The 141,807-nt window shown below is 41.5% G+C and overlaps 15 protein-coding genes across 23 annotated transcripts in view; 11 read left to right on the top strand and 4 right to left on the bottom strand.

The window, feature by feature from the left end:
- Positions 1 to 3,839: 3,839 nt before the first annotated feature.
- faxca (failed axon connections homolog, metaxin like GST domain containing a) lies at positions 3,840 to 11,523 on the bottom strand. Its single transcript, XM_068708839.1, has 6 exons — positions 11,079 to 11,523; positions 9,273 to 9,408; positions 8,910 to 9,106; positions 8,529 to 8,746; positions 7,257 to 7,373; positions 3,840 to 6,419 (listed from the first exon to the last, which is right to left on the bottom strand). The coding sequence occupies exons 1-6, from the start codon at positions 11,336 to 11,338 to the stop codon at positions 6,121 to 6,123; spliced, it is 1,227 nt and encodes a 408-aa protein (XP_068564940.1). The 5' UTR covers positions 11,339 to 11,523; the 3' UTR covers positions 3,840 to 6,120.
- A 1,148-nt stretch (positions 11,524 to 12,671) lies between these two features.
- ccnc (cyclin C) lies at positions 12,672 to 18,876 on the bottom strand. Its single transcript, XM_068708840.1, has 13 exons — positions 18,722 to 18,876; positions 18,263 to 18,369; positions 18,063 to 18,147; positions 17,752 to 17,821; positions 17,592 to 17,643; positions 17,429 to 17,484; positions 15,802 to 15,837; positions 15,618 to 15,709; positions 15,427 to 15,494; positions 15,242 to 15,321; positions 14,908 to 15,026; positions 14,164 to 14,481; positions 12,672 to 13,868 (listed from the first exon to the last, which is right to left on the bottom strand). Exons 1-12 carry the CDS (start codon positions 18,751 to 18,753, stop codon positions 14,427 to 14,429), a joined length of 852 nt encoding a protein of 283 aa, XP_068564941.1. The 5' UTR covers positions 18,754 to 18,876; the 3' UTR covers positions 12,672 to 13,868; positions 14,164 to 14,426.
- A 433-nt stretch (positions 18,877 to 19,309) lies between these two features.
- On the top strand, positions 19,310 to 23,549 carry ngs (notochord granular surface). Its single transcript, XM_068708854.1, has 11 exons — positions 19,310 to 19,503; positions 20,026 to 20,191; positions 20,495 to 20,644; positions 20,777 to 20,896; positions 21,009 to 21,104; positions 21,521 to 21,655; positions 21,830 to 21,940; positions 22,045 to 22,155; positions 22,253 to 22,377; positions 22,523 to 22,804; positions 23,182 to 23,549. The coding sequence occupies exons 1-11, from the start codon at positions 19,310 to 19,312 to the stop codon at positions 23,273 to 23,275; spliced, it is 1,584 nt and encodes a 527-aa protein (XP_068564955.1). The 3' UTR covers positions 23,276 to 23,549.
- Positions 23,550 to 23,602: 53 nt separating this feature from the next.
- pgm3 (phosphoglucomutase 3) lies at positions 23,603 to 28,541 on the bottom strand. 2 transcript variants are annotated; one of them, XM_068708850.1, is made up of 13 exons: positions 28,468 to 28,541; positions 27,697 to 27,905; positions 27,367 to 27,551; positions 27,123 to 27,190; positions 26,877 to 27,010; positions 26,547 to 26,742; positions 25,917 to 26,074; positions 25,746 to 25,829; positions 25,568 to 25,666; positions 25,344 to 25,463; positions 25,119 to 25,241; positions 24,331 to 24,504; positions 23,603 to 24,236 (listed from the first exon to the last, which is right to left on the bottom strand). In XM_068708850.1, the coding sequence occupies exons 2-13, from the start codon at positions 27,901 to 27,903 to the stop codon at positions 24,147 to 24,149; spliced, it is 1,638 nt and encodes a 545-aa protein (XP_068564951.1). In that variant the 5' UTR covers positions 27,904 to 27,905; positions 28,468 to 28,541; the 3' UTR covers positions 23,603 to 24,146. The 2 variants fall into 2 exon arrangements, with proteins under 2 accessions (XP_068564951.1, XP_068564953.1); XM_068708852.1 differs by lacking the exon at positions 28,468 to 28,541 and adding an exon at positions 28,046 to 28,192.
- Positions 28,542 to 29,829: 1,288 nt separating this feature from the next.
- On the top strand, positions 29,830 to 52,747 carry LOC137871179 (clathrin coat assembly protein AP180-like). 8 transcript variants are annotated; one of them, XM_068708842.1, is made up of 21 exons: positions 29,830 to 30,110; positions 35,901 to 36,043; positions 36,493 to 36,568; positions 37,406 to 37,508; positions 37,669 to 37,762; positions 37,853 to 37,964; positions 38,057 to 38,163; positions 38,285 to 38,326; positions 38,799 to 38,872; positions 39,683 to 39,695; positions 39,788 to 39,912; positions 40,529 to 40,602; positions 40,799 to 40,813; positions 41,415 to 41,585; positions 43,653 to 43,754; positions 47,133 to 47,198; positions 49,312 to 49,398; positions 49,823 to 49,884; positions 50,946 to 51,023; positions 51,132 to 51,243; positions 51,893 to 52,747. In XM_068708842.1, the coding sequence occupies exons 1-20, from the start codon at positions 29,981 to 29,983 to the stop codon at positions 51,216 to 51,218; spliced, it is 1,761 nt and encodes a 586-aa protein (XP_068564943.1). In that variant the 5' UTR covers positions 29,830 to 29,980; the 3' UTR covers positions 51,219 to 51,243; positions 51,893 to 52,747. The 8 variants fall into 8 exon arrangements, with proteins under 8 accessions (XP_068564943.1, XP_068564945.1, XP_068564944.1 ...); XM_068708844.1 differs by having other exon boundaries at positions 49,823 to 49,854; XM_068708843.1 differs by having other exon boundaries at positions 49,327 to 49,398.
- A 309-nt stretch (positions 52,748 to 53,056) lies between these two features.
- Positions 53,057 to 57,087, bottom strand: LOC137871181 (inactive serine protease 35-like). Its single transcript, XM_068708853.1, has 2 exons — positions 56,917 to 57,087; positions 53,057 to 56,379 (listed from the first exon to the last, which is right to left on the bottom strand). The coding sequence occupies exons 1-2, from the start codon at positions 57,081 to 57,083 to the stop codon at positions 54,960 to 54,962; spliced, it is 1,587 nt and encodes a 528-aa protein (XP_068564954.1). The 5' UTR covers positions 57,084 to 57,087; the 3' UTR covers positions 53,057 to 54,959.
- Positions 57,088 to 58,377: 1,290 nt separating this feature from the next.
- Positions 58,378 to 59,868, top strand: LOC137870821 (leukotriene B4 receptor 1-like). Its single transcript, XM_068708270.1, has one exon. The coding sequence runs from the start codon at positions 58,388 to 58,390 to the stop codon at positions 59,303 to 59,305; it is 918 nt and encodes a 305-aa protein (XP_068564371.1). The 5' UTR covers positions 58,378 to 58,387; the 3' UTR covers positions 59,306 to 59,868.
- Positions 59,869 to 61,234: 1,366 nt separating this feature from the next.
- On the top strand, positions 61,235 to 63,024 carry LOC137870822 (leukotriene B4 receptor 1-like). The gene has a single exon (XM_068708271.1). The coding sequence runs from the start codon at positions 61,259 to 61,261 to the stop codon at positions 62,174 to 62,176; it is 918 nt and encodes a 305-aa protein (XP_068564372.1). The 5' UTR covers positions 61,235 to 61,258; the 3' UTR covers positions 62,177 to 63,024.
- Positions 63,025 to 64,110: 1,086 nt separating this feature from the next.
- On the top strand, positions 64,111 to 65,063 carry LOC137871413 (leukotriene B4 receptor 1-like). Its single transcript, XM_068709224.1, has one exon. It carries the CDS (start codon positions 64,146 to 64,148, stop codon positions 65,061 to 65,063), a length of 918 nt encoding a protein of 305 aa, XP_068565325.1. The 5' UTR covers positions 64,111 to 64,145.
- A 3,977-nt stretch (positions 65,064 to 69,040) lies between these two features.
- On the top strand, positions 69,041 to 70,418 carry LOC137870823 (leukotriene B4 receptor 1-like). Its single transcript, XM_068708273.1, has one exon. It carries the CDS (start codon positions 69,065 to 69,067, stop codon positions 69,980 to 69,982), a length of 918 nt encoding a protein of 305 aa, XP_068564374.1. The 5' UTR covers positions 69,041 to 69,064; the 3' UTR covers positions 69,983 to 70,418.
- Positions 70,419 to 73,980: 3,562 nt separating this feature from the next.
- LOC137870824 (leukotriene B4 receptor 1-like) lies at positions 73,981 to 75,147 on the top strand. Its single transcript, XM_068708274.1, has one exon. It carries the CDS (start codon positions 74,005 to 74,007, stop codon positions 74,920 to 74,922), a length of 918 nt encoding a protein of 305 aa, XP_068564375.1. The 5' UTR covers positions 73,981 to 74,004; the 3' UTR covers positions 74,923 to 75,147.
- Positions 75,148 to 76,893: 1,746 nt separating this feature from the next.
- Positions 76,894 to 77,814, top strand: LOC137871414 (C-X-C chemokine receptor type 2-like). The gene has a single exon (XM_068709226.1). The coding sequence runs from the start codon at positions 76,894 to 76,896 to the stop codon at positions 77,812 to 77,814; it is 921 nt and encodes a 306-aa protein (XP_068565327.1).
- A 1,948-nt stretch (positions 77,815 to 79,762) lies between these two features.
- On the top strand, positions 79,763 to 80,680 carry LOC137871415 (leukotriene B4 receptor 1-like). The gene has a single exon (XM_068709227.1). It carries the CDS (start codon positions 79,763 to 79,765, stop codon positions 80,678 to 80,680), a length of 918 nt encoding a protein of 305 aa, XP_068565328.1.
- Positions 80,681 to 97,495: 16,815 nt separating this feature from the next.
- On the top strand, positions 97,496 to 103,606 carry LOC137871183 (terminal nucleotidyltransferase 5A-like). The gene is made up of 2 exons (XM_068708855.1): positions 97,496 to 98,580; positions 100,140 to 103,606. The coding sequence occupies exons 1-2, from the start codon at positions 98,155 to 98,157 to the stop codon at positions 100,953 to 100,955; spliced, it is 1,242 nt and encodes a 413-aa protein (XP_068564956.1). The 5' UTR covers positions 97,496 to 98,154; the 3' UTR covers positions 100,956 to 103,606.
- A 34,579-nt stretch (positions 103,607 to 138,185) lies between these two features.
- LOC137871185 (very long chain fatty acid elongase 4-like) overlaps positions 138,186 to 141,807 on the top strand; it is a 6,220-nt gene continuing 2,598 nt past the window's right edge. Inside the window, exons 1-4 of the mRNA XM_068708857.1 lie at positions 138,186 to 138,473; positions 140,201 to 140,292; positions 140,839 to 141,026; positions 141,720 to 141,800. Coding sequence (XP_068564958.1) covers positions 140,226 to 140,292; positions 140,839 to 141,026; positions 141,720 to 141,800 — 336 coding nt within the window. The 5' untranslated portion in view covers positions 138,186 to 138,473; positions 140,201 to 140,225. The remainder of the gene's footprint in view (positions 138,474 to 140,200; positions 140,293 to 140,838; positions 141,027 to 141,719; positions 141,801 to 141,807) is intronic.

Here is a 141,807-nt window from a genome sequence, read left to right on the forward strand (position 1 = left end):
TGAATGTCTCCTCTGTCTCGTGTGGGAGGACATCTCCCCGGGACTCTGCACAATGGCCACATGTGAGCCAAAATCATGAAATATCATTTGACTGTTTGTCTCTTTCTCCCTTCATGCCCTTTCCTCACCCAAACCACGTTCGGTCTTGTACAGTGGTGCTCCCACGACTTTCTCTTTCTCTGCCCTCTTTTTTTCCCTCTCTGTTTCTCCAGAGCTCCAGCACAAGCACAAAGAAAAGGGCAGAAAGCTAATTCTTCAGCCATTGTTGGGTGGGCTTTATATTGTAATACGGGTACAGAGGGACAGGGATATGAGCTAGATATATGCCAGAGCATGCCCACCTCTAAGTGTTGATATGGAGCAGAGCTTTTTTCAGGGTTCCCAATCAGTTTCCATTTCAAAATTACAAACTTTTCCAGAGTCAAATTTCCAGACTTCTCGCTAAATTTTGTAAATCATATTTTACTTTGTGACTTTGCAAATTTGGTGGCTTTTTGAGCGTGTCTATGTTCCCTCAGTCTTATGTTCCCTCATTCTTATGTTCCCTCAGTCCTATATTTCCCTCATTCTTATGTTCCCTCAGTCCTATATTTCCCTCAGTCTTATGTTCCCTCAGTCCTATATTTCCCTCATGTTCCCTCAGTCTTATGTTCCCTGAGATCAGTACCTATACTGTCGCCACACTATTGTTCCAAAACCCCAATTGGACCCATTTATCTTTGTCTTTAAAACAATACTTAAATATATATATATATATATATATATATATATATATATATATATATATATGTATATATATATATATATATATATATATATATATATATATATATATCATAGTATAGTATGCCATAAGAAAAATCAAGAAAAAGTCATAGTATAGTATGTCTTAGAAATGTAAGTTTTAACAAAAAAGTCAGTGTATTTTATTCCATGACAATAAAAGTCATGTGATAAAAATGTCATATAAAGTCATAGTGTAGTATGCCATCAACGTGTCATAAAAAAGTAATACAAAATGTCATATCATGGTATGTCGGGTATAAAATCATAAACAAGTTATGGAATGATGTCTGAAACAGTAATATTATAGTATATTGGAAAAATTCATAGTATAGTACGATAAAAAAGTGACAATATAGCATGTTGAAGAAAGTCATGAAAAAATGATAGCATATATGTCGACAAAAGTCATATTAAAGTATGTCGAAAAAAGTCATATAGTATAGTAACTATACTATGACATTTTCATATATACTATAATATTACTGTTTCAGATAGTTTGACTTTTTTATGACTTTTGTCATATTGGTTTATTAGTTTTATCTTTCTTCAACATGCTATACTATGACTTTTTTGACTTTTTCGTTGCAATATACTATTAAATTTCCCTCTATACTATAATATTACTGTTTCAGACAGACTATACTATGACTGTTTTATAACTTTTTGTTACATGCTATACCATTACTTTTTTGGGGATTTTTCGACATGCTAAACTATACGTTTTTTCATGACTTTTTTCAACATACTATACTATTCATTTTTTCCAATATACTATAATATAACTTTTTCAGACATACTATACCATGACTTTTTTATAACTTTTTCAACATACTATACTATGACCTTTTCATATTTTCGACATGCTATGTACTATTACTTTATTTTTTATTTTTCGACATGCTATACTATGATTTTTTATATTGTACTATACTATGATTTTTTTATATTGTACTATACTATGACTTTTTTATACTGTACTATACTATGATTTTTTTCCAATATACTATAATATTTTCAAACATGACTTTTTTTTTAATTTTTACAACTTTTTTAGGACTTTTCCAGACATACTATACCATTACTTTATTTTTATTTTTCAACATGCTAAACTATGACTTTTTTGACATACTATACTATTACTTTTATGACTTTTTTCAGATTTTTCAACATCCTATACTAAGACTTTTTTCTTACTTTTTTTGACATACTATACTATGACTTTTTAATTACTATTTTGTCATACTTTACTATTCACTTTTTCTAATATATTATGATATTACAGATTCAGACATACTATACTATGAACTTTTCAGATTTTTCGACATACTATACTATGACGTTTTTATAACTTTTTTCATCGTAATATACTATGATTTTTTTCCAATATACTTTGATATTACGGATTCAGACATACTATATACGATGACTTTTTCGACATGATGTACCTTTTTTTGGGGGGGATTTTTCAACATGCTATAGTATGTCAAAAAAGTCATAAAAAGTCATGGTCTGAAACAATAATATTATAGCATTATGGAAAAATCATAGTATAGTACGACGAAAAAAGTCAAAAAAGTCATAGTATGGTATGTCTGTGACTTACAGCCACAGAGGCAGCTCTGCGTAGAAGTGTGTGTTCAGTCACAGCCTACTCCTTTCCTCGCTGTTGACACATCAAGCTCGCTCTCACCCACTGGCAAACATTTGAGCTGCACTGGCTTGCTGCTCCAAATGCCATGAAAACCACTCTGCTGTTTATATGATTGATTCATTTCTAAAAATTCTGAATCTAAAGTTTTAGAAAACAGAAAAGGGGCAAATACTCTGGAAACCTCCTGACCCAGGAAACCTGGAAATGACTCAAATCAAATTCCATATTTCTATATTGTGTAAGAATGTATTGGTTTTCTTCTGTAGGAAGAAATGTCATCAACAAACACAATAACTGAAGCAAAACAAGAGGAAAATACCACAGCTATATTTAATGAAATATTATGAGTCATCCATTGTCATACAGCTTTTTATCTCTAGGTATGATACATTCACAAGTATCTTTTTTTTTTAATGAGTACAGAGTGATTTCTTTTCGATCATGTTCCCATATTCGTTTGACTTTTTTTCCCCTTGGCTCTCTTATTTACAGTTTGATGAGATTCCACAAGTGTTTCAGCACAGACAATATGGCTTCTAGTCTACAAGCAGACATCTCCATGGACTGCTGAGGAACACTGAGACAATGAAGTTGCCAACAGACGCTGATCTGGAAGGACAGTTTTCTCCTGTAATGGGTGAGCTTACAGGAGCGACACTGGTCATCAGCTGATCAGCAGGATGGCTGACCTCACCGTGCTGATCTGAGCTCTAGCAGTCAGTCTGGTATTTTACCTCATAAATATATATATATATATATATATATATATATATATATATATATATATATATATATATATATATATATATATATATATATATATATATATATATATATATATATATATAATGGTTTCAACAGGACATGAAGCTCTGCAGAGTAAAACTTTTAAAAGTAGAACTGGCAGCAGAGGAGGGACTGTAATATCTTAACACAATGACATCGATATTATGATATGGATATAACATTTACCACACGACATCTCAAAACATGGACATACATGCAATTACGGCAATGAGAAAATGCAGTTTGTTCAGTGGAAGTCAGAGAACCTACAGTATTGCACTAATACACAGATCAATACACTTGATTGACTCTCGGCCATAGAAGAAAAACATGTGCAAACAGAGGAAGTGCAAAATAAATAACAATATTATTGATTTTTAAATTCAAGCACATCCACCATCAAAACCAATAAATACAAACAATACGAAATAAATAAATATATAAATTAAAATGAATTAATATGACATATAAGAACATAAGTCATATGCTGGCACTGATATAAAGTAAACAGCTTAAGGAGTCAGTTTCCATAATCTGACTAAAGACGAGGAGTCTTAAGACACAGAATGACTTTTTTTTTCAGACTCCATTATTGTACTTAAATTCATCTGCAGCACACACACACACACACACACACACACACATACACACACACACACACACACACACACACACACACACACACACACACACACACACACACACACACACACACACACACACAAAGGCTTTACCATCTCCTTACTAGAGGCTTTGAATTTATGTCCATAATGTATTGATGTTTTTGATATTATTTTGTTAAACAGAGAATCCAGAATGCCTTGAAATGAAGTGGGAGAGGTAAATGGTGATCTTTGCCGTCATCAAAACATCATTATATCCTTCAACATCATGCCACTGTCTTCTATCATCGTCACACTTTAAACAAATGACACCAGAGTCATAATGACGTCTTGTTTCACAATATACTGCTACATTATAATGCAACTTCACACGGAGAGCCTGACTGATGCTGGAGTTAAGAGTAAAAAAACTAAATCTGCTATCAGTATTTTGGCCAGTATTATTTTTTTTAGACACGTAATTGAACATTTTTGATAATAATTCCTTAATTTGGTCATAAAATAATTGTAAGATGTCTATTGAGTGTGTGACAGACGCTTATCAGTGCCCTCTAGTGGACAAATGACGTAAAGGAGACACTGTAACATATTTTTGATATTTTTGTGCTGGACTTTCTTGGCAACATGTTGCACTGATTTCAATTCATTCCAATGGATTCGCTTGCAAAGTCCTGCCACCTAACCATGACAGTATGTAAGTGTAAGTGTGTGTGTGTGTGTGTGTGTGTGTGTGTGTGTGTGTGTGTGTGTGTGTGTGTGTGTGTGTGTGTGTGTGTGTGTGTGAGTGTGTGTGTGTAGGTTCGGCTGTGAAACCCCACCAGTGTGTTGTCATCCACACACACAGAGGGTGGCTCATCCATGCGCATACATAGTGCGTACCCCTTGCTTGCATCCATATTATAGCCTCAACATACAATATGTTGGTAAATGTGCATTTGCTGAGAGACAAACACACAGAAAACCTGCACCGAACCACGACACACCCCGAACACCACGCAGCCTACAGCATAGCATTAACCTGGGTCTGCTCTGTTATTGAGTCACACAACATTTTTGGAGCAATCCATCATTTTTGAATCTTCACAAAAACCAAACTGCTGAAAGAGGGGGGAAAAAAAGAAGACCTTTTTCAGGATCAATCGGCTACATCTTTGCATGGCTGATTTGGTCAGAGGCACTGACAGACAAACTGCATCATAAAACTTCATGAATAAGCCAGCTCAGAAATGTAGAGAACAGTATATATGTGAAGTGTAAATGGAGATTTTAAATTGGCACGTACCAGCCATGCACTTTCATTCAGACTATATATTCTACATGATTGTTAGACGTCGCTCTCAATGCTTGGATGCTTGTAAAATGTCTGTTTGACCTAAAGCTGCTGTCCTCAATGACAATGTATGTCGTCACATTATGCTTCTAGCGTAGGAAAAAAAAAAAAAAAAAAGGCCAAATAATTGTCTTAATAAGACAAAAGATAGTTTTGCTGCACTATTTGAATTTGGGCAGCAGGCATTACTGTAATATCCCAGTTGTGTGGGTATTCATTAAGACTACTACAAGACGATTAGAGTCATTGTGTCAAACACAAAGGAGAAACACCCACAGTATTTACACTATATGACAGAGGGCATGATTCTCTATTTGCAGGCTATCTATACTATTTATACTCATATATATATATAAGCAAATATTCTATCTATTAAATCTAATCCATTTATATATTTACACTTCATTCACATGAATCCCTGTACAGTACCCTACGTGTCGATGTCGTATCAATACAAGGCGTTAAGGGTTCAGTTAGTCAAAACACACACAAGGCTGGGTGGTGCGAGCTGCTACGGGTGGACAAAAAGGGGGGGGGGGCGGGGTCACACACACATTTAGTTGCCATTGTTCCGGCAACGTGAAAACAGGGAGAAGTTGCGACTGCAGATGATGTCGACCACGTGGAGGAGTTTCTCAGCAGCGGCGTCATTTACTCCTGGTTTTGAATCTCGCTCTGCCTCTCTTTTCTCTTTCCCTCCACTGCAACTGTTCTGCTTTCTTGTTCTTTTTCTCTCCCATCTGTCACCTTTTGGTTCCTTTTGACCCCATCTGTCCTCCGCTACAGTGGGACCTCAACTTCTCCACCGCCACAGGAGACACCAACAATACGACCCAGTTATTTTCTGCTCACAGAGGTAGGGGGCGCGTGTAGAGGTGGGCTGCAGCTCCCTCCTGTGGTGTGCGCATATGTTGGTGAGTAGCCTACTCCACCTGTATGTTTTGTCAACACTTGAGCTGGTCCATTTCAGAGCACTCCGTGTCCATGTCAGAGTCGTACAACGAGTGACCGGTGGGGTCGCTGTCGGGCGACAGAGGGTCCTTTGGCGTGTGAGTGTGGGAAGTGTGCGTGTGCGTATCGTCCTGGAAGGTGTCCGTGCGGGAGTAGAGGCCCAAATCGGCGAGTTTGGAGTCGCTGCCCTCTGTGGTGTCGCTGTAGCAGAAGTCCTCCAGGTCCACGAACCACTCGGGCCAGAACCGCCGGCGGATGCGCTCGCAGTACATGGCCAGGTTGATGAGCTCGCCTGGAGGAGGACAGACAATCTGAGTGAAGTGCTCTGAAAATGCCACTTGATGCTATTGATGAATAAAACACTACAAACAGTAGAGCTGGAATGAAGTGTTTGTTGAGAATGATTCTGATCACCTTATGTATTGTGGGGGATTTGCTTCTTTTCTTTATCTTATGTGATGGATTATCTTTAGGTTTTTAGAGTTCTGATTGCACACATTGAAAGCATCACCTTGGGCTCAGGGAGTGATTTTTGATGAGTAATTCTTTAATCAAGACAATCATTTGCAGATTAATGATTAAATAATCATTAGTTTCAGGCCAGACTAACATATTTTTAGTCCAGTGTTTTCCAAACTGAGGGTCAGGAACTACAAAGGGATCACATTATGATTAACAAGAGAGAAAGAACAAGATTTTTGATGCGACACAACATTAGAGTTTATTGGGGTCATGAGTAGACATTGCTTGGCTTTAATCAAGAAAAGACTTTTCCTTGTTCAGCTTCAAACTTGCGGTGTTTCTTTTTTGAATCTTTTCTGTTGTAAATGGTCCGCAGTGCAAAAGTTTTGTAGAAAACCTAACGTTGCCTCGTACAACCTGAAAAGCAGTGGATTTTCTTTCTGCTGCGACGTCTTTTTTAAAGGTACGATAGAATATATTTGAATATGTTAAGTGCAAAAGTTACAGTTTTAATTCATGTTTTATGGATGTTGACCCTACAATACATTCAAAATGGATTAATTAAGGAAGAAAATGTTTCTCATTTTATACAGATGTAGAAGATAAAAAATGTACTATATACACATTTATCCACATATTTTGTGGATTCCTATTTTGGTGAACTCACCTTTGATTAGCTGCTCCGGCCGTGTTCCTGGTAGCGTCCACATAGCAGGAGCCAGGTGACTGAACACTGCGGCGTCTACTGTTGAAAGCTTCGAGCCCATAAGATACTTCTTATCACCTTTTAACAGCACACAGAAAGAAAAGGTCAAATGACAAAACACACAAATACAATCAATATGTAGAGACTTCCTCTTAAAGGTCCACCTCTTGGGAAAATGCGCTTAATAATTTTTTTGCCGAATAGACAAGAAGTTTGATACAACTCTCATGTGTGTACGGTAAATATAAAACCAGAAGCTGGTTAGCTTAGCTTAGCATAAATACTGGAAACGTATTCTGTACTTTTTACTTTCCTACATTTATTTGATGAATTAGTTACTAGTGACTTTGCAGATGACGATTTTAAAAACATATAATGAGGGTATGAAATACAATCCATGGCTATACAGTAAATTAAACCACCCACCAGTATAACAATGAAAAATATTAGCTCTATTGCAGACAGGTACAATATTAAAATCAGTCAATATAATAATAATCCTATATTAAAATACATATCAATGTAACAACTAAATAGACCATTTGACTGCATATTGAGTACTTTTACACTTTAATTACATTCTCTTGATTTACATGCATACTTTTACTGAAGTCATATTCTGAATGCAGAACTTTTACTTGTAATAAAGTGCTTTTAAAATTGTGGTATTAGTACTTGTATTTAGGTAAAAGACTGTAATACTTCGTTCACCCCTGCAGTCCACACATCAATCACTTCTGGCCTCAAAGTAAAAGGGATCAGAGAGCAAGTGATGAAACTTTAACCTTAGTAAGCACCATTTGTACAACACTTGCCACCACAGCTCTACTTCCAGAGTTTTGTGTATCGATTCTAGACTGCAATGCTAACGTCTCCCCACAGGAGGTCAGTATTGTGCTGCTATTTGTACAAACACGATGTCCTGGTTATAGTTCTCATGGCACATATTGAAAAGACGTTCTACCTGTCCACTAAAGCTGTTCATCTGCTTACTGAGTAAACGGTGTGAACACACAACTTTGCATACAGACTCATAAATGCAAAAAAACCCCCCAAAACTATAATAATTGTTCTGCACTGAAGACGTTCACATGGTTCAAAAGGCTGGGATGTTTTGGTTAATTCACATCATTTTCTGCAAATCACAATAAATCCCACAAATATAATATAATAGATTCTCATCTTCCAAATGACGAGCATCATTAGATATGTATATATTTCCAGATTTCTCACCGAGTAGAGTGGCCAGGGTGCGCATGTCCTTCTCCATCAGGTCGTAAACCTCCTCTTCAGAGAAGCGTCCGATCCCGTGTCCGTACATCTCCCTCTTGACGATTCCACCGGTCAGATGACTCAGGATCCACTTGAGCAGGTCGCTCAGCGGCCCGCTCACAGACAGCATCTTCTGGGTCTCCTCCAGGTTGTCCACCCACTGACAGTAAGCTATGGTCCTGCAACAAAAACACACATGTGCACAAGTTGAGTTACATTTCAAATAATTAGTGAAAAAGCATCATCTTTGAAAGGACGTCCCACTCTTGCTCCTTATAATGACACTGCACTGTTCTAAGACAACAACCAAATTGCTGTTTGAACTTTATGGGGGTTCCTCACCAGTAGAAATGCTCCTCCACCATTTTGGTGATTGCGCGAGACACCGCCTTCTCCTGCGGCGTCAGGCTCATGTTGAGGCTCGCGCCCAGCCTCTCCTCCAGGAAGTCGATGATGAACTCCGTACCACACACCTGCTCCTGGTTGTATTCGATCCACGGCATCTTTCCCTGCGGTGACAGCTTCCCATCAAAGTAGTTCTGCGAGAAAACATATTCAAGAAACAATATACAGATTGAGAAAGTAGCTGGTGATCGGTATTACGTGAATTTAATTTGAATCAGATCAAGACAAAAACGTCCTCACACTCAATTGTAAAGATAGAGAAATAGATGTAGTAGTGCAGACTCATAACCACAGCTGTACCTTGTAGGGCAGGTCAACCATACGGAGGTAGGTCTCCATCTTAAGGCAGAAAGGGGACAAGGAGGGGACACCAATTTTGGGTCTGGAGAACTGGTGGAGTATGATGGCATCTTTGGAGTCCAGCTCTTCCTCTTTTCTGTGAGGAGGAGACAGAGCTGCAGATCAACAACAACAACAACAACAACAACAACAACAAAGGTGTGTGTGTGTGTGTGTGTGTGTGTGTGTGTGTGCGTGCGTGTGTGTGTGTGTGTAGTAGGAGGAGGATTGGGTTTTCATATCATATTGAATAAATCAAATCATCTGCAACCAAGGTCCTTTAACCCGCCCTGAGTTATTGTCATTTATGCGAGCCAAGGAAAACGGCAATGTCAAAATAATGAATCACACCCGGGTGAACGATTATGGTGCATTCATGGCTACTATTGGGGGCTACTTCACGGACAAAGGGCCGGCCCTGTAAATGGCAACAAATTCACGGGGGCACAATGCAGAATTAAAGGGAGCTGTCCGCTGCGTGAGGTGCTGAAACGCAAAAACAAGCCTCGGAGGAGAGGAGCTGTCTATTTCAGGGTGGTGCTGAAAGGCCCGCGCACTCTTAAATAAGCTGGTTTTTGGTGCAATAACCTAATGAGGGTAACATACAATGAAGCACACAGAGCCAGAACTGCATGTCCCGAAAGCTGACCCGCCAGTCGGGATGAACTCCATCCCAATGAATATTTAACTGCACCACGAACAGCATGTATTTCAGTATAAAAGTCGACCTCGCATTAATAACAGCTTTAGTATACCGATATAATGTAGAAGGCCTACACACACACCAGATTTCCACACGCCGTTAGTTGAGCTAAAATCCCTTCACTTAGACTTTATTCAAATACTCGAACGAGGCTTTTATTTTGATACTGACTGTTTTAGGCCCATTGCTGTAGGCTCTGACTACCGGTTACCATGAGACATGTTAAAAACAAAAGACCTGACAGTGAATAATCAATAACAATGAACACAAATACATTCGTATCCGTCATATTATCATTTTCGTTTGTAAATATCAGTATGTTTGGGGCTTTGGCGTTATACTGTTTACACTGAAGGTTGTTTTTTTTCCCACACAACTGCAGTGCTTGTGCCTGAAACCAAACACCGGAACGTGTGTCAGGAACAGGGGGGGGGGGGGGGGGGGGGGGGGGGGGGGGGTCTCAATAAAGCAAACACAAGATGAACCTAAAGGCTTCATGTCACATCGCGTCCTTGAGATGCATACAAATGAAAGGGACGCGCTGTCAAAGTCTATAATGTCAGTTCACGTGACAATAGAGCTGCTTGAAAACAGGCCACAAGACGAACCTCTCTGACAAATATGATAAATTAGCCATTATCATTTTTTTAATCGCTTTGAATGACTAAGACCGAAACATAGGTTATGTCATGACCCTTGCTGTAGGGTCACCTCTGTCATTAATCCACATTAAATACGCCAATAAAGATTGAAATGCCCTAATGTGTGTTTGTGAGGAGGGAGTTGGGGGGGTGGTGGAAGGTTCTGTTACATCACAATCCACCCACTCACGATTCCTTATTCTCCACTGACTCCGCTCTCACCCCGCCCAGCCTGATGAGATTAAGTAACATCAAACCCCAGAGAAAAAATAAATAAAGACCTGCAGAGAGTGAAAACATGAATGAGATGAGCGGTGGGGGTTTTCGGATTGATCGTGGCCCAAGAGGCCCGAGTGTGGAAGGTGAAGAGCTCTGCAGCTTCTGCACAGGGACACCTCTGACGGCCTCCGTGTTGTTGGTTACCTGATGGCCAGCAATTCGTGCAGCAAATAAGCAGCGGCGGCGAGCAGAGCCCCTCCAGTCAAATACAGCGTCTTCCGCCACCACGAGTCCGAGCCCAGAGCTGACATTATCCCGCCGTAGTCCTGCAGTGGGTAGGCGATGATGTACCCATAAAACGAGAGCTGCTCATCGGAGCCCAGCAGGCCGGAGGAGAAGCTCTGGTTCTGGCTAAGATCGACCACACACGACCGCGTCCAGGCAAACCCGACGCGCCAGTACATGCTCTCTGTCTCGGGCCACTTTCCGCCTCACTCTGGCAGCTCGGGGCTTCATCAGCGGGGGCTTCATCGGTGCAGAGAGCTGCGGGTGCGGGGCGACTGTTCGAGGAGCGGCCGACTGGACTCGAGCGTCCGTCCCGGAGCTTGTCCCCGCAGCGGGGTCGACATCCTCCGCAGCCCGCTCGGAGCTCGCTGGATGCAGCTTCTCGCCTAACACTGTCAAGTTAGACAGATACACAACACTTCCGGTTGCCTTTCAAAAATAAAAGTTGATTCGTGGACGTGTCGGGACACAATCCAAGCGAAAATGTACTTCAACAAGTAAATACAGCTTATTTGTTTGCATCCTGCTTGTCCATAACGCAGTTTGTGTTTGTGGGCATAGTGGGGCATTACTAACCAGTCAAACCCACCCTGACACCACAGGAGACACTAAAGTCCTTGGTTTACTTTTGATGGGTTGTGATAATTTGACAAAACGTTTTGATTGATACTGAGAAGTGAGCACGATACTAACACAAAGCAATACATAGTTTAGGCCTATAGAGCCACTGTTACTAATATGACCATAAAAACTATGTAACAAATCCAGCAAGAACAGATTTTTGTGAGTTAAATGTAAGGAATAAAACTACTACATAAGAGAGAAATTAGGTGTTTTAGGCCTTGTTACGAGCAAAGGAGTAGAATATCACAAACTAAAATATATTTGAAAAACAATGAACCCCAAACAGACACAAAATAACACAATCATGCCCCTACAACGTTGACCTCTGAACAAGTAAAAGTTATCCTTTATCCCTTTGTTAAGGCAGTATTGCTGCAAATATCCTTCATTCTGATAATTCTGCTGGTTTTGCTATTTTAATTTTTTCAGCTTAGGTAAAAATAAATAAAAATAAAGTCTTATTTTGAAGGGGAAACGCCGCAGCTTGCCGTAATGTTTCTCTCTTCGCTCACCTAGTGTGACGTCACGGGTACTGAATGTACCCCATGGCACCATCATCTCCTGGAGGCGACTACAGGTAAATACATCCTCTTGATGCCATCAAGTTAACGCACATCTTCCTGATCACAAACGGGGGAAGCGGATCATGCAGTGCGTGTACTGTGCCTATACTTTAACTCCAACCTCTCCGTTATTAAACATATACTTTTCTGAAATGTCATAACTGATATTGAACATGTTACGTATTCTTTGTTGTTGCCACTAGGGGTCCTACCACAGCCATTGTGTTGACGTGACATTGAGGTTAGGTAATGGGACTGAATAAGACTTTTGTAACATGCTGGAAGATTCCCCAAAAGACCAGCTTGAATAACAGCAGTGAGCCACTTTGTTATGCACATCATACATTTTTATTACCATAAATGATCCTCCAAAATGAATAAACAGAGACTTTCAAGTAGTAAAACAATTTTGGAAAATGTGTTTTTACCAGAATAGCAGGATTATTTAGGCGTGGTGAAGCCCTTTACATTTTCAAGGCCAGTAATGTCGTGTAACAGATGGAGGAACACGTCAGACGGCAGAGCAGAACAACGCTGCATCCAAGCAGCCTCAGCGGCTTCTCCGTCTTACTTGTCTCCTTGACTCAGTGTGTGAAATTGAAGGGCTAGTGGCATTTAACACCATGTTTCTGTACCTTTTCAGTTGTTTTTCCAACAGCGACCATCAAGCGAAACAATGTTCAACCCTAGAATGTATTTTCCAGCTGGCCTGAACGGGACAATGTGCTTTTTACGATGTTCTCTGTAACCAGCAGCTTTCATTTTGTAAGGCTTTTCAAGCACCTTGTTGTGAGTACAGCCACACACAGCTCCCACTGCATTACATCACAAAAATATAGAGACGCCTACAGGTATATGCACAGATATACTGCCACAGTAAAGCCATTGAATAGATGGTAGATTTAAAATAAGAATGTACAACCAAAAGTTTGCAACAAATCTAGAACGATTGTAATTTGCATTTTGGACCAAAAAAAAAAATTAAATCCTTTCTTGACAAATTAAAAACAAACAAAAATGACTAAACATAGCTTTAGGCAACTCATTGTACAACTAAAGCGTAATAGATGAACACAATAATTGCAATGACATGAAGAATAAGCTTTGCAACAGAATCATGACGGTGAAGGAAACAAAGGACCTTATATTTGACGCACTAGCACAAAGCTGAACCAGCTCATGATTTCCATTTACGGTTCCTCAATTAAGCCAAAACATGAAAGATAAAAAGGAATAAGAGTTATAAGGCTATTTACAAAAGGGAAGAGGGAGGGGATGCATGAGGCGCAGTTGTCATGATTCAAAACAGTAAATCATTGATTTCAAAGAAGTCATTTCTACAATAACGAGGAGCCTCGCGTGGGATTCTTCCTGCCGTGGTTCAAGATCAACCAGCAGAGACCTGACAGGGCAGGACATCCAATCACATCACAGTTGGTGATATCCAATCAGATCTGCACAGGATCCAATCATTTTACAGAGAAGACTACTCGAGTCCCTGAGGAATGAAAACCCACCCAGACTGGCCACACACACACACACACACACACACACACACACACACACACACACACACACACACACACACACACACACACACACACACACACACACACACACACACACACACACACACGATCAAGTTTTCTCGAATCCCACGGAGCGCCACGTGAAAGGAGTCGCTCCTCTGGGATGTTCAAGATTGTCAGGATCATCACAATGATGTTAAAGCAGGTTTCTTCTGAACCATCACATCTGGTCTATTTTTTTTTTTTGCCACATTCACAGCTCCCCTCCCTCCCCCCCCCCCTCTTTACCTTTAAATGTTCCTCAGTTTTTAAGTTTGTTTTCAAGTCCGGAGTACAGAGCCTCCTCGAGATATTTCAGTGGCTCCTCGCTCAATCCATCATTTCCCAGAGAAGGGAAGAGTGAAGACGTGGCTCTCAGTTTGTTGGTCAAAGACGAAGGGGCATCTCGGGTTGGCTGAAACGTGATCACGGTCGCGCTTGTGTGACATTTAAAAGATTCCCCCCTTCTCTCCGTCAGCATTACGGATTCCCACAGAAATATAGACGCCACGCTAGGACTGGCTGTAGGAGTTGCTTTGGTTCCCATTGGAGCTTTGGTCACTCTCACTGTAGACAGACGGGAGACAGAATTACACACAGCTCACTGATAGGAGGACTTCAAGGTGAGCGGTTTAGCAAAACGCAATGTAGTTGTAGGATATTATGACACCAGTTAATGCAGCTTTGTGCTCAGTGGAGGTACTGCCAAATGGTTACATTTTATTAGAAATTGAATTACTTCCTAATTTATAAAGCCAGCTATTTTTACATCTAAATGTGCTCAAGAATTCACAAATAAAAATAAAACGTCAAATTAAAATGCATAATATAACAGAATATATTACAGACTGAATCATGACGCATTGTCAGTTCTGCCGCTGCTAGCTAGCCAACGTTTGAATGTGGTGAAGTTATTTTTTTCCCCTCATATATTTGGGAGAAGTGGGCTTTAAGTTAACTGCGAGGTAACACACAGAGCAGAGTCACGTTTACCTGTTCGGAGGAGGTTTGGGCTTCGGCATCTTGTTTAGCACGGCAGCGATCTCCTTTCTGTCGTCAAAATTCTTCCACTGGTCATAGAGCTTCAGAATGACACGGATGATCTCCAGGATCTTGAGAGGGGAAAACGAAAAACAAAAAGTAAACTCATGTGGATCCACAGCTGCTCAATACGACAATAGTCCCAAAGTGGAATGGGTTCTCTCCCGGTGTTCATTAGGAGTATGTGACACTGTGAGAAAAGTTGATGCACGTGGATGTGTCTCAAGCTTAATTAATTCAGATTATAAAACATAAAAAGGGATTTTTGAGAATGGGATATTCTTACTTTGTCCATGTCAACAGAGAGCTCTGCAAACCACTGCCTGGCATCCTTCTGCTGTACCACACAGGCGACATGCAGACAGGCTGTGAGAGGAAAGGAGCTGATCATGTTGCGTCTAATAATCGTATTTTAAGTCAGTAACAACATTAAACAGCTGCAATGAGAAAACGCATGGGGACAAATCTTACCCAAGGCGATCATGAAGGGAGGGTAGAGCAGACACAGATCCGTCCTGTATGTGTCGTTCACTATTCGCCTGGTTCAGATAGAGAACAGCGCACACACACACACACACACACACACACACACACACTGGGTAAGTCTACCAACGTCAAGGACGTCAAAAGAGACACATAACTCTACACAGACAGTATCGTACCAGGCCAGGGGCAGCAGCATGTCTTCCTGTCCCATATCCTGCACATACTGCAGCAGTGGTCTGTAGGGGTGGTACACTATCAGGCAGCAGTCCTGAAGAGAAGATGACAATAAGTAATCCAAGCGTCTAATCAAGAATACAGCTTACAGTACAGCAGCAATGGCACAAAGCGCTCTCCACTCACCATCAACTCCAGAAGGTAGAACTCACATTCTAATATCTGGAAAAGACGCAAAATGGAAATAGTTTTTAAACAGATCAGATCGGTTTTTACAATACAAACACATACAACACTTTGACACCTTCTTCATGAGGTCTAAACAAAAACAAACATATATTGTATATGGCGGGTATAATCCTATTTACTTATGATTATGTGATACCGTCTCAGCCAACACTCAGACCCTTTTCTCCTATATGGAAGCACCCACCATTGCCTTCTATGTTTAGTGATACTATTCCCAAACAGTGGGCAGAAAGAGGAATTATAACTTCTGATAGCTAGTATGACAGTGGAACTCTTCCCTCATTCAAACAAATAAAAAAATACAAAGTATCAGGATCTCTTGCTCTTCCCAGACCGGCGAGGAGATCCACATTTGTGTTGCAATAAAACACTGACAGACGGATGCTATCTGTGATTGATGATTCATTAGATTCTATTTCAGTGCATATGTGCATTTCATGTGTAGAAATACAGCCTTGACAGGATGAAAAAAAAAAATGCTTCGAGTAGATTATATCTTTGGGTAGTTTATTATGTTTCATTCATATATCAAATCAAATACTACAAATATAAATCTATATTTTGCTTTAAATATTATTATTATTATTATTTTTTTTTTTTTACATGTGCATTTTTTACACACCCTCGACTATGCTGGGCTTTATTGTCGTATTACCCCGTTTGCCCCCGGGTCACAAACACTTTTACCACGTCTGCAGGTTGGACATGAATAATGACGTGCAGGAGTTGCAGCACCCCCGCTAACTCATTCTCTGCTACGTGAACCACTCCCTTCTTTTATCGCACTGCGGTGGCTCGCTATAAATAATAGTTTACACAGCATTCAGACAAGGCAGCATGTCAGAACAGCCACAGTGAGGTCCTGGCGACTTGCTGGAGATGCTGGACATATTGATTGGTGGACTGAAGGTGGACACCACTTGAGACCACAGTGAGAAACGCTGCGCAGAACCAACGCATGCACACGGGTAGCTGTGGTGGAAGCCAACTCCCACAGCGGTACGATTCTTATCATGGGTTTGCGAACATTAGCTGTGGAATGTCACGTATTGATGGACTCCGACATGGCAACACTGTGTTACAGTGTAAGGGGCTCTTGGTGCGCTGTAGTGCAGCGAGGCAGGGAATAAATAACTTCGCAGAGAAAGCAGGAAAACATTCAAACTAGCATAAACTAGCATATGGTTATCTGAACTATATGAATTACAGTTCATCTCTTTTTACGACCAACTTGAAACACATCGCTTACAACTCTGCTCGTTGCTCAAACTTTGTTAACACACACACACACACACACACACACACACACACACACACACACACATACACACACATACACACACACACACACACACACACACACACACACACACACACACACACACACTAGTCTCACGTCTGTGTTGTTAGATTGCTCACAGGGTTAAGACTTTACTTGTCCTCATTACGTTGCTGCATTTACTGTTTAACAAATGTTATTTCTAATAATAATGTTTTTTTTGTTCGCTCTGGATAACAGCATCTAAACGTATAACATGGATTGTTACACAAACGTTTTACTTACATGATTCATTCTGTAAGGGAACTCCTTTGGAAAGGCATAGGAAAATCTGGTTTTCACTGTTTTGAGAAAGTAAACATGATTATAACATCTCCACTGCAGAAGAAAGTCTGAGCGACTAAGTTTAGGAAATATTTGACAAAAAAAAAAAAAAAAGGCGACTTACACACAGACGTTGCTGCAGAGATTAGCCTGGTATTGGACACAACTCCAAATTCCTGAGTGAGCATAACAGTGTTGAGCACAGAGCAGATAAACAGAGCACATATACAACAGAAGCTACTACTTTACTAGTGTACACATTTTGTCCACAGAATTTTCCTCACCTCAACTTTAGAAGCCAGGAAAACACAGGTAGGAGCCATTAGCACTGGATCTATACTTTTCAGGGAATACCTGCAAACAAAAGGAGATAAATAAATAAAGGGATCTATCTTGGGCAATCATCACAATAGCGGGTTAAGTTAACACTTTACTAAAGGTGGGTGATATGGTTTCAAAGAAAATAGCATTAGCGATGACTTATGCTGATAAGAATGTCAGTGAAGTTTGCCAAACATTGTGCAAAGTTGTACAACCATATGACTCTAACCACAGTCCTAGATGAACTGTATTCTAATATCAGAAGATGTGATACCTGGCGTAGAAGCGTTTGAAGTAAACAGTTGCAGTGGCGATGACCTGCTGCCGCAGCTTCAGGTGTTCCCCCAAAGCCTGGATCACTGAAAAGAGACACAATTACACATTCGATTACTTAAAAGTAAAATACGTGATGTTGTGTAATTTCATGTAGAAACTCGAGACTATGAGATGCAGGAACTCAAATTTAACAAATACCATTAGCAAAGAATATCTGCAGCTTCCAGTACTCCTCTTCTGAGAGAAACTTCAGGTCCTTCTGCCGCTCCTTCATCAGGTCCTGCTTGTCCAGAACCCACTGCAGACTTTAACGAATTAAATAAAAACGCATTACCTCAATATTCTCATGGTTATGTTGGATATTTAAACTGTCATCAACCAAGCTAGCGGGTAGCACAGCAGCATAAACCACCGTTAGCCTTCTATGTTGCTGCCACAAAGCATATATACTATAAAAGTTAATATAAATAAGAACAATAATTGTCTTTAATATGTTTGTTCTTCAGTCTTTATTACAATGGGTCTGTATATAGCGTAACAACAGTTCAGGAGACACAGTTACGATGAACCCGCTCACAGCTAACGCTAGGCCTCACAACACAGACGGCGGTTTGCTGAATAAAGACGTAACAAGTCACATTTTAAATACAAACTTACTAATGAGAACTTTGCCAGAAGTTTCCCGCCATGTCGCAGCTGTTGAGGTAGAGAAGGACACTTTTTTTATTGATACAACTTTCCTACAAAGAAGCGAACAGCAGAGGCAATGTTGTTGTGCCTAGCAGACACTGGAGTGACATCGAAAACGTCTCGGGGAATCACGGAGAACTCCATGGAATGGTTCCGGAATTTTAGTTCCACCTTTAAAAAGTCAAAATACTTTTTTAATACAAGTACATATGTATAGATAATTTCTCATTGAATCTGCATAATTTGAAGTAAAACAAAAATGAGTTTAGTTTAATATGTCCAGTAAATGTGGGCACGCACATGCCTATGCATGTTAGTAATCAGATATGTCGTAAAATTAGGATTATTTCTGTCGCCTGTAATAAATTAATTGACGCAACCTTGATAAATGTTTGTAGGGACATTCATTCTTGGGTTGGGAAGGTTCAACATTCCTGTGTAGTGTTTCGGGAGGGGCTGGTAACGTTAGCCTGTATAAAGACCCCACCACAGACCAAAAAGGTGCGAGTGTCCAGTCCCCCGGTTAAAGTTGCAGAACTTACAGGAGCGTCAACGATGAGCCGCAGTCCAGAGAGGATGTCTTCTTACCGCCGGCATTTCGAGGGAACCCTGGCTGCCCCTCCTGCCTACCAGCTCCGGGTGTCTAGTCGCTCTCCCACCCGAAGGGAGAGCCGCCACCGGTCGGCCAGTTTCACCCGGAGTGGGACGATGGGCCGCAGAGCCAGCTCCAACAAGGCTCGCGTGACCAGGTGAGTCACCTCCAGGGTAATGTCAGCTCTTTAAATTAAGTAAAAATACAAAAGTATTAGCATCAAAATGAAAGTGCCGAAAGTAAAGTACTTAGTAGAACAGTCCATTTCAGAATAATGCATATTCTAATTTTTAATTATGAGTATCAATGCATTATTGTTAAATGCTATTTTACTATAGCAGCTGGTAGAGGTCGGGCTTATTTATTACTATATGCCGGGAGCTTTAAAATTTAACCAAGGTTTCAATTAAGTCTGATCTTTATCAAAAATAAAAAAAATGTATCATAATGTATTTTTGATTATACTTTGTATTACTATGCTCTTAATCTGCAAAGTAACTGGTAACTAAATGTATCAAATAAATGTAGTGGAGTAAAAAGTAAAACAAAAGGTAATAAGTATAATAAGTATTTAATGGGTGTACATGTGTCAAAATTAAATAAATGAAAAAAGACACATCCATAAAATCAAAACGATCAAATGTATAAAGTTGAAACTCTTTTCTGGTCCCGCCTGCAGCAGTGTGAGTATGGGAGCGCTGTGCTTTGGCATGTCCATGGGGCTAGGGCCAAAACTGGACCTGGATGTGGCTGCAGCAGAGAATCAGGCCTTTATGACGACCCGCACCACTGAGAGGCAGGAGATGGTAGCACTCAACGACCGCCTGGCAGTGTATATTGAAAATGTGAGAGAACCAACTGTAAACAGACACACATTTGCACATGTGCTCATGTTTCACTCCTTAAATGCCACGGAAATATTCATATTCATTTCTTGACATGTGAACTTTGTAATATGACTTCTTTATGGCTTTTTCCACCCTGATCTCTTTAGATCTTCAGCCTATAAATCTTTCTTCAATTATTCCTACACAGTGTACTATCAAAAAATGCAGTACATGCATAAAAATACTGTAATGACTTTGTTTTTTGTACATTCAACTTGTAATCATCAGGTTTGTCTATGTTTCTGGCATTTCTTCTTGTAGGTGCGAAACCTGGAGTCAAAAAACAAGCTGCTGGAGGCTGAGATTGAGGCCCTGAAGAGCCGCCATGTGAGACCATCAGGCCTCAGGCAGCTGTACGAGTCCCAGCTGAAGGAGCTCAACAGGGACGCAGAGAAAATAAGAATCCAGAGGGTGAGGGGAGGTCATGTCTCCTGAATGCAACATATTTAGATCATGGTTTGACGTGATTATTGTAGAAGCCAGGTTTGGTAACATTTGAGCTCATGCTCACCCCATTATCTGCTGCATGTTTGATCTTTGTAGGATATGTCTTTGGCAGCCAAGGAGGCAATGTTGGGCCAGTTTGAGATGCTGAAGGCCAAATACAATGAGGCTGTGGATGCCCGGAAAAAGGCGGAGCATGATATTGAGAATCTCCGTCCGGTAAGAAACTCATAGTGAAAATGAAAAGCTTTAGATTCATATACAAGGTTTGTGAACAGAACTGGCTTCCTTTCACAAAACCATTCAAACCGGATGTGTTTCAATGTCCCAGGAAGTGGATAAATCAACTTCATTACGGATTGCGCTGGAGAAACAGCTGGAAAACCTGGAGACTGAGCTGGCCTTCCTTCAGAGAGTTCACAAGGAGGTAATGTTTGCTTGTCTCTCCATCCACTGCATACTCTGTGTAGGAGTCAGTGGCTGGTGGCTGGCATGCCATTCATATTATCATTAATGGTTTAATAGGCTGGCAATTATTGCAATGACGAGTTAAACTTAGAAGAGACCTCGTTGATGGATAGAGTGAGTAAGGCAAATTATCAGCATGGTGTGAAGGACTCATAGGAAGCTAAAGGGGAAAGCTGTGACTGACGTGTGGTGCAGAGTGGTGGGGTGAACCTTTCTTAATCAGCTAAATAAATGTTTCTATATTACTACAAAATACATCAAATACTGTTTACATGTATTTCTAAAATCGTATTAAAGAAAGTAATACAAGCCACAGTTTAAGTGCTGCATCTATCGCTATTCCTCTAACTCTGGATGTTTGCGGTCCACTGAAAGGAAATTGAGGAGCTGGTGCAAATGATCTATTCAGCAACCACCAAGGTGGACCTGACCTTTGGCCTCCCGGACCTGTCCTCTGCTCTCAAACAGATTCAGTCTCAGTACGACAGCATCGCTGCAAAGAACCTGCAGGTAGGGTGCAAAAAATGAAACTTCCAACAACTCTAATGTTCAACAGTCCACAACCGCATTAAGGAACAGTGAAATAATGGAATGTTGTTATCATTACTGACAGCATGCAAGACAAAAGGCTATATAAAGGAGTTATAATCTACTGAAACACTGTTAATGTTTGTTGTTCTCCAGGAAATGGACACTTGGTACAGGACAAAGTTTCAGGACCTGAGCAGCGCCTCCACCAAACACGTTCGAAGCACTCAAAGTATTAGAGAGGAAATCGGAGGGTATAAGAAAGACGTGAGTATGATGCTCTGTTCTTGTTTATGGTGACTACAAGTACTTCTTAGCATGAAACAGGTGTGTGTGTTTATGTGTGTGTGTGTGTGTGTGTGTGTATATAGCTGCTCACCAAGGAACGTGAGTTGGAGGCACTGAAGACAAAGAATGAGTATCTGGAGGCTCAGATTCGTGATGCAGTGGAAAAGTACAAGAAGAAGGAGGAGGACTTACAGGTGACATGATGTGAATGTGAAGACCTTCTCTAGTCATCCTCTGGCCCCAAACTCCCTAAAATAAAGCGATTCTGTTGTATTGTTTCTGTTGCAACAGGAGCGTAGAGAGGCGATTAAACTGGATCTGAAGGTGACCAAGGAGAAGATCACTCTGCTGCTGCGGGACTACCAGGAACTGCTAAATGTAAAGATGGCTCTGGAAATTGAGATCACCACCTACAGGTGAACAAAACGTACCCTCATGCCATTTCCACAGTGTGTTAACCTGACTGTTTTACATTTGGTAGAAAATACAAGACACGCGGGGTAGTTTTCCTCTCGTCTGCGGCATTCATTCCAACTTCGTTCCGCTCTGTTCATTTGTCAGGAAGCTGATAGAGGGGGAAGACAGCCGTCTGGACACCATGGTCCGAAACCTGTCCCTCACGGGAGGACAGCGTCTCACCTTCGGTGTCTGCATGCACGCTGCCTCGGCCCCCGATAGCTCCGCCCCTGCGGCCACTTCAAAGCTAGACGGGGCCTCCGGCGACACGACCAGTAGAGTGGCTGAGAAAGCTCCGGCTGCTGCCCGAGTGGAGGCGGCCTCATCAGACGGTCACTTAGCAGAGCAGGCGACTGAGAGGTCTGAGAGGAAGACTGTCCTGATCAGGTAGAGGGTGACTTTGGAACAGAATGTCTATCGTCTGACAATATCATTATTATTATTATTAACCAATATTATTAATTAATATCATTACTACTTTTATTACTAGTATTTGCTCAGGCTTCTCTCTTCTCTAACAGTTTCAAACATACAAGTTTGTTATGCTTTGTTTGGCCTGTATTTCTGTGTCTGTCTGTTCCTATGTGTACATACTGTGTATTTTGTGCCTGTTCTATGTACAACCCTTTGCACAAAAAAAATATTAAAATACATTTGGGATTATACATCTAAAATGATAATAACAAACATTTGTATTTTGTTCTCAATCAGAATCTCTTACTGATACGGTAAAACTTCTTATTCCTCCCTCCATTTTTTCCCAGAACAGTTAAGACAGATGAGGAGACTTATGAGCGCGACACGCAGGAGCGCACCATCACCATTTCTGGAGCAGCGGACGACACGGATGAAGAATAGATTGCTCATCTACCCCAGATCTCGCTACCTATACGCTGTGCAACAGCGTTCTATGTTATTATGTTATTCAGATGTCCTTGAAAATCACAGAATTTAATATTGAATTGAAGGGAAAACAACTCGTACTGATGCAGCAGGATTGATTTCATCCTCCGTGGATACTTTACATTAAGAAAGCTACACACACCGTGTCCAGTGCTCCTAATTCTCACACTGCTTTTCTGCTCATTTAATCCTCCTGTGTGTCAGAAATGTGTCTTTCAAAGTAACAATAAACAGCAAGCAATCATAGTTGTGGTTTTCATTTAAATCAAAAGAGACACTATGTCTTTTTTTTGGTTTCCATTATTTATTTAAACCAAAGTAGCAAATGCTTTCCAACGGACAAGACCAATCGCTACAACTCCCTCGTGTAAACTTGTGATTTCAAATAAATTACATACAGTAACCGGTCAAAAAGATTCCATTTAGTAAGAAGTTTCATATTAACCAAAAGTTAAGACTTTCTTAAATGTGTTTGTAATGACAATTTATGTTTTAACTATGGCATATATAAGGCAAAGTACCATATTTATATTACATAGAAACCCATATTTACAGGCACATAGCAGCCCGTTTGAAACACAATGACATTACATGAGAAGCACTACTTACTGTAGCATAAAATCCCTTCATTGTCCCCCCCTGTGTCCCAATGACAGATAAATACAAAGAAAGAGAGTGAACTAAAGTACCAAGTGCAATTAACTGTATAAAACTATTTGGCAACTCGCTAAAAAGAAACAATTTTGATAAATTACAACTTACGTTGGATTGCATTAAAGAAGCACAGATTGATTAGTCAGTGTTGTGTGACGGTGCGTAAGTGTCTCTAGTGCAATGGTTTGGGTTCCCCCCCCACTCCCCCGGCGAGACGATAAACCGCAAGGCTGACTTCATGTGCAAGGGCATCAGCGCTCTCCTAAAACACAGACACAAAACCCGTTTGTATCACAGAACAAAAAAAGCCACAGGACAGGAAAATGTCTAAATGAGAACCAAAAAGAAAGTCTCACCTGTGTTTCTGCCTCGGCGTAAACTCTCACCACGTCCTCGGTGCCGGAGGGTCTCACGAAGGAGCGACCCTGACTGTACTTCTTCACTAAAGTGTCGACGGCCTCCTGAAGTCCCGCTGGGCTCACTGCCCGTCTCTCCTCGTCTGTGGTGTCTATCACCCTGCGGTCCGACACCTGCAAGGAAAAAAAATTAAAAATCAAGCCCAGACACAGCCGTCTATGACTTCTTATGCACAGTACATCCATGTAGAAGTGGCACCGATGGGAGAACAGATTACCTACAAAACAGCAAAAGTGCTTAAAGTAACAACTCTGCTCTCCTGGACTCTTTGAAAGCCCTAGACTTGGTAGTCTACGGCTTATACTGCAGTCACAGGTATATCAAATTGAAGTACCTTTTTTATTGATGATAAAAGGCTGTGATGGTGAAATTTGAGGACTCATAATGGATGTCATGTTTGGGTAAGACCTGCTGCTGGTCAAAACCAGAAAAGAGGAGGCCTAATTTCATGCTCATGAACTTGTCAATTCAAGAAATCACAAAGAAGCTGTAATATTAAAACTGCAGCTGAAGCAGCTCTTGAAGATGTGAAGTACAAGGATGGAAAGAGAAAACTGAGGCATACTTTTTAATCTAGGTAGAATATTTTCACATATAATATATCAAATCAAATTTAAAACTTTAAGACTTTCAAGGCCTGTTTTGTAGCAGCGCCTGCACTTCAAAGGGGGCAAAGACAAACAATTTCCCCACAGGATTACATTATAATACATCAACGAATGAGTACCTTGACTTTGAGCTGCCTGTTTGGCAGGTCTTTGTAGATGGAGTGCCACTGCTGGATGGTCATACCCTTGATGGCTAATATGGCTTCGATCAGCAGCATGTCAGAAATGGCATCACCTACAGTCTGTAGAAGACAAAAACACAGAGTAGCACATCAGAGCTGGGAGTGACTTTAATAATACTGCTTTAATGTGTTGAGTGGAATGTGTCTGTGTGCGTGTCCAACCTGGTTGATGACGTCGACGGTGTTCTGCAGCAGGAGAGCTGCTCTCTTCCTCTCGTCGTTGGCGTTGGAGTCCTCGGCTAGCTGCTGGATCTTCTCTTCAGCTGCTTTACTGAACAACACCTGACAGCAACACACAACACATTACGCCATGTTGAGATGTCTTGTATTATTGTGCTAGCTTAAGTGATTCCTGTGATCCGTTTAAGTGTGGCTGATCTACTCACAGTTCCATGACCGTTGGCCTCGAAGTACACGCCGATATCAAACTCCTTGGCTGCATGATGAAGGTGCTTCACTCCAGTTTTAGCACACCTCACGATCACCTATGTCACACGGAAATGTATGAACTTATTCATATATAAAAAAAAAAAAAAAAAAAGATTTCCACTTGTGTTTTCTCACCTTCATAGTGTCTTCCAAATAGTTTGTTGAGCTTCCATTAGCATAAGCAGTTTGCACCACTGCTATCTCCAAGTCTAGACCAGCCTGTATGAACAGAAACAAACTATTTACTACAGTTTTGTGTACATTTGTGCGTATTTATCCTTGACGGGTTTGTATTTGTGAGGATACCTGTGTGAGCAGCTCTTTAAGAAAAGTGCTGATGAGAGTAGCGACTTTATCTCCATCCAGCAGGTGAAACTGACCCTCAGAGTCAGCGTAGTAGTAAACTATTCGATCAGCATCACCGTCAAAGGAACAGCAACGCTCCCCCGAGTTCATCTTCATGCCTTTACAAAGAGAGAGAGAGAGAGAGAGAGAGAGAGAGAGAGAGAAAGAGAGATAGAGAGAGATAGAGAGAGAGAGAGAGAGATGCAAGATGGAAGCGTGGAAATTAAAAACAGCATCCATCTGTCTGATGTTCAAGTTTTCTCTCAGTTAAATACGTTTATTTGGTCCTCCTCTAACAAAATCTGCATTTACAGAAACACAGAACTTGGCAAAGACGTCATATTAAGAGTGTAACTGCGAGTGGAAGACCAGAATTCATAGTCATTATTTTGTCAATTTGTGATAAACAGTCTCCATCTTGTGGTCAAATATTGCATCTATGATAATGTATGAAATATCTACTGTTTTGTTGTCACTCTATTTATGATATGATATTTAGTAAGTAGATGAAACGTGTTTTCCTTTTAAGATAAGTAATATTAATCTGCATCACAATCTATATTCTGACAAGTGCAGAAAGCACAGTCACACCTGTCGGAGGTTTTTGCTGCACTTTGACAAAGTCAGCCCCACACTGGTGGTTGAGTTTTCCGGTGCTGCCGTCGTTGAACAGCGACAGGTGCAGCTCCTTCTTCAGGTGACTCTCCATCTCACGCACCTTCAGGGCCCCGATACCATTAGCGCCGTCCACAGAGAGGTGCTTCTGGTCGTCTGTACAATTGGACGCCTACCAGAAGAGAAAAAGATGGCGGGAAGGAAGAAATGGCTGATTCCTGCATGGATGGATGGATGGATGGATGTATTGCAAAAACAACACAACACACATCCAAAATGTACAGGGCTTGAATAATGTTTCCTTACATTCTTTGTGAGCTGAATGAAAGCTTGGCAGAGTTTCTTATAGTATCCCTCCACTGTGGCTTCTCCATATTGACCCTGAGTGTTCTGACAGCAAACCATGTAGTGGAGCTGCGGGGTGGTCACCAAACCATAGTCTGATGGAATCACATGAGAGAGAGTCAGAGGGCAGATAAAGAGCAAATAATAAAACTAAGTCAGTAAACAAATGAGTTTAATATCAGTACAAAGAAGTTTAATTAACCCCACCTTTGCTTTGACCACCGAGTGCAGACACCCCATCCAATACTGCCTTTGAAAGGCTCACACTGCTGCTTCTATAGTTAGAGGACACGTGTGTGTGTGTGTTAGTCTTTTGTAAAGGTAAATAATTAGCTGTCTGTCAACACTAAGAGGCATAAAAATGTGAGTTAGTTTAGCTTTCTGCATTGTTACTCGGTTGGCCAAGGTGTATCTAAGAAATCCAAATAAGACATGAATGAAGATCATGTACCTGGTGTCTTTGCCCACAAACACGCTCGCCTCCTGGCTCATGTTTATAGCCTCCTTCTCTATAATGGCCTTCAGAGCAGCGAGCAAGTCTTCCTGCTCGGCGTTGGCCAGCTGGGTGGCGTAGCCCTCCCATGTCGGGGTCACCATCTCCCCCATGGGGTCGACCAGCTTCACCCCGTTGTCCTCCTACACAAGTTCAGATATCGAGAGAGAGAGACAGGGGGAAGTTGGAGGGGAGGATGATGTGTTTACACTGGCAAGATCACATGAAATTAGCCAAGAGACAGAGACAGGTTGAACCTGACAAAATATGTCTGCATGTCTTTCTCACCTCCGGGTTGTGTGATGCAGTGACCATGGCTCCAATGGTGGCTTTGGTCTTTTTGGAGCGTAAGGTGGCCAATAGTCCCATCCTGAACATAATGTGGTCCAGCAATTTCGCATTGGTCCTAAACCCAGCAGTTCCATACTGCAAAACCAACCCTGCAGGCTTAGGGTGCAGAGCGGACTGCTTTGATACTTCCTGAAACTGGGCCATCTCTGAAACACATGATAAAGACATTAACATGGCAGACAGTGGTGGGAGAAGTACTGCTGTCCACTACAACAATGCAACAACAACAAAAAAAATCAAATGCTTGCTTATTTTACAGTGCAGAGGTATTATCATCAAAACTTACTTGAAGTATCAAAAATAGAAGTACTTGTTCTGTTATAGCTGGTTGGGCTGGATTAATTTAAACTTTCTTTCATGTAGATAATAGACTGAAAAAATATTTTGAGCTGTTTTAGATTCATTGAAACAAAGCGAACATGTCTTTAAAACGCAGGCTGAAAACAACGCCTAGGATAAGCTTTTATATAACATGTCAAAGGGCAAGACGAGGGCAAAGTTTTCAATAAATTACGGCGTCAGTCTGTCGCTTATTAAATAGAGCAACTGAATCATATCAATGTACTGATAGAGCAACTTACTGACATTTACATTAACGCACTTGAAATACATTAACAGACAGCAAACACTGGTGCTTCCAGCGCCGAACGCAAGAGACCACCCGAAGTTATAAATGGAAGAGCATTAAGTTGTTTTTAATTCTCTTACTGTTTAGTTTTGTGGGCGTTCAGCAGTTTAGCGTTGGCAATGAAACACTTCCTGTTTTTCCGGCTGACGACGTGGCTACAGTCACGTGATGCACGTGATGCGCGTACGCACGTACGTACGTACGCCGTGCTTTTTCTCCAAGCACGAATTTCTCCCATTACTCTGATGCAGAGACTCCCTGAACACCACAACCAAGACAAATCTCGACATGAGATTAGATTTTTTTTTTTTTGTAGTTGAAAAAAACAACAAGCTGTTTGCTTTTCATTTCCGGTTAGATCCATTTTAGCCAAAAGGATTTCCAAGAAAATGATGAATACGCTATTTTAGGCCCATATAGAGCACGTATGGAGTCTCTCTATTAGATCTTGTCTTAACAGTATCGTGGGCCAAATAAAACCCCGGATCTATAGGCTGCCATAGCATATTATGGCAATTATATGGTCTGATTATATCTTCCAGAAAATGTTTTACCTTCATCATCTGTCATTTTGCACACTGTGCGTGCAAACCTGATGCATAGCCTACATGCAGCAGCAAATAAGCCACAGTCACGCTCGTGTATTAAAACCTTACGTTTCTTATATAGTGACTCCCCTTTAAGAGACGTGGGATGCGACGTGTGCCATCCAACCCTGTCCAAGAACCCGCAGGTGGAGTTGAGTCTAGGACGTATAGATAGGCCAAATAAATCAACAAACGACAGAGGGGGGAGGAGAAAAAAAAGGAAATTCCCTTCTGTCTTTTCCTCTTCCTGAGCATCTTGCGCTGCGCAGTGTTGGCGACACCACCGGGGAGCGGTGCGCATTTTCTGTCGATCTGACGAGTGGCACACAGCGGCATATTTCTGAGCCGAAACGGAAAGAAAACACCGCAATCTGAAAACCAATGAGGAAATAACGGTTCTTCTCTTATTTTGAAAGCCTTTTTTTTAACGCACTGACGCGGGAGGAAAGACAAACCTGATGCCCCCTCCAAACGGGATATTTGACCGACCTATGGAGTGTTGATTTACATTCCGTCATTTCCCAAGAATATATTTTGGACACTCCGAGGAGCCTCGCTTGCACCGCATTTTTTCATTGGCCTATTTCATTTATTTTTTAATAATTGCTGCGGGCTGAGAAAATATCTTTCATTGCCAGTTGAGTGTTACATAACCGAGTGGCATTAGCTGTCCAAGGTGCTGAACTGAACGGTTGGAGCCTATAACGGGACGAGCCGAGGGGAATTCACAACCTTGCGTAAGTCTACTCATGTCACCGCGCATATTATCAACGTGACCGCGCGATTTGATGCGAAAATAATGTTTATGTAGAGGCGTTTGAGCTCATTTTGTGTGCTTTTCTTCGCCCACACCGAAGGTCACAGGCCTATATCAATCGGGGAAGAGGAACGCACGGGATTCGCTAACTGAACCACCGGGAAGCAGCCGGGATACATTCATACATTCTTTTTTTCATCGTCCCGTGGTGACATACATTCCTGAGGTGGTCGATTCAACGGAGAGAAAATGTCGGGGCAAACGCTCACGGATCGCATCGCCGCTGCGCAATACCAGCTAACGGGATCAGATATGGCCCGGGCTGTCTGCAAAGCCACCACTCATGAAGTGATGGCGCCCAAGAAAAAGCACCTGGAGTGTAAGTGTAGTCCTTCTTCCTCTTCCCTACTGCACGGGCTGGCCTTACGGGGCCTAGCCTATAACACACCGCATCCACCAAGACCACATGCCACCACAGGCATATAATCATGGCCAGTCATTTGTTAATTCTCTTAGCTTAAATGGGTGTGGTGCCATAAGGCGGTAACCCCTCTGGTGACCTATTGTGTCAGCCTCCAGTATAGGTGATGGAAACCCACGGAGAGAGAAAGGGAGAGTGGGAGAAGGGGAGGGAGAAAAGGTCATATTTTAAGGCAGAATGACAAGTCATCCTCAGAACAAGACCATTTAATTTCCCTTTGCTGTGCTCCCGCAAAACCACTTCCCTTAACTTCCCTTTAAAGCTTTAATGTACCAGCACTGCTGAAGACCTGCAGGTCTGGATAACGAAGGGAGTGTAAGTGTTACACATACACTAAATTAAAATGTAAATTCCAAGGTAATGCTGTCTGAAAATGCAAAGAGACCTATTTGGGTTTCATATAGTCTATCAGTGAGCTTAGGCCATAAAGTCACAGCTGAATAACATTATCAAACCTCACAGCTTTATTGACACATCTCCAGATGACAGCAGGGGCCACCTTATGACAGTTTGTGATTAATCACTGCCATCTACCACAAATAGTGAGTCAGACCAAAGCAGTGGCGTGGCACTGCATACAGATGACGGGTGGTCTGAACGGTTCTTCATGTCTTTTCTTTTTGTGTCTGTGTGTGTCTGTGTGGTCGCTGGGCAGGTCTGGTCCTGTGTCTTGGGGTAGGGACCTTATATCTTGTGATCCGCTCCTCTGCTGAATAATTTAATAATCAGCCAATGACTGCCCTGCATTATTTACACAGCCAAAGGTGACAATGCTAATGCTAGCAATGCACCAGAGACCATTGCTCCCTCCCTCTCTCTGCTGTGTCCCGTGTGTTTGTTTTCTGTGTGTCTTTAACTTTTGACTGTTGAGCAAACTGTCACAAGCCATGACGTCTTTGTCCAAACTACAGGAGACCTCCTCTACTTACCACACACACACTCAAGCCACGTGGAAATATTCTTATACACGTTATTTATGAGACAATACAGCTATAAATAGAATGCACAGTAAACACATATATGGGTTTTTAATCTATGAGGTTACGCTGTTTTCAATTCTAGGGTAATTCAACAAGCTTCCTGTGTGTAAAAAAACCAGCATTGATGATACACACACACACACACACACACACACACACACACACACACACACACATATACATATATATATATATATATATATATATATAAAAGCCAATAGGTCGAGCTTATTGGTGGATTTTTATTTAATTTGTCACAGTGTGACACCAACCCAGTTATTGACCCTTGGGGTGGGCGTGTGCATGTTGTCGGAGGCGGCGGTGGTTCAGTGGAGTTGCGATGGCAACAGATTGAGAGTGTCAGGCGAAGGCACTGTAATGACGGAGGGCAATTGTGAGAAGAAAGAGGACAAATGGCAGACCTGTCATCTCTAATGTGGAGGGACAATCATAATGACTGTATACCTCTTTAGCTAGAACCAATACACTGATTGTATTTGTAACGGTGTCTCAGTGCGGGTAAACACTTTATATATATATTTTGAAATATATATTTTGAACGATGAACAGCCTGGTGTGGTGGATGTGAATGAGAGTGTGTCACAGGTGCCTTTTGACACACGATTCACCTACAAAATAAAAGTTGCAAAGGTAACATGTACGTGTAGGACTTTCCTTTGTATGGGGAGAGCCAAGATCTTTTTTTTTGTTGTGGCTTTGATGCCTGCATTTGATTTCTTTCTAAACGGGGCTCACAGCGCAGGGAATGAAACTACGGTGTCAAAGGTGTGTTATTTCTTGCTTTTGAATTTCATATTCCATGCCATACCAGACTGCGGCTATCTACTGTGTCAAACAGTGGATAGTGAAAGGAACACTGGAGGGTGTGTGTTACACATTTCTAGAGAACATGTGGTCCATGCAAGGTCAACGAAGCAGAGTTCACTCAACACCAAAGGCAATAGGTTTAAATTAATCTGAGGCCATGTTGTAAATAGACGGGTCACGTAGAAATAGCTATTTTAGAGGAGCGGAATCAATGCACCGAATGTACGGGAAGCTAATGACCACCCCTACACGAGTGTAGTTAGATCATGTGTCCTGTCTATAGTATGGTGTGTATGTGTGAGACATTTTTATTGGAGCCACAGCTAGCATCTCTGGATGTCTAGTCAAATTAAATTAGTTGCAGGACCAAAAAGTTCATCTTTTTTGGAAATTTACTCTTATTCGCTTTCTTGCTAAGAGATGCGAAGACCATACCACTCTCCTATCTGTCTGGTAAATATGCATTTACAGCCAGCAGCTGGTTAGCTTAGCTTAGCATAAAGACTGGAAACAGCAAATCCACAAACCAGCACCGCTAAAGCTCACCAATCAACACGCTGCTGCTGTTTTACAGGGCGTTATGTCCCAGACCATTTCTTGATGGGGGAAGTAACTTCCCGATGTCTTCATGTCATCAATGTGAGACTACTTGGTGTTCACCGTTGTGGTCACTGTTAATGAGTGAGTTCCTGTATCATTTTAACCACAATATTCCGGCTACCACTAGAGCGGTTTGTTTAGCAACTATTCTAAAAACGATTACCGCAGACCCAGACTAGATAAAGACACACACATACACTCGCACAGTATGAGGCCTCAGTTCATTCTGAGAGCTCTCCTGTGGGCCGTGGATTACCGTCTAGAGTCTTTATTTAGCTCAGCCAATCCTCATTTGACACACACACACACACACTTGTAAGTCAGTATGTGTTTGTTTCAGGTATGATACTATAAACAGAAAGCGTGGATTATGTCACTTTATAAGATAGGCCCGTTAAACAACAGTAAACAGATATAATAACATACATGCATACTTATTATCGGGTATTATGAGCTGATAGTCTGAGAATGGTAGTGGATAGCGCTGTGTTCATCATGCTAGTATGAATATTAACTCGTAGCTGTGCCAGGGACATGATAATGTTACATAATCATATTTCCGCCATTGTGGACCATGTCTTTATGTGTGTGTGTGTGTGTGTGTGTGTGTGTGTGTGTGTGTGTGTCATTTTAAAAGGCTGCAGGGAGATGTAATCTTCAGCTATTTCACAGAGAAGTTAAGCTAAACGAGAGGGGGGGAAAAAATAAGAAAACTCTCAAGTAAGAGGATGAAATAAAAGCGCTAATGTGGGGATCTTCAAGCTGACATTGTCTACTACATTCTGTACTAGGAAGATATTTAAATAAACCTGAATCATTACACTGACAGACGGCAGTGGTGACGATAAGCCGAGACGTGTTAGATGGTGAGCATTGTGTGAAACAGGTGGTGTCAAGACAGGTGTGTATGTATGTATGTGTGCTGTAGGGGGATGGGCGGTGAGACAGCAACCACAGAAAGACCAGGACCAGTGATTAGTAATAATCTGTTTACGACCCCTCCAGCCACCCCAACCCCCAACCCCTCTGTCCAACCTGCCGGCCTGTATGTCCTTGAACAGCCTCACTGCTCCAACTCTTCATTTCTTACACATTCTTGTGTACAGCAGTGCTCCTCAACAGACTCCCCGCTGTTCTCCTTAATAAGAACTTGCTCTTTCTCTTCTCTCCTGCGCCTCTCTTGCCCCTCCCCTTTTGCTGTATTTTTGGTCTCCAGTTTGGCATCTACCTACTCAAGGCAAGGCCAAGGCCCGTTCAATATCACAGCCTTCCCTATCTTCCATTATCAGAGGTGCCTGCCAATATTTGCTGCATTGCTCTCTTTGGCACTCGGATACACTCAGACCTGCCCTTGTTGCTCAGCTGTCAATGTCAGGGGGATGGACTAAAAGATAGATCGTGTTATTTTTTTTTTTTACTGTGCCCTCAACAAATGCAATATGTGCCCCTGTATGTATTTGTGTCAGGCATGTCAAACATGTTGCAGGGCCTCTAGTAGTGATGCATGATTGGCAAACGTTCTGCAATATCACTCATTAGTAAAATATCATCCATCCTTTTGTTTCAAAAGGACCAAAGCCTCTCGCTCTCTTTATATTTGCATGGCTTTTTCTGTGGCCATCTGTCAGCCTCTCTCTCTCTCTTTCTCTCTCTCTGAGAAGAAACTCCCACACCAGACAAAGAATAAATCAAATGTTAGATGTGATGATTATCTATTGAAGTCAGGGGCCTGCTCACATGCAGATCACAATGGTTGCAGCAAATGCCTGTTTCTTTTTTGAGAAATATACTGAGCGTGATTTATGTGTCAAAAAGAAAAGAGTCAAAATTATAGAAAATAAATCACCTAATGTTACAAATCGCAGTAAATAGTAAGTTGTAAATTAAGTATGCAAAGCTGTTTGTGCAGTATGGAGCTGAAAACAATAAGTAAATTATTGAATTCATTAAGTGACAGGAATTTAATTGGCAGCTATTTTAATAAACAATTAGTTGTTTTAAGTCTTTTTTCAGGTAAAAATCCTAAACCTTGTCTGGTTTCAGCTTCTTAAATGTGAGGATTTGCTGCTCCTCTTTGTCTTATGTGATATTAATTGAATATCTTTTGGTTTTGGACTGGAGTTTTCTTACATTTTAGACCAATTAGTAAATAAAAATAACAGATTAACCTCAAACAATATAGGTTGAATAAGAATTACATTAAATAATCGTTAAAGCAACTACAAGAAACTGCTGTTTTGTGTTGACTTTGGCGGCCTCTGTTTTCCCAGAATGAAGGCTGTATTTGCCATTAGCATCGCAGCCTCGTGTCGCAAACATCTTGAGCCGGTCAGCCTGTGCATTTGTTTTGAAGGCGAGTGAAAGAGAGACGCAACTTGCCCGGTGCATGTTGGTCGTCATTGCTCATGATTACAGCCATTATCAGCCATAACCACAAAATGTAGCAGAAAAAAGAGAAAAATCTCCTCCTGCTGCCTTTTATCTGGCTAACATAAGACTCACTGTGAAACTGTAATCATTGGCTCCTCTGGTCTGCGTCCTGTAAATCACTTCCTCTGATTTTGAGGAGAATTGGACTCGGCAACAGGCATTAAGAATAACTAGAAATAACCAATCGTCTCGTTGATGGTCTCGTTTACTTTTGTACGTCATATAGAGGCATCAGTTGAGACAGTTTCATAACCAGTTAAAAACTCCTTGTAGTAACTTTTGATGCCTCATATGAAGTATGTTAAACATACTTATAATTATACATACTATACATACAAAGAAATGAGAGAGGTTAGTCACTGTCCGCAATGACGTGTTTGACTCAGAGGAGTACATTTCTTCATCCTCGAGAGGAGGAAGAGAGTTTGGCAGAAAATACTTATATTCCACTTTGTACTGATGCAATGGTCTGGACACTGTTGGAACCCTGAACTGGCATCCAGGGAGGGGAGCTGACAAGGCATTATTCTGTCTTTTTGCGTTGTCAGTGTGCGTGTATCGTGCACCAACATCATTTCGTATGTACATCAGGTCTTTCTCCTGGCTTAATATTCTCATGGGTGTCTAGAGCAGCTCTGCAGTGAACACTGAGCCTGCCCACTTAATGAAAGTTTAATCAGAGCTGTTCAAATTGTGTCTGCATTTGTCTAAGACTAAACCACCAGTGGCTCTCCTCTTACGTGCCACCTTGTATGCAATTTCCACTTCTAGAAACCTACTTCATGTCGTCAGACCACACATTTTCGCATGATGTCAATGATAATAATGTTTCTTTTTGGATGTGTTGCAGACCTGGTGTCAGCCACCAACACCACCAACGTGAACATCCCTCAGATGGCTGACACGCTGTTTGAGCGAGCCACCAATGCCAGCTGGGTGGTCGTCTTCAAGGCCCTGGTCACCAGTCATCACATGTGTGTCCACGGCAATGAGGTTAGACCCAGGAAGACCAATTACATCTGGTGCAATTCAGTTCAAGCTTAAATCCAGAGATAACAAACAAATGGTTTAATTGTTGGAGGGGTTTTGGGGAATAAATTATGGAAATGACTGAATGGATTTGCCAATTCATCTCCCAGATCAAATGTATTATAAATGTCTTGATAATTGACTTGATAATTGACTTGTGTGTGGTGCTGAGGCGAGCTAGACAAGTATAGGCTTTGACCACAATGCCTCAAAGTAACGACCCTGTGGGTTCAGTGGTTGAGCAATCACCCATGGAATTAGATCTGTAAATGCTGCTATGTGACACAGTGCAATGCCATTTAAAACAGGTGTTACTGTGTTTTGTTGTTGTGTTTAGCTTTGACTTTCATTTCTTTCCTCCATTTACCTTGATAATGATTTCATGTTTGTAATGTTTTATTTCTCTTCCTCAGAGGTTCATTCAGTACTTGGCTTCCAGGACCTCCCTGTTTAACCTCAGCAACTTTATCGACAAAACCGGCTCTCACGGTAAGAAACATATCGCAGTATCCGGCAAATAAAAACACAACAGGAAGAGATAAACACAATGAAAGCCGCCTGGCGAATACATAGGGAGGTACTAGACATGATCACACACTCAAACTCATTCACACATGCATGCAAACAGATGCTGGAATTTCTGTCTTGAATGTCTAATGTTTCCTGTTTATTTAGGCTCTCATGTTCATACATTTTATTACCATGTTTTTTTATTTTACATGCCCTGGATATTTGTGTTTTTTTTCTTTGACAAATATATGAGAAATTGAATCTACAACCTCAATTAAGATGTGCTAAAGAACATAATAAAGGGCTTGTTTTATCGCAAAAATTCCCATTGTGTTTGAAATGTTGTCATGTCCATGTGGGAGAAAAGAAGAAATTGGTAACAAAACAGCTGTGTGCAGTTAACTGTTACCTGCGAAGTATTTATCGATGTAACTATGGTTGTCACAGATTTGCAGTTCTTAATGGTTTTGGCTGAATTTCACGACATTTCATGCATTTTTTTGTATTATTTTTCAGCTTTTAAGGCTCGTTATTTTTTTAAGATTTTTCTCTGAACAGATTAGTTGAAAGTGATTTTTACCAAGATTTTATCTTCTCGTGTTGTGAAAAAGTCTTACATTACCTGCTGCAAGAAGCCACTGTTTCTTTTTGGGCCGAAGAAAGCTGAAGAGAAAAAATTATGAAATGAATTATGTACAAAACAACAACAACCTTTTTAATATTGAAAATAAACACCAATTCATTTTCAGATTATTTCTAGACAGAAAAGCAAAATAATGAACCCTGTCTGCTTTCTGGTATACATTTCCCGTTTAGGCTACGATATGTCGACATTCATCAGACGGTATGGACGATACCTGAACGAGAAAGCCTTCGCCTACCGCCAGATGGCTTTTGATTTCACCAGAGTCAAGAAAGGGTAAGTGAAACATGGCGTTCAGAGATGTTGTGCTTCATAGGCCTTTGCTTACTCATTCCTCTTCTTTCTACCGTCCAGGCTTTTCGAAAATTGGTTGTGCTACGTCCAATGGCTGTTCTTATCCCTGTGGAGCATCTAACACTCTGTAGTATTGTTTCAGTGCTGAGGGTGTGATGAGGACCATGACCACTGAGAAGCTGTTGAAAGGCATGCCTGTTCTGCAGACTCAGATTGACACACTCCTGGAGTTCGATGTGAGTCAGACTTTGGCTTGATATCTGAACACCAGACAGAGGTTTTTCCAGGGCCTTCTAATTCTCACATGCTCTCTCCCTTTGTCTCAGGTTCATCCCAAGGAGCTTAACAATGGGATCATCAATGCTGCATTCCTGCTTATGTTCAAGGACCTGGTCAAACTGTTTGCGTCCTACAACGACGGAGTCATCAACCTATTAGGTCAGTAGTCCAGCAGTGTCTTTCACTTGGCATTTCGAAGTTGTAAACACGCGCCGCAAAGAATCTGAATGTGCAAAACTCTTGTTTCGCAGAGAAATACTTCAAGATGAAGAAGAGTGACTGTAAGGAGGCCTTGGAGATCTACAAGAGGTTCCTGACCAGGGTGACAAAGATCGGGGAATTCATGAAGCTGGCCGAGGTAAGAGGCAACCGATAGCACTTAAAACCGCCTTCATAAGGACGCGCACACGTCATGACAAAGCAGTGTGGGGACTGTAAAGTTTGGCAATGCAGATTTTAAACTCTTCTTCCTTCAACAGACAATCGGAGTTGACAAAAACGACATTCCTGACATCAACTACGTGAGTTATAACACATCTATCTATCTATCTATCTATCTATCTATTGCGACCGAGAATGTAATGCACATGAATACCACTCATCCCACCCCAAACACACACAGAAACACCCACGACTCACCCACCATAAATCTCCCCACCCCAGTGTCTCCACCCGGGGGTAGTAGTGGATCTAGCGGACTCAGATGACGAAGACTGTCCTTTTACACCTCTTGAGGACCCGGTAACCACAGAAACACAGGGTGCCCTGGCTGAGTGCCTGTTTACAGGATGAAGTGTCGGCATGTTGATCCTAATTGAATTTCAGACAGAAATCACGAGTGTGTGTGTTTGTAGATGCATATGCGGGCGTTGCAGTGGGATTTGTCGCTCTTTCTTTTTTTTTCAAATTTGGACTTGCACAGCCTGACACCGCGATGTAGGAGCCAAGTGGAAAAGGCTATGTATTGATCACTCCACTTCTGTTTTTTGTCAGGCCCCCAGCAGTATCCTGGAGAGTCTGGAAACACACATGAACGGCTTGGAAGATGTGAAGGGTGGAAAGAAGGGGTAAGTCAAATTCAGTTTGGGTGCTTCTTATGACAGGAGATTGTGTGGAGATTAGAATAAATATGATCAGAAAACAAGTAAAGTAAAATAAGTTGAGATTTTAGAAACTCCCTCTTTGTATATCCACAAAACCAAATATAGATAACCAAGATAAATGTTGGCAGAAACAGGCCAAAACAAGTGCTATAATTCTACAATTTCCTTTAACCCTTCCTCTCTTTTACCCCCCTTTTTATGTTCATTTGGAATCAACAGTGAAGGGTGAGCATATACTGTATGTTTTGTTTGAAGTTTACTAACTTCTTAGAAAACTGTGTAGATTTACTTCACTGTCACTTCCCCCACCCCCTCCGGGTAAACTTACATATTATTCACATGAGAATTACAGTATGTAGGTGATCTTCATGTGAATAGAAACATAACTACACCACCACTAACTAAGCTGTGGAAATGTGTGTATTGGTGTGACTACATGTGAGAATCACACGTTTTGATAAACAGTAAGTCACCTCATGTGTTTCATCACATCCTGACATGCAATGTGAATTAGTATATGAAGTTTTTTTTTCCAAAGTTAAATTGATTACTTGCGCAAAAGTATAAGTAACAATTGGACATACAGTGTATTGCTTTGGAAATGAACAATTCATATGATCACATATGATGCAATGTGTCCTGCACATTTGTTCTTGAGATTTTTTTTTTACCTTTAAAAATAAACCCATTAAATAATGTTCACTCTGTGTCCAGGAGAGTTGTCTGTTTCAATCTCAAGAACTAACGACTCCTTCTACTCTCTCACCCTTTCAGGTCTCCAACAAAGGTGAGGCGCACATTTAAAACAGTCCATGTCTTTATTGAGTTCGTCCAGTCTGATGCAACACTGAAAATGGGGCTTCCCTGTCTATCTTTCAGGGGTCTCCGACAAACAATGTGTCTCCAACATCGACTCCGGCCAAATCTTCAAACGCTGTTCCAGCGCTGCAGCCTCCTCCTGGGGAGAGTGCTGCCGCTGCTGCTGCTGCTGAGCCAGCTGAAGAGTGAGTGCCAGTAAACTCTGTGACCTCTTCTCTCTTCTCTGCTTCTTTATGATTCTGAACGTTTGGCAATAAATGGTCGTTGCAGCCTTCTGGGCTTAAGAACTCATTTTGCAGCGGTTATTTGGCCTTGGGAGTATTTGATAAACCCTACAAAGTCTTATTTTTAGTCATACTAGCATTGTGGCTCTAGAGATGTTATTGTCGGTTGGTTGGTCCACCACTTTGGTCCAGACAGAAATAGCTCAACAACTATTATTTGGATTGCATTCATGGTTCCCAGCGGATGAATCCCGCTGACTTTGGTGATCCCGTGACTTTTCGTTGAGCGCCATGAGGTCGACACATTTCATTTTGAGTGAAATCTCTTTACAACTGTTGGATTGATTGCCATGAAATTTGCTACAGTGGTTAATGGACTTTCCCATTGGCCTCTGCTGAAGCTTGTGTTTAGTGCTTAGTACAGCCTCACTGAATGGCCGTAGACATTTAGTCATGTTGGTGTCTGATAACAGTAGCATTAACTTCTTTCTGCAAAGAGCAAATGTAAAAGAATTACCTTCTGCAACGGACGATGAACTAAATGTAATTCGCTCTCTGTTTCTACCTGATTCTCCAGTTCCTTGTTGGACCTGGATCCACTGTCCTCCTCGGGTCCCTCAGGACAATCAGCTGCCCCCACGTCTTGGGGAGGTAAGTCTCCCTCCTTCCTGTAAGCTTCAGCTGCTGGTTCATCTGAAATAATGCAAATCCACATTCTAGCATTATATAACAGTAGATCGAGCCACTATATAAGTAATCTGTTTTCTGTAAACTGTCAAAATGGGTTTTAGCGGGGGTATGAACTAACGTGTATTTCCCTTGTTCTCTTTCCTTTTTGCTTCCATAGATCTTCTTGGATCAGGTGAGTGTCACTCTACTTTCCACTTCACCTCCAGCCTCTTGTCTAGCCTGGTGTCTTCTTAAATCCTCCTCCGTGACACCTCAATGTCATTGACTTTCTTTCTGAACAAACTGAAACAAACTCAAATTGAGGTGACCTGGAAACAATATTAATGTTTTGATCCAAATTAAACATAGACCTATAGATAGACTATTATGTACAAATGTCACATGGTTACCTCCCTGTTTGTCTCCTCAAGCTGTTCTCTTTAGTCTGAGTAGTGTCTTTGTTTCTCTCTGCCTTCTCTCTCCCTTCCCTCCACATACTCCATTGTCTGTTTTTGGTTTACAACGGGGGCTTTTTTGGTTGGTTGTTTTTTTATTTGTTGGTTATGACCGAATGGTGTTGGATAATTTAACTTTAATTTGGTTAAAATTTGGATTTTGCTTTGCTTGGTCAACTCCAAAATTTCTTAATTGGCTTTCATTTGAATTGGACCTTTGTTTTGGATTGCTTTTGTTCACTGTTCAACGGTGACTCAACTGGTTATTTTGGTTGCTCTTTTGGGGTTTATTTTGGTACCTTTCTTTGGGGATTTCGAACACCCCGTTGGTACTCGCAGAAATGGGCGATTCCTTGCTATCTGAACCCACCCTCACGGCAGAGCCCACCCCCTCCTCAGCAGCAGCAACGCCCACTCCTGCAGCAGCAGAACCGGGAGTCTCTCTAGCTCCTCCCACTAGCACAGCAGCCGCCACCTCCCCTGGCGCCGCCAATATGGATCTGTTGGGAGGTCAGTGGGCTTCCAGAAAATTCTCTACGAAAGAATCACTCTGGGAAGCTCAACCCTAAAACCACCACACAAATATGATAACACAAAGACGACCGCATGCTCAAACACATTGTAGACAGTATGTAGACAGAACCTTGCTGATTTATCACTGATATTGTCTGTATTCTGCTAACGAAGTTGCATCATCAAAAACAGTCAAGTCTTAATGATGCATTAAAGCACACCTCCATCATTTTCAGCTATCAACTGCCTAGTATGCCTAAAAAAGAATTTAATGTAAAATACATAATTCATTCTGAAAAAAATAAGCATATGAAACAATTGTGTAAAACTATTTTAAAATATATTAACAGATACATTGTTTTATTTGATTATAGACATTTTTACTTCAAAATACCCCTATTCTGTCTGTTTTTACTTCATAAAAGCATTTCCCCAAAAAGACGTTTACCCGATGTCACGATTCATTTTGTGACATTGAATAATTAAGCCATTAATGTGACTTTTTTGTGACAGTGTTGTTGACAATAACCCGCCCCTTCACTTTTAAGCCAATCACATGCCTCCAGCCTCTACAACTGCTACCAGATTTAGCCGGTTAGCTCCCATTAGCTAGAGCAATTAACAAACTGGAGTCTGCTGCTGTAAATAAACACAATTACTTCAAGCTGGTCTCATCCAGCATTCGTAGCAATACCTACGAAAAAATAAAGCAAAATTTGTACGTTATCCACGTAATCTTGAACGAAGCGGTATAAAGAGGGCAGGAGGGGAGGTGGATATGAAAAGGCATGAAAAACGATGAGTAACTTTCCATAGGATATCATAGGAACCATTGTATGGAGAGAGTGTGATTCCTTAATTCCTTTTTATTTCACACAACAAGGCTGCATATTCTATTTACTTTCATCATTACTCAGCATCAAAGTGAAGATTAGCGGTGTTAGCTAGCTCCAGTTAGCTGGACTGGTCTTCTTGCTCTCTGCTCAACACTGTAGTTGTGTGTCTTTCCTTGGGGAACATCCTTAGAATCAAAACACTGAAGTGGTTAACTGTGAAATAACCTGCTCGCTGCTCCCATTATCAATAGAACTAACCGGCTAAATTAGCCAAATTTGCTAGCAGTTGTTCAGTTTCAAGATTCAGGAAGCTCACTTAAGTAAGAGAGGAAGTTAAAATGTGATTGGCAAAAAAGGTGAGAAGACTGTGATAACACTGCTGTCATGAAAAGTGAGATTATGAAATAGAATTCAGTGTGAAATCAAAGTGTCATTTGTAAATATGACTTTTGAAAAAGGGCATGAAACTATAGTATGAAAACAATGAATTTCTTCATTTACTTAATGTCATAAATTACCGGTCTATTTATTAGTTTTACACAATGTATTCATCTGATTATTCTATTTTATAATTACATATTTATCTAATAATGACCACTTTGGGGCTCCATACCAAATAGATCATGCAGGACGATAATATACAGAAACAAACAATCTCATTTTCTCTTTTGCACACACACACACACACACACACACACACACACACACACACACACACACACACACACACACAATACTGCACAAATACACATACTCACAGACATTTCTGCATTATGGCTTCGGCTTGCACGTAAACATACTGCTACATTCATTCTCCACATGCGTCTTGTTTGATAGGCAGACATGCTTTTCTTTGATCTCAGTGAAAAGCAATTCTATCAAACCCTGTCACGTGGCTACAGATACAGATGGCAGCTGTAACATTTGTAGATTTCAGGCTTAGTAGATTAACCCTTGCTATAGTGCCTCCTGTCTGTATTCCCATTTGTCCACTCACCTGTCAGTCATTAATGTCCTATATCAATGCGGCAAGCTACCATGTTTTACAGTTGAAAACTCACAAGTGCTGATAATGCTCAAAGCGTTAAGCGTACCTTTATTTTCCTCATGCTCTCTTTTCCTCCTCATGTTTCTTGACTCCTGATTTTCTCTTTTCATCTTTACTCCTTCATCTGTCTCTGTCTCTCTGGGCGTCTCTGTCCTCTGCTGGGGTTTGTGTGAACCCCAGATGCCTTTGCAACACCTGCTCCTGCCACCGAGGCCTCTGCAGCAGCCGCTGAAGGTGGGGCCTCCGCCGCCACGTCCGCCCCTGCTGCCAACGCTGGAGCTGGTGGGTGACAGAAAGTTTGTCTGTGTGTCCGTCTGTTTGCGTGAGTGAGTTTGAGTCAGTGGTGGAAAGTAACTCAGGACAGTAGTGTGTACTCTAAGTATACAAAGTACCTGCAAATTAATTGTTTCTTTATTCCCATGTGTTCTATATTAATAGAAAATGTAAAAGAATCATGAAATAATTGTAAACCACATACATGTACCCAACATAGTCAACTAATAGGCCTTCACTCTTTCACAATACACTATTACAGATCAAAATCAGAGGATACTCGCCAGAATGTATTCAAAATGGCCACCACTGAGAGAAACATGGTCACATGGTTTTGGGACAAACCATTTATTTGTGGCAGGGGGACATTCCGTTTGTAACACAGTTGACAAAATTGTTGCGGACACATACATATATATTTGTTTGATTTAAATGTGAAATTAAATTTCTACAAATATTTTGTAAAGTATTGAACATTTTTAAATAAATAACAAAATGGACATTGCTTTCCCGTAATCGCTTAAAAATGAGGAAATATAGTTAGAGAAACTATGATTATCATCAGTTGAATAACCCAGTAGCAATCGGGGGGGTCCCCCCACCACCTTAGTGTCCCAGTGTTATGCTTAAGTCTGACACAGACTCAACACCCAATATACAGGATTTCAGGTTTGCAAGCCAAGGCAATTGCATCCAACTTTACTACTTAAAATAGGTCTCATAATGTAATATTTCTACATTGTTGTAGTGCTACTTTTACTTAAAGGAACAGTGTATTTAGTGGCATCTACCGCTTGAGGCTGCAAATTGCAACCAAATGAATACCCATCCACTCACTCCTCCCTTTCCAAGCGTGTCGGATAACCTACGGTGGCCTTCAGGTAACCTAAAAACGCAAAAGGCCCCTTCTAGAGTCAGTGTTAAGTTTGTTCATTCTGGGCTACTGTAGAAACATGGTGGTGTAAAATGGCAGACTCTGTGAAGAGGACCCACTCCCTATGTAGATAGAAACTAAACGACTAAACAAAAACTAAACAATTCTTAGTTTCAGGGGACGCTCTAATACCAAAATAGTTATATTCAGTTTCTGGCAATAAATCCCCCACAAACCCCCACAATCCCCCACGCGGATCATTTTAATAAAGGATCTGAATACTTTTTCCACCACTGGTTTGAGTGCCATGACTGTGAATGTACAGATGTTTGATAACTAACAGACCTGTTTGTGTCGGCGTGCATGAGTGAACTTCTGGTTGGTCTCAAGTTTTATTCAGGGTTTCATCTCAAGGCTTTGTGTGCGGACAGTAGTAGTAGGCGTACAGATTTGCTGTGCATTGCTGCTGGTGTCTGGAGAGTACTATTGTTGTTATGATGGTGGTCGTGGACAATGCTCTTGTCTCTTATCTTTTTGGCATCTTATATGTGCGTTTTCTGTTAAGGAGAAGGTTTCCTGTAGCAGTCCTTTGGTTTTAGTTGTAGTTAAGTTGCGGTTGGTTGATACACTGTGAAGGTGTTTTACATTCACTTCATTTGTTTCTAATTTTTTCCATCACAAATGCTATTTTTAGTTGTTTCTACCAACATCAGGAGTGTGTTGGAGCTCTGCACATTCTCTCCTTTAATTCCTCTCAGTTTCTTTTCTCCTCAACCTTCATGTTTATAGCAGTATTTTCACCATCATCATCACATAAAACGTGTCTGTTCTGCGCTGTATTAAAGTCACTGACTAACATCCTCCCTTCCTGTTCACGTGTTACATTTCTTCCTCACCCCCCCCCCCCCACCCCACTTCTTCCCCGAAAAGACCCCTTTGCTCCCCCGGACGGCGGCACCAACGCAGCGTCTCCAGGTCTAGACCTTTTCGGCATGATGACAGTGGAGAATAATAATCTGGATGCCTGTTTTAGCTCTGTGGTGCCCCAGCCTCCCCCCTCCCCTTCCCCTTCACCGCTCTTCACCTCCGCATCCAGCGCCATCACCACCATCGCAACCATTTCAGCTCCCAGCGCCGCCAACCCTGCGACTGACCTTTTCAGCGGTAAATGTTAGAGATGTGTGTGGTCCGGTATTAATCTTCAGAGCCTTGTGCTCTCCTTCATATTGATTAGCATCCTCCTGATTTCCTCATCTTCTTCTCGCTTTTGTTCTTCTTCATTGGTGTCATCAGACTAATGTGCACATATTGAAGGCCTTTTTCAGTTGGCTGCTGTGTGTGAGTCAGAGCATCCTCACCATTGTAGAGTGTTTGAGCGTTTTAATATCCCTGTCTCTGGGTGCGCATGTGTTCCTAGATCTCTTTGATTCCATGCCAGACACGAGCTTCACCAAAGCAGACCCCCCTTCCAGTGTTGACTTGTTTACAGCAGGTACCCTATTGCACCTACTCCTGCCGTCTCTCATGCACTCCCCCTCTCATATCCTGTCCTGCCGTGTCTGTTTTTTCAGCTTTGTCCTTGGCTTTGATTAGGAAAGGGGAAGAAAAGGAAATGAGATGGCTCTCTAACGGGTCAGCTAAAAGCTATTGAGCTGTAGGAAATCTTTCACTCTTACCTACTTTCCCATTCCAGCATGTACTGCGTGCACTGTGGTTGCGATTGATAACTGTGCATTATAATCAGTCCCAGCCAATGGTTTGTGTGTGTTTGTGTGAGAGTGTGTTTGGGCTCTAAACACCGTCTCCACCTCCCCCCAGCGGATGTATACAGCTCCCCTGCCCCCATCCTCTGCTCCGCACCCCCGCCCAAAATTGACACGGGAGCCATCATGAACCTGTTTGGTGGTGGGTAACTCACATGACTGGCCTGGCCTCACTCTGCCTCCTCCGTTCATGAATGCATCATCAGAGAAGAGGAGTAGAATCTGGGGAAGATCAGATTAAACAACTAATATTGATATACGGCTTCATCAATGGTCAGAAATACCGGGTAGTTTGTGTTTTGTGTTGAAACTCACATAAATGTTGTAACAATGGGAATTCTTCTTTTTGAGTCAACCATGAAAGTATTACAAGCAGATGCCTGAGATGAAGCTTGATCATGTTGAAATAGTCAATTTATTTGTAAACTGAAAGCTTTTTTTTTACTTTCCTCTTTTTGTTGAAAATGCACATGGATTCTTTACTGCGACTGTCAAATGAATACGGCGTTATGTGAGACGTGTTCATATGAGTGTGTGTCTTAAATTCTTGAAGCAAAGTTTCCTGGTTTATTGAAATATACATGGGATTTTGTGTTCAGCCTTCCTAACTCTAAGCACTTTGTTTGGCATTACCAGCGTGAAGCCGAAGGCTGACTATTACCCCTTCTTTGCCCTCATGCTGCGATGGGAATGGCTCATCATCCTACTTTGACCTGGCATGGTATGGTATATTTTGATTTGACCTGCCAGAGTCCACAGGAGGAGATGCCACAGCCGCTGCTGCTCCTGCTGCCCCCGGTGCTGAACTTATGTCAGGTAAAAAAAAAAAAAAAATTGATATGTCATGCTGCATGAATAGTGTGTTCAGTGAAGGGAATCCAATCATGTTACAGACATGCAACAGAAATGGAAATATTTTTTGTGAAATGTCTGCAACATATTTTCATATGTTGGTATTCCCTCACACACTGTGCTGTTGTAGCCATGGATGGATTACATAGCGGGCTTACAGAGCACAGGGCAAGGGGCCAAGGGGTCAGGGGGTCAGGGGGTCAGGGGGTCAGGGGGTATGAGGTGTTGTTTCTTGTCAGAGATTGTTTTTTTTTTGCTTCTCATCCTCATCATAGTATTTTTATATTCAGTGTCTGTTAACCAAATCCAGTATACAACTCGAACACATTATTCTGATGCTTCAGTAACATTTCATTAAAGTACAGTTACATCAGTACATTTACTTTAAGAAAATGTATCCTGTATCTTAGGCTTCCTTTGATTTTGTATAGTGAGGTTCTTCATCTCCAGTGTGAACTAAATACTGAAGTTCAGCTGGAGTTTTTCAATAAACAGCAGAATCTGATAGCAACATGTTGTTGAAAGAGGCACAACATCATTTGTTGACATTTATTTGTTCAGTCTGGGGGGGGGGGGGGGGGGGGGGTGCTCAGGGGCCCATTGCCTCATAATCCATCCATGACTGTAGCTGTTGTTAATTCACTTGTTATTGCATGATGCCTTGTTATAGTCCTTACAATACCGTGTACTTTACAGCAACTTTATTGACATCTTCCGTTCAACTGTTTGCAAAATGGCTGCTTTTGTGGAAGTCAGTCAGTCGCTGTTTCAATTAACTCTGGTAATGGTTAATGAAATAGTTTGTTGTTAGCTAATCTACATTTTTGTTTTTATTATTCGCTGATTATCACACTGAATACCTAATTGTTATTCAGTTAAAAGATTGGGTGTGATTATAATTTTTTTGAATGCTTGTAATTGGTTCAGTATCAAAGCAAAGTCACTGTTGAGTTCTATAGATTTCAAACTATGTGCATTTATGGTTGTGTTTAACGTCATCATTGCATCATCTCATTAGTCGGGAGGGACTTCCTCCGATTCCTCCGGGTAACCGTGGTAACGGTTACCACGGCAACATGAACCCTGCTCACCTGGTTCCCAGTCATTACCTGTCCCGTGTCATTGGTCTTCATGTTGTAAAACTGACGGTCTGCAATACTACTGCTTTAAAGCTTAACTCCTTTTTCCCCCTTCTCTCTCTATCATTCATGCAATAAACTGGTTTCACTGTCACCGGCTCCTTTAAAACCTCATGTCTCTCTCTCTCTTTCTCTCTCTCTGGCATCTGTGCATTTTATTTTCCTCTTTCTTTCTTTCTTTCTCTTTCTCTTTTCCTCACTCTCCCTCTCCATCTGGCTCTTGGGCTGGCTCATTGCTTGCTTCCTGCCATTTGATTGGGTGAGTTTCCTTGCTCTTTAACACGCTAATTTCCCACAGTGCACTGCTGCATTGCAGTGGTGAGGTGCCAGGCAAGCTCAGCTGCACTGTCCCTTCCACCACGAGATGCTTAACGGTTACAGTAACAGTATTATTTAGTGCTTGTTTAGCAAATAAGCCAGCTTCATTGTAGTTGCAGTGCTTTTGCCCTCATCATAATTTCATTCCTGCAGCAATCACAGACATACAGTAAAAGCCTCGAAATAGTTCAAATTTACCAACAAGCACTGGAAATGTATTCTTGACATTGTGCATGTTGTTTTGATGGTATGATGTGGTACTATGGTACCTATGCCCACATTACAAATCACCATAGTAGTCAGCAGACGACCTGACAGATGTCTCCAATAGCAGATTACACACAGGCTGCAATAAATGACAAACTATTTATCATCATCTCAATACACTGAAATTGTCTGTTTTACTATTTGCTGTTGATGTAATTTAATTTCTTATTTGATGGTATTAACCCGCTCTCCAGCTCACATTCCAATGCCCCTCTCTTCCCACTGTTGTCATGGAGACATCTATCGGTTGTCATGGTAATCCCCAGGCTGCTAGTGTGAGACGCTAATATCTCCCTTCCTTTCCTTCCTTGTCCCGTAATCCCCCCCCCCACCCCTTCCCCTCCCTTCTGTAGTATTTGATGGACTAGGGGATGTAATGAAGCCCACTTTGACCCCTCAGGCGGGGGATGTTGACACCTCCATGGCCAACATGGCAAGTAGTAAGTAGTCATCTAGATGCTGATTTAAATACGCTTATTATTTTTGAGGGTTAGATGAGAAGATTGATGCCACCCGAAGTCTGTCCACTGGATATGAATACTTTATGTTTAAAGACTGGAAACAGTTAGCCTGGTTCTTGTCAACAGTAACAAAACCTGCCAAGCAGCACTTACATATAGCTCATTCATTAAAACATATCTTGTTTGTTTAATCTGCACAATAACCAAAGTGTAAAAATGTCATGTCATGTCATGGTATCGATCTTCTCATCAAAAAAGCTTGGAAGTTTATCTCTAACTATTGTGTTGATTCAACTTATTTTGTAACCCTTTTATTCATCCTATGTGGTCGTTATAATGTCCTTCAATGAAGACAGTAAGTTTGCAGTACCTCTCTCTCTCTCTCTCTCTCTCGCTCTCTCAGATCTCACAATGGGAACCCCAGCGGCACCTCAGGTAGCTCCCCCCTGTTGGGGTGCTCCCATGGTAAATGTTGTCTGTGTCTTATAGCATGGAGTGGAGCCGCATGGCAGCGACAGACAGGGCATAGCAGCAATCCCAAACATTGCCTTCATCTGGCTCTCCAGGTTCCAGGTCCAATCATATAGACCGAGGAAACTGACAGTCTATATGCAGTCGAGAAAAGGAAACACGACTTATAGCAACCTATAGCTAAATATAAGTTACTGGTGGATTTCACCTCTAATAGAACACATGCACTGGTTGTAAATGTTCAGAACTAAGCAGATTTCAACATGCAGTCTGGCTCAAGATAATATTTATTTTTCTGGAATAAATGCTGGAAAGTGATGAAGTGGCTAATTGTAGTGCCAAAGTCGGAGGCTGTTGCTTGGAAATGGCTTCTTCTTCTCTTAAGTTTCTTTTAAACCAGTTAAAGTCCAGACAAGCCAACCGGTTCTCCCATTCATAGTATAGCTGAACCGCTTCATTGACACGTTTGCTTCTTCTGGATGTTTCAGTTGTCTTTTTTGTCAACAACAGAAATGTCATACTCATCTGAAGGCTACCAGCAAAAAAGCTTCGTCTCTGCTCTCTAAATCATTGTGCATGTGTAAATCAAGGACTATTATTAACTATTAGGTTAAACAAGGGCTCTTGTTGTGTTGTTTTTGTCCAAGTTTGCGTGTCTGTTAGTCTCAACCATCATTGTCCTGTATTGCTAGACTTCTTTTACGCATTGTGTCATTTTTGTGTTTTGAATTTGAGTTTGTGTATTGTTTTACAGTGTGTGTGTGTGTGTGTGTGTTTGTGTGTGTGTCTGTCATATATGTAGTGTAGTAACATCCCAACACCTCCTCTCCCTCCCCTCCACACCTTTAGACCGTACCCATGGGTGTTCCTCCTTTTATGGGGACTCACCCCAGCTTCAGCATGGTAAGACCACCAGTCCAGTAATGGTCTAGTAACGCCCCCGAACCAGTCTGGACATTTATGGACAATTCCCGTTTTCGGTGGCCCTCACACCCAACAGATGGCCGCCATTGTGTCTTACCGTCTCTTTTTCCTTCCGTCTTTCTCTGTGTAAGGCCGGGGCACCAGGAGCTCCCATGATGCCGATGGTGAGGCCAAGCTTCCCTGCCACCGGAGCAACCCCTGGAGCACCGGTAACAACGCTCACTCTGAAATGGATCGTACACACTCATGACAATTTCATACATAAAGGTTACAGCTGCTCTGACCAAAGGAGTTTAAGTGCTAAATTGTGTCTGCAGATGTCTCCCGGAGCAGCCCAGAGCCCCAGAAAGCCTCCACCACCGAGGAACGCTCTGGATGACCTCAACATTAAGGACTTCATGTAGACGGACTGACCTATAAACCCCCAAGGCATGTAGAAACAGATAATAGAAAGCTGCAAACATAAGGAGCACTTACCTGTGAAAGCAGTTGTATGATGTATTCTGTGGCTCTGGCGAGAGCTTTGTCAGGTCTGAGAGGATAACCTCTGATGATATCATAGTGCTGTATCAGGGTAACATCAGTTCGGCCTTGGAGACTAGAAATTTATAAAAAAGGAAGCTGGTGTAACAAACTGGAGGTGTGGAAATACATGAATTTACCAGGCTGGCAGGTTCCAATGAAAAGACACTATTGGTTGCATTACAGGTAATATAGGATCCAGCTTGACTCACACTACTGGGGTATCGCTCCCTCTGCTGCTTCAGTTTTGACCATACCCTCTATCTCTTTGCTAATCCCCCAATTTAATGGACGACAAGTTCTCACTCCCAACTCGTCAAACACAGACGCTTGGTCTGAGGCGGTAAGCGTCAAACTATGCCGCTCTAGGTACCGCTCTAGCGTCAGTTTTGGACGTTTCAGTTTCCACTCGTTACGTGAGTCTTTTCAAAATAAGCCTCACGTTTCTGAATCTCCCTCTCTTTTTTCTCAGAGCATACATAATTTGACTTCACCTATTTTTATCAGGAGCATATTTGTTTTAATCAGCTCTCGTTTTCTCTGCCTCCTCCTGTAGGTTTGTCATTGTGTCTGGAGCTCTGTGGATGTGGATGGCTGCACTTCCCCCACTGCCTTCCCCTCGGTCATGCCCCAGCCCCTTCAGCCAACCAGCCATTACATCTATACGATCTTTGCCCTCTGACCCCTAAAAAAAACCCCTGCCCTCCTTATCTAATGTTGTAGCACAACTGTGAATGTGAACCCTAGTTACCGAAAAACAAAACTCTGTTTATGTGTGTGTGGGTGTGTGTGTAATTCAGTGTTAACCTTTACTTAATATACTATAAAAAAAATTACAAAAAAATAAATAAATGTGTATTTAGATTCATTCTGGTTTTTCGCATATCAGCTGACTTGGAATGGTGGATAAATGTTGTTTTTTTTTCGCATCTCCCAGACGAGGACTGTGTTGTTAAATGTGGACTGTGTTCAGTGTGTGTAACTTCACTGGCCAACCCCCACTCCCACTCCTCTACCCCTGTTGTCCAAACTAATACTGAGCTATGTTTATGTCATTAAAAACTTGGTTGTACCGATATCTGCTTGGCCATTCACCCCCCTCCCCCCCACACCTGTCTACTTTCAAGTTTTTAGAGAACAGTTCAAAATGTACCTGAAAACAACTTGCACTGCAAATCTGGACTTGAACACATCACATTGTTTCTTCTTTTTTTTTTAGGGATTGTATGAAACATGCAAACATTTGTGTTCAAATTGACTTATGCATTTTAGACTATTTATAGATTATACATATTTTCTTTAATCTTTATTTTGAGAGTCAAAACTTGTATCATATATTTTTAGTTATGTCAAATCATATGGTTGAAAATAAGGCAAGTAGACAAAAAAAAAAATTCCCGCCTTCTTTGTATATACCTCTCAATCTGTAATCGGAGGCAGTATTGAATGGAAACGTTGCCCCTGTTGTGCCCTCAGCTGGTGTGGAGTGATACTGCATCATAGCATGCAACACAGGTCATTCTAGGATGCATTCTAATACTCTCAGAGAGCTCCTTTCCTTGTCTCGGTCTCCACACAAGATGACTTAATGTTAGGGTGGAAATCAAAGGGACAAGGAGGCACTTGTGTATGTGATTGGGATGTGGCCTCAGTCCTCTTTGAGTGACGCAGCAGCGGTCGGTACATTTGTTAATGTACTGCCACTGGAAGTCTTGAGGACTCTCACTGTAAAGCACTCAAGTATACGCTGGATGTTTTGTGTGTTGTTTATTTCCAAAAGTGACTGTATCTTAATCCATTGTGGCATTAACGAAGTGTTGAAAGAAAAATAAAGATGACTATGACACATAAAAAAACAAAAACAATGTGGATAAATAATGTTTGCTAAGTATTCAAATGAAGGCTGTGTTGTTTTTTTTGGAGGTTATTATGGACGGCATCGTTCTTTCTCCCTCATCCCCACCTGCATGTGAGTCCAAATGAGATGCAATAAAAGACAAATACACTGATCCAAACTACCCTCACGGCTCATCACTTATCTCTGTTCTGATTTTGAGGAATTGTTTGAAAATTCAACATTTTTATTTGTTATCAGCATGAATTATCACTTTTGACAGGAAAATGTGTTTGTGGCATAAACATTTCTGTTCAATAAACACAATTACAATAGTTTAAACATCATAAAATACATATATATGTTGTATAGAGTTGCTATTTCTTTAACATGTACAGTGAAATGAGGACTAGTAGGTTTTACTTATTTACTGGCTTACTATACAACGATAACTGTGCAACATAGGAGAGAAAAAACAGGGTTTGTGTTTTCCTTAAGATAACATAATTACAGTTTCAGTTATATAAGTTAGGTGTTTCAGAGACAGACAAACAAATGTGGCGTTTAGAAAAGGTAACAATGAATTTCTCTCACAAACTGAAGAACTTAACTAATTCAAACAAATTCAAATACTTTGTCATGTTCTTAGCCATTTTTGATTCATTCACAAGGATTTCCTACAGCTTCTAAATCAACTGATAAATGGCTGAATAGGATCCAGATCCAAAACCAGGGACAAGTGCAGGATTCCTGGATTATAGATTAGCTTGACAAACTGTCACGGAGGTGTTCAGCTGGTGTCAGATCAGCATTCCTGGGTTGGTATGTATAAAGCTACTAAGAGTGAAATTTGGTCTTAAATGTGTCAATAATGACATCAATAGTGATAAAGGCTACAGTAATTTTGCTCTTGTTCTGTGTTCTTACAGTTAAGAATAAGTGCTATGCACAAACAGTATTAATGATAAGAATTTGTTTCAGTTCTCCAATTGTTCGGAACAGTTCCAGATGTCTCCTATAACAGTTAGGAGTGACTTGGCAGAGGCAGAGGCACATTCCATTTTGTGTAAGCCGCCATTCCGCCGCGCGTTCACACCGCCATCGTGGAAGCGTAACGCCCACCCTCCGGTTCTCGCCCTTAGGCAAACACTGTTAGCTCTGTAAGCACTGTTTCCGTTATTTGCGCTGTTAGCACCGTTAGCTGCAAGCCGCTAGCTCAGCCACTGCCATGTTGGGAGCCGTGTGAAGGCAATAGAAATGCGCTCAATTTTGTCTTGAGCACCTGTAATTGACATAAAGACATTTTCTCTTTAAGTGTTTACTATATCCTCTTTGAAGTCATTTAACAATTTTAAAATATCTTAAACTATTTTCTAAAAGCTTTCTTTTTGCATGTATATATTGAAGCATTTATTATGTTTGACACAATTAATGATGGGTAGACTATAGGGTAAAGGTTCATGACTAATGCAGCCATGACACATAACCTCTGGAGTACTCAGGAGTGCTATGGGCTGTTTAAGTGCTTGAGGAAGTGCATTTTGGATTGACATGACTGTAGTCCTTAAGACCGCAGTCTGCACTCAGGACTCACATATATACTTTGCTGAAAGTTAGCATTTTTTTGTACAAAGCTTCTAAGTCCTATTTTATACTAAAATAAATTCAACTAACTAGTCAAAGTTGAGGACCACTCCTAAGACTCCTAAGTTGTATACACAGAGGCCCAGATCTCTGAGTCCCTTTGAAACTGACAAAAGAATATTATTCTAGATCCATCGATTTGCAGTCAAACCTCTTTACAGAGATTTGGATCTCCATGGATCCAGTGACAGATCTGCGCATATTTGGGTGGCGTAATCCTCACTGCAACATTAAAATCCCTCTGCTCACCTCCCTTCACCTCCACCCACTGATGGCCTGAAAACACCCCAATCACCCTCCGCTGCCACTTCCCCTTCCTGCCTTCCTCTCCCACTTCCCGTCTCAGACGAACGTAAACACCTGCACCTGTGGCGCCCGGCTGAGCGTCACAGTGCTGGTACATCAAATCGTCAGACTGGTTTGCCACCGAACAAAACCGGTAAACCACCTTCTCATTTCCACGCCCGTCCAGCAGGCTTTTGTCAGAATCATAGCCTGAGAAGTGGATCCGTGCCAGAGGGGTGGCAGAGGGGGCCACGCCCAGCTCCATGTACTTTTGTTTGAGGGGTCGTTTCAGCTCCAGAATAGCGTAATCGTAGTCAGGGGACACTAAGCTTGTGGAGCTCTTGGTTTGGATCCATCCTTGAGGGATTCTGGTCTGTTTAACTAGTGTCCAACGGAAGACGGACTGCTTCCTGGGTTCAGAACTACGTCGTATACGGCTGAGACTTTTTTGTTTCCCTGTTCGTCCTTCTCTCTCTAGGTCACCATGATCAGCTACATCCTCCTCACCCTCTTTTCTTCCCCTGCGCCTCCTGCCTTTGCCTCCCTGTCTCCCTCTCACTACATCTTCATCAATACTATTGTGCTCCTCACCTTCCTCCGTTATCTGCTCCTCAACTCTCTCCCCCACTTCTTTCCTCCCACGCCTCCGCCACCCTCTTCTCCTCCCACCCCTTCTCCTGCTCTTGGTCTTGAGCTGCAACACCCCTACTCTAAGCCTTCTGGCACTCTCTAGGTAGTCCCTTCCATTATGGATGCAGTGTGCTGCTGTCAGCACGTGTTTCTGGGATATTAAGACTCCAGAGCAGCCTGTGGAGAGGCGAACAGCGGTAGAAAAAGGATAGTTGGTGATGAAATGCGAATCAGAGATCACAAAGCGTCCATCTGCTCCAAAAACCTGTCGTTTCCTGCGGGTGCGAGCTAGTGAGTGGGCTGGTGTTCCCGCAGACGTCTTGTTAAAACCCTGCAAACTGATATCTGTATGAGTGCGAGTGCCGTTCTCATGCATTGTCTCATATCCCAGAATCCTCTCTTGCTCAGTCTGGTCCATAGGTGGTAGGCTGCTTTGACACTCTATTCCACAGAGTGTCTCTGTCCGACCTCTCTCCTCATCCTCCTCCTGGCCCCTGAACAAAGGGCTGTTTAGAGGCTGTGTTTGTGTGTCCAGTAGCACCGGGAGGCTCTGCCTGGTCCACCTGTTCTCATCTTTCCCAAAAACTTCTGAAACTGTCAGGGCTGCTGCACAGAGCAGCAGACACAGATAGTGATTGAATCCCATCCCACTGAAAAGAAAGAGAAACCAAGATGGAAATACCATGGATCAAAACCTTTTAACATGTCTTCATTTTGTTATCAGGTGAAGAGAAAAATTCTATGACTGTTCCCACATCTCATACTAGTGGCGTTGATGTTGGTTTTAAAGCCAGAAGAGGGCGCACAAGCTCTATTTCTAAACAATAAACCACTGAACAGCAAAGAGTTACTGTGATAATTTACTTTAAATTAACATGAGGTGTCTTCAATTGAATTAGTGAAATATATAGCTCAAAATGCTGGTAATGCTTTTGTTATTACAACATGCAACATCAATTCATTTCTGACATTAGTTGACTATTTTCTATAGTCAACTAATATAAATAATAAAGTCAAGAGGTCTGATCTTATTCTATGAGCTTAAGAGATTTACAGCTTGGAAAAGAAGTAAGCCTGTCGGAAACCCAAAATAATTAAGAAATAAAAAGATACAGAGAAAACATGGATTTTGTAAATAAGAAAAGATTTGACTTTAGTTTGAGAAGATTTGTCAAGCATGTTCCTACCTCCAAACAATAAAAAACACAACCCCAAAACTTCCAGTGAATGGTCTCTTTTGCATCAATAAAACAACCTCTCCATACAAACAGCTCCCAGCTGACTGGCTTCCATCATTTAATGAGCTAAAAAAAAAAACTGGAGCGCAAGAAGAAGCTTTGTGCAAGATCCTCATAGAAATCTACATCCCACTCTGATGCAGAATAAAGCAACGAGCAAACAGACAGAAAGGGGGAGTCAGGCAGGAGGAGCAAGCATGAATGAAGGTTTTGATCATGTGATGACAATACATTTTGGGTCAAAAGTGGAGCCATGTGGAGAGAATTTTGAATATTTTTTGCAGATTCCGCAAATATTGTGATAACGTCGGTAATACACAGAAAACAGTGATGGTTAGAAGGAAATTAATTTAGATGTCAAGTTATTTACAGAGAGATTTACTGACAAAATGTTGCCTTTCAGAGTGTGTTTATCCGGTGTTTTTGCGGTCCAAAATATAAGTTTAGATTTATGTCAGGTGATATTTGAAGTGAGTCCAGACCCACAAACACGGAGATGCACTCAGCCGTGTTATCACTAGCAGGGAGGGTTAAGAGTAATGAGTGAGGTGTCAGCAGGAAGTCTTTGGCAGAATAAAACAGGTCAAGTCAAAAGTATTTTGAGAAAGTGTGAGTAACCACAAACACGAGAGGTACTTCAGCATGCTGCCGTAAAGGCAACCAAAATATTAAGAAGTTTGCTGCAGCACAATGCAAGATTAGCCGTGGACAGACTCACGGATGCCCACACACACACGCACACACACACACACGCACACAACCAATGGCATGATTCTCCTGGCCTAGATAATAAGTGCATTCCACTCTGTGGATGACACCCACAAATTGCAAGAATTGAGAAAGTACATCAGTTTCCTCAAATGAGCTGATCGGCTTCAAGTGCTACATTTAGAAACAATAACAGATCGAAAGACAAAGGGAAAGAAGGTGTGTAGAGTTTCCACTGTCCTGATGTCAATGGTGAGCTTGTTCCACCATCGTGGAGACAGGAAACCAAACAGTCCAGGGTTTTGTTGAGCGGTATCTGGGCCAAGAAAGCCACTGGTAGAGTGCAGAGGAGAACTTGGGTAGGCTGAAGACCAGCCGGGTTGCTGCATTCTGGATGAGCTGCAATGTTGCAGAGAATGTTGTGGAGATTGAATCTGCAGGAGTTGGTTGTCCCAGCGATGTCAGCAATGAAGGACAGCAGGTCATCCAGTGTCACAAGTTTCGAACCGGGGACACCATAATGTTCACACTGGTGAGGTCACAGACTGGCCCGGGTAAGTTGTGATACATTACCATCAATCAGTATATTTGTAACTCCTTCCTCTTTGGACATATCAAAGGAGAACATGTAGTTCCTCTAAATGACTGCGCAGTTTCCAACATCACTCGCTCAGTTCACAGTATTCAGCTTTTCTGCCAGCAAGTTTGCAGCATGGACGAACTCAACTCCTCTGTTGTCACGTCTAATATGTCCTCTCCTGGACATCCACCTCTTGTCTCCTGGGTTTCCACCGGTCTGATCCCTGCGTTGGTGCTGTCCCTCTGCTTCCTGCTGGGAGTTCCTGGAAACATCGCTGTGATCATCCTCAGACCAAACTGGCAGCACCTGTCCAGTCTGAGCCAGACTTTGATGCTGAATTTGGCCGTATCAGATCTGCTCTGCCTGCTCACCCTGCCCCTGTGGATTTACACTTTACTGTACAGCTGGACCCTCGGCCTGGTGGCCTGTAAGCTCCTGGCGTATCTCGTTTACTGCTGCCTTTATGGCAGCCTGCTGACTGTGACGGTGCTGAGCGTGCAGCGCTACCTACAGGTGGTGCAACTGCAGAAATGCTTCGATCAGGTAGGAAAGAAGAGGATGCTGGGTCTGCTCTGGCTGATTGCGATGATCCTGTCCATCCCGTCTTTAGTGGTTCGACAGCTGATCTCGGACCAGCACCTGATAACCTGTGATTCTCACTTCTCTTCTCCGGCCCAGCGGGTGGCCGTGCTGCTGTCAGAGACTCTGCCGGGATGTGTTTCAATAACTGTCCTGGTATTTTCATACATCAGCCTCCACAGAAAAGTGAACCAGGCAGCTTTCTTCAACAACCCACAGACGACCCGGCTGGTCACAAGTATCATCGTGACCTTTTTTGTCCTATGGATGCCATATCATATCACAAATATGGTTGGTGTGGCAGCTATTTCACTTAACAATGACACCCTGTTGAAGTCTTGCGTGGACAGCTGGAGCATTGTTGGAGCATTGGTATTTGTAAATAGCTTCATAAATCCACTCCTTTATGCATTTGCTTCTAGAAACATGTGCACTGTGTGCCAAAAAAGGGAACATAGATACTGTTGTTAATGCGGACGCTCGCATGTCGCAAGTCTATGTATAGTATGATGGATGAAAAACCACAAAATTCCAGTGAAGAGTGCGGAAACTTGATGACAATAATGAAAATAGAGAAATTATTTTTGTTCATGTAGAGCTGAAATAAAAGTGTTATTAGTCAGTTTGAGGGGTGTGGTTCTAACATATGTCACAGAGAGATGCAGATAATTTGTGGTTTAATGATGAAAATCAACTGTGTGCATCCGCTTTCTATGACAAGCTGGGAGGTTTAACACATATCCATCTTATCAAAATCAAAACAGCCTGGTAGCAGGATTCAAACCTCTCACTAACTTAAACTGATACATTACAATCGAACGCCGCACTGTCCTATGTCTCTCTTTTGGCCAAGCTCCATACACCACCCACCCACGCTCAATGACTGAGGGACATTATGTCCGGTCTAAAGCTCAAAAAAGATTCACTACTCAGTTTGTAACTCAAATGATGAATTCCAAAAGGTGTGGGGACCTTTCCTGAAATACTTTCAGATCCATTAAACAAAATAAAAACTTTTTTTCACTTTTTAAAAATATTTTGTCTTTCTGTAGATTATGAGTGATACAATCTTTATGTGTTAGCAATGTCTGAACCCCCCCCCCCCCCACCTCCCTTTTTTAAATTGATTTGTTTACTGAGTTTTTCTTTCTCTCTTTTCTAAATATGAATCCCGACTTCTAACCTTTTTCCTGTGTCACTCCTGGGATGAAGTACCTTTCTATTCTATGTAATTCCAGTTTGAGGATGAAGCTAGAGGAGGTGAGGGACGAGTTGGGCTTGATTGTGCGATACGCTCCTATATCGTAGATTTGCTCTGTTAATTTGACATATCTGTTGTGCACTCTGCAAATGTCTTGAGTGAATATTTTGTTGACTCTTTCAAAATTAGATGAAGATATTCTTGAGGAAAAAAATGACTTGTGTGCTGATTGCTCCTGAGCTAGATATGTGAAAATACTGATTTGAATGAATCCGGCAAAGAGTCAAAAGATCAACTTGTAAATGATACATGCACACACACGTCAATCAAAGGCTCAATTACTGTGTTTCTGTTTTCATACTGACAGATGATGTTTGTGGATAGCAGGATTAATTACAGTAAATCACCTGAAGGTTTCTATTGCAAACAAACGACACAAATTGAGGTTCAAAGTTCATCGTTGGCCTTGAGAACAGCATTCTTAGAGCTTTCCATCGTATCACATGATGTTCATCAGTAGATGGAGTTTGCCCCGTTGTTACTTGGTATTTTCTGAAGACTTTTAGAGCTTCTCAAATGTCAAACGAAGTCTTCTGTCAGCTGCTTTTTCCAAGGTCAAAAGTAAACTCTGAATCTCAAATTTTTAAGCCAAAATAGACACGAAATCCTTTAAGTGCCCCCCCTCCCCCATGTAAAGGAATTTGAATATTTACAATTCCTTTACGGATCATATGATGTGACTGAAGGCTCTAGTACAGATACTAAACAGCTACTTAATGGACTTTGTGGGGAGATTACTTTGTCAAAACATGCAAGGTTTTATTTGAATATTTTTCAATCGCATATATCAAGATAAACAATATTTCCAAAGATGAATATGTAGCTTGTAGGCAGAACATAAATGTTTTTTAAAATTCATTACTATTTAAGATTATTGTGTCAGAAATGCTTTTACTTGGAAATACTCTGAAAGCTCTCTTTGCAGGAAACAGAATATGTTGAAATGCATCAGATAATGACACCATGTGCAAAACCACACAGCCATGATGGAACTTGTGATATCCGGGAAACGTTTTAGTTCACTAGCATCAAGTATATTTATAAGTCATTCCTCTTTGAACACATCAAAGGAGAGCATCTTGTTCCTGTGACAGACTGCCACAGTTTCCTTCATCACTCACTTATTTTACAGTCTTTGGATTTTCTGCCAGCAAGTTTGCAGCATGGACAAACTCAACTCCTCTGTTGTCACGTCTAATATGTCCTCTCCTGGACATCCACCTCTTGTCTCCTGGGTTTCCACCGGTCTGATCCCTGCATTGGTGCTGTCCCTCTGCTTCCTGCTGGGAGTTCCTGGAAACATCGCTGTGATCATCCTCAGACCAAACTGGCAGCACCTGTCCAGTCTGAGCCAGACTTTGATGCTGAATTTGGCCGTATCAGATCTGCTCTGCCTGCTCACCCTGCCCCTGTGGATTTACACTTTACTGTACAGCTGGACCCTCGGCCTGGTGACCTGTAAGCTCCTCTCGTATCTTGTTTATTGCTGCATTTATGGAAGCCTGATGACTGTGACGGTGCTGAGTGTCCAGCGCTACCTACAGGTGGTGCAACTGCAGAAATGCTTCGATCAGGCAGGAAAGAAGAGGATGCTGGGTCTGCTCTGGCTGATTGCGATGATCCTGTCCATCCCGTCTTTAGTGGTTAAACAGCCGATCTCGGACCAGCACCTGATAACCTGTGATTCTCACTTCTCTTCTCCGGCCCAGCGGGTGGCCGTGCTGCTGTCAGAGACTCTGCCGGGATGTGTTTCAATAACTGTCCTGGTATTTTCATACATCAGCCTCCACAGAAAAGTGAATCAAGCAGCTTTCTTCAACAACCCACAGACGACCCGGCTGGTCACAAGTATCATCGTGACCTTTTTAGTCCTATGGATGCCATATCATATCACAAATATGGTTAGTGTGGCAGCTAGTTCACTTAACAATGACACCCTGTTGAAGTCTTGCACAGACATCTTAAACATTGTTGGAGCATTGGTATTTGTAAATAGCTTCATGAATCCACTCCTTTATGCATTTGCTTCTAGAAACATGTGCACTGTGTGCCAAAAAAGAGAACATGGATACTGTTGTTAATGCAGAGGCTCGCATGTCGCAACTCTATGTATAGTATGATGGATGAAAAACCACAAAATTCCAGTGAAGAGTGCGGAAACTTGATGACAATAATGAAAATAGAGAAATTATTTTTGTTCATGTAGAGCTGAAATAAAAGTGTTATTAGTCAGTTTGAGGGGTGTGGTTCTAACATATGTCACAGAGAGATGCAGATCATTTGTGGTTTAATGATGAAAATCAACTGTGTGCATCCGCTTTCTATGACAAGCTGGGAGGTTTAACACATGCCCATCTTATCAAAATCAAAACAGCCTGGTAGCAGGATTCAAACCTCTCACTAACTTAAACTGATACATTCCAATCAAACGCCGCACTGTCCTATGTCTCTCTTTTGGCCAAGCTCCATACACCACCCACCCACGCTCAATGACTGAGGGACATTATGTCCGGTCTAAAGCTCGAAAAAAATTCACTACTCAGTTTGTAACTCAAATGATGAATTACAAAAGGTGTGGGGACCTTTCCTGAAATACTTTCAGATCCATTAAACAAAATAAAAACTTTTTTTCACTTTTTTAAATTATTTTGTCTTTCTGTAGATTATGAGTGATACAATCTGTATGCGTTAGCAATGTCTGAACCCCCCCCCCCACACACACACAAACCTCCCTTTTTTTAAATTGATTTGTTTACTGAGTTTTTCTTTCTCTCTTTTCTAAATATGAATCCCGACTTCTAACCTTTTTCCTGTGTCACTCCTGGGACGAAGTACCTTTCTATTCTATGTAATTCCAGTTTGAGGATGAAGCTAGAGGAGGTGAGGGACGAGTTGGGCTTGATTGTGCGATACGCTCCTATATCGTAGATTTGCTCTGTTAATTTGACATATCTGTTGTGCACTCTGCAAATGTCTTGAGTGAATATTTTGCTGACTTGTTCAGAAATTAAATAACAATATTCTTGAGAAAAAAAATGACTTGTGTGCTGATTGCTCCTGAGCTAGATATGTGAAAATACTGATTTGAATGAATCCGGCAAAGAGTCAAAAGATCAACTTGTAAATGATACATGCACACACACGTCAATCAAAGGCTCAATTACTGTGTTTCTGTTTTCATACTGACAGATGATGTTTGTGGATAGCAGGATTAATTACAGTAAATCACCTGAAGGTTTCTATTGCAAACAAACGACACAAGTTGAGGTTCAAAGTTCATCGTTGGCCTTGAGAACAGCATTCTTAGAGCTTTCCATCGTATCACATGATGTTCATCAGTAGATGGAGTTTGCCCCGTTGTTACTTGGTATTTTCTGAAGACTTTTAGAGCTTCTCAAATGTCAAATGAAGTCTTCTGTCAGCTGCTTTTTCCAAGGTCAAAAGTAAACTCTGAATCTCAAATTTTTAAGCCAAAATAGACACGAAATCCTTTAAGTGCCCCCCCCCCCCCCCCCAAAATAAAGAAATTTGAATATCTACAATTCCTTTACGGATCATATGATGTGACTGAAGGCTCTAGTACAGATACTAAACAGCTACTTAATGGACTTTGTGGGGAGATTACTTTGTCAAAACATGCAAGGTTTTATTTGAATATTTTTCAATCGCATATATCAAGATAAACAATATTTCCAAAGATGAATATGTAGCTTGTAGGCAGAACATAAATGTTTTTTAAAATTCATTACTATTTGAGATTATTGTCTGGGAAATGCTTTTACTTGGAAATACTCTGAAAGCTCTCTTTGCAGGAAACAGAATATGTAAAAATGCATCAGATAATGACACCATGTGCAAAACCACACAGCCATGATGGAACTTGTGATATCCGGGAAACGTTTTAGTTCTCTAGCATCAAGTGTATTTATAAGTCATTCCTCTTTGAACACATCAAAGGAGAGCATCTTGTTTCTCTGACAGACTGCCACAGTTTCCTTCATCACTCGCTCAGTTCACAGTATTCAGCTTTTCTGCCAGCAAGTTTGCAGCATGGACGAACTCAACTCCTCTGTTGTCACGTCTAATATGTCCTCTCCTGAACATCCACCTCTTGTCTCCTGGGTCTCCACCGGTCTGATCCCTGCGTTGGTGCTGTCCCTCTGCTTCCTGCTGGGAGTTCCTGGAAACATCGCTGTGATCATCCTCAGACCAAACTGGCAGCACCTGTCCAGTCTGAGCCAGACTTTGATGCTGAATTTGGCCGTATCAGATCTGCTCTGCCTGCTCTCCCTGCCCTTGTGGATTTACACTTTACTGTACAGCTGGTCCCTTAGCCTGGTGACCTGTAAGCTCCTCTCGTATCTTGTTTATTGTTGCATTTATGGGAGCATGCTGACTGTGACGGTGCTGAGTGTCCAGCGCTACCTACAGGTGGTGCAACTGCAGAAATGCTTCGATCAGGTAGGAAAGAAGAGGATGCTGGGTCTGCTCTGGCTGATTGCGATGATCCTGTCCATCCCGTCTTTAGTGGTTCGACAGCTGATCTCGGACCAGCACCTGATAACCTGTGATTCTCACTTCTCTTCTCCGGCCCAGCGGGTGGCCGTGCTGCTGTCAGAGACTCTGCCGGGATGTGTTTCAATAACTGTCCTGGTATTTTCATACATCAGCCTCCACAGAAAAGTGAACCAGGCAGCTTTCTTCAACAACCCACAGACGACCCGGCTGGTCACAAGTATCATCGTGACCTTTTTTGTCCTATGGATGCCATATCATATCACAAATATGGTTAGTGTGGCAGCTATTTGGCTCCAAAATGACAGCCTGTTGAAGTCTTGCACAGACATCTTGAAAATTGTTCGAGCATTGGTATTTGTAAATAGCTTCATGAATCCACTCCTTTATGCATTTGCTTCTAGAAACATGTGCACTGTGTGCCAAAAAAGAGAACATGGATACTGTTGTTAATGCGGACGCTTGCCGTTCCAGGAACTCTAATCATATTATCGTCAAAAAAACCACCAAATACCAGTGATGCCAGTGACTTGATGATGATGATGAGAAACAAGAGAAATCGGGGGGGGTTTTGTTTTTGTTTTTATTCATAAGATCTCATGCTGATATACAGTTTGACGTTGTGGTTCTCACATTTGTCACAGAGAACTGCAGATGATTTGTGGTTTAATGATGAATTTCAAGGTTAATCAATATCTTCCCTGCAACTGGTCCTCAGACAGAGCTGTAAAATAGATGTTTTGTTAAGAATAGATCTGGCAGAGTTAAAGTAAATACATTTTTTTGTGCTAATTGTGGTCATAATCGCCAGAAATATTTTTCTTCTACTTCATCATACATGCATTTTTCATCTCTTATTTTTGCGTGCATTTACGTGGCTGTTTGGATTGTAACACTGTCCACAAGCATTATCTAGCACTATGAAATAATGTCATTGTTTCACTGATAATAGCCTTATCTCTCTGAGCATCTTAGCTTTTAATGGAGATTTCCAGTCGGATGAAACAACAGTTAATGAAAAGACTAAATGTTTGTTTTGGAGCACATCCAGCGAGAGGAATGACCATTTGTCTTGTAATGGTAATTTTTGAAGTAGTATATATTTCTACTTACTTAGTATATATTTCTACTCAGTATATTGTTTAATTTTTAATTTTTTATTTTTATTCTTGCATAAGAAACAAATTTCACCCTGGGGATAAATAAAGTATATATCTATATATCTATCTATCTAATTTTGCTCTGAACTTTGTTGAACTTCACCGTATCTCTGTTGTGCAAAAGAAGAATTCTCCCTTGCCTGTTCACAAAGATAACTAACTGTGTTGTATGAGAATGTTCCACCGCCAAGGCTATTGTGCCGCTTGTTTGGTTGCTGGCCGTTTGTTTTTCATTGTTGTTTCAGTCTGAGACCGAAATGTCTGTAACATTGGCCATCGGCCCCCACCTTTGCTCATTCTGTATAAAGAAAGCTTGTTCAAATTTTTCTTGGTTCTTCCTCACTGAGACTCTGTTGTGATGATTGAACCTTCTATGCGCAAATAATAAATATTTAAAAGACAAACTGGTTTTCGGTATTATTTATTTCAGCAGTAAAAGACTCACGCAAAGCGGATATAGGAATATTTTCCACAACAGTCTCCAATGTTTAGCAACAGACAGACATAGAGACAGACATAGAGAGGGAATGTGCTGTAAAAACTCATTTAGTCATTGATTTATTCTTCTTTCTTTTGTCTTGGACCATCCAAACACATTTTCAGGCAGACTATTACAGCTCTTATACAATTGCTTTTGTTTGTACATTACATATTTTGTCTCCAACAAACTGTGTTGATGCATTGTTGTCATTTTAAAGATACATATTACAATACATTACCATTATTTAAAAAGAAAGCTATAATGTATATCTTATCTTACTTAATGAAAAATGTGCTTTTGTACTTTCATGGCCAAAAATTGTATTATCAGCAATAATAATACCGCACTGTAAAAATACTCCAAGTAAAAGTTCTGCTTTGAAAATGTTATGTAAAGGAAAAGAATTGTACGGTAAATGTGAAGGTACAACAATCAGCTGGCTAACTTAGCTTAGCACAAAGACTGGAAACAGGGGGACGCAGCTAGTTAGGCTAGTTAAAAACGTACTTATAAACACGTAGCACCTTGTTTGTTTGAACTGTACAAATACCAATCACCAATTTATTGGGGGTTATGTCGGAATATTTCTGGCCAGGGAAGAGTTGTCACACAACCAACGGAGATTCTATGAAGTTACAGGTACGAACAAGTTCCAACGTGTTAATTAGTGAGCTTTACAAGTGCTGGTAGACAGATTTTGATCTCTTTTTACAGCGCCAGGTTAGCTATTTCCTCCTGTCGTCATGCTAAGCTAAGCTAACCGGCTTATCGTACAGGGATGAAAGTGGTATCAATCTTCCAAACTCTCGGCAAGAAAGCTACATAATTATTGGTATTAGTAGAGCAGAAGTGTTATCAGCAAAATGCACTTAAAGTAGGAATATTTTTATAAGCCCATCATTTGCTTTGTATGTAAATAACAGCTGTCAAATAATTGTAGTGCAGTAAAAGAGTTTGTTTGTTATCCAGTCTTTGTCTGACTGTGTGCTCATATTCTGTTGATCGTCATCGGTATGTCTTCTTAATGTTATATGAACAGTGCCCCCGCACAGGAGCAGTATGTTTCCAAAGATAACTTCCAGAGAATTTCTCTGTTATTGTTAAATGTTTCACTTCATTTTCCATACAGCCTCTGTGACTTTGCTCAGTTGCTGTTCAAATAATGTACAATAAAGCTCTTTGTTGTTTTTCCTCTGATGTCTCTCATGATAGTTTCATCCATCAATGCATCTTTTTCTTCTGCTTTCCCTTACACTCTCTTCAGCCTTCACCTTTTGTGCTTTCTTTTCATAAATTTCTTGCGGGACTGGAACTGACACTTTGATATGTTTGGTGAACCAGGAGGTCCAGGGGGGTCTTCCCTCTGGGTGAGGAGAGGGGCTTGAACTCTGCTGGTCGTGCCCTTGTAGGTTGAGGAAACGCCACCATTTACGTTCTCTCCTCAGGCTGTGTGGACAGCAGGCCGGGTCGACTCACAAGCCTTTTTGTGCTGATCTCTGTCTAGATTTAATTATACATCTTAGAAAAGAAGTAAGCCTGTAAGAAACCCAAAATAATTAAGAAAAAAAGATACAGAGAAAACATTTTGGAAACAATATTCAGAGGAAAGATTTGACTTTAGTTTGAGAAGATTTGTCAAGCAATACAAATGTCTCTTCCTACCTCCAAACAATAAAAAAACACAACCCCAAAACCTCCAGTGAATGGTCTCTTTCGCATCAATAAAAAAACATCTCCATACAAATGGCTCCCAGCTGACTGGCTTCCATCATTTATTGGGCTAAAAAACAAAAACTGGAGCGCAAGGAGAAGCTTAGTGCTATAAAAGTGTTTGCAATGGTGGTTCTGTTAGCTATTAGCCAAACACACGGCAGACTCACTGCGGGCACTGAGTTGCAGATAGAGTGTTCGGAGATGCACTTAGCCGTGTTATCACTAACAAGGAGGGTTAAGAGTAGTGAGTGAGGAGTCAGCAGAAAGTCTTTGACACAATAAAAGAGGTCAAGTCAAAGGTGAAAGTGTGAGTCACCACAAACACGAGAGGTACTTCAGCATGCTGCCGTAAAGGCAACCAAAATATTAAGAAGTTTGCTGCAGCACAATGCAAGATTAGCCGTGGACAGACTCACGGACGCCCACACACACACGCACACAACCAATGGCATGATTCTCCTGGCCTAGATAATAAGTGCATTCCACTCTGTGGATGACACCCACAAATTGCAAGAATTGAGAAAGTACATCAGTTTCCTCAAATGAGCTGATCGGCTTCAAGTGCTACATTTAGAAACAATAACAGATCGAAAGACAAAGGGAAAGAAGGTGTGTAGAGTTTCCACTGTCCTGATGTCAATGGTGAGCTTGTTCCACCATCGTGGAGACAGGAAACCAAACAGTCCAGGGTTTTGTTGAGCGGTATCTGGGCCAAGAAAGCCACTGGTAGAGTGCAGAGGAGAACTTGGGTAGGCTGAAGACCAGCCGGGTTGCTGCATTCTGGATGAGCTGCAATGTTGCAGAGAATGTTGTGGACATTGAATCTGCAGGAGTTGGTTGTCCCAGCGATGTCAGCAATGAAGGACAGCAGGTCATCCAGTGTCACAAGTTCCGAAACCGGGAACACCATAGAGTTCTTACTGAGGTCACAGACTGGCCTGGGTAAGTTGTGATACATTATCATCAATCAGTAAATTTGTAACTCGTTCCTCTTTGAACATATCAAAGGAGAACATGTAGTTCCTCTGAATGACTTTGCAGTTTCCAACATCACTCGCTCAGTTCACAGTATTCAGCTTTTCTGCCAGCAAGTTTGCAGCATGGACGAACTCAACTCCTCTGTTGTCACGTCTAATATGTCCTCTCCTGGACATCCACCTCTTGTCTCCTGGGTCTCCACCGGTCTGATCCCTACGTTGGTGCTGTCCCTCTGCTTCCTGCTGGGAGTTCCTGGAAACATCGCTGTGATCATCCTCAGACCAAACTGGCAGCACCTGTCCAGTCTGAGCCAGACTTTGATGCTGAATTTGGCCGTATCAGATCTGCTCTGCCTGCTCACCCTGCCCCTGTGGATTTATGCTTTACTGTACAGCTGGACCCTCGGCCTGGTGACCTGTAAGCTCCTCTCGTATCTTGTTTACTGCTGCCTTTATGGAAGCCTGCTGACTGTGACGGTGCTGAGTGTCCAGCGCTACCTACAGGTGGTGCAACTGCAGAAATGCTTCGATCAGGCAGGAAAGAAGAGGATGCTGGGTCTGCTCTGGCTGATTGCGATGATCCTGTCCAGCCCTTCTTTAGTGGTTCGACAGCTGATCTCGGACCATCACAGGACCATCTGCCGACCTCACTTCTCTTCTCCGGCCCAGCGGGTGGCCGTGCTGCTGTCAGAGACTCTGCCGGGATGTGTTTCAATAACTGTCCTGGTATTTTCATACATCAGCCTCCACAGAAAAGTGAATCAGGCAGCTTTCTTCAACAACCCACAGACGACCCGGCTGGTCACAAGTATCATCGTGACCTTTTTTGTCCTATGGATGCCATATCATATCACAAATATGGTTGGTGTGGCAGCTAGTTCACTTAACAATGACACCCTGTTGAAGTCTTGCATAGAAAACCGGAACATTGTTCGAGCATTGGTATTTGTAAATAGCTTCATAAATCCACTCCTTTATGCATTTGCTTCTAGAAACATGTGCACTGTGTGCCAAAAAAGGGAACATAGATACTGTTGTTAATGCAGATGCTCGCCGTTCCAGGAAGTGTAATCATATTATCGTCAAAAAAATCCACCAAATACCAGTGATGCTAGTGACTTGATGATGATGATGATGATGATGACAAACAAGAGAAATCATTTTTTGTTTTTGTTTTTGTTTTTATTCATAAGATCTCATGCTGATATACAGTTTGAGGTTGTGGTTCTCACATTTGTCACAGAGAACTGCAGATGATTTGTGGTTTAATGATGAATTTCAAGGTTAACCGATATCTTCCCCCTAATTAACTGAGTGCTGACTGCAACTGGTCCTCAGACAGAGCTGTAAAATAAATGTTTTGTTAAGAATAAATCTGGCAGAGTTAAAGTAAATACATTTTTTTTGTGCTAATTGTGGTCATAATCACCAGAAATATTTTTCTTCTACTTCATCATACATGCATTTTTCATCTCTTATTTTTGCGTGCGTTTATGTGGCTGTTTGTATTGTAACACTGTCCACAAGCATTATCTAGCACTATGAAATAATGTCATTGTTTCACTGATAATAGCCTTATCTCTCTGAGCATCTTAGCTTTTAATGGAGATTTCCAGTCGGATGAAACAACAGTTAATGAAAAGACTAAATGTTTGTTTTGGAGCACATCCAGCGAGAGGAATGACCATTTGTCTTGTAATGGTAATTTTTGACGTAGTATATATTTCTACTCAGTATATTGTTTTATTTTTTATTTTTATTCTTGCATAAGTAACAAATTTGACCCTGGGGATAAATAAAGTATATATCTATATATCTATCTATCTATTTATCTATCTATCTAATTTTGCTCTGAACTTTGTTGAACTTCACCGTATCTCTGTTGTGCAAAAGAAGAATTCTCCCTTGCCTGTTCACAAAGATAACTAACTGTGTTGTATGAGAATGTTCCACCGCCAAGGCTATTGTGCCGCTTGTTTGGTTGCTGGCCGTTTGTTTTTCATTGTTGTTTCAGTCTGAGACCGAAATGTCTGTAACATTGGCCATCGGCCCCCACCTTTGCTCATTCTGTATAAAGAAAGCTTGTTCAAATTTTTCTTGGTTCTTCCTCACTGAGACTCTGTTGTGATGATTGAACCTTCTATGCGCAAATAATAAATATTTAAAAGACAAACTGGTTTTCGGTATTATTTATTTCAGCAGTAAAAGACTCACGCAAAGCGGATATAGGAATATTTTCCACAACAGTCTCCAATGTTTAGCAACAGACAGACATAGAGACAGACATAGAGAGGGAATGTGCTGTAAAAACTCATTTAGTCATTGATTTATTCTTCTTTCTTTTGTCTTGGACCATCCAAACACATTTTCAGGCAGACTATTACAGCTCTTATACAATTGCTTTTGTTTGTACGTTACATATTTTGTCTCCAACAAACTGTGTTGATGCATTGTTGTCATTTTAAAGATACATATTACAATACATTACCATTATTTAAAAAGAAAGCTATAATGTATATCTTATCTTACTTAATGAAAAATGTGCTTTTGTACTTTCATGGCCAAAAATTGTATTATCAGCAATAATAATACCGCACTGTAAAAATACTCCAAGTAAAAGTTCTGCTTTGAAAATGTTATGTAAAGGAAAAGAATTGTACGGTAAATGTGAAGGTACAACAATCGGCTGGCTAACTTAGCTTAGCACAAAGACTGGAAACAGGGGGACGCAGCTAGTTAGGCTAGTTAAAAACGTACTTATAAACACGTAGCACCTTGTTTGTTTGAACTGTACAAATACCAATCACCAATTTATTGGGGGTTATGTCGGAATATTTCTGGCCAGGGAAGAGTTGCCACACAACCAACGGAGATTCTATGAAGTTACAGGTACGAACAAGTTCCAACGTGTTAATTAGTGAGCTTTACAAGTGCTGGTAGACAGATTTTGATCTCTTTTTACAGCGCCAGGTTAGCTATTTCCTCCTGTCGTCATGCTAAGCTAAGCTAACCGGCTTATCGTACAGGGATGAAAGTGGTATCAATCTTCCAAACTCTCGGCAAGAAAGCTACATAATTATTGGTATTAGTAGAGCAGAAGTGTTATCAGCAAAATGCACTTAAAGTAGGAATATTTTTATAAGCCCATCATTTGCTTTGTATGTAAATAACAGCTGTCAAATAATTGTAGTGCAGTAAAAGAGTTTGTTTGTTATCCAGTCTTTGTCTGACTGTGTGCTCATATTCTGTTGATCGTCATCGGTATGTCTTCTTAATGTTATATGAACAGTGCCCCCGCACAGGAGCAGTATGTTTCCAAAGATAACTTCCAGAGAATTTCTCTGTTATTGTTAAATGTTTCACTTCATTTTCCATACAGCCTCTGTGACTTTGCTCAGTTGCTGTTCAAATAATGTACAATAAAGCTCTTTGTTGTTTTTCCTCTGATGTCTCTCATGATAGTTTCATCCATCAATGCATCTTTTTCTTCTGCTTTCCCTTACACTCTCTTCAGCCTTCACCTTTTGTGCTTTCTTTTCATAAATTTCTTGCGGGACTGGAACTGACACTTTGATATGTTTGGTGAACCAGGAGGTCCAGGGGGGTCTTCCCTCTGGGTGAGGAGAGGGGCTTGAACTCTGCTGGTCGTGCCCTTGTAGGTTGAGGAAACGCCACCATTTACGTTCTCTCCTCAGGCTGTGTGGACAGCAGGCCGGGTCGACTCACAAGCCTTTTTGTGCTGATCTCTGTCTAGATTTAATTATACATCTTAGAAAAGAAGTAAGCCTGTAAGAAACCCAAAATAATTAAGAAAAAAAGATACAGAGAAAACATTTTGGAAACAATATTCAGAGGAAAGATTTGACTTTAGTTTGAGAAGATTTGTCAAGCAATACAAATGTCTCTTCCTACCTCCAAACAATAAAAAAACACAACCCCAAAACCTCCAGTGAATGGTCTCTTTCGCATCAATAAAAAAACATCTCCATACAAATGGCTCCCAGCTGACTGGCTTCCATCATTTATTGGGCTAAAAAACAAAAACTGGAGCGCAAGGAGAAGCTTAGTGCTATAAAAGTGTTTGCAATGGTGGTTCTGTTAGCTATTAGCCAAACACACGGCAGACTCACTGCGGGCACTGAGTTGCAGATAGAGTGTTCGGAGATGCACTTAGCCGTGTTATCACTAACAAGGAGGGTTAAGAGTAGTGAGTGAGGAGTCAGCAGAAAGTCTTTGACACAATAAAACAGGTCAAGTCAAAGGTGAAAGTGTGAGTCACCACAAACACGAGAGGTACTTCAGCATGCTGCCGTAAAGGCAACCAAAATATTAAGAAGTTTGCTGCAGCACAATGCAAGATTAGCCGTGGACAGACTCACGGACGCCCACACACACACGCACACAACCAATGGCATGATTCTCCTGGCCTAGATAATAAGTGCATTCCACTCTGTGGATGACACCCACAAATTGCAAGAATTGAGAAAGTACATCAGTTTCCTCAAATGAGCTGATCGGCTTCAAGTGCTACATTTAGAAACAATAACAGATCGAAAGACAAAGGGAAAGAAGGTGTGTAGAGTTTCCACTGTCCTGATGTCAATGGTGAGCTTGTTCCACCATCGTGGAGACAGGAAACCAAACAGTCCAGGGTTTTGTTGAGCGGTATCTGGGCCAAGAAAGCCACTGGTAGAGTGCAGAGGAGAACTTGGGTAGGCTGAAGACCAGCCGGGTTGCTGCATTCTGGATGAGCTGCAATGTTGCAGAGAATGTTGTGGACATTGAATCTGCAGGAGTTGGTTGTCCCAGCGATGTCAGCAATGAAGGACAGCAGGTCATCCAGTGTCACAAGTTCCGAAACCGGGAACACCATAGAGTTCTTACTGAGGTCACAGACTGGCCTGGGTAAGTTGTGATACATTATCATCAATCAGTAAATTTGTAACTCGTTCCTCTTTGAACATATCAAAGGAGAACATGTAGTTCCTCTGAATGACTTTGCAGTTTCCAACATCACTCGCTCAGTTCACAGTATTCAGCTTTTCTGCCAGCAAGTTTGCAGCATGGACGAACTCAACTCCTCTGTTGTCACGTCTAATATGTCCTCTCCTGGACATCCACCTCTTGTCTCCTGGGTCTCCACCGGTCTGATCCCTACGTTGGTGCTGTCCCTCTGCTTCCTGCTGGGAGTTCCTGGAAACATTGCTGTGATCATCCTCAGACCAAACTGGCAGCACCTGTCCAGTCTGAGCCAGACTTTGATGCTGAATTTGGCCGTATCAGATCTGCTCTGCCTGCTCACCCTGCCCCTGTGGATTTACAATTTCCTGTACAGCTGGACCCTCGGCCTGGTGGCCTGTAAGCTCCTGGTGTATCTCGTTTACTGCTGCCTTTATGGCAGCCTGCTGACTGTGACGGCGCTGAGTGTCCAGCGCTACCTACAGGTGGTGCAACTGCAGAAATGCTTCGATCGGGTAGGAAAGAAGAGGATGCTGGGTCTGCTCTGGCTGATTGCGATGATCCTGTCCATCCCGTCTTTAGTGGTTAAACAGCTGATCTCGGACCAGCACCTGATAACCTGTGATTCTCACTTCTCTTCTCCGGCCCAGCGGGTGGCCGTGCTGCTGTCAGAGACTCTGCCGGGATGTGTTTCAATAACTGTCCTGGTATTTTCATACATCAGCCTCCACAGAAAAGTGAATCAAGCAGCTTTGTTCAACAACCCACAGACGACCCGGCTGGTCACAAGTATCATCGTGACCTTTTTTGTCCTATGGATGCCATATCATATCACAAATATGGTTAGTGTGGCAGCTATTTGGCTCCAAAATGACAGCCTGTTGAAGTCTTGCACAGACATCTTAAACATTGTTGAAGCATTGGTATTTGTAAATAGCTTCATGAATCCACTCCTTTATGCATTTGCTTCTAGAAACATGTGCGCTGTGTGCCAAAAAAGAGAACATGGATACTGTTGTTAATGCGGAGGCTCGCATGTCGCAACTCTATGTATAGTATGATGGATGAAAAACCACAAAATTCCAGTGAAGAGTGCGGAAACTTGATGACAATAATGAAAATAGAGAAATTATTTTTGTTCATGTAGAGCTGAAATAAAAGTGTTATTAGTCAGTTTGAGGGGTGTGGTTCTCACATATGTCACAGAGAGCTGCAGATAATTTGTGGTGTAATGATGAAAATCAACTGTGTGCATCCGCTTTCTATGACAAGATGGGAGGTTTAACACATGCCCATCTTATCAAAATCAAAACAGCCTGGTAACAGGATTCAAACCTCTCACTAACTTAAACTGATACATTCCAATCAAACGCCGCACTGTCCTATGTCTCTCTTTTGGCCAAGCTCCATACACCACCCACCCACGCTCAATGACTGAGGGACATTATGTTCGGTCTAAAGCTCGAAAAAGATTCACTACTCAGTTTGTAACTCAAATGATGAATTCCAAAAGGTGTGGGGACCTTTCCTGAAATACTTTCAGATCCATTAAACAAAATAAAAACTTTTTTTCACTTTTTTAAATTATCTTGTCTTTCTGTAGATTATGAGTGATACAATCTGTATGCGTTAGCAATGTCTGAACCCCCCCCCCACACACACACAAACCTCCCTTTTTTAAATTGATTTGTTAACTGAGTTTTTCTTTCTCTCTTTTCTAAATATGAATCCCGACTTCTAACCTTTTTCCTGTGTCACTCCTGGGACGAAGTACCTTTCTATTCTATGTAATTCCAGTTTGAGGATGAAGCTAGAGGAGGTGAGGGACGAGTTGGGCTTGATTGTGCGATACGCTCCTATATCGTAGATTTGCTCTGTTAATTTGACATATCTGTTGTGCACTCTGCAAATGTCTTGAGTGAATATTTTGCTGACTTGTTCAGAAATTAAATAACAATATTCTTGAGAAAAAAATGACTTGTGTGGTGATTGCTCCTGAGCTAGATATGTGAAAATACTGATTTGAATGAATCCGGCAAAGAGTCAAAAGATCAACTTGTAAATGATACATGCACACACACGTCAATCAAAGGCTCAATTACTGTGTTTCTGTTTTCATACTGACAGATGATGTTTGTGGATAGCAGGATTAATTACAGTAAATCACCTGAAGGTTTCTATTGCAAACAAACGACACAAGTTGAGGTTCAAAGTTCATCGTTGGCCTTGAGAACAGCATTCTTAGAGCTTTCCATTGTATCACATGATGTTCATCAGTAGATGGAGTTTGCCCCGTTGTTACTTGGTATTTTCTGAAGACTTTTAGAGCTTCTCAAATGTCAAACGAAGTCTTCTGTCAGCTGCTTTTTCCAAGGTCAAAAGTAAACTCTGAATCTCAAATTTTTAAGCCAAAATAGACACGAAATCCTTTAAGTGCCCCCCCCCCCCCCCCCCCCCCAAAATAAAGAAATTTGAATATCTACAATTCCTTTACGGATCATATGATGTGACTGAAGGCTCTAGTACAGATACTAAACAGCTACTTAATGGACTTTGTGGGGAGATTACTTTGTCAAAACATGCAAGGTTTTATTTGAATATTTTTCAATCGCATATATCAAGATAAACAATATTTCCAAAAATGGATATGTAGCTTGTAGGCAGAACATAAATGTTTTTTAAAATTCATTACTATTTGAGATTATTGTCTGGGAAATGCTTTTACTTGGAAATACTCTGAAAGCTCTCTTTGCAGGAAACAGAATATGTAAAAATGTGTCAGATAATGACACCATGTGCAAAACCACACAGCCATGATGGAACTTGTGATATCCGGGTAACGTTTTAGTTCACTAGCATCAAGTGTATTTATAAGTCATTCGTCTTTGAACACATCAAAGGAGAGCATCTTGTTTCTCTGACAGACTGCCACAGTTTCCTTCATCACTTGCTCAGTTCACAGTATTCAGCTTTTCTGCCAGCAAGTTTGCAGCATGGACGAACTCAACTCCTCTGTTGTCACGTCTAATATGTCCTCTCCTGAACATCCACCTCTTGTCTCCTGGGTTTCCACCGGTCTGATCCCTGCGTTGGTGCTGTCCCTCTGCTTCCTGCTGGGAGTTCCTGGAAACATCGCTGTGATCATCCTCAGACCAAACTGGCAGCACCTGTCCAATCTGAGCCAGACTTTGATGCTGAATTTGACCGTATCAGATCTGCTCTGCCTGCTCTCCCTGCCCCCGTGGATTTATGCTTTACTGTACAGCTGGACCCTCGGCCTGGTGACCTGTAAGCTCCTCTCGTATCTCCTTTATTGCTGCATTAATGGGAGCATGCTGACTGTGACGGTGCTGAGCGTCCAGCGCTACCTACAGGTGGTGCAACTGCAGAAATGCTTCGATCAGGTAGGAAAGAAGAGGATGCTGGGTCTGCTCTGGCTGATTGTGATGATCCTGTCCATCCCGTCTTTAGTGCTTCGACAGCCGATCTCGAACCAGCACCTGATAACCTGTGATTCTCACTTCTCTTCTCCGGCCCAGCGGGTGGCCATCGTGCTGCTGTCAGAGACTCTGCCGGGATGTGTTTCAATAACTGTCCTGTTATTTTCATACATCAGCCTCCACAGAAAAGTGAATCAAGCAGCTTTGTTCAACAACCCACAGACGACCCGGCTGGTCACAAGTATCATCGTGACCTTTTTAGTCCTATGGATGCCATATCAGATCACAAATATGGTTAGTGTGGCAGCTATTTCACTTAACAATGACACCCTGTTGAAGTCTTGCATAGAAAACCGGAACATTGTTCGAGCATTGGTATTTGTGAATAGCTTCATGAATCCACTCCTTTATGCATTTGCTTCTAGAAACATGTGCACTGTGTGCCAAAAAAGAGAACATGGATACTGTTGTTAATGCGGAGGCTCGCATGTCGCAACTCTATGTATAGTATGATGGATGAAAAACCACAAAATTCCAGTGAAGAGTGTGGAAACTTGATGACGATAATGAAAATAGAAAAAATTATTTTTGTTCATGTAGAGCTGAAATAAAAGTGTTATTAGTCAGTTTGAGGGGTGTGGTTCTAACATATGTCACAGAGAGCTGCAGATAATTTGTGGTGTAATGATGAAAATCAACTGTGTGCATCCGCTTTCTATGACAAGCTGGGAGGTTTAACACATGCCCATCTTATCAAAATCAAAACAGCCTGGTAGCAGGATTCAAACCTCTCACTAACTTAAACTGATACATTACAATCGAACGCCGCACTGTCCTATGTCTCTCTTTTGGCCAAGCTCCATACACCACCCACCCACGCTCAATGACTGAGGGACATTATGTCCGGTCTAAAGCTCGAAATAGATTCACTACTCAGTTTGTAACTCAAATGATGAATTCCAAAAGGTGTGGGGACCTTTCCTGAAATACTTTCAGATCCATTAAACAAAATAAAAACTTTTTTCACTTTTTAAAAATATTTTGTCTTTCTGTAGATTATGAGTGATACAATCTGTATGTGTTAGCAATGTCTGAACTCCCCACCCCACCTCCCTTTTTTAAATTGATTTGTTTACTGAGTTTTTCTTTCTCTCTTTTCTAAATATGAATCCCGACTTCTAACCTTTTTCCTGTGTCACTCCTGGGATGAAGTACCTTTCTATTCTATGTAATTCCAGTTTGAGGATGAAGCTAGAGGAGGTGAGGGACGAGTTGGGCTTGATTGTGCGATACGCTCCTATATCGTAGATTTGCTCTGTTAATTTGACATATCTGTTGTGCACTCTGCAAATGTCTTGAGTGAATATTTTGTTGACTCTTTAAAAATGAAATGAAGATATTCTTGAGGAAAAAAATGACTTGTGTGGTGATTGCTCCTGAGCTAGATATGTGAAAATACTGATTTGAATGAATCCGGCAAAGAGTCAAAAGATCAACTTGTAAATGATACATGCACACACACGTCAATCAAAGGCTCAATTACTGTGTTTCTGTTTTCATACTGACAGATGATGTTTGTGGATAGCAGGATTAATTACAGTAAATCACCTGAAGGTTTCTATTGCAAACAAACAACACAAATTGAGGTTCAAAATTCATCGTTGGCCTTGGGAACAGCATTCTTAGAGCTTTCCATCGTATCACATGATGTTCATCAGTAGATGGAGTTTGCCCCGTTGTTACTTGGTATTTTCTGAAGACTTTTAGAGCTTCTCAAATGTCAAATGAAGTCTTCTGTCAGCTGCTTTTTCCAAGGTCAAAAGTAAACTCTGAATCTCAAATTTTTAAGCCAAAATAGACACGAAATCCTTTAAGTGCCCCCCCCCCAAAATAAAGAAATTTGAATATCTACAATTCCTTTACGGATCATATGATGTGACTGAAGGCTCTAGTACAGATACTAAACAGCTACTTAATGGACTTTGTGTGGAGATTACTTTGTCAAAACATGCAAGGTTTTATTTGAATATTTTTCAATCGCATATATCAAGATAAACAATATTTCCAAAAATGGATATGTAGCTTGTAGGCAGAACATAAATGTTTTTTAAAATTCATTACTATTTGAGATTATTGTGTCAGAAATGCTTTTAATTGGAAATAGTCTGAAAGCTCTCTTTGCAGGAAACAGAATATGTAAAAATGTGTCAGATAATGTCACCATATGCAAAACCACACAGCCATGATGGAACTTGTGATATCCGGGTAACGTTTTAGTTCTCTAGCATCAAGTGTATTTATAAGTCATTCCTCTTTGAACACATCAAAGGAGAGCATCTTGTTTCTCTGACAGACTGCCACAGTTTCCTTCATCACTCGCTCAGTTCACAGTATTCAGCTTTTCTGCCAGCAAGTTTGCAGCATGGACGAACTCAACTCCTCTGTTGTCACGTCTAATATGTCCTCTCCTGAACATCCACCTCCTGTCTCCTGGGTCTCCACCGGTCTGATCCCTGCGTTGGTGCTGTCCCTCTGCTTCCTGCTGGGAGTTCCTGGAAACATCGCTGTGATCATCCTCACACCAAACTGGCAGCACCTGTCCAGTCTGAGCCAGACTTTGATGCTGAATTTGGCCGTATCAGATCTGCTCTGCCTGCTCACCCTGCCCCTGTGGATTTATGCTTTACTGTACAGCTGGACCCTCGGCCTGGTGGCCTGTAAGCTCCTCTCGTATCTTGTTTATTGCTGCATTTATGCGAGCATGCTGACTGTGACGGCGCTGAGTGTCCAGCGCTACCTACAGGTGGTGCAACTGCAGAAATGCTTTGATCGGGTAGGAAAGAAGAGGATGCTGGGTCTGCTCTGGCTGATTGTGATGATCCTGTCCATCCCTTCTTTAGTGCTTCGACAGCTGATCTCGAACCAGCACTGGACAATCTGCATTTCTCACTTCTCTTCTCCGGCCCAGCGGGTGGCCGTGCTGCTGTCAGAGACTCTGCCGGGATGTGTTTCAATAACTGTCCTGGTATTTTCATACATCAGCCTCCACAGAAAAGTGAACCAGGCAGCTTTCTTCAACAACCCACAGACGACCCGGCTGGTCACAAGTATCATCGTGACCTTTTTTATTCTATGGATGCCATATCTTATCACAAATATGGTTGGTGTGGCAGCTATTTCACTTAACAATGACACCCTGTTGCAGTCTTGCGTGGACAGCTGGAGAATTAGCATTGCATTGGTGTTTGTAAATAGCTTCATAAATCCACTCCTTTATGCATTTGCTTCTAGAAACATGTGCACTGTGTGCCAAAAAAGGGAACATGGATACTGTTGTTAATGCGGATGCTCGCCGTTCCAGGAAGTCTAATCATATTATCGTCAAAAAAAACACTAGTTACCAGTGACTTGATGATGATAAGAGAAACAAGAGAGAGTTTTTTTGTTTTTATTCATAAGATCTCATGCTGATATATAGTTTGAGGTTGTGGTTCTCACATTTGTCACAGTGAACTGCAGATGATTTGTGGTTTAATGATGAATTTCAAGGTTAACCGATATCTTCCCTCTAATTATTCCCTCCAGTGCTGACTGCAACTGGTCCTCAGACAGAGCTGTAAAATATATGTTTTGTTAAGAATAGATCTGGCAGAGTTAAAGTAAATACATTTTTTTGTGCTAATTGTGGTCATAATCGCCAGAAATATTTTTCTTCTACTTCATACACGCATTTTTCATCTCTTATTTTTGCGTGCGTTTACGTGGCTGTTTGTATTGTAACACTGTCCACAAGCATTATCTAGCACTATGAAATCATGTCATTGTTTCACTGATAATAGCCTTATCTCTCTGAGCATCTTAGCTTTTAATGGAGATTTCCAGTCGGATGAAACAACAGTTAATGAAAAGACTAAATGTTTGTTTTGGAGCACATCCAGCGAGAGGAATGACCATTTGTCTTGTAATGGTAATTTTTGACGTAGTATATATTTCTACTCAGTATATTGTATTCTTGCATAAGTAACACATTTCACCCTGGGGATAGATAAAGTATATATCTATTTATCTATCTATCTAATTTTGCTCTGAACTTCACCGTGTCTCTGTTGTGCAAAAGAGGAATTCTCCCTTGCCTGTTCACAAAGATAACTTCCAGAGAATTTGTCTGTTGTCGTTAATTGTTTCACTTAATTTTCCATACAGCCTCTGTGACTTTGCTCAGTTGCTGTTCAAATAATGTACAATAAAGCTCTTTGTTGCTTTTCCTCTGATGTCTCTCATGATAGTTTCATCCATCACTGCATCTTTTTGTTCTGCTTTCCCTTACACTCTCTTCAGCCTTCACCTTTTGTGCTTTCTTTTCATAAATTTCCAGCGGGACTGGAACTGACACTTTGATATGTTTGGTGAACCAGGAGGTCCAGGGGGGTCTTCCCCCTGGGTGAGGAGAGGGGCTTGAACTCTGCTGGTCGTGCCCTCGTAGGTTGAGGAAACGCCACCATTTACGTTCTCTCCTCAGGCTGTGTGGACAGCAGGCCGGGTCGACTCACAAGCCTTTTTGTGCTGATCTCTGTCTAGACACCAGTGTTAATACAAAAACAAAACAAAAAAAACATCCAACCAAAGGGTCAGGACTGCTGCGGGAGAGACTTTGTGAGTGTGCTGTTTGTGACTCAGTATTTCCCCCAGCTGCTCCTTTGGGCCCAGGCAGGGTTTTCTCTGGCTGCTTCTCAACAAAGAAAGCATCCCTTTCCCATGCAAGGACGACTTCCTCTCAAAATTCTGTGTATGTAATGCTGCCAAGACGCTGGCTTACAATTTTCATGATCTGTAACACACACTTGAGGTCATAAGAAGGGGGTTATCTTGACCCTCGGCAGACGAAGGAAGAAAGTATCTGAGACAGAATCAGTTTTAAGTGCATACTGACACGCTTGTGTAGCAGTGTGATTATTTGTACATTTTACAAAAATAATTATTTCTCTGCCAATGCACGACATACAGCATGGTGAAGATATGCAGTTTAGTCATGTAGTCATAACAAAATAAATGATGGTGTAACTATGGATATGCCTATAAATCACATTCAGTATTAAATTACTTTTCAAATTATAATTAGATTTTAGTCAATCAGATTGCACAATGGTACATTCCAACTCACTGCTAAATCCATCTAATCAGAAAGTGTTTACAATGGAGCAAAGACTAGTCCTGGTTTTGTTTAACAGTCTAATTAATAGTTCTACATTTTGGAAAACTCTCTTATGCACTTTAGAGTTGAATGAGAAGATTGATACCACTCTCATGTCTGTATGGTAGATATGAAGTTTGAGCCAGGAGACGGTTAGCTTAGCTTAGCACAAAGAATGTAAAAAGCAAGCTAGCATTGATGTCAAGACTCAAAGAAGTTACTGGTCCTAGTCAATAAATAGTTTAGTAATGTGTTGATTCTAAACTTGAATTTTGTTACTGTCCGAGAAAGTCAGGCTAGCCTTTTCCCCTGTTTCCAGTTTTTATGCTAAGCTAAGCTAACACCTCCTTGCAGAGTAACTTCATATTTACCACACAGACACGTGAGTGGTCAGTGTGGTTTAATTTAAAGGCCTACAACCAATGGAACATTCAATCAGTAAAATAAAATACAAATTTATTATCCTAGATAATTAAATAACGATGTGGGAAGCAAGCAATGGGAAAGAAGCTGACATAGTGAATCTTTTAAATAGCTTGGGTCAAGTCTGTGGAGGACTAGGGATAACAGTTACATTATTGCTCTGGGATGGTAGATGACTCATTGTTGCCTGCTCATTCCTCTTTTCTCACGCATCTAAGATGCCGTCGTTTTCCCCTCTCCTCGTCCTCCAGTTACAAATCTGACCTCTCCCGTCTTGAACTTTCTTTCGATTAAGTTTTATTAAAAGACGGCTTTCTTTCTTTCTTTCTTTCTTTCTTTCTTTCTTTCTTTCTTTCTTTCTCTCCAGGTTTCTTCCAGCAGGCAGTATCCACAGGGAAGCCAGGTGCTAGAGAGAGTGCTGAAAAAGCAGGGAGGAGAAGAGGAGCTGGTTTATCTTGGCTCTCTTATAATAGAGCTTTGCTGGTTCCTGTCCAACTGTAATTCCTAGTTTAAGTGGGATTTTGCAGCTAAGTAGAAAGTTCCCCCCACAGAACCAGTCTAACTAGAATATTCAGGCTCGGCGACCTGCTGAGTTGGGGTGTTGTAATATGTTTTATAACCTGGCCTTTGGATGCTCTGATATCTCAAGTTGCAAGTATAAATCAAAAACTAACAACAAATCGGGCAACTTCCCTTGCTCCAATCACACCAATCTTTAAACTACAACTACACACCCATAAAGCATTTTCACCGCTTCTTGCACGGTTGTGAAGCTAGCAAAATCTATCCATAGACAAACGTAAAGAAACATATCAACACCTGGCCGAGTGATCAAAACGGCTTCTGTGGTGGTTCCTACAGCAGGTGTAACCAGGGCCACATTTTGATTACACACACACACACACACACACACACACACACACACACACACACACACACACACACACACACAGACTCACAAGGTGAAAACAATATCAGCTAAACGCGGTCACGGATGGTAACAAATCTATGTAAATATAGCGATATAGTTTGTTTGGGGAGAAAAAGTTTGTTGGATGAAACAAAAACAAAAACTGACTGTGTGTGTGTGTGTATGAGTGTTTGGTTACTTCTTCATGTGCAAACGTTTGGTGAATTGTTTTATATAGACAGAGACTTCCAAGTGATTTGCTTAAGAGTCATAAAGACAGACAGGTTTTAAAGTGCATGCACTAAAAGCTATAATCATGCAACAGCATTAAGGGCCCAGAATACACCACAATATTGATTGAAACACAATTACAGCATTGCTGCATATCAGCGTTCACAACAATAATATCGCTGTGACAGCTTCTGAAAAGGCCTGAAGGGATCAATGGAGGATGTGTGGTTTCTTCTTCGTTTACTTTACATGATACGCAGGATATGTCTCAAGAACAACATACCTCTAAAAAGTCAACTTTTCATGAGTAGCAACTAAAGCTGTTAGACAAATGCAGTGGAGTAAAAAAGCACAATATTTTCCTCTGAGATGTAAAAAGTTGCATAAAATAGAAATACTCAAGGAAAGTACAAGTACCTTGAATTTATACTTAAAGACAAGATTAAATGAAAAGTGCTAATTTAACCTTTTAGATCACATCTCCAGTCATATTATGCAGCTATTTAACGATACTAAGTCAATCAACAACTTTTAGGGATAAGGGAGCGGACCAATCAAATGTGAAGGATTAGATTTACAATCCCTGTTGTAACTGTACACCGCTGAAATATTCAGTTTCACTCGGGAATACGTCGCAGTGCAGAAGCTAAAGATGCTCTAGCTTCCATTTCACAGGGACTTTAAGTGCAGCACTTGAGTAAATACACCCAAGTTACATTCCACCACTGGACATAATGCGCACACGTGTTGAAGCGCTCATGAGTGCAGCATACGGTGGCCTCCGCCGATGCATGTGAGTGGAGTAATGGTGAATGCAAATGCTCTAGGTGCAAATGCACAAAGACACCACACTGCAAGCAAATAACATGCAAACAGACAGCTCAAGCTATTCCCATGAATTTTAACACACAGACGGATGGTCATTCATGCACGATTTTCAGCTTTGAATTCCTATTTTGAAACCAATACCTGCTTTTGTTAAAAAAAGGGGAAGAGATTACGTTGGGTGTCACCGTGACTCAAATAAAGTCTGTGTTGATAATTTAAATCTTTGGCTTTAGCCTGAAATAATACAGACAACGGAACAGTGTACTGTAGCTTTCCAGAAACTCTTGTTTTCATTTGAATGAGATGTGATGTTTTCTTAAACATCATTTTAAACATTCAGCTTGAGCTTGTCAGTAGCGTACAACAGGGAATTTCCCACAGCTGCTTATAGATACCTGCATGGACATAAACAAATCCCTCACAGCTCTGAAACTAATGGAGAACATCGATGTTATGGGCAATTTGAGCTCGCTGTGTTTTTTTTCGTCTCTCTGCAGCCTCAGAGAAGGATTTATATTGCAGGCCAAGGGAATGGCTGTTCTGTAGAAATAGCTGTATATTTTTTTGGCCAGCGTAGTTCTCAGCTAACAGCAGATGTAGACGCTGTGAATACTTCCCACTACGTAACAAAAGGGTTTCAGATGTTACGTGTGTAAAAGTTTGGACATGAGTAATGTGACTAACAAATCATGGATAAATTAGTAGTGAGTAGGAGGTTTAATTATTATTTTTGGAAAGTATGAAATGTCTAGGAAATTATGTATTTTAATAGGTTACTTGTTGCAGTCAATATAGTTTTCAATAACTTTTAGACGCTGATGATTTGCACATTTATTACAACAAAATATTTTTTGCTAAACCTGCAAAACCTGATACTGAAACGCTGAAATCATCTCATATATCTGACACAGCCAACACGTTAGCAAACATTTAGTTACTTGCGTTGCAGCAGATATGGCTCAACCTGAATTCAATTCACGTTCAATATCCACAGTACTTTTAGCTCTGTTTTTGGTCTCCACTACCTCCTGAAGGAAATGTCGGGCTCTTTAGCTGCTAAACGTTCATCAGTTAGTCGTTTTGTCTGACTATGTTGGTGCTGGGCAGTTGGCGTAGCGACAGCTGTTGCTGGAAACTATGATGATGATAAGAGTGCTCCGATAGGTCAAAAACCTTATCAACAGGATCAAGTGTCCATATCCGAGGAATAATGCAAGACTCTATCTGTAAAAGTTCAATAAACATTGCTTATTATCATTGCGCTGCAATTACAGCAGCCTTTTTTTTTTTTTACACTGGCCTTAGTTTGATTTTGATCAGCAGTATGAGACGCATCTAAACTCATCGTCCTCTAAGTTATCGAGTCTTCAAACACACGAGGGCGGCTCAAAGTCAGATCAACTATCATGCGATGACATTTCATTCTGAGAACATCTGTGAAGCCTCCATGTCCCTTTGTGCTCTAATAAGAAAAGTTGTGATAAACAAGCTGACGTGTGCGCTGACTGTTATCGTGTTATCACTCCAACAGGAGGGGGTTTTGTTGTTGTATTATTCCAAATCAAAACAGATGTGTGCATCTGTGGAGGCGTGTGTTTGTCAGACTTGGACGTCCGTACTGCTGCTGGTATGTTTGTTAGAGTGTGTGTGTGTGTGTGTGTGTGTGTGTGTGTGTGCGTTTCTATCGTCTGTGTGGTCCATAGTTTCTGTTTATAGACTCCCATGATAAGCGTGGATGGTTTGTGCTGTTGTTTTATTTACTCTCTTTTTAATCACTCAGCGTTACGCATCACAAATCTGACCACCATATGTTCAGCAGTAGAACAGATCTGAAGACATGTAATCCTTAGATAAACCTAGAAACTGATGCGTGGCAAAACAGGCCTCACTCAGAAAAAAAAGCAGGTTTAGGTCTGGTGTCAGCAAGAAAATGTCTTTGAATACGCCTCTGACTTCCTTCCAGCTTCAGAGGAATTGATCTATCCTCGACAGTTTATTGAGTGTATTAAGCCAGGTCCATTCAGAGATGAATGTTGTGGAAGAACTCGGCTGGCCTGCACAGAGCTCTGAAATCAACCTCCTCCAACACCTTTGGGATGAAGTGGAACGCTGTGTGCTAGCCAGGCCTTATCGCCCGGTATCAGTGTCCGACCTCACTAATGCTCTTGGGGCTAAATTACTTTTCAACAAACAGGCTGTTATAGCAGTCTATTTCTGCAATAGTTTTGGGATCATTTGTTGAAAATCACATTCCCCGTTGCCAAATAATGTCTCTCCACATGTTTGCCAAAAGGTGAAAAAAGTTGACTAAGCTTTCGTCACTGTGATGAATGAGGACTGGAGTCATTTACTTACTCCTGCCCCGTTTAAAAGGAGAACTTAATTGGATCCGCGTTCCTCGGTAGCTACAATTCATCAGCTAGGGAGTAATAGTCTTGGTGTAATTACAACATCTCACATCTTGGAAAGTAAAATCAGTGCAGTATATTGATAGCATATGCAGTAAATTTAGAATTTTGAGGAAAAACAAAAGTCTGTAAGGAGCTTTCCTCAGAAACTAGTCTGGGACCGGTTACTTTTTGTTACGGCTTGATTCGAAGGCAGGGGCCAATATATATATATATTTTAAGTGTTCTTGAGACAGACTTTTGCTAAACTGCATTTTATCTCAAGGTGCGCTTTTACCTAACACTTGTTGTTACTGTTGCACTTTTGCTTGCATGGTACACACAACGCCCTCTAACCAGTGAAGCATTCAGATAAGGAAGTGATTTAGCAGAAGATGCACATGACTATTCAAATTTCCAGAGGATGTTGCTTCTGTTTTAACTCAAACAAAAGAAATACGAGAAGTTGATGGCAGACAATTTCAAACTTCTGTGGAAACTTTGCAGCTCAGATTTAATTTAAATGTTTAAACCACTGCCACATGTTTCTTTTATGCGCGTATTAAAAATGCTGGTTTGGATGAAGTGCTGGCACGTCTAATGGTAACTATGAGATGTGTTTACCAGCGCTCAGCTGATTGAACGGAGTCTGACTGTTGACAGATACAGTCTGCACGGTCAAATGTACTTGCAAAACATAAATAAAGTTATTTCAATGCAACCTACCTGGCTTGACATACAAACTGCTCAAACAGACTTAGTCATTCTCTTTTCTACTTCTGTCTTTGTGTCGTCGATCAGCCGCTGTGTGCTGCGTCATGCTATACCCTTTGACGGCTTGTTTAAGTGGTGGGTTCCCTATTTTGGGAGTGAAGCAGAACATTTCACAGTCAGGTGAAATAGTGAGAAACAGTTTGGCAAAGGAACTGCACATATGTGTGACACATGGATAAATCATCCACTATCTACTGTATGATTTTATCGTCTTTGTCTTTGTGGATCCATCTGTGTGGAAAAGACGGTTAGCTCTGTAGCCAAGTTTCACAACACACAAACAGCTGGAGTTGCAGCCAAAGAAAATGTCAACTCATCATTTGATTTGCAATGTCTCCGTCCTCGTTTGACCTGTTCTCTCCTCGTTCTCTCAATCGCTGTAGTTTCTGATTGTCAAACATCTAGATACCAAAAATGATGCAACAGCTATACAAAAGGTTAAACCCCTCACTTCAAGATGAATCAAACTATGAAAACTTTTTTATTGAGGTTACAATATTGTTTTAGCTTTTAGCTTTTAGCTCAGCAACTGTTTTTCCCATTTCAAGTCATATTATTTCGCTTAAAATGTAACCAAAACGACACAAACTGTATGTAAATATGCAGATCTTGCTTTGTGTTTCCACTTTTAGACTTCCATTAGCAATGAATAACAGTAAGACTCTATACTTCCTTCTGCAATCTCTCGACTAACTAGTAGATGCATTTCATGCAGTTGTTTTATGCACATTTTCATTTGGCACGTAAAAAATAATCCAGCCAAAATAACTCAAAATATTGGCTGAGGTAAAGTGAAGTGACTTAAGCATCCACTGAAGCTTCCGCTCCACTGAGACAAAAAATGTCTGCAGATGAAAAACATCAGCTCTGTGGAGCGATGAGGAGACTAAACCTTCTGTAAATTAATACAGAAAACCAAGAAAAATGCCTCAATACCCAAAAAATCCTAATATTCGCACAACAGCAGTGGCTGAAGAAAGCACATATACATTTGCATTTATTGTTTTTTGCAGATTTTGTGAAAATTCTGTAGAAATTAGTGCCACATGTGGAAAACCCCATTAAAGATTCAAATTCTAAATATATTTCTAAATATGTTTTATTCACATTTTGTTTTACTTTTTTCTCACTGTTTTAACTTGTGTAAAACCACTTGTCTCTTCATTTTACCCATGTCTATTTTATATTTTTATCATGTGACGATGTGCTTTGTTTCACTACCAATTGCCCTCCGGGGGGCAAATAAAGGGATCGATTGAAGTGTGTAAATACAAGTACTGATGTAAAGGAAAAACTGCAGTATCAGTCTTGGTGGAAAAGAGGAATGAGAAAGAAAAACAGCTACAGAGAGAACAAAAGCCTTGTCCTTTACACTGCTGATGCAGACACTGAAGCTGGCCGAGTATTTTTAGTAAAAATAATAATGAAGTGAAATAACGTGCAGCTGTTGATCTTAATCTGATCTTAATCTGGCTACGCATTAGAGTGACCCGACTAAGCTGATGTGCTGTTCGTCGCTTTCATTGTTTTGCAGCTTGACAAACATGTGATGATGTAATCACTCATTGATACTTAATGTAAGGGTAAAAACAACATGGTGGATCACTGCATATAAATCAGCTGTTGATGTTGAAAACGTGAAGGTATTATTCCAACTCAGCATGTACAGGCTACACGGTGAAGTCATCTGCGAACGTATTTTTGGTGAAAGATATTCCATCTGGTGTAATTCCTGACAATTCTTAACCCACCACACACAGACACACGTCTCTCTGACAACAATTTTAAGTGTCTTTTCCTCTCCGCTCCAAACAGGAAAGGCTCTGATTATAAACACACAGCAATTACTTATGGGGCAACAGCAAAGCATTCAGTCCAATGAATACTTTTTGAGAAACACAGTCCAGGAATGTGGAAATGAGTCAAGTTCAAATGATCACTGAGAGCTGTTGATGGTCCTTTGGCCATGTCGCATTACGGTGCAGATTTGAATGTAAGAAACGTAGTTTAAAATTCGCAAATTACAATCGTTCAGTCACAAACAGAAGCACACACACACACACACACACACACACACACACACACACACACACACACACACACACACACACTTTCAAATCAAAAATGACAGAGCCTGTCAACACACATGACATCAGCTCCAGTGTGTGCCTCTCATGTAGTTTAAATTATCATTACATAAAAGTCACAGAGCTATGCATCTGATTTTCTGAAAAAAAATATATACCCAGTGATTTTTAAAAAGAAACAAAACATATTGAATGAATCACAAAAAAAATTCTAAGTTGCAACTTGAACTTCCAAACATGGTATCAAGAGGGTATCGGTACATATGCCCTCGCTTAAATGATAGTCAGGTTCTAAGCTGAAGCTTAAAGCTCAAACTTGTGTTTCACTGGGACTTTAACGTCTCCGTAACTTCTGTCAAAAAGAGCAAAGAGCTTCTTGAATGGAAAATAGACTCACGGCATGTTTTGCTTCTTTTATTGTTGTGCAGCAGACAGATAATTAGAATAATATTTGAGGATTTGATTAAAAATGTGTCTTTTCGATATACTGCTCTGAAAATTCAATGCATAGCTCTCGAATGTCATCGTAACACATGTGAGGAACAAACTGCTGTTAATAAGCCACATATGTGGTTAATAAGCTACATATGTAGGTTGTCAAACCGGCATCAAATCCCAGGTGTTATGATTGCTCCTTAAATTCCAGCTTTTTACTGATTCAATAAATACCTTTCTGGTTCAATGAAGGACAATAGCAACGAGAGGAAGTGCAGACAGGAGCTAAAGGTTGACTCAGGAGGAAGAGCTGGAGGTGGAGCAAGCTGAAACAAAGTCAAGAGGAAACATGGGCCAGAGTGAGAAGAGAAACAGGACTCTAAATAGACAAGGCTGTGGAATGTGACATCAGGCTTGGATGGACCCAGCCGGCTGGATGCTGTATGTGAGACGTATTGACGTGGTCCTCTGTTGAGTTAGCAATTTTATTCCAGGCTCCTCATCATTTATCCACCTCTGCTGCTAATGTTTTGTTTATGCTTTCCAGCCCCTCCTTCTTCCCCACCCTTCTCTGATGTCCAACTCATCATCACTCCATGCAGTCTTCACTTTATTCTCCCTATTTCACTCTCCAGACTCTTCATCTAAGACCTCAATTATACACCAGACACTATTTGTATCGTTTCATTTACTGTCCTCGTCCCTCCCATCGGCCAGCAATGCTCTACTCGGTGGGAGTAAGAAAAGAACACCTCACCATGAATCAGTGTTCACCAAGGTTGTACTCTAAAAGACGTCGAGACAGAAGAGCGGAGGAGTGGAGCTCCACCCTTAAGCCTTTCACAATAAGAGCCAAATGACTGACCACGGCTCAAAATGACTGCCACATCACCTGCAGATGCGGCTGGCGCAGCGGCTTCACCACTATCACATCTCCATAAAACCTGATCTAAGCCGTAAACTGTTGATCTTATGAGCGGTGTGTCAGCGGGAGGGTGTGACTGCACATGTGTGTTTGCTGTGCTTTTATTCTCTGTGCCATTTCAACATATCCTATATGACCGAGGCGACTCATGGTGGTAGCAAACAGGTTGCAGATGCAAAAAGCACAGTGACAATGTCATCTTCCACGCTGTTTACATGCGCACATGAACAAAGCACGGACTGTAAGATGACGTCAGTGATCAGCAACCATTACATTGGTCTCGGAAATGTGCACACACAACTTTGATGGTCCCTCAAAGGCATTCGTTTGTACTTTTTTGCATCGCCACAAATCATTCTGCAGGGTCAAAACAAAGCTGAGACTAAGCATTCGCCTCCGCTGCACCAGTCGCTTGAGTCATCTGTCCCAAAGATGAGGAACGGGCGAAGTTGAAGACACAGGTTGCAAAGACGACGAAAAACTGCAGAAAAGTACAAACATGTTGAATGCTGCTGAGCCAGCGGTCAAATCAGTCAAGCAACCTGAATGAAGGACAACGACAATAACTACAATATCTGTAACGTCAGCATTATTCTGAACAGAACAACAGCTGCGTCTCACTCTGAATCACACACATGATACACATGTGAAGCGAGAAGGAGACGCTGTGAATAATGATCGATAAATAACGTTGGTTATTTTGTCATGGTTGCATGTTTTTCATTAGTGCACTTTACTAATTTGCCGCATTAAAAGGATAAAATGACCTAACTTGGCTTTTGGATGACACTGTTTACCCAACGCAGCTGTACAAATACATGTGCAAACATTTTCAGTGCAGTCTGGAGTGTGGGAAAGAGAGAATAAGAAAGTGGAAGGATAGGCAGAGTGTTTAATGTGTAAGCAGTATGAAAAGAGCGCCGCCTAGTGAGATCGTCAGAGTCGGCATGTCTCCAGTTAATGCGGTACAACGTGGCTTGTTTCCTGAAATCCAGCAGATGGCGCCGTAGCACCTTCATGCCGCGTGACCTTTGTTGAGACTATTCAGGGGTTTTCCAGTTTCCCCATGAAACTGGAAAACTGAAATCTACTGCAAATAACGCAGTTATCTTTTGTTGTTTGAGAAATATTACAAAGAATCTACAGTTAATTCTAACTTTGCTTGTATTTCTGAGGCTGCTCAGTAAGAGCATGGGGTCATATTTTCTAAATGATAAATCAGACAAATTTATCTGAAACACACACAACTGTGTGTTTATATATAATTATAATCTTGTTTCTAGTATAATTACAATTACTAGTATAATTACAATGGATATATTATATATATTCAAGGCTGGTAATCCAGCCTTGAATATATATAATATATCCATTGTAACCAGTTCAACTAAAGTCAGATTTTTGCTCCTGTTTTGTTTTTAATAATCTTTAATAGGCTTGAAATTATTAAGTAATGTTTAAGGGTACAAGAAAATATCAGAGAAGATGGACAGAGTTTTTTCCTGCTTTCCCATCGTGTTACTATTCTCAGGACCCCTCAGATTTAATCTGCAACCACTTGTGGGGTCCCAGACTTCCAGGTTGGGAAGCACTGGTTAACAAACTGCTTATAAAACTAACTTTCTAGTCACAGCTGAGAGTCAATTCATGATGCATGTTTGTGCATGTGTCTCTCTGCATGTGTCTGTTTACATGGGGCAGAAGAGCCACTGTGGTTTGACATCTCTAGCCACAGTATCATACAGGAAGCTGAGTCACAGATAGAGCAATTCACTTCCTGTTTATTTTAGCACAGCAGCTTGCTGTCCTCAGTCATGACAGGTCAGGAAAGCAGAACAGTCTTTTCACAAAATGTTGGAACATACTGTATATGTAGGGGGAGTGTATGAACCTCTGGACGCCATTAAAATACTACTTTTTAATGAAATTATAAACCTCTTTATTTTATGCTGTTTGCATTGTATGACTGCGAAAAGTTTCATGAAAATGTTTACATAAGCAATGTGTGTGTTTTTGCTTTAACGATGCACATCTGTGAACATTTGCAAAGTCAAGTGTGGTCAGACAACTATCTAATTGGCGATCAACTTCTTGTGCAAGTTCAATTTAAAGATGGAAACGATTACAAGAGTGTGTGTGTTTTCCTGTAACTCAAATGTTTTGACAAAGAAAAGTGATGTGAAAACCAGCAGTTTAATCTCGACTTCACCGTCTAGTCTTCTTTTCAACACGATATTCATACAGTTTATATGTGTCATTAGCATACTCCCACACGGAGCACCTTGTTGGAGCGCTGCAGGATGGCTTACAGTGCAGGGCATGTCAGCGAATCTCATTAGTGGCTGTGGAAGAGTTTAGTGGGGGCTTACACTACTACTCAGCAAAGGTCTCTTACTGAGGTCAGGGTTAAAACTGATTGGAAATACGGTTGAGGTTCCTCTTTGCATGCATACAGTGTCATTAGCTACACCAGCTACTATGCGCTCTACAGCCAGACTACTGTATGCGTGTCAAAGAGAAATGGACTGAGAATGTGAATTTCATACATTGGAGCAGAAACGGGAGGGTCTGTAACTGTTTGCATGATGAATCGGTACTTGCGCTAAAGTACAAGATAGCAGCTGCAACAGTTACTGTGGGACAATCAGCATAAACCAGTATGAGCAGGCTGCAATTATTTATGCAACCCCTATGGACTATTTTCTGCCAACCCTGATATAGAAACTGCATAACACAAATAAGATAAGAATTGTTGGTTCCTGACTTAAAACAATGAGTTCAAAGATTAGAATTATTTGACAGTAAAATGCTGTGACACAAGAATATTTAATTATACAGGCATGCAAGAGAAATGATGGCAAAGTAGGACGTTTAATATTTATTTTCATTAAAAGGAGATAGATATGGGTATGAAGTTTTTATGCAGTGTTTACAATGGAAGACACGAGGTAAATCTTGGTTGCGGTCCTCCCAACAACCAGAGCATGGGTCAGTCTTTTCTTGAGGTGCAGCAGTTACAATCGTCTGTGCTACCAATAGGGTGAAGCCAACCCAGTGACCTACGTCCCGTCTTCCAGCGGATGCCATTGATGCTGTTGCTGCTAGCCACCCTCTCTGGGCCTCATGCAAAAACATTTTTGTATTCTTATCTTGAATTTCTGCGAGCCATGTCAGATTCAGCAAACACTCCCAACTTCAGATAAGTGTGTAAAAGACCAGCTTAAACATGACGAATGCCACATGTGCATAAATGCGTGGGCATTCATGTGAATTGTAAATTTGCATAATTTGCCCCAATTATACCATATAAGGCTAAGCATCCTGTCTTATATGTCCGAAGGTGTTCATTCATGAAGATGGCACCAAAGAATAGAAAGACGTTCTGAGATTTTAGTCCTGCTTTTGGAGATTCATAACAAAAATATAACAGCAGACTAATTGCACAACTCCAACGACAGGTCTGGACCGCTTGTAAATTGTGTTCCTACCCAAGGAAGATTCAAAATAAGAGAAAATTGGTGAATGTGGCAAGTTCTCATAAATCACTCTTACAAGCCACTTTAGTTGGTACAAGTGGTTCTTGCATGAGGCCCCTGGTTTGCCAGACAATAGTAACCTGGTTAAGGTGGTAAGACTACCTTTTTTCTCTCTCCATAGAGCAGCTACACTCACTGTTCATGCAATCTGGCTCAACGTTAACAGCAAACGCTGATGTACAACAACGCACTAAAACGGCCACATTCGACATTCCTCTGGTGTCTTGTGGTGTGTAAAAACACAAATTAGAGAGAAGTACTTATTGATGACCCAAGTAAAGAGTGCATCTTCGGTCAACATGGACTCACAGACAGATTTTCTTCTGCTAATGAAAATCCAGACGCATAAATGGAAATAGTAGAAGGTGTTGAGTGACTGAGGGGATGGACGGAGGAGAGTGGAGGCACGTTCGGCTAACGGGCTCACTGTAATCTCTTAATGAACTTCTACGTGTGGGAATGGCGGAAAGGGGAACGAGCTAAAAAGAGGAAGAGTGGGTTAGGACGGACTCCGACAGAGGGAGGGGTTAAGAGATTGAAAGCAGAAGACGGGTGCACAGGGTGAAGGAGACACCTTAGAACACACTATCTGACTTTTTGAACGAAGCTCTTGGTTCCATTTACTGCCATGTTTCTGTCTATAAAAAGGGGGACGTATGCACGTTTAGCTCATTCATACACATTTGTTTCCCATACAGTATGTGATCGTTTTTGGCAGTTCAATGAGGGGTCTGTCTGAAATCCCCTCTCCAATCCTCTGATGTCGTCAGACATTGCAAACCAAGCCAGCGTCATCCACTTGACAAGTCAGAGGTCAGGTAAGTAGCAGCTTCATGGTAAGCATCCCCAGCAGTAAGCCTGCCATTGAGCCTGCAGTTAATGAGGAAAGTGCAGAGTGCGACTGACCTGCTGTCTTGAGTCAAACTACAGAGCTACATTGTCAGGAAGTGTTAACACAAAATTGTTTCAATAACCTTTCAGGTTTTTTCTTGATGGGACATTTATTTATTACACATTTCAAAGTTGTTAGAAGCTACTGCTCTGTTCACAGTTTACCCAATGAGACTCAGAAAATAAGCAATACCAAGAAGTGAAAACAGCTCCCACACACTCAACTGAATAAACAAATGTCACTGAAATTTAAATTAGTTCCAGTAAACTTGACCTAAATGCCATATTGTTAAATGGTATAGTGTCACATTGCATGTGATATCTGTCCCTTTATGGCTCAAATGCTTGACAGATGCTCTGCCAGATAACGTGTATACAGACTATATTCAAAAACTACAACGTGAAGTATGTAGTATGCTTTTCCCCCCCCATGTTTTACGATCAGAGCATGCACCGAGCATGCAGTAACAATACCTTAAAGTGGCGTATGCATTGCACTATCCGCAGAGGTGTGAGTGTGCAGGCATACGTGCGCATGCATGCATGTGTGCGTCTCTGTGAATGTGTGGCTCTGCACATACAGGTTAATCTGCGGTAAGCTGGTTTATGGATCTCGTCTGCAGTGACGCAGATATCCGCGCCAAGCTCTGCACTGATAGATTCTTCATGACAACTAACCTGCAGACTATATGGCCTATACCCTACATGCTGACAGACGGCTTACATATACATGTCAGAGGTGCCATCAGAGACATGCTTCAAATACAGCTATTTTGTGTTGTTAATTGTATATATATATATATATATATATATATATATATATATATATATATATATATATATATATATACAGGTAATGCACTTCTATACGTTTGTAAATCATCCACTGATTGGTTCACACAAAAACCATGCTGGTCGGTGAAAAACCCTAGAGGGTGTTGGGTGCATGTGCATTCCTGTCCTCACCTGTGAAACATCAGACTCCTGAGGAACTGTAACATGACGGTGAAATTATTTACATTTGTGATGCTGTTATCTAGAGTGAATTACAAAACATCGACTGCTCGGCATTCCTTGTGAAGCCTGACCATGATTGTACCAGGTAAAAGTTCATCACACTCTTCATCAAATAATGGGCATCTACTTGTTAAAATAAGCTGCACAGATTTCTGAGCGAGTTCGTCATCCCTGCAATGACCAAACTGAACGATAAGCAACAAAAAAAAGCGACCAGCACCCCTATTGATAATGGAAAGTATATGACAAGTGCGGTGCGGCTTTTGGAGAGGAGAAGGAGTGCCGAGAAATCGATTCAAGGCGAGTTTTGGTGAGGGGTCAGTCTCCAATCTGTCTCCTTCTCCTCTCTCGTAACGCCTATTCTCCAGACACGCCTCTGTCTCCGGCCTTGCAGCCACACAAAGTAACCATGGGAAGCGGCGGCAGCTATTAGTGAGTGTGAGCTGTCAATCAAGCCGACCCGCCCAACGCCTCTCAGACGGGAAGCGCTCTGGTCACAACTTCTCCAGCAGCTGTGGAGTGGGACCTCTGTGACATCACGCAGTACCAACGAGCAACAAACGGCCAAAATGTAAAGGAAGAGCAGCCTAACACCTCTTTCTGAAAGTAGGTGTGCAGTGGGAAAGTGTAGTAGTCTCAAAACGAGTGCGTAAAGTTGACGTTACGCAGCAGGGACGCGCAATAATCTGTGCGTAAAAGTGAGTCAAAGTGGACAGAAGTAAAACTTCTGCGGTGGATGAAACGTTTTCTCGTGTGCAATGGATGCGTCAGCGAGCCTTTGGGGCGTAATGAAGAGCTGAAGCTGTGAGGAACAATTGTTTCGACCTTTACAGTCGGTGTCTGCCTTCCAAAGTTTGACGACAGCGCAGCAGCGGAGCGGAGCGCGCAGCGGGGCAGCAGATGCTGAGCAGTGACTAAGCCTTACGGCTGGGAAGCTAATGAATTGAATTTGTCTGGACTACAGACTTTATGTAAGAAGTAGGACACGCACAACGCCGCCCAACTAGTTATTTCCGTCTTGCGTAGAAACGCTTCGTCGTCCAGCACATTGTTGTAATGACAGACGTCGGCTCTGAGCGTTCAATTCTTCACAAAGTTGCAGCTGGCTGATGCCACGACTCCAGCAGGAGTTAGTGGAAAGTTTTGTCGTTTACATCCTTCTGTCTACCTCTTCACAACATGGACGAGAGCGTTGAGTCTGCTGCGGCCGACAGCAGCTCGGACGGGGAGAGCATCAACCTCAGCGTGCTCAACTGGGAGCAAGTGCAGCGGCTGGACACCATCCTCACCGGATCCATCCCCATCCACGGCCGGTGGAGCTTCCCCACTCTGGAGGTGAAGCCGCGAGATATCGTCAATGTGGTCCGGAGCCGCATGGAGGAGAAGCGGATACATGTCCGGGAGGTGCGACTGAACGGCTCCGCGGCCAGCTACGTCCTGCACGAGGACAGCGGTCTGGGTTGGAAAGATCTGGACTTAATATTCTGCGCGGACCTGAAAGGAGAGATGGAGTTTCAGACAGTGAAAGATATCGTCCTGGACTCTCTTCTAGACTTCTTGCCAGAGGGAGTGAACAAGGAAAAGATCACACCAGTGACCTTAAAGGTAGTATATGGAGTTATAGATCATATGACTGTTTGTCAATCTTTCAAACCTGACAGGGAAGAAAGTGAACATATGTTTTAATGCACTTAAAATTAAATGGACATAAGTCTTAACAAGATTGAGTTTATGGGGTTGTATTTGTGTCTTTATTATGCATCAAGCAGAGTAAATTCAAACTATCAACAGTGCAATCAAAATGTTTTATAGTTAGTAAAATCAATTTGTGATTAAAAATGGATTAATGCAAATCCAAAATGTTTGCTTGCTGTTGAGCTGAATCTCGTGGGCGGGAATTAGGCCAAACGTTAGACAAGTCTCTATTGGCCAGTCTCGATCACAGTGACAGTTAAGCAACATTTGTTATTGCAGTTATAATGATGTTATAGACCTCTCTTGAGATCTCCATGTTCATGGTTCATTTCACAATAATGACACGCTCACTGTATCCCGCTTATTTCACTACTACTAACTAATTTCACGCAAATATATTTATTTGAAAATGAAGTCTGCGTCCATAGCAATGCTCTGTTATTCATAGTAGCTGTAATTGATCAATCATAAATCGAGTATTCAGCAAAGATCGAGACGTGTCTTACATGTTGTTGTTTTGTCAGTGTAGGTCCCACCTCACCAAGGAAAACCTTTAGAATCCCATTAATACAAATTCAATCATGAATTTATTTTACTTGCAATTAAAACAAATTGAATTGCAGTGTTGATGGTTTTGCTCCAAAACTTAATTGGTTTGATTGTGTGATAAAGACAGAGAAGTAACCCCATATGAGATGTGCCCAGAATATCTCCCACCAGCATTGAGTTATAAGCTTTCAAAAAGTAAAAAGGTTGGTTTCCAATTCAAAGAGGATTCTGTCTAATCCAATTGGTGTCGGATCCACATTAACAAGTCGGCTCTCAGTTACCTGGATACAGAGGACTTGCCGGGCTACTAATGGCCCACCAACAGATGTGATCAACAAAACATCACGACTAACAGACCTAATCCTAGATTTGTATCTGGTGCAAATAGCATTAATGTTCAGTTGTTGGAGCCCTCTCAGCCTGGTTTAGAGTATTTTCTATCCAATAGATCGCCGTGTAAGACCCACAGTGCAATCATTCTTAAACATCACCAGCAGTGCATGTGTGGTTTCAGAAGAATTAAAAAAAAAAGTGTCTGATGTACGGTTGCAAGAACTAACACCATATTACAGCTGTGAAAGGAAGGAAAGAGAGAAAGAGTTAGTTAACAGGCAGAAAGAAGGCTGTAGGACTCATCGGACACTCATCACTGTAGCCTACTGCATGCTCTGATTATGTTGAAGTGGCCCTTATAAGTTACAGGAAACACATAAACCATCATAAAAACATTTGGCTGTGTTTTCTGATTCATAAGATATACAAGTTAAATCTATATCCAACTATATGAACCCAATAACTCCAACAATGTCTTCTATTGCTTGACTTCAGTTTTCAGTCATTGACTTAAAACTTGCACAAACTTGAGATGCATTAAACTTAGTCGATGATGTCGCCTAATGTTTCACTTGTGTATGTTTTAGGAGGCTTACGTGCAAAAGATGGTGAAAGTGTGCAATGACTCAGACCGCTGGAGTCTCATCTCCCTCTCCAACAACCGTGGCAAGAACGTGGAGCTGAAGTTCGTGGACTCTCTCCGACGGCAGTTTGAGTTCAGCGTGGACTCCTTCCAGATCCGGCTGGACTCGCTTCTACTCTTCTACGAGTGCTCGGAGCACCCCATGGCTGCCACTTTCCACCCCACGATTCTCGGGGAGAGCGTCTACGGCGACTTCCCCACCGCCCTCGATCACCTGCGCAAGCGCCTCATCTGCACCAGGAGCCCCGAGGAGATCCGAGGCGGGGGTCTGCTGAAGTACTGCCACCTGCTGGTGCGGGGTTTCCGCGCAGCTTCCGACACCGAGATGAAACTGCTGCAGCGCTACATGTGCTCGCGCTTCTTCATAGACTTCCCCGATGTGAGCGAGCAGAGGCGGAAGCTGGAGTCCTACCTGCAGAACCACTTTGTGGACCTGGAGGACAGGAAGTATGACTATCTGGCCACGCTGTACGAGGTGGTGCAGGAGAGCACGGTGTGCCTGATGGGCCATGAGAGGCGTCAGACGCTCAGCCTCATCTCCTCGCTGGCGTTGCGGGTCCTGGCCGAGCAGAACGCCATCCCCAACGCCGCCAACGTCACCTGCTTCTACCAGCCGGCTCCTTACGTCTCGGACGGCAACTTCAGCAACTATTACGTAGCGCAGGTTCAGCCCATCTACCCCTTTCCTCCATCCTTTCACCAGCATTACATTCCTCCTCAGCACCACCCTATGTACGGCACCTGGTTACCCTGTAACTAAACTCTGTGCGTTCACGCACTTTTGTGGAACCGGTGGAACCTCCTTGAAAGGGATGATTGCTGATCATTTTGTCTCTTTCTTGAGATGGGAAATTGAGGGAAATGAGAGAAGGAAGAACACGAGGCACAATTAGACAGATAAAAGAAGAGAATAAGGAAGCAAGGGGAAATGAGGGCAAGGAACCTGGATCAGGGCAGTGGGCCAGAGAAAGGCTTTCCCCCGGGGTAGGGTGCCACAGCAGGAGGAGCTGAGCACACCGGGAGAGATGCCAGTAAGGGAGGCTGACCCATCACTTTTAGGGTTCTCTCATCGAAGATCGATTTGCTATACGATGATATTTTTCTTGTCTGTTGTGAGTTATGGCTCAGAGGAACTCACATTTAAAATGATGAACATGTACGAGATCCACATCCTCTTTACATGAGAAACCATAACTAACTCACATACAGCCGCAGAGATTAGCGGAGGACACACTTGACACGCTGAAGATGTCGATTCATGGTCAATCACCGGCGAGCTTCTGACTTTGTCCGTGTGCGCTGTGTTTGTATGGGACTCCTTGTCACAGACAATGCAAAATGAGGAATTGGATACTGTTTACAAATCCAAAGATCTACTTTGATACTTAACTTTATCTGAATTCTGAGACAAAAAAAAAACAACAAAACAATGCATGCTTTATTTCTGTACAGGAATAATTTTCTTTAAGTGCCTAGATGAACCCTAAAGGGAAGAGATATTTTTGTGATTCTTTATCTGTTGGGTCGTCCAATTGATTTTCGAGGTGATAATGAATGTACAGTAGAGCAGAGAGTCGACCCGTGCCGAGTAAGGTCTCTGACACAGAGGCAGGTTTTAGACCAACTGATTTTTCTGACCGTGTTTCGCTAAAGACTCTGCTCTTATTTGCAGTCCCGCTCGACGAACACACATCCTGATTATCAAAGAGGAAGCAGCAACATAATCTCATCATCGGTAAAGAGAGGGGGGAGGTGGAGGTTGGATCAAAAATGCTTATGAGAGTAAAATAGATGGGGATTTGGAGAGAAAGAATTAGGTTTGGCAGCAGGAGAGCAAACGAGAGAGAATAAACTGCTCTTATCTGCCGTTTTATTGGATTGCCAAATAAGGTGGTCAAGAGCTCAGCTTGATAAAAACAAAAAGCTATTCACCACAGATGATAATGTTATCATCTGTGGGAGATGAAGAAACATATTTGGATATGTGAAAGTTTTGCGCCTAATGTATTTCACAATGCATCTTCATCTCGTGTAGTCTATTTCAAAATGTTCTTGTGAAACTGTAATGCATATTAATGAACAGATCTGACATATACAACTCACTCTTACTTAAAAAGGTGCCCTGTGAAGTTTTCATGTAAAAAACAAAAGTTATGTTTACATTTAGTCCCACCAAAACGCATTGTAGGTTTCTTTTAATACTACAAAAGTGTTAAGTGCACTTTCTTCCTCTTGCAAAGCCGATTTTTGGAATATTTTAAACGTAGCAGGCTTCTTCTTCACTGCCTTTTATGGCAGGATGAGTAATCCATGAAATATTGTAAAATTGATGGGAGGATATAAATCACCCTGCATGCATGGTTGCACATATTCATGTACGTCAAAATTAAACTACTTGTTTGTTTTTAAATTGCTCCATAGCGCTACTAGTGGTCAAAAACTTTACAGGGCAACTTTAAGTTTCAAATAAATATTAAAAAGCACCAATGTGTTTGAAATGCATTCTGAAACAGGGACAACCAGTTTTCTCAAATTACACTGGAAAGTTATTATTTTCTTCTTATCAAATATATAAAATGATAATTTTTCAACATAATTTTTACACAGTTTAAAAATATTTTTACATGTTGTATGCACTGTAAACATGTGTATCCTTTCCATGTGTAAGAGAGAGAAAGAAAAGGGATGTCTGCAAACATCTGCAGGACGAAACAAACTGCATGTCTGTCAGTGGGGTGTTGGAGTAGAAGCATACTACTGGCAGAGTCAGAGGCCCAGCAGAGGAGAATGTTTTCAGAAAATGTGCTGCATGAAGCCTAAAAAGTTTCAATAAAATGTAAGAGTTTGGAATACATTAGCAGATCATAGCTGTTGAAATGTCATCTCTTTTTAACATGGATAAGCACCAAGCAATGAGGAAATTAGTACAGATAAAGACCATCACATGTGAAGGGCAATAAGAATTTCTTTTTTTTTTTTTTTTTTTTTATGATGATCATGGGGAAAAAAAAAGTGCAAGACACTCAGCGTATTCTGTCGAACATGTCAAATCTCCTATTTTTCTATCGATCTCTATTTTTGTACAGTTTGCGTTTGGCTGATGTAACAGGCCGATTCAAAGCTGTGTAGTATTTTGTGGTGTGTGTGCGCATTTGTGATTTATTTTGGCTGCTGAAGAGCAGTGCAGGTGGACATGGCGGCTATGCTGAGATGCAGATTTAGCTTGTGTTCATTGTATGCGTGCCCTGAGCTGTTTCATATGGGTTTTATGTTGCTCTAAAGAGATTGTTTCACTGTTCTACTTGTTTTTAACTGCTGTCCTGTTTGGGCATGAAAATAATGATCTGATAATTGTATCCAAGTTGACAAACTTGAGAATTAAAAAGCAAAAAAAAAACGAGCAGCAGACAAGAGTTGTTCAATTCAGTTTTTTTGTTAGTCTCACACTACTTGCCATAACAATCTGCATGACATTTTTGAACCTCAGTTCAGCCAAGGTATACAGCTCTGGCATTTAGGGGTTTTGTGCCCAGACTTTGACAGACAGGAAAAGTCTTCATCAGGTCAACGTCCCGAGATGCTCGCACAATGCCAGCGGGTACGAATGCTGCTGCCAGCAAGTGTCAGCTGAACCTGACGGGTTTCCCCTCCAAGAGACGTCACAACGAGCGTCAGCAGCCGTCATTTCATCGTTTGCCAGACCTCATTAGCTGAGACTGTTTGCAACAGCAGGTAGATGCCATGTACACGCACAGACCTTACTACCAGCAGAGCCTTGGTCCCCAGTGACACATGGCAACTGAATGAGCAGATTGGCTCCAGGTCTGCATTAATCGAATGCCTCGGCTTCCAGATGTCACTTTCCCTGCTGACATTGAGGAAAATATATTCCTTAGTCTCTCTTTCATGTTTATTTTCTTTCTCCCGTCTGTCTGTCCCTATGTTACCCTGCCTTATTCTCTCTTATTTACTTTTCAACTTTTTCTTAAATTTTTTGGGCCAACACACTGCTTTTTACAGGCTGCTGTGTGGAAGGCTAATGATACTTTGAGTACACAGCTTTATGCCGTCTTTATCCTCTGTTTTGTGTCCTCGCTCATTTCCCTTCATCTCTGCCTGCCTGGGCCTCTTGATGAACTTAAGCAGAGAGAGATGAGCTATGGAGAGGAGAACGGAGCCAATGTTATCCCCTGTTAAGAGGGAGAGAGTGGACACTAAATATAGGCCCCCCTCTCAGCCACAGTAAGGACATTAGCCCATCTACAGAAAGCTGATTAGCCTCCCTCCATAAGCATGTGCTCGGTGCTCTGGTGTGGTTACTGCGGAGAGATTTACCGGCTATTGTAGTGTAACACATACCTCCCCCATCTCCCGCCGTCTTTTAGGTCACTCTCGCTGGTAAGGACAAAACAAATCAATCCACTTCCTTATCAAGAGCTTAAAGGGACTGTGAGGCTTTTAGTGTGTTGCACAACGAGGAAAAGAGCTAACCTAATAACACAGGTAGCTTAGGAAGTGTGTTACTATGGTGCTTTTAAGTAGCGTGTTGACAGGTGAGCGGAGGAAGATTACAGTTTTCGGAGAAAAGGTTAAAGCTCATGTCCAGCTCATGAAAAATCTTAACAATGTCCTGGTTTCTGACTCAGAAAGTGCACTGTTGTCCTGAGAACAGCATTTTGTTTGGAACAAATCTAGTGACGAAGAAATATAAAAGTAAAATGACATACATTCGTTTTCTTGCCGACGGTTAGATGAGAAGATTGACACACTAAGTACGATATTACAGGCGAAAGACGGTTAGCTTAGCAAAAAACTGGAAACGGCGAGATTCCTCCGGATGTAACAAAATCCACCAACCAGCACCTCTAAAGCGGACTAATCAACACATTGCATCTTGTTTGTGCTGTATATCTCACTGTTTGTGGAGCTTTAGATTAGATTTTGGTTAGCCTGGACAGAGCCAGGCTTGCTGTTTTTCCCCTATTCCGTGTCTTTATGCTAAGCTAACCACCTGTTGGCTCTAGCTTTCATATTAACCGTACAAACATCAAAGTGGATCAATCTTCTTATCGGACTCTTAAAAAAGCTAAAGCGTATTTCCTAAAATGTCGAACAATTGTTCTAAGAAGTTGTAACTCACAGTGAGGGACTTTATTAACTCAGTATTTTGGGACTGCACATGTGAGGCAGAAAACAGTGGGAAACCCACATCTGTTTAAAAACTCAAAGCTATGGACTGCCTTCAAAGATGAATCTTGTTTTTATAAAAATACCACAGCTACGACTTTAAGAGGAGCCATCAAAGAAATATGACGACAAAGGATTCCTTTGTGATTTATCTGTTCAAATGAACGCTGACAGATTTATTTAGTGCAGATTCCGTTATTTCTTACAGTCCAGGACGATGTCTTATCTATCACAACTCTGATTTCTTTTAGCTTTTCAGGCATTTCAGACAGATGGACAGACTTCATGATAGATAACCACATTGTGCCAATGGATCTGTTGAGGCCGACCATTAGGAACGATGAGAGTTATAATTAAAGTTAAAGTGTATGTCCTCAGTGGATTTGGTTGTGTATATTAAATGATAATCACGTTTGTAAGGACCACCATGGAGAAGCCTATCTAACATAAGACAGATGGGGTCTGAGATCTGAAAGAGATGTGGTTTGAAAAACAAGGCACACTTTTTGAAGTAGAAAGCATTGCAATATCATTCCTGTGTAAGGTACTTTTTAAAATGACTTAAATGGTCATCTAGTGTTTTAATGAACAAAACTTAGTTATTCTCTCCGGCTTGTGTGAAGGTATTTTCACAGAAAAAAGGTTGGATGGAGTCACACCACTGTTGCAATCTTTAAATGCGTTGAGCCTCACAACAACAGGAAATTAATATAAAAAAGGTCAGTTAGAAGCTTGTAAAACACTGGAATTAAGGGTGCAGTGCTGACACTGTGCTGGTTTTCATTGGCGTAGATGAAGACAACTTCATTTGACTCTTATTTAGAAGCAGCGGGAAGCATAGCTGCAGCACAGACACGCTAGATTAACAGCGTGTTTTATTGGGGATGCACAATCAAAATAACACATTACGCACAATACCTGTGTTTTTGGACCACTGAGTGACAAAGAAATGGATAGCATCTGAAGAAGTGTATCTATGCAAACACACACACACACACACAAACACACACACACACACACACACACTCAAATCTATTGGAGATGAACCAGTTGGAGCAGCAGAAGGACCAAGAGTCCATCCAGCTCAGTCCAGCCGGGGTCAGAGGCCACCGTTTAAATCAAACAAAAGCAAGACCAGACTGTGAGAAACAACGATGAGTGTCTGTCTGCGTGTGAGAGAGAGCGAGATGGAGACACACACAGAGATGTGTGTGGGCATGCGTGTCTGCATTTGCGTACTTGTGTCGTTTGTGTATTTGTGTTACAGGAAGGCTTGTCTAGTTTTCAGTGTGTGGGTGAAGTTGCTTTTAGAGATTAGGAAACGCAGCCATAAGCAAAACTCGATCCTCTCGATTATTAGGCAAAACAATGATAATAATTCATCGCAGCCAATAACAGAGTGAGTTTTCGGTGACATCAGATGCCAAACAACTGGTTTGCTGGACCAATAAATCATATTCATCCCTAATCTTAAGTGTTTATGCCTGGTAGTGTAAATAGTTCGGCCAGCTGGACCGGGGCCAGTGCTGGAATACAGATTGTCTTGTTGCGGAGCAGAACCCAGCTGGTAGCAGAGAGGGAGAGACGGTTTGGTGATTTGACACACAGCAGTGAAAATGACTTGTTTTTTCAAAAAGAACAGGAATCATTAAGTAATAAATCCATAAATAGATCTGCAACGTTGCTCACGTGTCAGCATGTTTGCATGCATGTGGCAGCGAAAAACAATTCAGCTTAATTCTGTTTAATTGAATTAAGTTCAATTTGGCACCACTTTTTATTAAGGCACCCTTTTAACAAGAATAAGAGTCAGCAGCCTTAAAAACAATTTTGTCTTTGATCTGATTATGCAATAAGTCGTCTGTGCGACATTGATTATGTGTATTGCTGCATGTAGCTATATTTTTGTTTGTATAATTGACGACTTGCTAACTGCTATTAATAGTCTCCATTTGTTAATAAGGCAGCTATGAATGTTGATTCTCCATTTATGACTGGATTTCTCACTCTCTGTTGAGCTATATAAACCATTAGTACATGATTTATTAACCATTAATAAAGCAATGTGTTAGAAATATTACACTAAGAGGTCAATTGATATTATGAAACAGTTACAAAGGTTAATAAACGGTTCTTCATTCAATAATTCATCAAATCTACAGGCGTAAAGAGCAAGCTCAAAGTTGTTCTTGTTAGTTAGCTAATATAAATCACATTAAGAAATGACTAATCAAAGATGAATTAAGCCTTTAATTAAAACATATAAACCCTTCATAAAGGCTACCTTATTAGAAAGTGGTACCAGTTTTAAAACAATTATCTTTTTTACAACTAGCCATGAGAAGCTGGTCCCCTCTCTTCTGCAAAATAACATCTGGTATATTGCTCTCTAACACACACACACACACACACACGCACACACACACACACACACACACACACACACACACACACACACACACACACACACACAAAACACATCAACCCAGACAATCCTACTAAAGTAGCACTTAGGTAGCACAGTCAGAGACGCCAGGAAAAGTGCAAAGATGGGACAAACCCTTAAATTGTCACATTCTGGGTTGAAGCATCACAGATATATTACCGTTTGAGAGCACGGTGACTTTGAAAGTATACAGAAACAAGTTGCTCAGAGTGCGAGCAGTCAGCAATAATACCCACTTTAATATTCCCAAAACTGATCAGGAATAGAATAGTCGCAATTATAATCATCATTACCATAATTGTGACGATAAAATCAAACACTTTTGCTGTTGTGAGCGCTGCAGTCAGAGCTTATCACGCCATTTATGTTGTCTTGGCCACGGAGTTCATAAAAATACCACTTTAGAATTTTTTTGTAGCTTTTCCCCAGAGCGTGACTGCAGTACAACCGGGTCTTTGTTTTTAAAGTTATGAAAAATAAGTGCTTGCATTATGACATCTTGCTGATCCTCACATACTTGTTTGGGGTTAGGTTTGTGTTGGATTTAGGATTCAAGGTAGAATCACAATTAGGATTGAGGGTTAAAGTTGGTGATGAGGTAAATCAACGCAGTCAGTAAAGGCCTTCACAAGTATAATGCTTCAAAGATGTGCGCTTTGGTGTGCGGTGTGTGCACATGCACACACATCTGCCTGTTTCTGTTTACAACACCGGGGGAGGTGCTGTAATGCTGTAATCTTTTTCCCCAGATGGTGAGGCAGCAGAAAAGAAGAGCAAGCCTGAGGAAACATCAGTTTGTTTCCTAAGTACAGTCACCTGTGTGTGTGTGTGTGTGTGTGTGTGTGTGTGTGTGTGTGTGTGTGTGTGTGTGTGTGTGCGTGCGTGTGTGTGTGTGTGTGTGTGTTTAATCCATGTCCATCCATAAAATATAAAAAAGAAATAAAACACTTTCTGTGAACACGTCGACACACATTGGTGATTTTAAAAAGGCAAACCACTTCCTGTAATTATCAACTTATGAATCACGAGAGCATTTATACAGAACTTAATGTAACAGGCATTTTATCAAATTATGCTGCATCTTATCTTTGAGCAATTACAGTCTAAAACACTGACTTGCACTTTCCTCCTTCGATGAAATAACGGTAATCTGTAACAGGCATTTATTCTCAGCAGTCTGAAGGGTTCATTTGGAGCCAAATTTAAATCGCCAAGGTGCTAATTTGTGTGAGTTTTTGTTTGTGTATTTCTCTCATAGTCTTCTAGTGTGTGTGTGTGTGTGTGTGTGTGTGTGTGTGTGTGTGGTGCAGAAATGCCGGTTGTGTGCTCACATCCTGGTAAAAGCGTTATTGCTTTCCTCTCCGTTCCAGCCTCCTGCTAACACGTCTGTTCTTACTGGGCTGTAATGATAGTTATTATCACATTGTAATAGCAAACACACCTGCCATCTCGCTGCTCGTGCCAAAAACACACCTGTATGTGGTTAAGTATAGCTTTGTTGCTATATATGGTGGAGACAGTTATACCTGGCCTCAAGAAATGGCCGTGCATATGTGGGCATGTTTAGTTTTTTGGCTTTATAGCTTCATATATCATCAGATATATCTCTGTGACATTGATAATTTATGTGGCATCACTTCCTGAAGGCTCTTTGACGATGAAACGTTTTTCCCTCATGGAGGAAAAAGCTGTGTGGGGGGGTGGTTAGCGGCTGCACTCTGTGTGATGAAGGACTCATGTGTAATTAATCATAGAAAGCCGTCTTAGTCACAACAGCTCGTCTCCGCACAGCAACCCGGGCCAATGTTTTCCAGGAGTTATGCATTATTCGTGCTGCTGGTCAGAAAAACACGAGCAGACTGTGCTAAGTCTGCAGAATCTGCGTTCACCGGTTTCAGTTTCACAGCAATGTTCCCCCGGCCCGGAGAAAAACAAAACAAACTCACCCAAAGCGCCACAGTTTGACACAGCTGCTTGTCTTTCATCAACTTCAGCTGCTGCAGCAAATTGACTTTTGCAAATGACATTAATAACGCAGGCAGAAACAAAACGCCAACTACCATAAATAGGGTAAATTCCCTGTAATGTACAAGTTAATCCAAGAAGTTCATACCTGAAAAGGCAATCTTTAGAGCTCTTAAATAAAACCATAGATGCTATTATGCTAAACTACCTAGACATGTGTGTATGTAAAGGCCATTTTTGATGGATGGATGTTGTGTGGAAATGGATCTATTCATGACCCTTATCAGATAAATCCTCCTAGCCTCCTACTTATCTTAGACTTGAAGTTTAAATCTGTAAGTTTTGAGTGAGTTTCTGCGTGGAAGTCTGACAATTATTCCAGATAGGCATCGCAAAGCTTTTAAAATGACCCATGTAGTAACGTGTGATACTACTAGGCTTACGGTTAACCCACATGACCATCGCAAAAATGATTAAAAGTCACACTTTCTAATCGGCCTACCCCTATTGTTAGGGTCTGCTTTGGCAGCTAAAACTACTTGGTAAAAGTCAAAATCACACGTATAACAAACTGGTCTCCTCACACCCAACCTCGCCTATCTAAACAATAAAGCCATTGCACGCATTGCAACCTCAACAGAAAAGGATCTCCACTGATTCACCACCTCACCCACAGAGCAGTGAAAAGCAGAAGAACTGGCTTTGGGAAAAACCTGATCCCTGACAGTGTTTACTGTTGTCTGTCACTCTATGTTGTTGCTCTTGTATGTATCCTTGTCTGACTTGTCCAGTGCTGTGGAAAGGAATGTCCCCATGGGGACAATAAAGTCTAAAGTTTAAATTAGGGGAAAGAAGAAACCAGTTTTGGCTGTTGGAAAGAGACGGGTTTACTGTACAAACCGCAGTCACTGGCATCAAAGTCAGACACTTTGTACCAAACCTAAGAGGTTTTGCAGCTCCATAACAACGTCAAGCTATACTTGTGCCTCTGCTTCTGGCACATAACAGTCGTTACTCTTTACTGGTGCTGGCAACCAAGAGATATGCAACCTGTCAAGCTATGACAGCTAAATATTGTTTTGTGTTTCTTGATAGCAGAGTATGTGACAGGTTGGGCAATTTGCCCGAGATGCTACGACACAGAGATATATATATAACTATATATATATAAATATATATATATATATAAATAAAGATGGATATCAAGGTTGTATTGATTACAAACGCTATGGATACCAGCTGTAAATCCTTTTTTCATGTGGTCCTTAGTTATCCATAGTCAAAAACGGATGCATCAAAGTGTTGCCTTTGACAGAGAGTCAGCACACTTGGGCACGTCAGCCTCCTGAACTTTGAACTCTTATCAGTCACAAAGAAAAAAGGGAGCTTGGATCGTCTTGAGCCGTCTCACTAGCTCTGTGCATAAAGTGTTTGAGAGTATATCTGTCACCAATGACCTAATGCTGGGGGATGAGTTACTCTGCAGACAGGCAGCGTTATCCACCTCACGATTTGCCAAAAATATGCAAAAATGATCATTCTTTAATCCAACTCTTAGTCTACTATCAATCAGGTGTACCTGCTAATCTCATGGCCTATCAATAACACAAGATAATCTACTTTTTTATCATCAACTAATGATAAAATAGAACGGAAGAAGTTACAGTTTTGAGAGGCTATACCTCATTTCCTGGAGCAAGCTCCAGCATACATGGAAAGCGTGTGTGACTGTGAGCGGTCACACAAAGTGATTATATTAAGTCGGTGATGATGTTCCTATTCATTAATGATAATCAAGTTAGTCTTCTTGACTTCCAGCAGCATAAATATGGTGCTCAGATACAATTAATGTCACAAAACAAAAAAAGAAAGAAATGCTGCCTGATTCTAAAGTCAGTACATTAAATCAGCCTCTTTCCTTCTTTTTCCCCTTCATTCTTCGGCCGATATCATTCCAAAGCAATTACCGAGTCTATATTTATGAAGTTTCTCAGACCATTAATTTGTTACAGAAGGTTAGAGTGCCAACATCTACATCCCATTCTGACCCGTCAGACAAACCAGTGATTCCAATCCAACCATTACCAATCAGCACAAAAGTTGATTCCTTTTCCGATTGTCTGGTCCCAATTTGGAAAACAGATGTCGGTGGTTGTTTGAAGATCATGTACATAAGCAAAATCTTCAAAAACAGAACTACTAATTGCAAGGTTATGTGTATTTCAAATGCAGTTGAGTAAACCATAGTCGTAGTGTTATCGCAATGGTCAGACAATACCCATTCAAGCGTGGCCTTCAAACCGAGTTAACCAACATGTCTGCATTTCGGTGAGGAAATAGGAAAAGTTACCCAGACTGTTAAATTTCAACCCATTTTCTCCACGTTTCCCACTTTCCCGTAATATTTCATTCTTTTGGATTTTTTTCTACTTTTCTCTCGCTTACTCTTTTGTATTCCATCTATCATTTTGTGGGCAGTTATGGATAATCAGGGATAGTTTGGAGATTCATGGAAAAGTTATTTTTTTTGAGTTGTTTTGTTATTTTGTTTCCACAAACAAATCTCAGAGAGAAAGAACTGTATTCTTGTTGTGCTCGTCAAGTGTACCCTTCTGAAAATTGGCTTGTTTGATGTGCAGAGAGGAAACTTTTTGGAAGGTAAAACCTCAAGGACAATTGGCCTCCAGCTGAAATTGCTCAGCAGATTTAAAAGGGATTGTTGTCTGGAGTTTTTACTGAGAGTTTGTACCACAAAAAGAATATGAAATTCCTCTCTTTAAAGTGTGGATTCTAACAAGGACTCATACATTTTGACTATGTAGGTCTAGGAGGCTGACTCCCTTACAATTGTTTGATTAACTTAAAGTTGTGTACACACATTCATGGTCCCCAGAGGATGACTCATGGATTTGGTGATATTATATATAACAAAGTTAACCTTATGGAGTCAAACCAGGGACGTTGTTAGGTGCATGCCTAGCAGGATGCTCCTGGAGTTTGTATATTTATATATAATTGTAACAATTTTATTCTTTTGTTTCTTGCCTCTCCCAAAACTCGGTGGAGTTTTTCCTTGTTTTAATGGAGAGCTTGGAGTCTGGATGTGTTGTTGATGAACGACCATAAAGCCCAGGGAGACATTATATGTGATAAAAGGTCTAAATTAATTAACTTGAATTGTATTGTAGATGTTTGTTTGTGTGTGTGTGTGTGTGTGTGTGTGTGTGTGTGTGTGTGTGTGTGTGTGTGTGTGTGTGTGTGTTTGGACTTTAAGTTAAAGAAAACGAGGAAAACTGTTTTTCTGAATTGTCATTGACGGAGTACTGCAAAAGTCCAAGATAATTTAGTGCACATCAGACAACTCACGCTTCATAATTATTCTTTTCATAACACAAACGGGTCATATATTTTCTCCTTCTTTAAAAAGTCCCATGTCAATGAAGGTGAAATCCAGAAGCTAAACTCACTGATCTGCTTGTCGACAGATTGATGGCCTTCCAATGTGGGCTCCTCGACAAGAGCTTTGAGGTTAAAGGTCAGGGGTGCCGGGATAATAAAGGAGAGACAAAAAAGCTGAGAGGAGGGCGTGAAAAAGAGAGCAACGTGTCAGCAGGGAGCTGCAGATCTGACCAAACACGTTACTCTTTCATGCCTGGAACCCTCTCCTGTCGTGATTGATGGTCTGAGCTGAATATTTATCATCTCGAAGTTGGAAAATCCAAGGTGATGGTTAGGAGGAGCTGGACTGGAGCACTATGGGAAAGTACTCCTGACACATAGACACTCTTTCAAAGTATTCTCTCATCTCACACTGTAGCTATGTTTACTCTTGAGGCCCACCCATCGTTCCCATCCTCTGAAACCTGTTCAGTCCATCCGTCCCATGGCCCGACTTTCACCTCCCTCTTTAACATCTCTTTTACCCTTACCCGCCTACCCAACACACACACACACACACACACACACACACACACACACACACACACACACACACTTTTGTCTTTCTGCTGGGAGGTAAAAAAAACGACCCTAACATTCATGTCACCATCTAAAAGTCGATCAGAGGGAAGCCCCGCAGAAGGCTTGGTATAGCAGTTTACTCGAGGTCAGAGGGGCTGGCATCACAATGTCCTTCCTGTCACCATGGCAGTAACACAGACTGGAGACATACACTTGCCATTTAGCAGTAAAATGTGAGAATTGACGCCATTTGACAGTTTTTGAAACCCCTCCCCCTGAACAGCCACGGTCCAATCATAGCTTAACAACCATAAGCAAGTCAGGCTTGTCAAGCTTTGTGCATGGGGGACTAGTAGGGATGTCAATATATCAGTAATATATCAAAATCGTGATATCCATCCATCCACCCATCCGTTTCCCAGGGTACAACCTGGACAGGTCGCAAGGTCGCAGGGCCGACACAGAGAACCATTCACGCTCCACACCTACGGGCAATTTACAGTCATCAATGACCTAAGCTGCATGTCTTAGGACCGTGGGAGGAAGCTGGAGAACCCGGAGGGAAGGGAACCTACGAGGACATCGGGCTGGAACCCGGGTCCCTTAGGTCCATTATGATGCGTTTAAGCGCTACTCAGTAAAAATTAGTATTAGGCGAAAATGTATTTTGGTGTTGATGGAAGGAGATGTTTTAACAGCATATATAAAATAGATATTAGAGAGGGAATCATGACCTGTTTATGTGCTATGCGAGAGCGAAAGCTCAACAGACAACAGTTATTAAGGGGGCGGAGCTTAGTGAACAGTCAATTGTCCGTTGGTGTGATCAATTTAAATGTGCAGCTCTGGGATGCTATGACTTTAGCTAGATAACCGGTATATGTGTGGATGTGTCATATATGTACAGTATAGCTGGGACGTGCGGTCAGGGCAGAGGCAGAGCCTCACCTGTCATCACAAAAAGTAAAAAACAAATAATGCTAAAATAAAATAAATATTAATATTTCTCTACTGATCTGTGCTATAAATGCAAATTCTGTATGATTCCAATAATTTCAAGCATTTTTATAATCAAAATCTCTGAATTAGCGCATGTCCTGTTCAAACAGAGCAGACAGTGAGGTGAGGCAGAGACGAGCTGTTCCTCTTCTCAGACTGTGAATCCTCACTAACTGGGCTGAGTGCGTGTCTTTTGCTTTCTCATTGTTTGTCACCACTGTAATATCTGTAGACACTTTCATTTACTGTATTTCACGTCTGTGTAGAACATGTTTAGTGTTGCTGATCTGACATTAAACCGCAGTGAAAAAGCACAGAGGAGGCAAACACTACTCTGCCTCACTGACGAGGGCGAGCGAGAGCCCACGGGTCGGGTTCATGCTTGTTCTGTCGTTGCTCTTCTTCTACACTTCTCTTCTTCTTCTTATATTTTGCTTTGACCACAAAAATGTAAGATTATATATTCAAGCTTAAAAATGTCTCAAGGAAATAAGAACAAATCAACAGCAATTCAACGTCGGACAGGTAAAGTAACCTTTTATGTGTTTGTTGTTCTCTTTATACATCCGTGATTGTTACACAGATTATCTAATAATAATAATGATTATCTAATAATAATATTATTATTATTACAGAATCTCACGATTTTCGCGGGTGGCGCTCGCGAGCGCTCCACTTCTGAAACGCTCCCGGTGGAATCAAATATGTACCTTACCTATGTGTGTGTAAAAAATGCTGATATGAAATATCAAAAACAACCAGTAGTCAATGTGCAAGTTGCCAATTGAATTGTGATTTAAGCTTCTCTATTGGGCTCATATATTTGTAAATCTGACTTATGTAGCATCAGTGCCTCACCAGACACGAATCTCACCGCACGTCACTGATGTATAGTTCTTTTTTCTTTTACTCTACAGAGAGAAATACCGACTTAACATTAATAAAGCTTATTCAATCAACCCTGTTTTCACCATACTTTCCTCTTTCTCTGGGCCAAAAGCTGCAGTCTAATCACTTTCACATTAGCCGCGCACAGAAAAAAAAGAAACACTAATCCGATTAGAGCATGAGAAACAGCCAAATTCCAGACCTTCTCGGACCATATCCCAATGTTAGTCTGCAGTCACTCGTGAGTTAGGGGCATCTGTTTTAAATTGATGTGGTCATAGACGGTGAAAAGATGTGGAAAAATTAGAACAGAGAGCAATCTTCAAACTCCGGGACAAAAGTCCTGGATCCCCGCTGTGACAGGTCACTGTAATATTCTGTGTATGTTTGCACCGGTCCATGTGTGTGTGTGTGTGTGTGTGTGTGTGTGTGTGTGTGTGTGTGCGCACGCTCTATAAAAACCCATCCAGTCTGCTTCGTTCAGCCATCTGAGCGCAGCTGGTGAGCAGACATCTGGGGAGAGAAGGAGAGAAAGGAAAGAGAGGGACGAAGGACGAGAGAGTGAGAGAGAGAGAGAGAGAGAGAGAGAGAGGGGGGGGGTGAGAGAGACAGGGGGTGAGAGCGGGGACAAAGGTAATTCAGGGTGAGACAGACTGAACTTGCACAGAGAAACAACATGGATGTGTAAGTTAGAATTCAAGCAGAGGCCATGGCACCTGTGAAATGTGTACAGCTGTGTTTGAGAGTTTGGTTTCCTTTCTAGTGTTCGGTGAGAGCTTGCTTGGTGTCACACTTATCATTTGGAGCCTCGTCGCTTAAAGAATGACACATGTTGCTCACTTCCTTTCAGCTTTTGGTTTGCAGGGATTAGTGGCTACTCAGGTTAGAATGGATTTGCAGGTGCATTTATCACAGTTTCCCCTGGGAAGTTTTTTAGTTCTAGTTTTAGTTTCGTTACTTAACTGATGTGAATGCTGAGTTGTCTTTAAAGAGGCACAGCACATTAAACTTTGTGTTATTTTTTGTGTTTTGTGGACCCAATCTAGCCATTCCTTTACGATTTAGTTTTGTCTCACATTCTGACCCTCTTTCACACGTGATCCCACAGGGATCTTTCCACTCTATCCCCTCCCTCTGTCTTCCACTCCCCCTGACAGTTTTGTTTATGTGCATGTTATTTCAATGGGAGGATAGAGTGAGCGGCTGTGGCCTAATTCCTCAGATGCAGGAGGTTCCCCCAACAGCAAACAGTTTGTCAAAGGTCGCGACCAAAAGCCATTATACCTCCCCTCCGAGGGCGTAATGCTTTCTTCACAATGTCACAAACCCACACATATATACGATAAACAAACTACAGCCATTGAAAAGCTGCTCATCATAGATGTAGTGTGTACTGCCATACTGAGATCCAATACAAAGTCGTAGCCAAAAAAGAAGTATTCAAAAAGATGGAAAGAGAAGGAAAAGAGCTCCCGTCTCTGGAGTGAACGGATTACTGTCCTGCAGCAGGAAGGAGATGTCACGAGAGAGCAGTGAGGAAGACGAGCATGCTTCACCTCCCACTGCTTATCAGAAAAAAAACAAGAGCGCAGAAAAGATGAGTCATGGTCTAAAAAGACCATTTTAATGTTTGAGGCAGTGAAACAAAACAAACAAAAACCATTGCTGAACCATTGTCCTCTCACAAAGACAATGGATAACAACACCGCTGCACATAATAAAACATATATGGCGCAATGAAAATCTGGGTTCACAGTACAGTTGTGCAGCACAACAGAGGTATTTACTTGTTGTTTACGGTCATTTGCTTTTGTGGGATATTAAAAATCAAATCCTCAAAACAGCAGGCTGCATAAAGTTTCAACTACAAAACATTATGATGAATTTGAATGAAAGAAAATGTCAGTTTAAATTGTTACATTGACATTTCTACTTCAGTACAGCTGCTTATTGAAATGTTTAAAGCTTTTTGGAAACTGGTGACGTTCTGCTTCTTAACTTCACCCCGAATGGTAATGAGACTCCCCATACGACATGCTGCTGATGTTCAACAGGTTTGACGCTTACAGTATGGAAACAGAGGACTAATCCCACCGGAACAAGGCCTCTGCAAGTAAACACTGCACCAGGATTTCAGCTTTTGTAGCATCATCCACACAAAAAAGTAAGCAGAAAATGGTTTTATGTAAAAAATAAAAAAAGGAACTTTCCTTCATTGACGTTCCTCTCTGTCTTACCTGTAAAACAGCAGAAGAAGTGAGCAACGTGCACAAAAATAAACTGAACTGACCTTTGATCTGAAAATGGAAAATATTTGCAGCGCTTCCCTTCGGCCTCACACCCACACACAGATGAGCGCACACATAGAAGATAGAAAGGTTGGACATAAATGAGAAAGAAACAGATTCTGTGTATTTAATTGGATACATGATTTCATCACCACAGGATTCGATTGAAAGACGTTAAATCATCATATTTAATTATCAGTCTTATATTGAGTTCATTTAGAATTTGCTGTATATGTTTACTATTCCATGTATTGGTTATTCTTGATTTGTTTCCTTAATATTTGATAAATGTTTGAAATAAATCTAAATCTACAAACAAGTATTGTGTGTTTATCCAAAACCTGGCCACTGCAATTTTTTGTTGAGTCAAGCTCCCCATACACCATCTCGCTGATATAAATACTCACTAGTGTATTAATCCGCGGCTGAAAATAGTCCCCAAAAAATGCACTATTTACTCCAATTTGAGTCATATTTGATAAAAAATACACCCAGCTAAGGGAATTAATAAGCCTTTTACAGAGTATTTAAGTTGTACCCCTGTAGTAGGAATGAATGGGTTTGGGACTGAGAGCCGCACACTAGATAGGGAAGGGAAGTTTTGAGAGATGGACTAACATAATTAGTTTTTGTCTTTTCGTTGTGATTTACAGCCGGCCATCCCCTTCCTGACAAAAATATCCCAACCCCTCCCATGTACCCTGCACTGACAGAATCATAAATAACGTGGTGATCGCTGGTGTGAAGAGCCATAAAGATATAGCAGTGATTCCTCTCCTCTCTCAAATTGCAGCCTTTACTTTCCTTCAGCACATAGTCACAATTTGTGCTGTCATCTGTCAGTATAATTGACTTAATTTATGGCAATTAAGTTTACGTTTACACTTTGCAACTGCATGAAACCCCGGATTTTCTGCCCCGTGAACATCTGCAAACTTCACTTTTCCCCGGCAGGGAAGCAAGACAGGTGTCTTTCTGTGCGCGAGATAACTTGAGGGTGAACGACAAAAACACTAAAAACAGGATAAGAATCCCTTCAACCGCTTATTTACATTTTTTTTGCAGGTGGGGGCTACAGGTCTACAGGCTTCAAGTCCTGGAATATGTCACAGTGGAAGCAAAACTAGCATGTTCAGAGCCAAGATGGTTACCTTAGGTAGGATATTCACTTAGGACCGCCTCAAATTTATAACAAAGGGCTACTTTGGCAAAGCCATTTTACCACAACACTAACAATCGACATACACATAATAACAGATCCCGATGTTCCACACCATTTCATTTGTTCAATATGTTTCATCTGGTTTTCCTCAAGAGACGAATGATTGATGTGGCTCAACGTGTGTCCTTTTGTTTCTGGAGGAGCCCCTGTATCATGTGACTGTTTAACACATATTAATCTTTGTACGCTGCGACGGCTCCGCACAAACAAAAGTGCTTATCAAAGTTACTGACGTGGAAGGCTGCTGATTGTAATCGTTCTATGGTGCTTTCATTTACTTGCATGTCACGATAAATTGACGATGACTGCGAAGCCTCACACACATTTCGGACTGTTTTATCAGAACCAGAATGAATGCCTGGGCACACGCTCCACCGACTGATCAAACAAAAAGACCTATCTCCAGACAGGATCTTCAATGGGTTTTGAAAATGTATAGTTTGATAATAAAACAAAGGGAATTGTGAAGAATTTAAAGTTAAAAAGCAATGTTAATGTGTTTAATAATCACTCCTAGTGGTGGATATAATGTTATAACATGTTTGTTTGGAAAAGTGTTAAATCATAAAAGTATAATCATTCTATGTATCAAACTATAAAACACAGTTACTGAATGTTTTGAGGGAAAGAGAGAGACCTTTGAGACAGGCTTTTCAGATCCGAAAACAACTGTATGATAATGTGATGAGTTTGGTGAGCTGACTTCAGGAATGTGGGGTGTTAACAGTGGGGGAAGGAGATGTATTGATCAAACAGAGATGTAGATGAAGACAGCCCTAAGAAAACATGGGGGTCGGGTAAACGCAGTTTTATGAGGAGGAGGACAGGTCGGACCAGAGGACACTATTCAGACATTATGCGGATCACTTAGACCAATGGAGAGCATTGTCCGAGGACAGGAGGAGACAATCGGATTCCAGCCAATCACAAAGCTGATAATGGACTTTTGAAAGTAAACTACTGACTTTTGGGTATAAAAACATTGTTCGGAGAGATGTTGTTCAGTTCTTGGCGATCTTCTTTACTGTAAACTGGCGTTTGTAGGCCGGTAGGGGGGAGAGTCTTTGAACTCGGTTTCGCGATTCCTTACTGTCGACAGTGTAATTCAGTTTGTAATTGTCTTTTTAGCATTTGTGAATTATAAATACTTTTTCATTGTAAGCCGGATCCAGCTGATTTTTCTTAGCGTGACTTTGTTGCTCAAACAACAACAAAAGAGCGAGAGGTCCGTGGCCTCCTGCGAGCAGAGGTCTCACTCCATTACAGAATTCATTGATTCCCCCCCCCCAACAAGGCTTAAGTTTGTAGGTTCAAAAGTCACAGTCTAGACTCTCTTTCAGACAAGGTTGTGTGATGGAGGAGCTGCAAATACCACCACCACTGGTCTGGTAAATTATCAGAAAGAATAAAAGGAATTTCAGTGACGACAGACGTCTGCGATGCATTCAATCTGCTCTCATTTGAGAACAATCTCTTCCAGACACGACTGTGAGTGCGTATGAGTATGTGTGGTTTGAGAGCCATACACACAAGATAATAAGACAGAGAAAAAGAAAGTGTGGTCTAGATTTGAGTGGAATATGCTCAGGATGTGACAGCATCCTGAAGATGTCACTTGAGGCAGCGGCTTACCAAACCTATAAGCATATATCCAACTGCTGCAACTGCTAAGTTGTTGGAAACATCAAAATGTCTTATAGGACATTTAGAAGTCTAGATCTATTGTTTCAGCCCAGAAAGATGGCTTCTTTCATGGAGTCAGCAGCCACGGGAAAAGAAAATCGTGGGAATGAAGGAAACTTGATGATGACTCAGCTAAAAGCAGCTTCTCAACTTATCAAGTCCCATGTGGCTGTGAAGGCGGAATCTTAGCAAACACAGAAACACTGGTTGCCGTTGACCACATCAGACCCCGGATGATTCATCCCTGAGGGAGCTCAAAGGGGTGTCTGGATGGTGTGCATGTGCGTCCGTGTGTGAGGGTAATGCATGTGGTTTTTGTGGCCTCCTCTGTAACAGAAATCCCTGTGTCCTTGGGGTTTTAAGAAAAGACCTTAAAGTCCTTTTGTGTCGCCGGTGGAGTCGTCTGAATCTCAGTATTTGTGGTATTTGCCAACTATCTCCCTTTAACACATCGTTCTTTCTAGCATGTTCTGACCATATCGAGAAAACAATAATCTAACCCAGCATTATTTGGGAGGGAATTTGATGAGAAAACATTGCCTTGGGATTAAAATGAGAACAGCAATTCAAGAATGTCGTCACCTCTTGAAATTATCCGTCTATCTCTGCAAGTTTTTCTCTTTTTTTTTTTTTTTTTTTAAACTCCTCAAGCAAGAATTTGATGTTTCACAACATCACCAACCACTCCAACAGCAGCTGTGTCTTCCAGAGGTCTCACACCCAATCAATAATTCATCAGGAAAGGTATTGGCTGATGTTGTGACGCCCTGATTAAGTGTTTGTAACTAAGAACAATAGTCGCACCACACACATATTCTACTCTTACTAAACCTAAGGAGCACTTTCTCATTCCATCTTTAATATGAAATATTGTGGTTTTGTGAAGCTTTTGTATGAAAATGGGATCATTTTCCTTTTAATGCATTCCAATTATTAGCTCACTGGATGGAGGACATAATCTACTATGTGTCATTTTAAACCCACAACAGCAGGAAAATCAATACTAGCTCTTTCCCCGAGTCTTATATTCTGAATGCAATACATGCTTGAGCTTCTCAGTGTAAAGCACTTTATAATAAGAAGCATATATTTATATTATCTGTGATCTATCAAATATCCCAAAGACTAAGCTATACATGGATTGAATGTACAAATGCATTTGGTGTGGTAACACAATTTGGAAATACACTTGTTCACTTTATGTAGCCAGCAGCTGGTTAGCTTAGCACAAAGCCCGGAAATAGGGGGAAACAGCCACTCTCTGTATAAAGATAACAAAAATTCCAAAGTTTGCTTATAAACACAACATATTTCTTTAGATCAAGCCGTACAAAAAAAAGACACAATCGCATCAATCCGAAACGCGTTAATTAGATCATCGCCAGGAAGAGCGTGGCTATGATGAATGCTGCTGCAATGACATAAGAGGAGGTGACAGGGTTTGGGATATTTTTCTCCTTGACAGCAACGTCCAAACCCCAATTACTGACATTTTCAATCCATCTTGCAGGGACTGCCACATCGTAAAGCTTGACTATTTCTGAATTTGGGAAAGCCGCTTGAAAACAAAAATCTGAAAATCCTGTCATTTCAGTTGAGGGATCGTTGTTTTGCTGCTGTGTTGAGACACCACAGAACCTCTCTCTGCACGCAGCGTTGGATTGGCACCCACCAGCAGTCACGATAGATGATAAAGTGGCGACTGATGTTGTAGCTTCAGCGGTGGTCGGTGGGGACGCCGGTGCAGCACAGAAATGTATAGCAGCTTTGTGGCTAGCACTTAGCATCTGGGACCGGACAGCGCTGATCCCCAATCGAGGCTACACTTGCCATTTTCCGACAGAGAGCAGAAACGTTACGCCTCACAGCCTTAACCATAGTTCAAACCATGTCCTTTGTCTGAAAACGTGCATTTCCCCACAAACATAGCTACGTGGTTTAACAACCTATCGCTAACAAGCAGCGGCTCAGTGAGCGCGTTAACGGTTGTCCTTTAACTATGACGTCAAATCTAGCAGGATTCCACAAATAAATTACACAGAATCGGCAATTAATGCAACCTTTTGCATGCAACAACTGTGGACAAATGTACATAGAGCTACAAAATGTAACACTTTCGAAAATGGCAGACTTTTTAAGACTTTTTAAGGGCCTTAAGTGGCGCTAAATTAATTGATCAACTTTTAATACTTTTTAAGACCCAGTGGACACCCTGGGTATCAATATTCTCTAAAGTCTAAGCAAGACAGTGATTAAGAGTATTTCCTAAAATGCAACTATTCCTCATATGTTGATTTGCAGGACTTACTCTCACATGTAGATCGTCTTTTTTGTTGGTAAAAAAACTCCAAAGAATGCTAATTTTGCTCTTCCTCACAACCAAGGTTTTGGTTAACTGGTCGTGGAAGGATCAATTAACATACATATCTGGTGTAATTGAAATGAGCAATTAGCATTACTTAAGTCTCTCATTAAATATAACGTGACAGATTTGGTAGAGTGGGGTTAGTCAACCAGCTGGCAACAGGCTACAAAATATGCAACAAACAGCTTTTCAAAAGCTTTTTTTTTTACTCACTTTGTCCTCTAATCATGCACACCAAAGACCATATCTTTTTTGTTGCTGTAAGTGTAACTGCAAGCACAACACAATGTGACTCATCAAACTAACAATGTGAATGTGTTTGTGGACAACTGGAAATGACTACACAAAACTAAATAAATTAAACCCTGGTTAGAGAATAAACAAATTAAAGTCAGTTTTATCCATTCAAAGACAAAACCCTAATGATGTCGGCTTAAATGCAAAGCTCATAAATTACATCACAGGCCACAAACAACAAATACTCTATTTAAAGAGGAATGCAAAGGCAACGATACAAACAGTTTTGCACTGATCTTTTAAAACTGAAAAGTATGGCTTTATAATAGATCACTTTCTTGAAACAGGAAAACTGCCTGTGCTCACACTGTACACATGGCATCCTGCCAGCTGAAAACGTATCCTTATCAATGATAACAAATGTCTCACGTCAGTGCAGGCTGACGTTTGGTATGCAGTCTTAGATACGGTAAATAGCTCTAAAAATATCCAATGCCAGATCCTACAAGGGAAAGATCGGGGTGTTTTTTTTTTTCCGTTCTACACTTCCAAAGTAATCTCTCTCTCTGGCTAAAATGACTGTGGTTTTCAACATAATTGTCTCTTGCAGGCTTTTCAAACTTGGATGTTATTATATTGATTTCTGTAGCTGTTTTCAAGCCAAAGCAGTACCTTTGCTAACATCCAGCTTAGCTGTGATCCTTTATTGTCTCCGCCAGGAGAATTATGGGATCGGTCGCGTCTGTGTGCACGTCTGTGAGTGAGTGAGTGTGCGCCTCTGTGTCTGTCCACGGCTAATCTCGCATTCTGCTGCAGCAAACTAAAACTTTATTTTGGGGGCCAGTTATGCTAACATGATAACATAACTGAGTGCATCTCCGACCCCCTAGTTTGCGGTGTGTTTGGCTGACAGCTACCGCAACTGCTGTACCTCTTACCATGACTCAGCCACGGTTTTGCATCCAGACAGCTCGTGAGTTTTATTTTGTGTTTTGACCATTTGCAGTGCTATAGAGCTGTGTTTTTTATGGGCGGGTCCCCATTTTGTTTGTATGCCAAGAATGGCCACTAGAACACACATGCATGTGCGAGAGCAGGCTGGCACCGGTCCCTTGCTTTGCCTAGGACACAAGGAAGTGCAGTGTCGTGTGCAATCTCTTGTTTACTAGTAGTGTTGTGTATTCAGAGGGGACCCTTTTTAACTATTACACCACCAAACGGCATGCTGGGTACAGTTCACTCATCATTGCTCGCTACATTACATTGTAGAACAGATGAAGAAAGAGAGAAAGAGAAATTGTAGCAAACTCAAATGTTTCAAGCATAAGCAATGCAACTTTGGGAATGAGCGCTTTGTTCCCAGAAATAGCCTGGTCCAAAATAGCTAGCTGTTAGCACATGAAGCATATACTCTAGCATTGCTGTGGGATGCTATATGGCACCTTTAAAACAGCATCTGCTGTATTTTTGTGTTTCTTGTAACAGCTAACAATGTTAAGAGGTCTGTATATTTAACTGGATGCTGCATTCAACCAGTGGTTAGCTAAATGGTTAGATATATTTAAATTGCATCATATAAGAACATGTGCTTGTCAATGCATGTCCAAAGCAAATACATTGGAAGAAGAAAAATGGTTGCTGAAATATCAGATCTGATAGCAGAAACAGTGATAGAACACAAGACGCTAAAATATAATTATGACATTTAAGATGCATATCTGCGACAAAATGAAGACAAGGCAAGATAAATTGTGTCCATGATTTATTCAAGATCCACTCCATGACTTTTAGGGCACCTTGAACTTCTTTTAGAACCAACAATAGAATAAAACGTCACCAAAGCCGCCAAGTTGGACATGTAGGCTACAAACAATATAAACTCCACAGAGGCTGCAGCCACAACTTGTTTTTTTTTTTCCACAAACCGCAACAAAGTGGTTGTTGATGTTCTCACCTGCAGAGTTCAGCAGTGTGTTGTTGTTCTCACCTGTCTGAACGGCCCCATGAAGTCCTCCACCATCTGCTCCAGGTTCAACTTTGCTGCTCGTTCATTCTCAACGGATAATATAGCCAGTCCACTAGGTCCCTCTGTCCCAGTACAACCAGTCCACTCGGTCCCTCTGCCCCAGTACAACCAGTCCACTAGGTCCCTCTGCCCCAGTACAACCAGTTCACTAGGTCCCTCTATCCCACTACAACCAGTCCACTCGGTCCCTCTGCCCCAGTACAACCAGTCCACTCGGTCCCTCTGCCCCAGTACAACCAGTCCACTCGGTCCCTCTGCCCCAGTACAACCAGTTCACTAGGTCCCTCTATCCCACTACAACCAGTTCACTAGGTCCCTCTGCCCCAGTACAACCAGTCCACTCGGTCCCTCTGCCCCAGTACAACCAGTCCACTAGGTCCCTCTGCCCCAGTACAACCAGTCCACTCAGTCCCTCTGTCCCAGTACAACCAGTCCACTCGGTCCCTCTGCCCCAGTACAACCAGTCCACTCGGTCCCTCTGCCCCAGTACAACCAGTCCACTCGGTTCCTCTGCCCCAGTACAACCAGTCCACTAGGTCCCTCTGCCCCAGCACAACCAGTCCACTCGGTCCCTCTGCCCCAGTACAACCAGTCCACTCGGTTCCTCTGCCCCAGTACAACCAGTCCACTAGGTCCCTCTGCCCCAGCACAACCAGTCCACTCAGTCCCTCTGTCCCAGTACAACCAGTCCACTCGGTCCCTCTGCCCCAGTACAACCAGTCCACTCGGTTCCTCTGCCCCAGTACAACCAGTCCACTAGGTCCCTCTGCCCCAGCACAACCAGTCCACTCAGTCCCTCTGTCCCAGTACAACCAGTCCACTCGGTCCCTCTGCCCCAGTACAACCAGTCCACTCGGTCCATGTTAGCTTTACGCAGCCTGCTCCTACTGTTCAGGTCACTAACATGACGGGTGTGTCACTTAGCTCCTTTAGTGGTATTTTAAAACCAGTCATTAATTAAGATGGATGAAAAATGATAACCCTGTCAAAGTAACATTACAATAATTATAACCACACCCCTTATGTGATTCTTAATTTGATTGTGCTTGAAGTGGCTCCCGGCCCGTGAACGCAACGTATCATTTCCGGAGCGTCTCTGGAAATGAAGCTCTTCCCTCCTGCAGCCGCAGACACACCTGCAGCTTCTTCTCTCCTGCTGATTTATCTCCTCTCTGATATTACTTTCTCACAGTTTATCAGGACTTTTCATGCATCGTTTGATGCTTGAAATATAGCAAAGTACTTAAGTAACAGTCCAGTTACCAATTGTTTAAAATACACTAGAGAAATTTGAATTTGTTGCTTTCATTCATGTAAATATCAATAATGATGGCCCAGTTCCTGGCACTGGAAATGGCATAACTATCTGAAATGCATTCAATATTACAGTTCTCTCTCTCCCAATGGGTATTATAAAAAGGATAAGATATAACTCAAATATACAGTAAGTAGTCAAGTTATTAATTGTCGAATGCACAACAATTACAGAAGCAGTGGTTGTCAAAGAAAAGCCCTCTCTAACAATGCTAATCAAATATGGATAAAAATAAAATCACACAAGAATGTAGACCAATATAACATAAACAAATATGAAATAAAGTAGTAATCCAGAAATGTAAACAGATTGAGTTGAGTGATAGTATAAACATATAGAGTTACAGTTTCAAGCGATGAGCTCAGGATGTGCTCGACAGTCCAGCAGTCTTACGGCCTGTGGGATGAAGCTGTCCCTGAGCCTGGTGGTGCCGGATGCTGCCGTACCGTCTGCCAGACGCCAGAAGGTAGAACAGTTTGTGTCTGGGGTGGTTGGGGTCTCTAATAATCCTGCTGGCTTTCTTCCTACACCGGTGGGTGTTGGCGTCCTCGTCCTGGTGATGTGCTTGACAGTTTTCACGGAGGCGCTCCGGTGTTAAGGGTCATGATGGATGGTGTGTTGATGCCTGAGCCCACAGCTTGGGGGTCGGCCTGTCGGGAAGCTCAGGATCCAAGGGGGCGATGTTGAGCCCCGGGTATCTGAGCTTGGTGACAAGCACGGAGGGCACAACGATGTTTTAATGCTGAACTACAGTTTATGAACTGTATTCTCACATAGGTGGTCCAGGTGGGAGAGGTTAGTGTGTATCAACCCTATTTATATAAGTGCTGTGACCCAATCCAGTCAATAACTAGTTACAATACATGACCTGTATTCTATTTCACACAGGGGGCAACCACCTGGTCTGAAAAGTGAAGCCAATGTGGAAGTGCCTTAAACTTGCACTCTCTCTACTGGCCGGTTGCAACAAATAAGTCAGATTGTTTAGAAGTCTATGTGAAAATGACCCTACTTCTCTTTTTATTTTCCTTCCTTGTTATTGAAAACATGAGTTTATGGTCTCAATCACTAGTTTCAAGTCTTCTTCAATACAGCATGAAGTTCATTCAGTTCATTATGATCCCATTTAGAGTCAAATAGACGGTATGCTTTAGGGCGTGGATACCTTGTGATTGACAGGTCTCTACCACAGCTTTCTCCAGTCTGGGAGTTTTCCGTGTTTTTGTCTTTCAGTGTGTTTTCAGTTCATGAAAGTGAATTAAGCTCTTTGGTTGCCTAAAAATGTCTTGTTCGGCGTTCGGTTGCACTTGGCTCCACCCTCAAAATCCACATGGATATTCAGCAGCACACAGAGCCAACACATACCTGCATGCCCGGTCTATTCTGTGCACACATGCTATACTTTAAAGCCCACTCAACTCTGAGTGTTGAACAAGACCCACTCAAACAATTGAGTTCCTTCCTGAAAACGGCAACTGTTTCGAATTTGTTTCCTCGGTCCAACCATTTCACAGAGCAGCTGTTTGTACCATTTGTTTGGTACAAAGGGGTAGTGACTGCATATGTCCTAAATGAAAGTGCTTCCCTCTGTTCTATGTATATTTTCCAAACGATTGTCCATCACAAAGAGTGAGCTAACAAATGATGTGCAGCAGCAGTACACAGAACAGCAGACATCTGCTTTCTCTCTGTATTAATAACTCACTTCAGTGTCTCTATCAGTGTGTTATTTTTTTTGTTTGGTTTCTCTCATTGTCTGTTAAGCAAGTCAAAGTAAGCTAATACCCCTCATACATTTATTCACTTTTGAAATGTGGAAATAATTGAATTATACACCGAATAACTCCAAAACTTTCAGTTTCAAAATGTCATCAAAGGTCATTGGCATTTTAAAACCAAGTAATTGGCAGTAATTGTCAGAGTGCGGCACACTGGCACAGGCCAACCCCTGGCTCCCCGAGTGACGTCAGACGCTGACCTCAGCCGGGGGCAGGGGAGCAGGCACTGGGTCAGCCTGTTGGCAGCGCGTCCAGTTCAGATTAACAGTAACAGAACGTGACAAGTGCTGAGAGGCTTTGAGCTCTGTGGGGCAGAGGATTAACGACCGACTGCTATACCTGCAGTGCCTTCCTACAACTAATGCTGTCCCACTTACCGTACTACATACGGATACAAGCCAGTTTAGAGCAGCGCGGTCACACTGAGAAAAAGAAAAAAGGCCAAAATGAAGTATACTCACACACAGATGTAAATGTCAAGCTCCAGAAGGAGGTTATTCAGCTCCAGGAACATCTCTGAAATAGAAGGAAAACAAAATATTAACTTCTTTGGAAAAACAATTTGCTTTGTTTTGTTGAGAAAGGTGAATCTGCTTCATAAACTAGGTGCATGGAGTTTGAAAGATGAGGGTATCTAACAGGCAGAGACAGCCTAATGCCCATTGAGCTGCATTATGGGGGTTAAAGATCCCCAGTCCCCCAATTGTGTGTAGCTATGTGACGTTCAAAACCGCTGCAGTGTCCTTTAAGTTTCACTGGCAAGAATATTGACATCCATCAGTGCACATCTTGTGTCGTTTCCTGTTAGTGAAAACGGCAAGTAAAAACTACAGTATGAGGATTAGTATAGCACAGGTACTGTATTCCTGTAGTTTCAGCATTAGCCAGTAGCTAGTTAGCTTAACATTTTTATGTTTTATTTAATTAATTAAAGGTTAGAGATTGCACACCTTCACTACTCCCCCCCCCCCCCCCCCACACACACACACACACACACACACACACACACACACACACACACACATACACACACACCTTTCCAAACTACTTGGCCTTAAGTTAACGTGGCGAACGTGAAAGGTTCTCTCTAGAGCCAGCGTTTGGTGTGTCCGTTCTGTAGAAACATGGCGGTGCAACATGGCGGACTCCGTAAAGAGGACCTGCTCCCTATGTAGATACGAACGGCTCATAGTGATGTATATTATGATTCCATTTCTTCCAATAAATCCCTCTAAATCCTACACACTGCTCCTTTAAGCAGGACTAAGAGCAGTGTCGCACAGCATCCATATCCATGAGCATGACAATATAGTCAAACAATAATGTATCACAATGTATTTCATATAATAAATCATTGAGAGACCTGAATTTGGATTTATCTGTGAGACTTTGAAAGGTTTGTGTTGTACTTCATCTATCTTGCAGTTTATCTATAATCCTGATAAATACAGGTAACAGCTTCAACAATATTTCTTAAATCTTGTTCATCACATTTGATGAAGCTTCGAGCTTTTCATGAACAATTTCTCTTTTTCTGACATCTTCACTGAGTGTGACTGAAAGACTTGTCGGCACAGAAAAACAGGCCAGAAATTACAGCTCAAGCAAATTTAAATAGGCAGTGTAGCCTATCTGCCCATTAACCATGTCCCCGTTATGGGTTTATTGGCAGAGCTGATCCTGAACCAGCTTTAAATATAATCAGTGACCACATTGTGCTGGAAGGGCCTTATGTTGACTCCCGCTTTCCAGGCCACAGTCGCAGACCCTCGGTGTTGGCTACACCTCAAACTTCTGGTAACACTAAAACTGATCTAATAACTTGTTTTGTGCGGCTGTATTCTTTTTTTTTTTATTATAGATTTGCATTACACCATCCACCGTGCGCTGTGACACATTTTGCTCCACGCAGTCAAAATAAATGGCCGCACCGCCTGCCAGCGAGGAAAAGTCCCGAAAATCAGATTTCCTGCAGTAACGCCAAGTCAGTGAACAAAGAGTAACGGCTCCCAGCGAGCTTTAGTCGAAGCAGAAGAATATTTTCCCTCGAGACATAGACAACAATACTGTTCACATCAAGAGCAATGCATCACTGGAACGCGGTGTAAAGAAGTATAAAGGAGGAGCTTGAAACAGCGTGTTTCACATTATGTAAATATACGCTTAATATGATCTAGGTTGTTGAATAACAAGTGGATTTTTCCAAGTGGTTACTGGTGTCCGTTTGCTGCTGTGTCTGCAATCAAATGTGCTGCGAACAAAGCGTGAGGACATCACCGCAGGGTTACAGAGGATGTAGATTCACGACAACAAAAAGTGCCTGGATCATCACATTTTCAGAACTACTTCTGATGGAAATCAATCTTTGTGATATTAAGCAACAGTTGGTTTTTTTTGTAGGATCACTGCGTAGGTGCGGCCAAAGCCAGGACTGAGGATGTCATTCCTTACTAACCGAGGCTGCAGCTCAGAGCAAAGACGAGAGGAGAAGAAGCCCAACGCCGCACCTCCAGGAGATCTCCCTCTGTGTCACGTCAGTGGTTTGCTCTCAGCGGTGATGGACAGGTCGTTCAGGAGGTAATACAAATATTACAGTACACCATATAGTCTCTTTTCTTAGTGCTATCAGTAGCCATGATCTTGAAAATGTATCACATTTCTTACCACAGAAAAGAAGGTAACAAAACGGTGAGCACACACACACACACACACACACACATGGAACGTCCACGTTGCTCACTACTTTTATCGCAGGATGTGCATATCTGTGTGTTTTGAAATGCTAAGACCTATTTGTACAAAACAGACGCCTAATAATCTATTTCCTGACTTCTCGCTGAGTTGTAGGGAGAAGGGTTCTTGAAGCAGTTAGTTCAGCCTCCACACTTAGTTTGAGTTAACCATTCAGCTCTTAGATTAACCACTGGAGATAATTATAATACTCGCCATTCTAAATGATATGGTTGGTCGGCCCTCCCTGCATGCGAGATGTAATAATTACTGGTGTTTCTTTTTTTATTTCAGGAAAATCCCCATCTTTACATTTCATCTTCACTTCTCTGGAACTGTGGTTCATATTTGCCTTGCTGCAATGATTAACTGAGGCTTCACTGGAAAGCTTTACTTTCACTGGGATTATTTGCAAGGCCAGCAACTATTAAAGCACCTATATCCCTCTGTCATTTCAAGACCATCTTAAATAATCACCCGTACGCGTCTGCAACAGCTTCAACCAACTCCGTTAGTTCATTGCTGCGTTCTGTCTCAGTCTGTTCCCGACGCACTGCAATGTTAAATTCAGTGTTCAGTATAACTGTGAACAGGGCGTCGCTGCATGCTCAGCCAATCTACTGTAGGTTAAAGGTTAACAAATGTGTGACACAGCTCAGTTTAATCCAGCGGAAAGTGGAACACCGAGTCCACCTCAGTGGAGACGGCAGAAATACCTCCTGAGTCTGATACGCAGTGTTGAGCCCCAAGCACGTCTATGAATATGTATTGATCGTTTACAATCTTATCAATCTGTTCTTCCTAACTTGATACTTGATTAAGTATGCTGGTGCCTCAGTTTGTTCCATTTTTACTGACATATTTTTCCTTCTTTCTCATTGTTGTTTATCTATTTGTTTGATTTACTTTCTTTTCCACTTTCTTTTCTTTACAGCTTCTTGTGTTGTGATGTTGTCGTTAAAGTACAGTAAAATCTGGTGATACTTAAATGTAAAAATGTTATACCTGTCCCATTTCCACCTGTCCCATTTCCACTAATAACAATAGTTTTTTTTTTTTTTTTTTTTAAGTGCATGTGTGTGTGCAAAAGCAGACTAAATAGTGTGGATGGACGTGTGGCATGTGGACGAAAAAGCAAACGAAAAACAGAAGAGAAACTGTCTGGGAAAAACGATGATTAACGAAAACAGTTAAGAGTTGAGAGACAGGAAGCATACGCAATAAATGACTGAATAAATAGAAACTGACTGGAGCAGGAGGTTTCTGCTAAGAGGGTGGGGTGGGGGTGGGGGGTGGGGGGTGAATGGGCAAAGAAAAACAAAGGAAGTAACAGTAACAGTAGGCCTGAAACAGGGAAACTGGTGCTCCATCAACAGCTCTGCGCTGAGGTACTTCTGGCCACACACTATAGCAGGGGAGGGGTTTCCTTTTGCGGAGGCCAAGTGAGGACAAGAAACTGTGTGTGTGTGTGTGTGTGTGTGTGTGTGTGTGTGTGTGTGTGTGTGTGTGCGCACATGTAGACTACATATAAATGTGTGCAGCTCAAATCCTGGTTTTATGGGAAGCTGTAAAAAAAAAAAGAAAAAGCCAAGTTATCCTCAAAAATGGCACAAGCTGTGACCTAATGCCACATCTAGAGAGCCACTATAGACAGAGAGGGATCTGCTACCGAATGATGCCAGTTAAATATCAGCCTTTCAAATTAAAACCACATGGAAAGACTGCGATGCAAAGGACTTGATCCAGATTACACAGAAACTGTAAAAGAATACGACTCACTGCAATTAGATGCAATTGGAGAAACTAATGAAAGGAGCACAAATTCAGCCGTTAATGGGATTTCTTTTACACACTTTTGCATATGAGAATGATATAATCTACCTGATCCAAAAAAAAAATAAACGCCAACTGATCTTGTCCTGCCTTAGGATGCATGTGCATTGTGCAGAGATTGGTCATTTACACATGGGTTCACATGCATACTAAGCTACAGTCCATACACACAGAGGAACCATTGAGAAAAGTAGGTATATATACTGTACACAAATCTCCAGTAGCCTGTACTTTCCTGTGTGCACGTGTTGAAAAAGAACATCTTGACTGAGCTGTATCTGTGCTCTCACACATCATCAAAAATGTTCTGCATGCGCAAATATGTGCAAACAGATACTTCAAGTTGCAGGATTTGGACAGGAGGCCCGTGTGAAAGAAATTACCAATTTATTCTGTTTCCCAAAAGTCTTTTCTTTTACAACAGTGCACCGCTCCAGAGGTATGTGGAAAGGGGTTCGTCCCAGGTGGTTGGCTGTGAATGTTGCCCTGCAGAAGAAAATTTCCTTGACGGAGATTTTGGTGGTTTGCGCACAGTGCGTTCCAGCATAAATCGCTGGCTAATATGTCTCTAATGGATGCTTTTTTTTTTGGGGGGGGGGGGGGGGGGGCACAAAGAGACGGCTATGCTGGGTTGGAAATTGTGAAATGTTTACCCAATCTGAAAATGGCACAGCCAGATGTAAAATGAAACATGAAGACCATAAAGAGTGTGCAAAATTAACAGACGCTAACTTTACAAGCCGTGAAAACACAACACGAGGAACCGGGAGTGAAAAGAAGTGAAAGGAGGAGCAGAACGGGACAAGGATGAAAAAGAAAAGAAGAAGGAAGGGTGAAAACAGGAAGTTCAGTCACCAGCACATGACACTTAAACACTACTGTATAGCCACTTTGACCCATTCAAAAGAGCAAACAGATACAATCAATCAGGCAGCTGAGAATGCCTATAAGGTCTTTAAATGTTGCTTTCCAACATGAGAATCAAAACTCTGTGATATTAAAACAAACATGCTTCTCTGAAGACAATATTGAAACCTTAAGAAGCTCATATTAACCTTTACTAATATAATTATAATGCCAATACGGTCTTTTAGGTCTTACAGAACTGTTAAAGAACGTATGTTGTTCTTCCTGTTGTACATGGATGTGGTCAAATTCATCTGAATATACACAGAAAACAGTAAACACTGTGCTTCCTTCTTCTTGACTCTCATTCCTCTCACATACAGTGGCTTGCAAAAGTATTCATACCCCTTGAACTTTTCCACATTTTGTCACATTACACGCCACAAACATAAATATATTTTATTGGAATTTTATGTGAAAGACCAACACAAAGTGTCACACAATTGTGAAGTACAAAGAAAATTGTACATGATTTTAAATCTTTTTCACAAATAAAAAACTGAAAAGTGCAGTGTGCAAAATTATTCAGCCCCCTTTTCTCTGAGTGCAACCAATTGCCTTCAGAAGTTGCCTGATGACTGCTGAATGATTGAATGTTGCCCTAATGACTAAATAGAGTCCACCTGTGTGTAATCTAATCTCAGTACAAATACAGCTGTTCTGTGATGGCCTCAGAGGTTTGTTAAGAGAATATTGGGGAGCAAAGAGGACCATGAAGTCAAAGGAACACACCAGACAGGTCAGAGATAAAGTTGTGGAGAAGTTTAAAGAAGGGTTAGGCTATAAAAAGATTTCCCAAGCTTTGAACATCTCACGGAGCACTGTTCAATCCATTATCCGGAAATGGAAAGAGTATGGCACAACTGCAAACCTACCAAGACACGGCCGTCCACCTAAACTTACAGGCCGAACAAGGAGAGCACTGACAAGAGATGCAGCCAAGAGGCCCATGGTGACTCTGGACGAACTGCAGAGATCCACAGCTCAGGTGGGGGAATCTGTCCACAGGACAACTATTGGGCGTGCACTCCACAAATCTGGCCTTTATGGAAGAGTGGCAAGAAGAAAGCCATTGTTAAAAGAAAACCATAAGAAGTCCCGTTTGCAGTTTGCCAGAAACCATGTGGGGGACACAGCAAACATGTGGAAGAAGGTGCTCTGGTCAGATGAGACCAAAATTGAACTTTTTGGCCTAAATGCAAAACGTTATGTGTGGCAGAAACCTAACACTGCACATCACCCTGAACACACCATCCCCACTGTCAAACATGGTGGTGGTAGCATTATGCTCTGGGGGTGCTTCTCTTCAGCAGGGACAGGGAAGTTGGTCAGAGTTGATGGGAAGATGGATGGAGCCAAATACAGGGCAATCTTGGAAGAAAACCTGTTGGAGTCTGCAAAAGACTTGAGACTGGGGTGGAGGTTCACCTTCCAGCAGGACAACAACCCTAAACATAAAGCCAGGGCTACAATGGAATGGTTTAAAACTAAACATATTCATGTGTTAGAATGGCCCAGTCAAAGTCCAGACCTAAATCCCATCGAGAATCTGTGGCAAGATCTGAAAACCGCCGTTCACAAATGCTCTCCATCTAATCTGACTGAGCTTGAGCTGTTTTGCAAAGAAGAATGGGCAAAAATCTCAGTCTCTAGATGTGCAAAGCTGGTAGAGACATACCCCAAAAGACTTGCAGCTGTAATTGCAGCAAAAGGCAGTTCCACAAAGTATTGACTCAGGGGCGCTGAATACTTTTGCACACTGCACTTTTCAGTTTTTTATTTGTGAAAAAAATTTAAAATCATGTATAATTTTCTTTGTACTTCACAAATGTGTGACACTTTGTGTTGGTCTTTCACATAAAATTCCAATAAAATATATTTATGTTTGTGGTGTGTAATGTGACAAAATGTGGAAAAGTTCAAGGGGGATGAATACTTTTGCAAGCCACTGTAATATGTCCAATATGATCCTACTCTTCCATTGTCTTTTCAGTTTTGTCTCCTTGTCTTTGATTTTCATCAACTTGAATATCTGATTTCAGACAGTATCTCCTCACGTTTTCTGTTAGATTAATTTCAAAATTTAATTATTATTTCACTTGTATGACACCACATAACACTAAACCAATAACATTGTATCACCATATATTTACTGTAATAAGGACATCAATGTCAAATCAATTCTTTAACGTGTAGAAAGTATGTAAAGAAAACTCAACAAATCCGAGCAACCACAACGCAATGGGACTCTCTCCAGAAGTCACATTCCGTGAGCCGCGCCACTTTACACAGAAACTCTGCAATAAAGCCAAGAGCTGTGCACCGATTAGGGCCGTTCTAATAGTAAGTGTATTTATTCACCCAGCGATCTGCAGCCAACACAACCTGCCAGGTCGCCCTGATGTGGTCGGTGGAGCTGCAGCCCAGTAGTCATGGCATTTCTCATTATAGGAACGCCAACGTGCCTCCTTCACGTTCTGTGTTGACCACATTTTGAATACACCAAACTGAAGGACCACACAGATATGAGAGTGTGTGTGTGTGTGTGTGTGTGTGTGTGTGTGTGTGTGTGTGTGTGTGTGTGTGTGTGTGTGTGTGTGTGTGTGTGTGCGCTAGGGAGGTATTGCCAATAGTGTGCAGACACTGAAGTAAAGCTCTTTTTATTTTTAGAAGTAAACCACCTCATGAAGTTGTATCTCACTCACAAACTCACACATTCACATTAAGAAGGCTGCAAGTTCTCCTCTTTGGGGTTGTGTTTGGTGGTTTTCAGACCAGTACATGTGCTAACCTGCACCACCTAAAGGACGGGAAGGGGATAACTGCAGCAGCTGCATATGTAGTTCACGCCTAAAGACTAAAGCCTGAGCATAAAGGCCTGCAGACAGATATCAATATGTTTAGCTGCAAGTTACTTTGTCCAATTAATTCAATAGAGTGGACCACTTTCTTCCTCAACCCTGAGGCCAGGATAGGGAGGATGCTCTTAAGATTATCAATTTTATAAAATAAGAGCTTTTATGTGCTAATACTACGTGCAATTGCAGTCATGAACTGAAGAACCAAGGTAGATGTGAAAGAAAGTGTGCCTGTGGAAACACCTTTTCAAGTGCATTCTTTGAAATGTGAATTTGTATTTTTACTTCAGAGTTGACTTATTATTCACGTTAAGTGGATTAGATAGATGTCTTTACTGAGTTGATACTTCAGCCAAGAGCCGCAGCCAAGAGGAAACAAAAGACACCAGAACAAATAGGAGGTACTGCACACAGTGTTATTTTGTAGAAAGGGTCCATATTATTGTGTCCACACCCTTAATACTCTGAAATATACCAATGTTTTCTTAATTTATTTTGACACATTACACCGCATGCACACACACACTCCATTTCTTCCCTAATTTTAATATTATTGTTATTATAGTGGCTTTACTGTTAACACAGTCCAGCTGCATCTGTAAGCCTATAAGAATTAGGTAAATGAAACAAAGGAAAAGGATAGAGCCTTTCTGAATGAACCAAAAATGACACCGTCCACTCCGAGCTGTGCCAAAAGACCCTGGATGTGCATGAGGCTCCACGGACGCTACCAGTCGCATCACAACTAAATATTCCCTTGTGATGTCCAGTGTTTGCGGCAAATCACATAATAAACTCTGTCAGCAGAGACATACTGCAATGTTCCTTGCTAGCAGGATGTTTTGGTAAACTACAGAGAAAGGGGAACTTCTTTTCTATTTTTGACTCACTGTGACAAAGGTAGCCAGGCTTCCTTCAAAGAACCCTCATCCCTCCCGAGGTAGAAGATCCAAGGATGGATTGACAGCACCATCTAGTGGGACAACCCGGCCAGAACGACAAGGGGAGAACATGGTATCACCATCTGCCAGCAGAGCCAGAGGAGATAAATGGATTTGGGCAAATTGTGTAGAAACATAAGCTTAGCTTATCCATTCACAATAAACCCTGAGTAGTACTTTATTTAGACGTATTACGTGATTTAGCTCGTTTGTTGGTTAATTAGTTGGTTCATTGTAGTTTTTAGTTATATAGTAATGGTAAATACCGAGGATAAACGACTGCCGCGCGCACGCACGCGCACGAGACACGGGAATGAATTCCCGCATGCGCAATGCCATCTGGCTTCTCGGCGTCTAGGAGATTGCAAGAAGATGATGCGGCTGAGCGGCCGGCACGGACTGAATGCATGACTGGCCCATCCGAGACGTATATTTTCACTTGCCTTGTCTAGTTTCTTGCCAAATCGCTGTTTAATGTCGAACTGTAGCCGGAGCGGCGTAGAAACTGATTAGCAGTAACGGCAGAAGAAGCAGAAGAAGAAGAAGAAGAAGAAGAAGAAGAGGAGCGGAGCGGAGCGGAGCAGTAACTGAGAGGAGAGTTGGGCATCAAATTGCACCGGATGTCATTACACGCTCTTAAATATCGAGGACGTGAGTACCGTTTTTACAATTGTGGATGTGTGCTGCGTTGTAATTTAGTTTTTTCGGCATGTTAAATGCTTTTCCTGCATGCACATATATAAAAAAATAAACTCCCAGCGTTTAGTCGTATTTTGGGGCTTAATTAAGAAGCCTTGCTGGAAAAAAGCCCAGCCCTTTGTCCACGTCAAGTCAATTATTTCTACGTGGGTCGTCACTTTTCATCACGTTTTTATAGTTTCGTTGCTAATATTATTCTGGTTTTCTTCATTTACTCTCAGCACCGTTCACCCACACACCTGTTTAGAAAAAAACCCATTTGAATTATATTTTAATTATTTAAATCCCTGAGATAAAACAAGTGTAAATGATTTATTGGCTGTGGAAAAACAAATCTGAGCGTTTTTTAAATATTATTCCTGCAACATTACAATAACTGTTATCATAACAGTGTGTTATTCACTGTTTTCCTCATGAACACGGTTCTTCTTTTAGTGTGTCATATAGCACATGGAGGCAGATAACCATCAAACAGGCTTGTGGGTCGTTGGGCATTTGTACTTAGGCCTACATCTAAGCTCGTTGATCAATTGAATTTAAGCCTCTTGAGCGGTCCGAGCGAAACCTGCTGACACATGCGCCCCTGTCTTTTTGTGTGCGCACAAACCCGGTTAACCCCTTCACTGTCTGAGTTCCCTCCGCGGCCCACTGCAACTAAACTAAACCCTGGGTGGGGATGTTGTTTTATGAAGTCCTGTAAAAACAACAACACAAAAAAAGTCAGATTATCTAGTGCACACCCGTGTGCAGTACTACTCAGCATTTTGCTGTCAGCGAACTCTCATTGGTGGACAGTAGTCACTGTATACAGAGCAATTAATTATTGAAAGGGAATCTGATCTGACGCATCGGATTAATTATAGATTAATATGGAGACACCTGCTCTCAGCTCCCAGGTGGATAAGGAGTGTGTGTTACGTAATGCTGCTTAATTACAGTCAATGTACCAGACCATTATTATACATGTTAGTTTGATTCGCTTCTGTCATATTTGTCCCGTCAGTGAGTTAAAGGAGGTTAATAGAAGAATTATTAAGTCTTATCAATCTATATGAAAGAGAGAAACGTGTCAGAAACGGAGGAAAGGGAATTACCCCGTATCATTGATCCTATTTCCTGCAGTTATCTCAAACTGTTGTGACGGGCCAGATTCTTCACAAGAATCGATGGAAAGTGCATTAACATCTTGTGGAGGTTAATGTTACCGTAAAGTTTCCAATGAGGGCAAGAAAAGAGAGGCCTGGCGTGGTCCTTTAGAGTGTTTCCAGCAATGCCACAATGTACAATTGTCATGAAAAGACGGCATCCATTCATTTAGAATGAGCTGAATGATCCTACTCTGTAGCATATGTGACACATGATAGAAATCCCTTTCTAAAAGGCTTTCACTTGCCACATGATCCGATAAGACACCCTGCAAAGTTTGATACGATGCTGACAATTGTTGTCTTTGGGGGTCAGTCTAGACGTCTTCGGCTTGATATGTGTGCATCAGCAATCACAAGCTAGCGATGATTCAGTCGTTTACAAGAGTGTTTTGTAGAGAGTGCTACGGTGATGCAGCGTAGCTCCTCATGCTGCTAGTTACAATGATAGGATACGTATGGCCTGTAATTTAATTTTGGGTGACTCTCACTGACGCTGCCTGTCTTGCCTCCGTCTCTTTCTCTCTTTTTCAGTATAATCGGGACCAAAGGCAGAGCCATGGAGGCTGTAACACATCTGGTGAATGACACTGTAGAATTTTACAAATGGGGCCTTACTATAGCAGGTAAGATCTTTTTAATCACTTTGTTGCGAAACACACAAGAGCAGTTGTTGGGGACAGAAAACTGCCCAATTTGACCATGTTGTCTTTCTGGTTAAAAACAGAAAAAAAGAGTCATACTTGATATGTATGTGATAATATAACTGCATAGCAAAGTCTGGCAAGTCAAAGTCGGACCAGGAAGCAGCGAGCGAAGAGGTTCGTTTTCACCCACAAATACGTACAAAATGGTCAAACTGGGGACTTAAAATAAACCTGTTGGCTCACTTATGTGGCGACGTCCTGTGCATTGTCCCTGTATCTGCAGAAACAAAAGGACAAACTGCACAACATGTATCGTAAAAGCACTGGATTGTTCTTGAATTTTTCTTTTAGCTGTTCGTCAGAATGCTACAGTGTAATATTTAGCACAAAGTGTCCTAAAGGTTGTAGGAGAAGGCGTGCCTGTTGCGCATTACATGTGTGTTCACTTGAACAACAGTGGTTCTGTTGTTAAACCACCATACCTCACATTTTTCCCACCATTGAAACCACGCCTGTGTCCTCCAGACAAGAGGGTGGAGAGCTGGCCGATGATGTCGTCTCCCGTCCCCACTCTGGCCATCAGCTGCCTGTACCTGCTCTTCCTGTGGGCGGGGCCTAGATACATGCAGGACCGCCAGCCCTACATACTCAGGAAGACCCTCATAGTCTACAACTTCAGCATGGTGGTCCTCAACTTCTACATCGCCAAAGAGGTAAGGACACGTAGATTATCTTCACCTGTTACAGTAGCGCACATAGCATGTAGTCGCTTTTTGGCGGTCATATTAAATGCAGAGACATTATTATGTTTATAGACTCTATACGTCTAATTTTACAAAATAAATTAGCTTCATTCACTATATAAACGCTTACTTAACTCCAGCTAATTATGCATGTTTCATTTTACTTGTTGCTCACACAGAATACATGAAAAGGCAAGAAAAGAGGATAATGGACGGTATAGAAAACATTACACCAGTGATACTGACTCTGTGACAAACTTGCTGCTTAACGTTAAGAGACAAGACAATCACTCACAGTTGAACCACTTTATCGGTTGAACACAAAGGTTCATGTAGGTGTGTTCTCTCAACACATTATCTCAACCAAGCACCGGGCAAGTTTGTTCTTTTGGAGCAAATAATGTCGAGGCGCTTTGTGTTTTGTGACCGATCCACTCTAATCAAAAATAAGCTGCAGCAGTTCCTGCAAGATGCAGATTCAACTCTAGCAATGATTTCCAATCCGTGATGTCTAATAGCTCGTCTAATTTTATTTTTTTAGAAAAAGAGTGTGTCAACAGGGATTACTCGCGGTCGCTGCTGTAGTTTCTCCATAGCTTAGAAAATGTCGACCAGTTTCCTATCAGCCGTTTTCTGAGTTTGCTCTTTCTTTCTTCCCATCAGCTCCTTCTAGCCTCTAGATCAGCCGGGTACAGCTACCTCTGTCAGCCTGTCAGCTACTCCAACGACGTCAACGAAGTCAGGGTAAGCT

Source organism: Cebidichthys violaceus, unplaced genomic scaffold (assembly GCF_023349555.1).
Source record: "Cebidichthys violaceus isolate CVI_PGR_0920_01 unplaced genomic scaffold, fCebVio1.0.p SCAF_14, whole genome shotgun sequence".
Classification (NCBI taxonomy): Eukaryota; Metazoa; Chordata; class Actinopteri; order Perciformes; family Stichaeidae; genus Cebidichthys; species Cebidichthys violaceus.

Coding starts and splice junctions, on each gene's coding strand:
- faxca (XM_068708839.1), bottom strand. CDS start 11,338: ATGTACTGGCGCGTCGGGTTTGCCTGGACGCGGTCGTGTGTGGTCGAT. Junction 9,409..11,078: donor CACGAATTGCTGGCCATCAG/GTAACCAACAAC, acceptor TCCTCCTCACAG/AAAAGAGGAAGAGCTGGACT. Junction 7,374..8,528: donor CACCCTGGCCACTCTACTCG/GTGAGAAATCTG, acceptor TGCTGTTAAAAG/GTGATAAGAAGTATCTTATG.
- ccnc (XM_068708840.1), bottom strand. CDS start 18,753: ATGGCGGGAAACTTCTGGCAAAGTTCTCATTA. Junction 18,370..18,721: donor TTCTGGCAAAGTTCTCATTA/GTAAGTTTGTAT, acceptor AATTCGTTAAAG/TCTGCAGTGGGTTCTGGACA. Junction 15,838..17,428: donor TCCCTTACAGAATGAATCAT/GTAAGTAAAACG, acceptor CGTCTTTTCCAG/ATATTAGAATGTGAGTTCTA.
- ngs (XM_068708854.1), top strand. CDS start 19,310: ATGAGCCGCAGTCCAGAGAGGATGTCTTCTTACCGCCGGCATTTCGAG. Junction 21,105..21,520: donor TTCAGAGAGTTCACAAGGAG/GTAATGTTTGCT, acceptor GTCCACTGAAAG/GAAATTGAGGAGCTGGTGCA. Junction 21,941..22,044: donor TCGGAGGGTATAAGAAAGAC/GTGAGTATGATG, acceptor GTGTGTATATAG/CTGCTCACCAAGGAACGTGA.
- pgm3 (XM_068708850.1), bottom strand. CDS start 27,903: ATGGCCCAGTTTCAGGAAGTATCAAAGCAGTCCGCTCTGCACCCTAAG. Junction 25,242..25,343: donor CCGTCGACGTCATCAACCAG/GTTGGACACGCA, acceptor TGTCTTCTACAG/ACTGTAGGTGATGCCATTTC. Junction 24,505..25,118: donor ACAGGCAGCTCAAAGTCAAG/GTACTCATTCGT, acceptor TTTTCCTTGCAG/GTGTCGGACCGCAGGGTGAT.
- LOC137871179 (XM_068708842.1), top strand. CDS start 29,981: ATGTCGGGGCAAACGCTCACGGATCGCATCGCCGCTGCGCAATACCAG. Junction 39,913..40,528: donor GCTGCTGAGCCAGCTGAAGA/GTGAGTGCCAGT, acceptor CTGATTCTCCAG/TTCCTTGTTGGACCTGGATC. Junction 47,199..49,311: donor CGGTGCTGAACTTATGTCAG/GTAAAAAAAAAA, acceptor TCCCTTCTGTAG/TATTTGATGGACTAGGGGAT.
- LOC137871181 (XM_068708853.1), bottom strand. CDS start 57,083: ATGAGGATCTTGCACAAAGCTTCTTCTTGCGCTCCAGTTTTTTTTTTT. Junction 56,380..56,916: donor GTGTTTTTTATTGTTTGGAG/GTAGGAACATGC, acceptor CTTTCTTTTCAG/TGGGATGGGATTCAATCACT.
- LOC137870821 (XM_068708270.1), top strand. CDS start 58,388: ATGGACGAACTCAACTCCTCTGTTGTCACGTCTAATATGTCCTCTCCT.
- LOC137870822 (XM_068708271.1), top strand. CDS start 61,259: ATGGACAAACTCAACTCCTCTGTTGTCACGTCTAATATGTCCTCTCCT.
- LOC137871413 (XM_068709224.1), top strand. CDS start 64,146: ATGGACGAACTCAACTCCTCTGTTGTCACGTCTAATATGTCCTCTCCT.
- LOC137870823 (XM_068708273.1), top strand. CDS start 69,065: ATGGACGAACTCAACTCCTCTGTTGTCACGTCTAATATGTCCTCTCCT.
- LOC137870824 (XM_068708274.1), top strand. CDS start 74,005: ATGGACGAACTCAACTCCTCTGTTGTCACGTCTAATATGTCCTCTCCT.
- LOC137871414 (XM_068709226.1), top strand. CDS start 76,894: ATGGACGAACTCAACTCCTCTGTTGTCACGTCTAATATGTCCTCTCCT.
- LOC137871415 (XM_068709227.1), top strand. CDS start 79,763: ATGGACGAACTCAACTCCTCTGTTGTCACGTCTAATATGTCCTCTCCT.
- LOC137871183 (XM_068708855.1), top strand. CDS start 98,155: ATGGACGAGAGCGTTGAGTCTGCTGCGGCCGACAGCAGCTCGGACGGG. Junction 98,581..100,139: donor TCACACCAGTGACCTTAAAG/GTAGTATATGGA, acceptor TGTATGTTTTAG/GAGGCTTACGTGCAAAAGAT.